Source organism: Euleptes europaea, chromosome 15 (assembly GCF_029931775.1).
Source record: "Euleptes europaea isolate rEulEur1 chromosome 15, rEulEur1.hap1, whole genome shotgun sequence".
Taxonomy (NCBI): domain Eukaryota; kingdom Metazoa; phylum Chordata; class Lepidosauria; order Squamata; family Sphaerodactylidae; genus Euleptes; species Euleptes europaea.
The window spans coordinates 44,238,075-44,382,253 of record NC_079326.1 but is presented as its reverse complement, the minus strand read 5'-3'; the positions used below and the strand labels follow the sequence as shown (position 1 = coordinate 44,382,253).

General features: G+C 44.4%; 1 protein-coding gene across 2 annotated transcripts; it reads right to left on the bottom strand.

The window, feature by feature from the left end:
• Positions 1–32,359: 32,359 nt before the first annotated feature.
• Positions 32,360–139,533, bottom strand: UBE2E3 (ubiquitin conjugating enzyme E2 E3). 2 transcript variants are annotated; one of them, XM_056861425.1, is made up of 6 exons: positions 139,478–139,533; positions 137,790–137,992; positions 135,294–135,344; positions 42,082–42,214; positions 36,547–36,694; positions 32,360–33,067 (listed from the first exon to the last, which is right to left on the bottom strand). In XM_056861425.1, the coding sequence occupies exons 2-6, from the start codon at positions 137,981–137,983 to the stop codon at positions 32,970–32,972; spliced, it is 624 nt and encodes a 207-aa protein (XP_056717403.1). In that variant the 5' UTR covers positions 137,984–137,992; positions 139,478–139,533; the 3' UTR covers positions 32,360–32,969. The 2 variants fall into 2 exon arrangements, with proteins under 2 accessions (XP_056717403.1, XP_056717402.1); XM_056861424.1 differs by lacking the exon at positions 139,478–139,533 and adding an exon at positions 138,811–138,892.
• Between the last annotated feature and the right edge of the window lie 4,646 nt (positions 139,534–144,179).

The window sequence follows — 144,179 nt, the reverse complement described above, 5'->3', positions numbered from 1 at the left end:
AACGTGCGCCGTCAGGGAGGGCAAAATCCAAGAGTTCCAGATAAGAGAATTCCAACAAAACGACACTTCCGGATTTGTGTTCGTTTCGCGTATAAGCTTCATCAGTTGTTAGTGTGATTCCTTAGGCTTCATAAACATTTTTACAGGGTTCATAGACCTCATAAAGGGTTCACAGACCTCTAGAAAATAGTCAGAAAGTTGTCAGAAAAATTATTATTATTATTAAGCCCAATACTAGAAGATGCAAATCATAATACATGTCATAGACTTAGTTCAAAGACACTCACCACAAAAGACCAGCAGACCTGACACGTGTCTTACATTCTCTGAAGGCTGGTATACAGATTACATCGGATGGAACTTAAATCACAATTTTCTAATCATTAGTGCTAAGCAGCTGAAACCAATTACCATCTTAAAGGAAACTGGACATATCAAACTCATTATTCAGTCCTATAGGGGATAATGTTTTGAATAAGTAAATGTACCTCAATTCTTGTTGATGGAGAATTTTAATAACGTCCTCCTGATGAAAAGGACGTTGTTTATACTGCCAAATTCCAAAAAATAAAATATCATTGTCAGAGTGTCCATGCTCCAAGTAATGATTCGTGAGGGGGGCTTCAAGGACCTTAGCGCGTACTCTTGCCCTATGCTCACTGATCCGTATCCTAAGGGGGCGTGTCGTTGAACCAACGTACATTTTTAAACACGGGCAAATAATTGCATAAATAATATTTTTTGAAGAACAGTTGGTAAAGCCCGACAGTGTGTACTTAAAATTAGAACCAGAGGCGCTCACCTCTTTAATGGGTAGACTGAAACGGCATACCGCACAGGCGCCACACTTGTAGTGTCCCCGGATGTTAACTCCTTGTATACTGGTATCCCGATCAGTTTTTATTAAAAAATTGCGAAGGGACTTGGTTTTTCTTAGTCCAAAAACAGGTTTTTCAGAACAGCCTGGTACGTTAAACAAAACGTGCCAGTGCTTGTATATAATCCGTTTTATTTCATGAGTCATGTGGGTAAATTCTAGAGATGAAAAAATGCCAGTAGTCTTTCTTGCCGGGGACATATTAGGATGTAACAAACTATCTCTACCTTTTTGTTCAACCTTAACCCTTGCCATGTTTAATGTATCTTCATCATAGCCCCTATCTTTGAGAGTACGGAATAGGTCTTGAGCAGCTGTATCAAAATCCTGAGAAAAGGTAGAATTCCTCACGAATCATTACTTGGAGCATGGACACTCTGACAATGATATTTTATTTTTTGGAATTTGGCAGTATAAACAACGTCCTTTTCATCAGGAGGACGTTATTAAAATTCTCCATCAACAAGAATTGAGGTACATTTACTTATTCAAAACATTATCCCCTATAGGACTGAATAATGAGTTTGATATGTCCAGTTTCCTTTAAGATGGTAATTGGTTTCAGCTGCTTAGCACTAATGATTAGAAAATTGTGATTTAAGTTCCATCCGATGTAATCTGTATACCAGCCTTCAGAGAATGTAAGACACGTGTCAGGTCTGCTGGTCTTTTGTGGTGAGTGTCTTTGAACCAAGTCTATGACATGTATTATGATTTGCATCTTCTAGTATTGGGCTTAATAATAATAATAATTTTTCTGACAACTTTCTGACTATTTTCTAGAGGTCTGTGAACCCTTTATGAGGTCTATGAACCCTGTAAAAATGTTTATGAAGCCTAAGGAATCACACTAACAACTGATGAAGCTTATACGCGAAACGAACACAAATCCGGAAGTGTCGTTTTGTTGGAATTCTCTTATCTGGAACTCTTGGATTTTGCCCTCCCTGACGGCGCACGTTACCTATGCATGCCGATTCTTCTTGAAACAAGTTTGTTGGACTATTTCCTTTGGATTTGGAATAAGTTATTCCGGTTGAATTTCGTTTGAATTTAGAACTGTGGGTCTCATACCCTTTATGTTACTTTTGGGACGGGCCAGGGGCTACACACTACCGGTGCGGTAACCGGTTTTTTGATTTTGCTGGTGAATTAACCTTTAAAATACTTGTGTTTCCGAGTTATAATTACATCTTGCTGAGCTTTGAGTTTTTTGCATTATTATTAAATATTTTTGGAAGTTGAGCCTATGCTGTAAGTACCTGGAGGTTAGCAACCCGAAGCATCCCTAACACAGGCTAGAAGGAGATGTTTACATCTGTGGCCTTTTCTAGATACCAACAGAGCCGTGTGTTGAGCAAAATGGCTAGAGAGACTGTTTCATAAGGCCAGGGTATAAAGTCAGCTACGAAATCTCCTTGCCCTTTTAGCTAGTCCTACCCATGGTTGCTCTATCTGAAGGGTTCTAATGGATATCTGCTTCTCAGTGAGGACTAAATGGCAAAATGCTACATTGGAGTAAACACCTCTTCACCAGCTCTGACGCTGGATAGCACAGACTCCACCACCTCCAGTGCCTTGGCAAAATATTAAAGATGGGCCCTTCCTCCCAGAATATAGCTAATGCTCTTTTATGCTCAACATGATATGAAAGTTCAGGCTGCACAATGATGTCTCAGGAGTAATTTCTTAGCTTGTCAGTTTTCTTGGCAGCGGCGGCTATAGACATTTTATTGTCATTTAGTCTTCTCCTGCAGAAGATTATAACAAATCCTCAACATTTCAAATCGTTTAGATTTTTAAGTGTGCTTTCTATTCCATAGTACCAGGAATAAGTCTTCATCGATTATTTCTTTTTTATTCTTGTCAGCTGTATTATATTCTGCAGTGCAAGAGTTTCTGGTGATATTTTCCATAGTTTGTGAAGCAGATCCTGGCTGCCATCTCTCTCTGGGATCTATGCTTAACCAATGGAATCTGCCAATCACAGAATCTGCCAATCACCTTTGGTGTTTGCAGAATGGCCACCGTGTACCAAAATTTTTTTCCTATGCAAGCAAATGCACTAGGGTTGCCATCCAAATGCTGACTTCAGATGGGAGGTGGACGGGGGCAGAGGCATGAAAATACTTGGTGTTCTGACTCACCTGGCTCTAGGATTCCCCTGAACTCTATGGTTTTACCATAGAGTTTTGGAGAAGTCCTAGAGCATCATGCGGACTCGATGGTATCACTTCTGGCTCAAGTCGGAATGCCATGTATTCCATGCCCCCCCCCCCATGCTCTATTGAATGGCAGTGGGTAACCCAGGCTGCTGGTAAAAGGTCTCCTATCATAAAGGAAACTTGGCAGCCCTAAAATGTATACAATGCTAGAAATACCATTAAACTTCCATCTTGACTTCCTCCTACAGGTAGTCTAAACAAACTATAACATGTGAACGCTGGACTGAACCATTGGAGACTGTAGATGGGGTATTGCTTGACTGATCGTGAGAGGGGCAGTATTGTGTCTCAATGGCAAAGCATTTGCTTTGCAGGCAGAAGGTACCAGGTTCAGTCCCCAGCATCTCCAGTACAAATGGCAAGCGGGTGATGTGAAGGACCTCCACCTGAGACCCTGGAGAGCCGCTGCCAGTCAGAAAAGACTGACCTTGACAGACCGATGGTCTAACTCAAGAGAAGTCAGTTTCATGTCTTCAAGTGTTCCAATGCCCCCCTAAATAAAAGAATTCCTACATTATAATAAACATAACTGTCTATTAGAAAGAATCTAAAATAACCATCTTGTCTGCCCTCTTCAGTCAGTGGACTCTGTGGTACATATCCTTTCACACTGTCTTTATGTATACCAACTGAGGCTAAAATGGGTTATACCATGTTTTAACAAACGGTCCACATCTTCTCGAGCAACCTTGGAGCAAAAGGTTCAGTTCCCCTTAGAGGACTCTGACCCTCAGCGTACTTATTTTGTTGCTCGTTTTTTGGGAGGCTGCAGAGAAGAGACGAAGGGAGGTGTTTTTCGAGTTTGGTCTTATTTAAGTTTTATGGTTTATTGTTCAAGACCTCGGTCTAAGAACATGAGGAAAGAAAGAAAGAAAGAAAGAAAGAAAGAAAGAAAGAAAGAAAGAAAGAAAGAAAGAAAGAAAGAAAGAAAGAATAACCATCTTGCTGACTTGCCAGTGGTTAAGGAATTCCCCCCCCCCCACAGGGGAACATTTAAACACGTAGTTCCCATCACCATCTATAATCTGAAGTAGTACAGCCCCAAGAATAATTTCACTGTATTATCTGTGATTTGTGCACCCTGAGGCCTGCTTTAAATCGGATGCTGGCGAGGTAAAAGTCACCCTAGGGACTCCGCACTCATACAACATCAGACTTCACAGACAGAGCAATCCTATGCAGAGTTACTCCAGTCTAGGCCCATTGAAGTCAATGGGTTTAGACTGGAGTAACTTTGCATAGGATTGCATTGACAATGTAGCGCTGGAAGCAGAATCTAACTGTGGGAATATTCTCATTTTATTAAATAAATAGGTTTCTGGGACCGGGGACAGAATTGAGAATCCTGTCAGTTTTGCCTCCTTTCTTTCAAGCAAGCTTCTAGCCCCTATGGTGGTGGTGTGAGGGAGATGAGCTAAAAATGGGGTCAAAATTATGGGATCTCAGAAGCCACAAGATAACTGCCGGGAAATATTTAAGGTTCGATGTTTGGTTCTTTTGCCAGCTCCTGGGACCAGCAGAAGCAAAAGAAATTATGAAAATAAGTAATGTTTTTATATATACATCTTTAGTTGCACAATACATCCAATACTGTTTTTCCTGGCACAAAACGTGAGTGTGTCCTGAGCATGTCCCGACCTAGTTACACAGCTCTTGAAAACTGGTAACAGATAAATCAATTTAAATAAGAGTGTTAATCGTGGAATGTATTTTGTCGTATAGACTTTTCTCCTGTTATAAAAGTAACCCCATCTCAGATCATCATGGTGGCCATTCTACGAAGCGATTAGTATAAATCAATTTAGTATAAATCAATTTAAATAAGTGATAAACAAGGTATGTATTATTAGGGTTGCCAGGTCCCCACTTACCTTGGGCGGGGGGTTCCATTGGGCGGGGCTGGATGGAGGGAGTCCTGCACGCTCCCGACTCCACTTCTGGTTTCCTAGCCTTGCTGTGCACGCGCTCGGAGCGCACGCGCACAGCAGGACTGGGGAGGAACACTGCTTTCTTTCTTTTCCTGCTACAAGCCCAATTGGGCTTACAGAGTGGAACAGGAGGCTGGAGATTTCAAAGCCCCGCTGTGCACACACTTGGAGTGCGCGCACAGCAGGGCTGGGGAGGAACACTGCAGCCTCCCTTTCCACTCTACAAGCCTGATCGGGATTGCCACGTGGAACAGGAGGCTGAGCCTTCCCAGGAGTGTGCGGGGGATTGTTCCCATCTTTCTGCTTCCTCCTGTTGGCCACCAGCTGGTCAGTGGGCAGCCCAGTTGATTGACGGGCAATTGCCTACCACAGCCGGGCAGTTGGCAACCCTATGTATTATGCCTTATAAAGTGATTTATTTTATTTTTTTGCTTTTTTCCTGTTATAAAAGTATTCCCATTTCAGACCATCGCTGGGGCCATCCTACTAAGCGTATGGTACTGATGTGAGAAAACACACTCTAGCCTTTGGCTGACTTCTCGTTTTACACAATGTGGGGGAGGAAGTGGTTAGACCTGCGTTTGCCTCTTCACCCCACCCTTTCCTGTGGCTTGCACACTCGTCTGGAGAGTCCTGCAAACGACTCCTCAGTGAGCTCCCAGGGCAACCTTGAAGTCCGGCCATCCAAAACCAGTCATTTGAATTGCATGTGGCTTTTCGATATCTGACTCATCCGAGAGGGCCAAGTGTCAAAAGCAACTGCTAGAACTGCAAGGAGCTTTGCACCACCAATTGCAAGAGATGGATCATACCCCCCCCCCAACCCTTCCACCAAGGAACTCATAGCATTCTGTGTGTGTGTGTAAAGTGCTGTCAAGTCACAGCCGACTTATGGCGACCCCTTTTTGGGGTTTTCATGGCAAGAGACTAACAGAAGTGGTTTGCCAGTGCCTTCTTCTGCACAGCAATGCTGGACTTTCTTGGTGGTATCCCATCCAAATACTAACCAGGGCTGACCTTCTTAGCGTCTGAGATCTGACGAGATCAGGCTAGCCTGGGCCATCCAGGTCAGGGCATAGCATACTGTACCCACTGTTAAATATACTGCACATTTAGCAGGACACAGTTATTAGAGTAAGGCCGGTGCTGTTTATTTCTGACAATTCACATGCTTTTACAGCACGATTGCGGATTTCATATTTTGCTAACCTCCAGGTACTAGCTGGAGATCTCCTGCTATTACAACTGATCTCCAGCCGATAAAGATCAGTTCACCTGGAGAAAATGGCTGCTTTGGCAATTGGACTCCATGACATTAAAGTCCCTCCCCTCCCTAAACCCCGCCCTTTTCAGGCTCCACCCCCAAAACCTCCCGCCGGTAGTGAAGAGGGACCTGGCAACCCTAGGCCTGGACCAGCTCAATTCTCTGGACTAAAATTGCTTGATTGGAGTCAAGCAATTTCAGAACGTAGAATCAAGCTGAGACAAATTTCCCCACCATTCTCACAATGCTAGAAAATCTTTCAGCAACATTACACTCTTTGGGGAGTTTTTGTGGGGCTCTGGGGGGCTGTTTTTTTTGAAGTAGATGCACCTAATTCTCAGCATAGCTGCAGGTGCCTCTCCTTATAAGAGCCCCCAAGTTTGGGTCAGGCACCCAGCTTCCCTCCATTTTGGGGCCTATACAATTGGACTCCCTGACCCAATCTTCATCAAACATGGGGGTTCTTGTGAGGAGCGTCACCTGCAGTTTCACTGAAAGTTTGGTGCCTTTACCTTGAAAAACAGCCTCTCCCCTCCCCGCAAGCCCCAGAAAGATTCGCCATAGCGTAACATGGAGCCATTCCCTTTAAAAGTTAAAGGGAACAGCTCCTATGTTCCTTAAAGGGAAAACTGTGCAGGTCTCGGGGTGGGGATATTTTCAAGGTAGAGGTGCCCAATTTGCAGCATAGCTGCTGGTGCATCTCCTTACAAGCACCCCTGAGTTTGGTGAAGATTGGGTCAGGCGGTCCAATTTTATGGGCCCCTAAATTTTCCTCCATTGTTTCCAATGGAGGACTGATGAGGCACCCTCTTTGCTGGTCATAAAATTGGAACCATCTTCACTAAACTTGGGTGTTATTGTAAGGAGAGTCACCTGCAGCTATGCTGCAAATTTGGTGGCTCTAGCTAAAAAAACAAAAACAAAACCCCACAGCCCCACAAATATAATGACCTGAAAAAGCTGGAAAAAATGGCTTTTTTTTCAGCTTTGCCTTTTCAGCTCCATTAAAATGGTGAGTCTTTTGGGGGGGGGGGGGGTTTGGCACATCCGAATGCACACTCCTAGTAGGAACTTCAACCTTGTCTGTCCACTGAGTGAGGAACTGAAGTTAAATCTCCCCTACATGTCCATCTTTTACTGACCATCCTTCCAGATTATGTTTTTAAATTGCTGAGGTATCTATCTATCTATCAGCGTGGTATAGTGGTTAAGAGCAGTTGTTTGGAGTGGTGGATTCTAAAATGGAGAACCGGGTTTGATTCTCAAGTCCTTCACATGAGCAGCAGAGGCTAATCTGGTGAACTGGATTTGTTCCCCCACTCCTACACATGAAGCCAGCTGGGTGACCTTGGGCTAGTCACAGCTCTCTTAGAGCTCTCTCATCCCCACCTACCTCACAGGTTGTCTGTTGTGGGGAGGGGAAGGGAAGCAGATTGCAAGCCGGTTTGATTCTTCCTTAAGTGGTAGAGAAAGTCGGCGTATAAAAACCAACACTTCTTCCACTTCTGTTTGTCTGTCTAGTATATATGTGTGGAGAGACAGAGTTGGTTTTTAATGTTTTTGTAATGGTTCACTGCCTTTAGGCCCCTAACTGGGCTGAAAAGTGGGATAAAATGTTTTAAATTAAGAAGAAGAAGAAGAAGAAGAAGAAGAAGAAGAAGAAGAAGAAGAAGAAGAAGAAGAAGAAGAAGAAGAAGAAGACCTCTTCACTGCCCTTGTCTGAACCTATTCCAGTTGGTCCACAAATTGTTGTTTCTTTGAAGTGTGGTGTCCAGAACTGGACCCAGTACTCCTGATGACATTTGAGTAGTGCAGAACCTCTGATTAGTCGGTACTGTTTGTTGGAGTTTAAGCTTCTGTTTTATGGGAAGGAAATCTGAAATTTACAGCCCATTCCTGACAATTGGGTCGAATGTTCTTTGGAGGCGGGATAAGCTTGCCGCCAGCGTAAGTGCATGTAATGTAACGATTACATGCACTTACGCTGGTGGCAAGGCCAGTCCTACTGGCGTCCTAGCACCGTGGGACCGCGCCTCGCCCCTGTGCCAGCACAGCCTCTCCATGGCACAGGCCATGGTGTACAGAGGCTGCACTGGCACAGGGGGGTGTTCCGGGGGCTGGCCGGGGGGAGGAGCCGCCGGCTAGGCGGCTTCCTATCCCGGTTTGCCGTGGTACGCCGGCACCAGGAACGGCAGTGGCGCAGCCTCGCTCTTTTCAATGGGGCTTTTGGCCCCATTGAAAACAAAAAAAGCCGCGAAACGGCTTTTTTTGTTCCCGCAGCGTGCGCCAATCGGCTTAGGAAGAGGCACCGCTGCACCTTTTCCCCGTTGACTCCAAATGCCGACTTTTCAGGAATGGGCTGTTAGTGTCTTATTGCAAACTTTTGGAGCCCCAAGCTCTATACACGTAAGATGGGGAGCCCATCAGCTTGACTGGGGAGTATCTTGGGAAGTTTGACTTCAACCTTCTAAACCATCACAATAATTTTTTCCTGCTACTGAATAACGGGACTGCTATCCACAAACTGAATGCTTCCCCATGAAACCAGTAGCTTCAGTTTGACTTCCTCATAAACCATAAAGGATTTTACAACGGGTCTAAAAATAAAAAGGTCAAATACTGGCAGTTTCTCCATTCTGGGGTATGTACTTCTCATAAACTAGAAATCGCCGCCTTAAAATGTAAAGGATACTGAAAGGGAAAATCAGGAAGCTGTTCCCACCCCACAGATTCCGAAAAGGATCACTCCCTAGGAAGTGTAAATTAATGACTGATCCACATCGGGAACACTCTTACAGAAAGGATTATGAAACGATTGAGTCTCCTATTTGCCTTTGATATGGTCTGAAAAGGGTAAAGCTTAAAGCCGGGTGTAGTTATTATAAGATATGCCAAAGAACATTAGGACTTGATTGAGTCTGGTGCAGCAAATCAATAAAGCCACAACTAGCTGGGACCAAAGAAATGCACTCAGCGATCAAGTCGTCGTCAGAAGAAGAGTTGGTTTTTATACGCTGACTTTCTCTACCACTTAAGGAAGATTCAAACCGGCTTACAATCACCTTCCCCTCCCCACAACAGACACCCTGTGAGGTAGGTGGGGCTGAGAGAGCTCTAAGAGAGCCGTGACTAGCCCAAGGTCACCCAGCTGGCTTCATGTGTAGGAGTGGGGAACAAACCCAGTGCACCAGATTAGCCTCCGCCACTCATGTAGAGTTGTGGGGAATCAAACCCCGTTCTCCAGATCAGACTCCACCGCTCCACCATTAGTTATTCCATTGCAAAATTTCCTGTTAAAAGATGGCCATATGCTGTCTCCTGACCATGTTACAGGTCCTCCAAATGGCACTTCACATTTGGCCTGCAGAGATGCAGGCACAGTTTGACTATCAGGTGAATGCACTAGGGTTGCATCCTCCAGGTGGTGCCTGGAGTTCTCCCAGAGTTACAACTGATCTCCAGACTTCAGAGATCAGTTCCCCTGGAGGAAAAGGCAGCTTCAGAGGGCAGACTCTGTGGCGTCACCTTGCCACTGAGCTCCCTCCCCAAACGCCACCTTCATCAGGCTTCTCCCCCAAATCTCCAGGAATTTCTCAAGCCAGAGCTGGCAACTCTAGTATGCAGTACTGCATTTGTGTTGGCAGTGGCAGATTCTCCCATAAAAAGACACTTACTTACATGCACATCTGCTGAAGCAGACTCTGGCAGGGAAAGCCACCAGAGTCCCAGTAGCATTAAGAAATGGATGGGTTGTGGCACCTATCTCTTTTATATGACAGTTAGAAGGTTTTTCACCTTGTAAACTGCTTTGAACCTTTAAGAATCAGAATATAAATCGTTGGGCACATAAATAAGCAGCACTAACCTACAAGTTAGTGCTGTTATCAGTGTTGTATATTCAGTCAAAGCTTTGAAGATGTCTCTCCTGACAATCAGTCAGTGTGAATAGATGCCATGCTTGCTCTGAAGTTTCACCTAGGATTGCCAGCTCCAAGCTTGGAAATACCTGGTGATTTGGGGGTGGAGCTTGAGGAGGGCGGGGTTTGGGGAGGGGAGGGACTTCAATGGGGTATAATGCCATAGAGTCCACCTTACAAAGTGGCCATTTTCTTCAGGTGAACTGATCTCTGTTGCCTGAAGATCTGCAGTAATAGCGAGAGATGACCAGCAATCACCTGGAGGTTGGCAACCCTAGTTTCACCTCAGGTAAAACTCAGTGGCAACTGTACCTGTTATCATGGCTTAACCACCATGAATCCTCAAATTGGATGACATTGAAATGATCCAATTTTCAGGCTAACTGTGCCTGGAAATAACTGTTTGAGTTGGCTCAGATTTCAGGGGAAGCGCTGTAACTCAGTGGTACAGCCTATGCCCTGTATGTAGAAGGTTCCAGATTATGGATTTAGCATCTCCCAATAGATGGTAGCAGGCATTAGGAGAGACCTTTCTCTTCATGAGACCCTGGAGTGTCAGCTGTAGAAGACAATACTAAGCTAGGGGAACCCACAGTCTGACTTGGTATAAGCCTGTTTAAATGAAGCAGAAGAATTTCCCACTGTGGGATATGAAATGTGCATTGTGCATATGGATTCTTACCTGGTTGTGCATGTCATTTGCTAGATAGAATTTAGTCATTTTCTAGATTGAGTTGTTGCGTTCCCAAAAATGTATTATTACTGCTTCTGAGTTGGATTCAACCAGCTTTTCAGCTGATTAAAAAGGGAGAGGAGAGTCCTCTTTGACCACCAAAAAAGCTATGCTGGGGATCAGGGGAGAATGAACAAAAGCCATGTGAGATGAGGGCTGTAATAAGGAGAGGAAGTGGACTAGGTTGAGTGAAAAAGCTGGTGAAAATCCAACCCAGTATTTCAAAGACATCAATTTGTCTGTCAGATTTGTATTTGAATTATTTTTATCTAACTGTATGAAGGAAATGCAGGCAGAAGTTTTTTTAAGGGCAGGGGAGAAACCAGTCTCAGCAATCTCAACCAGGATTATCTATTCCCAAGAAACACTCCCGAAGATGAGCATAAATCACAGGAAAATGGAAGCAGACTGTTCACAGCATGTTCTCCCGAAGAGTTAACATTTTCGAGTAATGAGCATTTTTAAAAAGTCACAACATCAACATAAAAGGATGTCAAACAGCTGTTGTGATGCTCATTGTCAATTTTACGTAGACTCAACGACTACCGAACAGCAATCACTATGGCATCCCTGAGGAAGCATTAAGAGACCTAAATGTAGAGCCATTTGGAAATTGCAAAACAACACAACCAAAGGAAGCCAGGATAGGCCAACTCAGCCGGTTCATCGCAGCTGTATTCTCTCAGCTCCATCTAGCGGCCAAGCTCAATAGTGTTGCTTGCAAGTGGAATAAACTACATGGAAGTCTGGATCCAGCAGACAGTTTAGCACTTTTAACCCACACTGAATCAATGGCAGAATCCAGCAAATGCTGAAATCCCTCTTTTTGGAAACCATGAGACTGAAAAGTGGTAAACATTGGTTGAATCGTGTCCAGCCAATGTTGTGCTTATCTGTCTGCATATACTGAGGTATGGTAATAATGGGCGGAGGTGAACTACCTTTAGGGCTGTGCACCATTTTTTCGGTATTTTTCGGGTCCAGATTTAATAAACCCGGAAATTTTCGAAAAAGCCGAAAAAGCCGAATATAAAGGATTCGGCTTTTTCTAAAAATTGAAAATTAAACCCAAATACGAAAAATACATAGTGCAGAGCTGAACGCTGGGCTATGCAGAGCCCAGCATTCTGTTCTGTGCTGCCTCAGAAGTCCATGTGGACTTGTGAGGTGGCAGGCGCCAGCAATCTGAACACCCAAGCATTCAGACTGCCACTGCCTGCTGCCTTGGTTTCCACATGGACTTCTGAGGCAGAAGGCGGTGGCAATTGGAAAGCACCAGCTTTCAGATCACCACTGCCTGCTGCCTCACAAGGCCACATGGACTTTGGAGGCGGGCAGCAGCTGCAATCTGAATGCTAGGCTGCCTCAGAAGTCCATGTGGACTTTGGAGGTGGTGGCGGTGAGGACTCAGCCAACAGGTAAGTAAGGAGGAGGGAAGGGGAGGGAGGTACGGAGGGGGGAAAATGGTGGTGAGGCCAAAGCAGCCATGAATAATGCCAAAAAAATTGAGCATTATTCAAGATCTGCTTTATTGGCTCCCTTTAATTGCCACCTTTTTTTACCGGTAACTGCCCCCCCCCCAATTTTTTTCGGGGGGGTTGCTTTGGCTTTAGCTGAATTCACACCCCTATCTGCCTCTTGCAGCACTAGGCATTTTAACTGATCCATTTTTCACTGAGGATTTTAGCATTAGACTGCTGTGTTTTATAATAGCTGTAGTTTGATTCACGGATGATGCTTAGACGTTTGTCCCATTAGAGAGACCATAGTCTGTGGCTGGACAGACCTCACCCCTCTAGATTGAAAAAATAAAGCAGAATAGGGAGAGAAGAGAAAGATGGAAGATAAAGTAGATCGGGGCTGTAAGAAGGACAGAAGTGTAAAATCTTGTGTTAAGAATCCTGCCTCGTGTTGTCTCCTTGCCTGCATGAGGCTACAAAATAGACCTTCCTACAAAATCGTAAGATGTAAACATTAATGACTTCAACATTTCAAAGTGCTTCTTAATCAGAAAGGACCTACCTAGTTGGATGAATTCTTTTTATTATTATAATTATAATATTTTATTTTTATATAATGGGATACAGAAGAAAGGGAGAAGGGAAAAAAGGGGAGGAATCAAAAGGAAAAAAATATGTCTGTGTCCGAGCTTCAATATAATAATATATACATGCATCCTTCATCAGTGTTAAACTTGTATTGCTAGTTTCTAATGCGAATTATTGATTTGACAATCTTCTTAATTACACACTAAAAAGCAAGAAGGTTTAAAGCACTTACTTAATGATCAAATAATAACTGTTTCAATATAATACATACACATTTCTATATCAATTAAACTATGACCACATGCTTCAAATACTAAATACTAATTTGACGTTCTACCTCTTTAGACACTAAAAGACAAAAAGGTTTGGGGCATGTGAATAGTGATTATAAAATGGCTGCCATTTTAACTTAAAATCATCTATTGAGTACATTTTCATCAGATGTGTTAATTTTGACATTAAAGCAAAATCAAATAATTTATTAATCCATTCAGCCATGTCTGGAATCGTGGTAGTTTTCCAATAAGTTGCATATAGAATTCTAGCAGCAGTAGTCATATATTGGAAGAGCTCTCTCTGAGTTGAATTCACTTGGGGAGGATGATTTCTAACATTGTGTGTGTGTGTGTGTGTGTGTGTGTGTGTGTGTGTGTGTGTGTGTAAAATGCCATTAAGTTGCAGCTGACTTATGGCAACCCTGTAGGGTTTTCAAGGCAAGAGACGTTCAGAGGTGGTTTGCCATTACTTGGCTCTGCATAACAACTATGGACTTCCTTGGGGATCTCCCATCCAAATACTAACCAGGCTGACCTTGCTTAGCTTCTGAGATTTGACAACCTCAGGCTAGTCTGGGCTATCCAGGTAAGAATCTTAACATTAGAAACATGGGAAAGACTTGAAGGTCCCATAGCTGACAAACAAGAGTGCCCTTATCCGATTATTAGGCTGCTTTCACACAGGTTGGATAATGCATTTTCAGATCTCCAGGAATTCCCCAGCCTGGGGTTGGCAACCCTAGTTAGGAGCTGCTATGAATGTGTATTGATGATGGATGGGCATTACAGGAACTACATTTCCCATGATGTCCAACCACACTGAATGAATCACACCTGTGGTAGAAAGGCTTCCTTAGGGCCAGCAATCTTCCAGGCATGGATGGAGCCCACTCTATGTTAAACTGCACAAAGTGGTTCAAACAGGGACATTCCCAGTCATTACCTCAGAGCCCTGGAAATGTTTTGGACCAACCTACAGAAAGCAACACAACTTGTCCAATTTGGAATGGAATCTGAATTTGACTCACAGTGTATTGAGTCAAATTTAGATGTTCAGACACCCAAACTGCAAGATTAATCTGTTTTTAAGAGGCTTGCTCCAATTTAAACATCAGGGAGGATTTAACAGAGGAAGATCTGGCACGGACCAGAGAATTCTACGTCAAGTATTCTTTGGCCTTTTAAATAAATTGCACATGGAAACATTTTTTGTAATTGGTTTATCAGCAGCAGTAGTATAATGGTTACTATCACCATCAGTTAATCTATACACAAGAGCAACAGTGATTTTTGAAGCACTTGGGAGTTTTTTTACACACACCATTTTACTATATTTGTATGTTTAACCTTTTATGGATATTGCTTGTTAAAACAGAGATGAAAGAGTGCTTCAGAGTTCAAGCATGCTCTTTGAACTCAAATTCTTTTAAATCGTTTTGAAGAAGCAAATGCCTGTTTTCATTACGAGTCTAAGGCAGGACAGAGTCTGGTATTTGGACTGGAGCAAGAATATAAATTCAAAATCAAATGGAAGAGGCAAAATCAAAGTGCATTTGCAAGTATGACACAGGGGACTATATGCAAGAGACCGGATTCTGTAGAAGAAATCAGAGAAGAGTATTTAAACTGTGAAGCGAATGGGTGTTTGATCAGGGATAAGTTCTCCCAAAAGAGAAACAATGGGGAAGTGGAAATCCAGGCAAGATACTGCATTAAGACCTTTAATCTTAGAGGCCTAGAAAAAGAGAGTATGAGGAAATTTGATTCAAATGTCACTTTCTGCTGATGGAAGGCACTTCCACCAGTGGAACACAATATTCCTTCCCCCATCCTATCATTAAAGATCACTGAACTCTAGGGTTGCCAGGTCCCTAGAACCTGAGGGCAAAGCCTGAGGATGGCAGGGTTTGGGGAGGGGAGAGACTTCAATGCCATAGAGCCCAATTGCCAAAGCGGCCATTTTCACCAGGTGAACTCATCTCCATCAGCTGGAGATCAGTTGTAATAGCAGGAGATCTCCAGCTAGTACCGGGAGCGGTTGGAAAGCCTACTGAACTCCCTAAAATGCTGATCTTAATAAACAGGGGACCCCCAGGAACAGCATGAGCGACAAATGGGGGGATCTTCAGTGGGCAGAACAGCAAAAATTGTCTCCTCTCTTATTCTGGCAGAAAATAACCTTTGAATCCAACCCACAGTGTGTTGAGTAGCATTTGGAGGTTCAGACACTCAAGATTTTGGGAACAGCAAGATTAATTAGGTCGGAGAGTTTACTGAGAGAGGAATTAGACAGATTCTTGGAGAATACATCCGTAAATAGCCATGGTGATTAAAACCAACATCCACAGTCAGTGGCAGTAAAGCTCTGAAAACCAGTGCCTGGGGCAACATTAGTAGAAGGCCTTGGCTTCTATGCTGTCTTTGGTGCCTATCCGATAGGGTTGCCAAGCTTAGCAACCGCCAGAAGCTTGAGGGGTGGGGACATGGGGTGTTTGTGTGCTGGGGTCATGTATGTCAGATTAAGCAATGTATGGTGTACAAAAATAAGAGAAGACCCTGCCGAAGGCAGCGAGAAGAAAGGCCAGTTAGCGAGGATAGTGAGGTCAGGCCCTTCTTTCCTGATAAGTGTCATTCCTTGACAGTTTCCAGACTGCTATTCTTAGGGAAATATCCTACTTCTCGGAAGAAGTTGTGGATCAACTCTCCATCATTCTCTCAACCAGTGTTATAGTAAAAGCCTGTCTCTATCTCTACTCTTTACTATCAAGCATGTTAATTCCTGAATAAAGTGTTCTCTATACTTTGATCAGTGTGTGCACCTCTGTTGCGTTAATCACTCATCCAACAATTTGCACCAGTCACTTCCAGGGAAAACCAGAACGGATGTCACATAGCTCCAGGAATTGCTGGAAACTATGGTAAAACCACAGAGTCTCTGGTGATGCCCAGGTTTTCCTTGGAAGTGATATCATGCTGTACATCAGGGATGGGGAACGTCTGGCCCGGGGGCTGTATGCGGCCCCCGAGGACATTTTCAGTGGCCCTTGGGAGCTCCAGCAGCGGAGACGCAGCACAGCGCGACCCTCCCCAAGGGTGTTCCTGGGGCTACCATGCCCTTTGGACCTCCTCTCATCAACTGTTGGTCGGCGAGAGGAGGGGGAGGGGGAGGGACACTTCCCCCAAGGCTGCCCCCTACAGTCGCGGCATGCAGGAACGCCGTGGCACACTTCTAAGCTCCTCTCACCTCTCACTTCTAAGCTCCTCAAGCAGCGAGGGGGGGAGAGGCCAACTTGGAGGGCCTTTTGTAGACTCGGGGTGGGGGGGCATAGAGGATGGGGCCCGGTCACGCGGGGCTGTGTGTGCTGCCATGTGTGTGTGTGTTGGGGAGGAGGGGAGTCTGGGGCCCGGTTGCGTGGGGCCAGCGTGTGCGGGTGTGTGTGTGTGGGGGGGAAGGCTTTTCTCTCTTCCTCTTTTTCTGTCACTCTTTCTCCTTTCTCCCTCATCTCTTTCTTTGTCTGACTCCTTCCGTCCTTTTCTCCCCCTCCATTTCTCTGTTTTCCTTCCTTCCTCTCTTCCTTCCCTGAGGATCGGCTGCGGGCTACGGCCCCCTGGCGCCTCGCTTGCCCGGGGCCCACCGCTGGCTGCCCTCCCGCCTGGGAGGGAGGAGAGAGGGGGGAGCAGGGGTGCCCTCCAGGCCTTCTCTGTGTGGCCTCCCCTGTGGTTGCCAACCTCCAGGTGGTGGCTGGAGACCTGGCAACCCTAGCCTCTCCCCCCCCGCGCCGGGAGATCTACACCTGGTTATGGCCCCTGAATGATGTTATACATGAGCAAATGGCCCTTGGCAGGAAAACGGTTCCCCACCCCTGCTGTACATAATGGCAGGGTTTTTTTTTATTTTCCTGTCACCACTTGGAGCAGCAGCAAGCAACAAGGGTTGCCAGCCAAAGGTCTCTCACCAGAACAGCAGGCCTAGCAATCCTATATCCAGCTCCACAGGTTAGCCTTTCTGTGAAAAAGGCCTAGCTAGACCACTGGTATGATACAGCAGCACACCACTTAGGTTCCTCTGGGAGGGGATTCTCAGGTGAGCTGGATCCAGGCATAATGTAAAGGCTTGGATCATTCCTGTCCTTCTCCTTCTGGAAGGATTCACCAATAACAACTGAAAATCTTGTCTTTCCTACAGAGCTGCATGTAGGCTTTTCCTTTACTCACACAGTCTTTTCCCTAGCAAGATAAATTAAAACACAGTATATTTGGAAGAAGTTAATACTTCTGCAGAATTTCACAGGCTCCAGTTCATGGCATCGGATTCTCAAGAGTATAAAACTAGTACAACAGGAGGCAAATCCGGAACAGAAAACCCATGTAGAGTTCCCCATTGTGATGTTTATACTTATTAAAACACAGGCTGCCCTTGTTATTGTGTTGACATTGCAATAAATTCAAGGATTAACAATTCTCTTCTGAAGATACAAATATTGCTAATAACTTCCAGGACTCTTAATGAGATATGTCCATGAACATCCACTGGGGGATACACCTTCCTGTGGGAAATGGATAGGATCTCATTATTTGAAAGAAAAATAAACTGTGTCAACACAGCTCTGGGTATGATAAAGGCCACCAATCATTTGGAGCTCAATTTTTTTTCATTTCTTACTTGCAGTTTGTGGTAAGGTAGACACAGAAAAAGATAATTTTTCAGCTTTTTTCCCCAGAGCAGTACAGTTTTTTGTAGGAAAAACCTCCTCCAGCAAGGAGTTTTGACAAAACGGCTAGCACTGTTGTTTAAGAGCCCTGTTGCCTCCCAAGTTTTTTTTTCCAAGTGCATTTCTAATGATCAAGAATTTTGGGTGAAACATAATTAAAAGTTTTGAGAAGATTAGTGAAATATCCTGTGAAGGAGACTTTCCACACATGCCTAAATACAATAATTGGCAAATTACAGCCAAATATCAGAATTATAAACAAGATGATACTGTGAAATGTCCCACTTTACCAATGCCTCATCTGTTATTTCAGTCCAGAAGAATGGCTACGTGAAGGGACCAGGTAACCAGGAAGGTTGACAAAAGGCCTAATGACAGAATTAATACTAATGGATTACATAGTAGGTTTGATTTAAGAGGGGAGTGGACATATTCATGGAGGAGAGGGGTATTCATGGCTTTTAGTTAAAATGGATACTAGTCATGCTGCATACCTATTCTCTCTAGTATCAGAGGAGCATGCCTGTTGTATTGGGTGCGGTGGAACACAGGCAGGATGGTGCTGCTGCAATCATCCTGTTTGTGGCTTCCTAGAGGCACCTGGTTGGCCACTGTGTGAACAGACTGCTGGACTAGATGGACCTTGGTCTGATCCAGCAGGGCCTTTCTTATGTTCGTATGTTCTTATGATTCCTAATTGATTCCAATAATGAAGAGGGGATTATCTAGTTTATGAACTGGCCCTACTTTGTGTGTGACTAATAGAGATTAACAATTTTGGAAATTACATTTTTAAATTTTATAAGGGGCTCACACAATAATTTATCTAAATGAATGTTTCTTCCCCCCTATTTCTTCTTCTTCTTCTTTTCCCCTGGTTTTAAAACGTTGATCAGAAACAGTGTATTTTGTATTTTGAATATTTTACTTTACGGTGTATATTTTAACAATTTGTACCACTGAGGAAGGCCTAGTGGCTGAAACACGTTTGGTTCTAACAATATATATTTTTTACTATTTGTGATGTATTAAAGTTTTGGATAATTTATCATATATAACCCATTAGTATCCATTCTGTTATTGTTTTGTCAACTTTCCTGGTTACCTACCTGATGGCATCATCTGGGGCCAGTGGGCCGAACAGGGTGAAATTAATGCAGTGATACTAAAGAATAATGGGAAACTGCACTCAATTGCAGAACAGTACCAAAAATGTGTTTTCCAGTTTCTTATAGACACATGCAAGTAACAGATGTGAGTGTGTGCGTGTTGTAATGATGACATTAAAGAGTTGCCTGTAAACCTTACCTTGACGTTCTGTTGAACAAGTAGATGTATTTTTTCTCTCATTATGGTTCTAATGATGAAAATTGCAGTAGAGCGAAATTGGGTTTTTAAAACAATTAGATTAATGTTTCAGGGAATATAATAAAACTGTGTGATCTTGGGTTCCCTGCCACAAGAGTGTTTTTAGAACGACCAGCCCTAACGTCAGGAAACGAGTCGTTTTTACATGAACTAAAACCACAAACATCTGTATTCGGCTAACTCAACAGTCTCGCTTTGAGAGAGAACAGTAAGGAAATTAACAGTCATGACCCGAACCACAGGCTGCCATTCTTATTCCTTTGTTTTTGGTGGGCAGTGACCAAATAGTGGCAGAAACCCATTATATATCACTCCAGATGGAAACATCTCTGTTGTTGGTTTTCATGCAAAGTTTTAAAATATCTGAAGAGCTGGAAATCTTGTCCTCCATTCTTTCCGACAGCCTCCACCCCAACTTTAGATACATCCTGTTTGAGAAGATCCTATAATTTGTTGCTACTAGGTTCAAACTTAAATAGTTCAAAGTAACATTCCCCAAATGACCCACATGGACAGACCCCCCCCCCCCCACACACACAAACACACACCTTCTTTGTAATGGTTTCTACGTTGCTGGAATTCTTTCAGAGAATTTAAGTGAGAACATAAACTAAGAGAAGACCCTAAAAAGGCTGAGTGTAAATGTCAAGTAGACATCTAATTTTATTACAGAAACCAATCGGAACTGGGATAAACGTTATTCATTATCAACAGCTCTTTTTTTTGCCTTTCAAAATGACTTGCCACCCTTTGCTTTTGTCTAAGTCCCACAAGAAGAAACTGAGGTGGTTCTCTGGCAGTCGTAATCCATTTCAGCAATGGAGCACACACACATGAACAGAGAAAACGGTCTCATACGGAGTCAGACCAGTAGACTTTCAAGCTCAATTATCTACTCTGACTGGCAGCAGCCTTCTTTCCAGGGCCTCAGCTAGAAGTCTTTAACAGAAGTAGTCAGCAGCTTGCACCCATTAAATTGCTAGAAATACTAAATGCAAACAATGTTGATTCATTAATGTATGAACATTAAATTTAAAAACGTCCAGCCAGCGTGGTGCAGTGGTTAGGAGCGGTGGGCTCTAATCTGGAGAACCAGGTTTGATTTCCCCACTCCTCCACATGAGCGGCGGACTCTGATCTGTTGAACTAGGTGGGTTTCCCCGCTCCTTTCACATTAAACCAGCTGGGTGACCTTGAGCCAGTCACAGTTCTCTCACAACTCTCTCAGCCTCACCTACCTCACAAGGTGTCTGCTGTGGGGAGAAGAAGGGAAAGAGATTGTAAGCCGGTCTGATTCTCCTTAAAAGGTAGAGAAAATCGGCATACAAAAACTACCTCTTCTTCTCCTTCCACTTTAATAGGCCATCCACTAAGTAAAATGTGTATGTGAGTAAACTGCCATCAAGTCATAGCTGATTTATGGAGGCCCTCATGGGATTTTCAAGGCAAGCAACTCAGCTGGTTTGCCGTTGCCTTGCCTGCTTCTGCATAGCAACCCGGGCTTCCTCGGTAGTCTCTGTGGAGGTACAAACTAGGGTCGATCCTGCTTCACTTCTACATATAACAGGACTGGGCACTAAGAAAACAGTAAAGCAAACTGAACCATGTAGTTAAAATGTACAATCTTTGATGTCAGAGAAATCATTCAGACCATCTGCTGATGTTTGAAAATGGACTATGATGCAATAAAAGTTCTCGCACATGAGTCTGTAAGTCAAAAAGTTCAAAATAAATTAGAAAAAGTTTTATTAATTTAAAATACCACATTCCCCTTTTTTCCTTTAGATGCTCTGACTTTTGAATGTCTGTCGGTTCCCTGAGTGGATCTGCTTTGTCCTTCTTTCCAAGGTGCCTTGTAACACAATTATTCATGCCTTGTGACTCTTTGCATACTTGGAAATAAATCAGCATGGTGTAGTAGTTAAGAGCATTGGCTGAGAGCGGTGGACTCTAATCTGGAGAACCGGGTTTGATTCCCTACTCCGCCATATGAGCAGCGGAGGTTAATCTGGTGAACTGGGTTGGTTTCCCCACCCTTCCACATGAAGCAAGCTGGGTGACCTTGGGCAAGTCACAGCTCTCTTAGAGCTCTTTCATCCCCACCTACCTCACAGGGTGTCTGTTGTGGGGAGGGGAAGGGAAGGTGATTGTAAGCTGCTTTGATTCTGCCTTAAGTGGTAGAGAAAGTCGGCATATAAAAACCAACTCTTCTTCTTCGAAGCTCCTCTAAGTTCAGCTGGTCTCACTCCCAATTAAGTGTGCAGCCTCAGTTCATATGGCTCTTCATTGCAGTGTCCCTGTTTAAACAGAAAGCAATTCAATAGTTATCAAGCAGAGCATAAGTTGTCAACCATAACCATATATAAATTTTATTGGGGGTACACATGTTAGAGCTGGAGCATGTAATCACACCATCCATTACATGTGTATAATAAAATTATGGCATGTCAGGGTGGGAAGGATTTTATAGAGATAGAGCTCGGTACATTATTCCGGAGTCATGAATGGCAAAGACGCTGGAGGTATTTATGCATATCACTCCAAATGAGTGCCGTGAATATTAATGAAATCTAATCCTTGGCATAAAATGCAAACGCCTTTATGCCCCACAGTAAATCCTGCATGTACCATATGCATTGGAAAAGACCATGAATGTGCCTTAAAATAGGAACTATTTTATGCCGCTATATTTCTACAGAAAGGGCTCAGCAACATTTTCAGTCTCATTTCCCCTGGGGTTCTCCTCATTTTTACTTTCTGGACCAATCACAAAGGTGTTCCAGCCAATCAGGGATCCCATGCTGAATATGACGGGAGCATGATCCATGTTGCTGGTCAAGCTTCACGTTGCTGGGCAGGCTGGGCTTCTGGTTGACTTCAGCAAAGGCAAAGTCACAACTGAAAATGAGGCCAATGCTTTCTAGATCAATCTCATGGTCTAATCCCAATAAATCAGGAATGAGAATTCCTCCATGGTGACCTAACATTCAGGAGGCGGCACTTCCAGCTGAGATTGTTCACAACCCTGATTAGAGATGTCAAATTTTTTTAAAAAAAAATTGAGGCAGTGGGGGAAAATTCAATTTGTTGTAGAAAAAAAATGGGAACTTGGAGAAATGCATGCAATACTTATTTTTGTGATGGACAGCAAACTGCAGATGTCGTTTACTGGTCTGAGAACCTTGATTGACAGGAGGCCTAGAAGCCCTACCTAGTATCATGGGAATAATATAAAATATAGATGTATTTCTATTTGGGAAGGTTTGATATTCTAGAAAGAACATGCCAATGGAGCATAATTTGTAGGGTTGCCAGGTCCCTCTTCACCACCGGCGGGAGGTTTTTGAAGCAGAGCCTGAGGAGGGTGGGGTTTGGCAACCCTAATAATTTGCTCTATCTTCTCACACACTAATATTTGTTTTTCTGGGGTCTCTGCGGGCTGTGTGGATATTTTGCAGCTTTTGGGAATCACATGGACTTAAGGAACCTTTCCCCTTACAATCATATACCTAATCACAAGAGAGGTTCTGTGGCCTTTTGAGAAAGAATAGCAACTGATCAAAGGCTTGGAGGAGAAATGATTGTTGAGGGAAGAGCAGAATAATTGCTTGCAACATGTCATGGCCTACGTTTGCCCTAACTATAAGACCATCAGGTAGGGTTGCCAGGTCCCTCTTCACCACTGGTGGGAGGTTTTGGGGGCGGAGCCTGAGAAGGGTGGGCTTTGGGGAGGGGAGGGACTTCAATGCCGTAGAGTCCAGTTGCCAAAACGGCCATTTTCTCCTGGTAAACTGGTCTCTATCGGCTGGAGTTCAGCTGTAATAGTGGGAGATCTCCAGACACCGCCTGGAGGTTGGCAACCCTAGGAACATGGGGCCTAGACGAATCAGCCCTTGACAGCCATTTGCATCAAAGACATTAAATGATAGCTTTCCCTATAAAGTGCCCGGGCACGTGCCATTTGCAGCCAAGCCTGAGCCACACAAGTGCCTACTCTATCATTTTCTGCATTTGATAGCTTTGTGTCTTCTCAGAGATGGGGTCCAAAACAAACCAATTTATCTCCAAATAAGGAATAAAGAAACCACAATCAGTCTGTAGATTATATGGTTTGCTGCCAACTCCCTTGGCAGCCTTGCTGGATCAAAGTGGGCTGAGGACAAGAGGCTGCAACTCATATATTTATGAATAGGAATTGAGACGTGGGCTGTAGACAAGCATCAAGTTCCCAGCAGCAGACTATTGATCACACTAAGTTAGGGTTGCCAGGTCCCTCTTTGCCACCAGCGGGAGGTTTTTGGGGCGGAGCCTGAGGAGGGTTCATTCAAGTTCAAGTACATTGCTCCTCTTAAGGGTTTCCCACCTCCAGATATTAGCTGGAGATCTCCTGCTGTTGCAACTGACCTCCAGCCGATAGAGATTAATTCACATGGAGAAAATAGTCACTTTGGCAATTGGACTCTATGGCATTGAAGTCCCTCCCCTCCCCCAAACTCCACCCTCCTCAGGTTCCACCCCCAAAACCTCCTGCCGATGGTGAAGAGGGACCTGGCAATCCTACTCCTCTCCTTATGTTTTAATGTTGAGCTCCTCTTTCAATCTTGCCTTTCTCCACAGAAGCCGGAAAAACTGTCAAATAATGTAGCAGCGCATTCCTGAGCTCTTTCATCACCAAAAGAGCTCAGGAGGCGAGAAAGGGGCTGCACCGGTGTAAGTGGGACAGCCGCTGATGGCTGCCCCACCTACGCTGTGCAGAGCAGCCCGGATGCCAGCAGGGGGGCCTGGACGCCGTCCTCCCCACATTGCTCCGGCCACGCGGCCCAGGGACGCCGGCACTTCCGTGTGCCGTCCCCGGAAGGGTGTTCCCAGGGCGTTGCGGCACCAGGCTGGGGGAGGAGCCATAGAGTTTGGGTGGTATCTTAGAGTGTCACACCAGTATGGAGAGTGGGGGAGAGAGACAGAAAAATAGGGCAGACAATCTGCTTAGCATGCAGTAGGTCCCGGGTTCAATCCCCGGCATCTCCAGTTAAAAAGACCAGGCAGTAGATGATGTGAAAGATTTCTGCATGAGCCCCTGGATAGCAGCTGCCAGTCTGAGTAGACAATACTGACCTTGATAGACTAAGAGTCTGATTCAGTATAAGGCAGCTTCATTAAAAAGGTACCATGTTGACGGTGATGTTAAAAACGGCTCCCAGATTTTCACAGGTTCAAAATGGTTGTGCTACCACATGTGTCTAGCAAAAAAGAGGGAAACCACCTCCGTATCACAACGGCATAAGCTCATCTACCTTCCCTCCAACCTCTTTTCCCCCACATGGCCGAGGTCCACCCTCCTCACTGTGAGTGCTTTAGACATAGCAGAAACCTTCTGTGCCCTACTGCAAGCTAAACACATTATCCGATTTACTGTAGACCTTCCAGAAAAGAATCCAATTGCATTTACTTTCAAGGGCTTGGCTGCCAAGGGAAGCCTGAAAGCCAGATGATTATTAAATTCTTGCCTAGGTACACTGGAAGATGGGGCTACACTGACATCTAGTGGTGATGTACTTAATTTTTGTGAGATGCCAAAGGAACCCACAATCGTTTGGAGGGGAGAAACGGAGCGGGGGGGGGGGGGTTATTTCAATGAAGGAATCTACAACCCTTTGAAAGAAATATGTGTTCAAGGAGCAATAGGCTTCCAAATCACGTTATATCCCACTGCTGACAAGTAAAAAACCCTATAAAATCCTGCAGTGGGGAATTCAAACCCCCGCTCAGCGGTAATACTCACTGGGTGGCCCAGAACACCAATATCCATCGGCAGGGATGCTGCATAAAGTTTTATGCCGTATAATGCTGAGTCTGCTACGCTGAGGTCATTGAAATGAAGTCAGGATACAAAAGGGCGGGAACAATTAGTGCTCAAATCCTGCAGCTTCTCATCTGTTTATTTGTTAATCGTGACATTTACTTCACATACATGAAGTCCTGTATTCAGTTTCTCGCCCGCGCTGTGGCACTGACACATCACAGAGGTGGCACTGACACATCACAGAGATAAAGTTCTCTGTGTAGACACACAAGAAGCTGCCCTTTACTGAATCAGACCGTTGGTCCATCAAGGTCAGTATTGTCTACTCAGGCTGGCAGCGGCTCTCCAGGGTCTCAGGCTGAGGTCTTTCACATCACCTACCGCCAGAGCCTTTTACCTGAGATGCCAGATTGAAGTTGGGACCTTCTGCATGCCAAACAGATGCTCTTCCACTGAGCCACTGCCCTTCCCAGACAGAGTCCTCCCTTGTTCTTAGCTATGTACCAGTTCTTGGCACCAGTGGCCATATCACCTGATTTCTTTATACAGAAACGTAATTCTATAAAGCATCAGACAACGGTGCTCATGCCACAAGGAGCTACTTTGGCCTGTGGGAAAGTGGAACACTTCAATTCAACCCCTGCTTCGTGAGCAATTTGCCTTTTCTTTTATTGTTGATGGGTTCCACAGATAAGTAATGAATTTTTGGTCCATCAGTTACTTTACTTAGGTCCAGTTCACACATCTTGAAATAATGGTGTCCCCCCTGGTTACAGGGATGGTCTTGAATACTGGGATGAGTGTGTATGATCATCTTGCAAGATTATTGGCTGGTCATTGTGAATGGATTTGGCCTAAGGATGCTGGAACCAGGGCTGATGACAATAGAATGTTGATGCACCTTAGGGAACGACCACAATGGAAAGAAGAAGAGGAAGGAGAAGAAGAAGAAGAGTTGGTTTTTATATGTCGACTTTCTCTACCACTTACAGAAGAATCGAACCAGCTTACAATCACCTTCCCTTCCCCTCCTCACAACAGTCACCTTGTGAAGTAGTTGGGGCACAGAGAGTGTGGCTAGCCCAAGGTCACCCAGCTGGCTTTGTGTGTCGGAGTGGGGAAACAAATCCAGTTCACCAGATTAGCCTCCGCCACTCATGTAGAGGAGTGGGGAATCGAACCTGGTTCTCCAGATTAGAGTCCACCGCTCACTATTTGGCCATGGAAGTGGCACCTCAGGATCCAGCCAAATTTTGCCTTTATTTTCTTGCAATGTAAGCAATAAAGACATACAGCCTTTTCATCATGCCAATATCACCTCTTAAAAATTAATATCAAATCTGAAGAAAGTTTCTGATGAACTCTGATGAACACAGAAAGCACTTATTTTGAGATATTGTTAAATAAAGAAAAAGATCATCTCCTGGGCAAAATAGACAAACTTTATTAACTATGAAACTGAATCTGAACAAGTAAAAGTATGTATGGTCCTTGGGGGAGGTGGAAACAAACGAGCATATGATTCTGAGATGCCCACTTCACAAGGAGGCCAGATTAAAATATCTTCAGCCTGTGCTAGATGGCTTTCTTGGCGAATCCGATGAAATTAAACTGGAAAACCTATTGTCTGATAAAAATCACTGGGTATCCAGAGAAGTTGCTAAATTTTGCCTCGGGATATGTAAGACTCAGGAAACGATAGTAAAGCTATTGTAAAGTTGTAGACTTATTCTTCTGTTGTTTTGAATCATTGTTTTAAATCTGGAACTTTTCTTAACTTTTGTTCTACTGGTCAAAGACAGCAATAAAATTTTATGATCATGAAGTATGTATGGTTAAATGGATGCAGAACTTTAGGAAAGAAATTACGATGCAACAATGGGAGTATCTATGGACTAGAACAATAAAATTCACGGCCAGTAACAATTTAAGAGAAACTAGTACAAACAGTTTTATAGATGGTACTTGACACCAGTGGATATTAAAAGGATGAATAAAAATGTGGATAGCCATTGTAGGAAATTTAAAATAACTGACAGGACTTACTTTCATAATTGGTGGTCTTGTAAAAAAGTCAAGAAACTCCGGATTGAAATTCATCAAGAAATGCAGAAGGTGTTAAAAGTTTGCTTTCCTCTAGACCAGTAGTTCCCAACCTTTTTTTGACCAAGGACCACTAGGACTTTTTTGTTCGGTGCAGGGACCCCAAGGTTCAAAATAAAAATTCCGAGAATTTGAAAATAAACTTTAATCATAACTGTTAGTTAAACATTAAACTTAGAATAATATTTATATATATATATTATAATAGAAAACGTTTAATTGAAAATATTAATTTATTATGGGTTTGTAACTTTGTTTCGCGGACCTTAATTTAGTTCTCGCAGACCCATGGGGGTCCATGGACCCCTGGTTGGGAACCAGTGCTCTAGACTCAGAGTCAATGTTATTGAGAATAGCACTGCCAGAATGGGAAAAAAAACAATAAGAGAACTTTTTTACTCTATGATAACAGCAGCCAGAGTCGTCTTGGCATCGGTGTGGAAGCAAGAAGAAATTCCAGAGATAGAAAGATGGAGAGAGAAAATGGCAAAGTATGCAGTAGTGGCTAAATTTACACACTTATTGAATAAATGTCCTTTTGGAGAGCTCAAACAGCTGGCACTGGGCTTCAAGTGTCCCTTCTTCGGACTGAAGGGAGTAGAAATCAGAAGGTCCAGATCTGGTGTGCTTTGTTCAACAACCTCTTGATGGGTGAAGGAGGAGGAGTTGGTTTATATATGATGACTTTCTTTACCACTTAAGGAAGAATCAAACTAGCTTACAATCTCCTTCCCTTTCCCTCCCCACAACAGACACCCTGTGAGGTAGGTGGGGCTGAGAGAGCTCTCAGAGAGTTGTGACTAGCCCAAGGTCACCCAGCTGGCATCATGTGTAGGAGTGGGGAAACAAATCTAGTTCACCAGATTAGCATCTGCCGTTCATGAGGAGTGGGGAATCAAACCCAGTTCTCCAGATTAGAGTCCACCACTCTTAACCACACTGGCTCTCAGCAATTTACAAGCTAGCCATGACCACAGAGTTGCCAGTTTATGAACCACTGCTCCACGTGATGGGTGGTGGAAGAAATATGGCTATTGTTATTTGCACAGTTGTGGCAGCCCAAAGAAATGACACACACCTGAATATGTGAAGCTGCCTTATAGTGAATCAGATCCTTGGTCCATCAAAACTGTCAAAGTCTGGCAGCAACTTTCCAGGATCTCAGGCAGAAGTCTTTCACATCACCTACTACCCGGAACTTTCAACTGGTGATGTTGGGGATTGAATCTGGGGCTTTCTGCATGCCAAGCAGATGCTCTACCACTGAGCCACGACCCCCCAGCATAACAACTGCAATTGTGGCAAACTTGAATCTACTTCCATGAAAAGATACCGGTTCATACCATATGTACTTCTTTGCAATCCTAGTTAGATCTTTATCAATCAGGGTCATCTTTATTCTGGGCCAGCAGCTGTATGAGCCAACCAAAGGGCACAGAGCCAGTGTGGTGTAGTGGTTAAGAACAATGGACTCTAATCTGGAGAACCGAGTTTGATTCCCCACTCCTCCACATGAGCGGCAGACTCTAATCTGGTGAACTGGGTTGGTTTCCTCACTCCTCCACATGAAGCCAGCTGGGTGACCTTGAGCTAGTCACAACTCTCTCTGAACTCTCTCAGCCTCACCTACCTCACAAGGTGTCTGTTGTGGGGAAAGTGAGGGAATGAGATTGTAAGCCAGTTTGATTCTCCTTAAAAGGTAGAGAAAGTCGGCATATAAAAACCTACTCTTCTTCTTCTTGACATCTCTCAATCATCTCGATTAATTGTGACTCTTGCATATAGCTAAGCACCAATATCACCTATAGATATCTGAACTTCTCATTATACAATCAGCATAGATGTTTTCTAGGCAACAGGGAGATGAAGCTGTTACCTCTCTTCCGGTGTTGCCCCCATGGTACCTCAGATGAGGCATGTTGATAGGCTTCTGCTTCCATTTGGATTCACTATTTAAAAACAAGGCACAGAGACCGGTGGCCTAAACATCATAGGTGAGAAGATTTCCTCGCAAACCCCAAAGAAACAGGCACACATTTTCATTTAACAACTAATCAATTTATTTAACAATACAAATTCTTTCTACTGCTTGGTGTAAGCAGAGAAAAGTTGAGGAACAAAAAATTAACTTTTTAAGTTTAGATGTTTACACACAAAAAGAACCCCAATCTCTTACTTCAGTAAATATAAAATTTACAGACCGGAAAAAAAAACTACATTAAAAAGAACAAGGTTGTGACAAACCAATGATAGGAAGGGGAATTCATAATCAATCGAAACTTTAGTAAAGGTGGTAATGAGGGGCAGTATTGAGAAGGCATCCCACTTATATACCAAGGTTTCTGAAATTTCGAGGTGCAATATGAAACTAAGTACATTAAAAACAAGAATAAGAGCTTTAATTATACTATATATATTGTGATATAAATATTTGAAAGCTTTGTAGGTCACATATTTAATATGTGAAATATACATTTTTGCCCCTTAGTGTAAATTTATGTGTTCAAAGGATTGCATGCATTTTATGGCATAGGGTAACCAGCAAGGTCTTTGGAGTCTGCCTCCACTATTGAATAACCTGGAAGTTGTCATTTCTCAATCCCTATAGAAGCAAATCTATAAAGCATGTACACAGCATAATGTCTGCTCATTCCAACAGATCCAGCAAGACACATTAATATTAAAGACATTAATGTCATCCACCAACGGTGGCACAGCAGCCATGCTCTACAGATGGCACCTCTACTTTTCTAGGTGCCCCTTATCCCTTCATGACAAAACCAGATGTAGGCCTGCTTCTCCCAAAGATGGTCAACATATGCCTGGGCTGTACCGCTTCAGACAGCCTGTGAGTGTTCACACAATGAACAATCACTGAAAAATATTTCTACACCATGAAAACAGGTCAGGAGAAGGCTAGAACACTTCTGCCTGACCTCGTTTTCTATGCAGGGGGACTCTTTTTTATGGAGGAGCATTTGGTCATGGGAGAACTCCGCAGCCTGATGCAGCCCAGCTTCAACTTCCCTACTTCAGTGACAACTCGTGAGAAACAAGGTATATAATGGATTGTTTTCTCTACCAGACAGGACCCATATTTTCATTGGGGTGGATCCTACTCCCATCCTACCACTCCACTCAGCAAAGTTTGAAGCCTTTCTCCAGCCTAAGGGTCTTTCCTCTGACTTAACTGGCTCTTTGATGGAGGAAGAGCCACTTATGTTGGAAGAATGCTTCAAACTCTGCTCGGTAAAACGGTAGTGTGGGGTCGGATCCACCCCAGCGACATCTATGTCAAAGTATAAAATAGAACCTGAGAAGTTAACAAACCCATTTGAAATTACGAGTGAAAATGGCTTTAGGCTTTGAGATAAAACTGGTAACTAGTTTGGACGACCTCTCAGAATATGTAGGTATAAACGTAGACTACCACTGCCCTAGATGTTATATTCTGAGACCACAGACGTTCTAGATATTGACCTAAGATATTTTGAAGCCTCTCTATTCTGACAATACTTTGATATTAAAAAATACTGAAATTCAACTATCAATTAATTTAAAGCATCAAACTGTTTGACAGTAGTGCTTACAAATGTCCAAAAATGCATAGCAGCTTTGGTGGGTTAGGACCAAATATATAACATAAGAAAACAACTAGTATGCGCTTTGTCACCATTACAGTAATAAGGAAGGAACAGCAAATAATTTGTTACAACAGATCAAGTATTCATGCCTGTGTTTTAGGCCCTATTCATACAGTACTTTGCTGGGTGGATATCTTGCATTGGTAATATAGGGATGCTTTGATCATGTGGGCTGATCCCATGGATAAGCTGCATGGTAGTGTCAAGTTATCTAAATTGGAGGGGGGGAAATGTCCGTATGGAAAGTATTTATATGATCTAAGCTACCCCTATGATCAGAACTTTGATATTTACCTATGTAATGTTTGAGTCAATAGTGAGGGTGAGTGGATTTTGGAGGTGGCAAACATCCACAAAAAGTAATATACAAGTTGGACTTTAGTTACAGACAAAAGTGCAAGATAGTGGGAAAATTTTGTGCACAATCCCCACTGATGTTTGTGGGAACCGTATGAGTCTTTGCGGAAATCCCATTAATTTTCCTGCGGCTGACCTAGGAGACCGTCCCACTGGATTCTGCTCAAAATTATTAATCAATTAAGTTTATGTTTCACTTATAAAAGTGCATTTTGTTCCAACAATGTTTTCTATCTTTCTTCAAGACAATAGTTCCAGATTAACAGGATGCTACTTATTCCCATCGGAGATAACCTGGTAAAAAGAGCATGCAACCATGCTGCTTTGGAAGACTGTTTAACGTGATTGGAAAGGTTGTGAATGTAAACCTCAATTTAAATTTAAATCTCACTGAACTGCCTGCAACCTGATACAAGTCAAGAAAATGTTGGCAAAATCCATAGCAACTTTTATGGAAACAAAATCCAGCCTACAGGTTGGAGGCCTTAGCTTAAGGTAGAAGAAGCCCAAGGGAGAATCAGAAACCCATGTAGGTGGGTTATTCATTCAAATGGGACTTGTCATGAAGTCAAATGGGATTTGTCCTGACCTCCCCGCACCCCGGCAACCATATTGGCCTGTCAACATCTGGGGACTATGGATGATTAATCACTGTGTGAAGTGGTTGTCTATGTTGTCCTTCCAAAAGTGGTGGAGAATCTGACCACTCGCTTTCACTTCCCTGGATCTATGATCAGGGGCAAAAACACGGTAAGCCTCTCCCAACCGTTTGGAAGATGATGGAAGATGGAGTGCTTAGATACGCATCTTGGCAATCGGGTCATCAGGCTCCACCCATTGCGCCAAGCAAGCGATTAAAACTCAATCACTCCTCAGCAGTTCCTCTTTCAAGTAAAATGGAGAGGCAACAATCCCCCCCCCCATTGCACAGAGGCAGGCCACAAAGGTTCCCACATTCTACAGGTTTCATGCTTAGGTCCTTCCTTCGGGATGAAGGGGTTTTGTTTTTGTTTTTTGCGGGCGACTGTATATAAACAGCTCTATACATACCTAATCTATGACTGTATGCACCAATTTTCGTTTCAAATATGAAAACAAAAAGAAGCTATTCCTTGGGGAAGGTGTTTATTGTGTTTGAGATTATACACTGGATGCTCTCTGAGCTACAAGGTGGCGGCAATAGGGGGAAAATAAAAGGAAACCCTTTCATTACAAACTGACGAAGGTTAAAGTTTAAAACAGTTTTCACAACAGCATGTACCACATATCGGAAATAGATCTGGGCTTAATACAAATGACGTAATTTTCCTAGTAATCTACAGCTACCTTTAATAACTTCATACAGATAATGAATTAGGCTAAAATGCACTATAATATTTGGTTGACTTCAGGAACGGTATCCTTAGTTACATCACAAAATACATTTTGATATCCCAAAGAAGCAAGACTTGCAAGTAGCCATTTTAAACATAACTAATCTACAGCTACAAAGTTCTACTCTTGATAGCATTTACCTTTTTTTGGGTGGAGGTTGGGGGGCAGGGGAAGGGAAGTGGGGAGAGGGAAGTAGTATCCCAATCTTCAAAAGGATAAAATCAGAGAGTAGAATCAGTATAACATATACACAGAAGTCCGTATTGTAAAGGCTATAAAGATTGCTTGCACATTGCGAAGCTGCATCCCCGCACCTTCACACTGCACAAAAGTAGTCACGTGATTTATGTCGCGTATCTCTTGGTCCACTGTCTGGCTATCCTGTCATGCTCTGCTCTGTTGGTCAGGTACTGAGTGGCTATGCTTCCCACCAGAGGATCAGCTGTAGGGGGTTGGGACATGGGAAGGAAAGAGGACGACATGTTAGGAGACATCCCAGCAAAGAAGAAATCAACATTGAAATGGTTTGTTTACCAGTACCCGCTTTCTTTCTCAGCTATGGAGTCACATCTGATTCCTCAGAGTATTTACCTTGACAGATCAGTTCACACGGTAATATATTTTTTCCTGGGCTGGACCACTGCAGGTGAGGGCAGAGGTTTTTTTTTAAATAAATTAAGATTTATTGAACTACGACACCAGCAAAAGAGACAGAAAAGAAACAAAAACATACCAAACAAGTACTCTTGTCAAAGGGTTTACCCATTACTTACTGCTTGAGCATCAAAAACAAGAATATCAGTACTCTAACTCTACTTCAAACGATTCTGTTGCCTGTTCCATCCTCTGTACAACTCCTGACTATTAAGAGTCTAATTGGGGTTCATTCCTTTTTTTGGTTGTAAGTCGCTGATTTCACCAAGATGCGGATCTCTTTTATTTTACTTTCAACAGCCAGTCTTGAATCTCTGACATTTTTTAAATTTCTGTTTCCTGACAAAGCCCAATCTGCGGTACTAAAAATCTAGCCCTTCTCACCACAGACGGCAATTTACAGCAGCTTCCAAAGCCATCTAAAGCTAGCAACTAGACATGACATTTGAAAGTTTCACAATATTTGAAACTGCCTTTCCCCACATTCATAAATAAAAACTGCCATCCATCCATGGTATATGTTTTATTAGGGCCAGAGGACATACAGCAGCGTGCGAGTTCACCACACTTTTGAGTTCACCACACTTTTGAGTTCACCACAACTTTTCTTTAGGTTGGATTTTACCCCCACCAAAACCTGTTTTTTTGTTTAAGTCCTGTTAAAGCCTGCATTGTGTGTTAGATGAAGAACAGGTTCAAGGTAGCTAGTTTCAAGTTACTCCAGACAAGAGCAATAAAATGGTTACACTTCCAATGAATAAATGGAAGTCCAATGAATGTTTCTGATCTCTCTTCTAAACCAGTAAAATCACTAGAAATCACTTTAAAGTCACTGTAAACTCTGGAGATTTACTTGAAAGCTCATGCACTGTTATATGTTACTGGGTTGGCCCTAATGAAAAGTATTACATGGATTGTGCCCCTTGGCTTTTGCAATCTACTAATTTTGGACCAACATGGCTATATACTACTTCTTTCCATTTGGAAAGAACAGTTTCACGGTGACTGAGGTACTGGGGCCAAGCAGGGGTATTCCTCACTTCTTCTGGCAAACTGTTCCAGACATTTCCTCCAAACCTACAGATTTTAAAGAGGGATCTAACAGTAGGAGAGTCTGACTGGACCTGACATGTACACAGGTTCTTCTTGGGAGAAGGTAGGTCAAGAAGAAGGAGGAGAAGGAAAAGAAGTTTATCTTTATATCTTGATTTTCTCTACCTTAAGGAGTCTCAAACCGGCTTACAATCACCTTCCCTTCCCCTCCCAACAACAGACACCATGTGAGGTAGGTGGGGCTAAGAGGGTTCAAACAGAACTGTGACTAGCCCAAGGTCACCATCTGGCTTTGTGTGTAGGAGTGGGGAAACAAATCCAGTTCACCAGATTAGTGTCCACCACTCATGTGGAGGAGTGGGGAATCAAACTCCGTTCTCCAGAGTCCACCGATCTAAACCAATACACCACGCTGGCTCTCTATACCATGCATAGGGATTCCCCCAAACACTCCCCCCCCATCAAGAGCATTCAAACTGGGCCCTCCTGACACTGTCTGATTTGGTACAGTCCAGGAACACAGTTCCTCTGTAATGGGCTATTCAGTGCTGATTTCAGTGGATCTTATTTTTGAGTTAAGTATGCTCAAAACCACAGCCTCAGACACACACAAGACATCTTACGAAGGAGACAAAGCACAAAGCAGAATTCCATACAGAGGCATTTCAGTCAATTTGGGTTCTTTTTTATGTTGGAACAATTGGATTTGTTTGAAAGCGTGCAAAGAGCGATGTTAAGTAATTCCCCGCAGCCAGAACAAGACAAAAGCCAATGGGCAGGCCTGGACTGTGTTGTTCTTGGCAAAAATGACAATGTCCGATTTCACATGTTGACAATTACAGCAGCAGTAATAATGTGTCTAACAGAATGGGAAACATTTGATCAACATTTCAGCTTTTCACTTTAAGGTATTTCAACCAATTTTCCAACTAGTAGTTGCTTCAAAATATTTGCCTGGAACAGTATTTTCAGTGTTCAAGTTAGAAAACCAGTGACCCATACTTTATGCCCAGAAGATGGCCAAGGTGCCCTCCCTCTCATGATCTGCCTAAGGTTATGAGATATCTTGGAGATGGGACCCAAGTCTAAACACAAAATTCATTTATGTTTTATATATGTTTTATGTATACTTGACACACATAGCCTGAATGTAATTTTAAACAATGTTTTTAATAATTTTGTGTACATTGAACCATCAATGGTGCTGCTGAGGGGCCTGTGAGGAATGCCTGTGTGCCGGCTCAAAAGGTCTGGTTTTCAGATCAGTCCATATATCGGATGTCCAGATAAGGGGTACTCAACCTGTATCTGAATTCCTGTGTCAAAAAAAAAAAATCTCCTCACATGTTGGACATGGAACACACTGGAGAGAAGAGCTTTGCCTTTCTGATCGAAAAGCCCTTTGGTAAATTGCTGAAAGATACACAGTTAATGAGATATGGGTATGTGTGCGCAGTCTGTCCCAGAAAGAAAATTCCAAGTGGTCACCGGTTGTACTTGGGCCCAGTGGGTTGCATCAAGACTAAAATTTACTATCAGAAGGGGGAAAGGAATTTTCACCAGTTCCGCTTCCCGTAGCAGACCGCCCGCTCATGTCATTCCTCGGGGTGTCCTAGCCCCTAGGTGTAGTATTTTGTGGAGATCAGCAGGCTGCAGTGTCTGTGTGTGTGTGTGTGGGGGGGGAGGGAGGCAGCAAAATCCCACCCCACTGATGCAAAATTTATTTGGGATTAAACTCAGAAACCATACTGTGTCTGGGGGGAAGGGGTGGCGGCCCTGTTTTATGGCCCTCCTTCCTGATAAGCCTCAAGTCAGTCAAGCTGGCTATTAGGTGTACTGATGCATCCTTTATTGATATTGGTGCTGAGGGTATAATCTGCTAATAGCTTCTCTATCAAGAGTGACTCAACAGCTGGCCGGCCACAGTACCTGAGTATCCAGAGGCTTAAAGACAACCTGAACAAAAGGATCCATTTCCAGACTGCGCTGTGTCAAACAACCAGCCTTTTCATCACGAATGCATCATCTCCCCTGTGTTGGATCCCATGCATTTATTGTATTTCTGTATGTCTTACACAGTCAGTACACTATGAGCAATTTTTAAAAATGTATAGGAATAGATGTAGGAATAGGCACTGGTATAGGAATTGGTTTGGCTTTCCTAGCCGTACAATTAGTAATGCCGAAAAGGAGAAGAAAGAATCACTTCCTTACCAGGATTGCAGTCTGTCAAGAGGGAACAAATAGACAGCAAAACCTTTGAAATAGTCAAAGCCGGGCTCCAGTTGTCTTTCAGAATATCCAGACAGATGACTCCCTGACTGTTGATGTTGCAGTGATAGATCCTGGTACGGAAAGTAACCTAAAAAGGAGCAGGGGGGTGAGAGGAGGAAAGCATTCACACCCTTCGTACATTGGTTGTTACCATTTGAAACCTGCTGGGAATTATTCGCCCTTTGTTGGGAGAATGTTTCCACAGAGACTTTTCGTTTCTGTCACTCATTGTGTAAGACTCGTCTGAAAAGTGGTCCTCCTACCCGAATCAGCTGCCTTATTCATGGTTGTCGTGTACATCTCAAACTTTAGAGCTTTGTTGTGGCTTTTCCTGGCAAGCTAACAGCATTGTACTCCTGATTTTGGGGGTGGGGAGCAAAACATGGGAATAGTTCACATTTTCGTTCTGGAGTCGGAAAACACAATCAGATGTCTAGCTGGCATTTCTTTTCAAGTCAGGACCACAATGGTCGCGTACTGTCTACCCTGCCCTACAAAGATATTAGAATAATCGTCAGTCAATGTGAAATGACTTCTAACAATGTGTCGGCACAGAAAAATTCAGCAGAATGTGAATTCATGGGTGGTCTCGCGGAGTGGTGACAGGGCACGCATCAGCATACTGCGAGCAGGGGCAGCTGCAGAGGCCCAGGTCTTCTGGAGAAGCTGGCTGCCCACCCCTGCTGCCCACCTGCTTGCTTGTGAGCCCTTTTGTACATGCTGCCCAGTACTGCTGAAGGAAGGGTGCGCGGTCCCAAGCCACATAGGGCTTCATACACATACACCCACACACACAGACACATTCCAGTGCTGGGAACGGAAAGGAATAATAGAATCATAGAGTTGGAAGGGACCACCAGGGTCATCTAGTCCAACCCCCTGCACAATGCAGGAAATTCACAACTACCTCCCTCCTACACCCCCAGTGACCCCTACTCCATGCCCAGAAGATGGCCAAGATGCCCTCCCTCTCATGATCTGCCTAAGGTCATAGAATCAGCATTGCTGACAAATGACCATCTAGCCTCTGCTTAAAAACTTCCAGGGAAGGAGAGCTCACCACCTCCCGAGGAGGTGGAGGAGGAGGCTACTGAAAGACATCAGTGAGGTTAGGGGTGAAGCAGTGAGGATCCAGAGAACTGTATGGTTAGCTTTGGAGACTGATAAAGTTTTCGAACCACCATGCTATGTCCCACTGCAAACACCTTTGAAACAGGTGAGATTTTCAAAAGATAAAAAAGTCAAAGATCCTCCTGGCCATCCCTGAGCCCTTGGGTGTGCCTAAAACTGATCTCTGGATCCCAGCCAAATGACACAACTTGTTAGAGAAGGCATTATACAGAACCACCACCCCACCCCTTTATCCCTTGATGCTAACAGCGTGAGGTTCAACAGATTTAATTTATTTGTTCAATAGCAAGTTTTGAATCTTCTTCATTAGGCATCTGCTACACAGCTTCAATTTTTAAACAAACATTTATGCTGGCAAAAAACTAAATCTATATCATATGAGCAACCACATGCAATTTTAGTTGACGCTCGGGACAATTTTATGGATTAGATTTGGCACGCCCTTCAGAAAAAAAAAGTGGCAGACCATTCAGTGACAGGTGTACAGTTTTTGAAACGATAATTGATCCCAATGTTGCATTTTCATTGGGAACACTACCAGTATTGAGACAGGAATTCCTGTGCCACCCAAAAAGGAGGAGTTCCCAGGGTGAAGGGGAGAAGAAGCTGTCTTTCAGGAAAACCCTGCTGGCGTGGCTGCACAGGTGGCAGGGGCCGGTGGCGTGTTTGTCCCTGTGCCAGCGTAGGTGCCATCTTATTCCACGATAAGGTTGCACCTACGCTGGCGCAGGGTCACGCCGGCTCCTAAGAAGCTTCAACCCCCCACTTCAGGAATGGGCTCGCAGTCTTTTTTTTTTTTTAATGATGCTTCCATTTATTACATGTTGCAATCCAATTATTTACTTAACTGCCTAATTGTTTGCAGAATTATAACACTCCTGATGGAATTTTGACGGTTTTGACCACAGTTAGTGGAATATATGAGATAGTTTTCTGCAAACAAATGCACTCTTTCACAGCAAAACTGCAATTCAACATACACCCTATGAACAGTTTAGAACTGCTAAAAAAAAAAAATCAATGGAACAGAAATGTCTGTGACTTTGCAGCCCAACATTTCAGGAAATTTCAGATTGATATGTTGAGGAGAATTTAATAACTGCTTAGTGTGTGTTCTCTTAATCTGAGATGTTTCACAGTCTGTTCATAATAGGCTATCGCTTGAACAGCGGTCAAGGACCAACATAGCTTTCACGGTATTTCCCATAGAATCATAGAGTTGGAAGGGGCCATACAGACCATCTACTCCAACTGCCTGCTTAATGCAGAATCAGCCTAGAGCATCCCTGACAAGTGCTTGTCCAGCCTCTGCTTAAAGGCTGCCAGTGAGGGGGAGCTCACCACCTCCCTAGGTAGCTGATTCTACTGTCGAGCAACTCTTACTGTAAAAAATATTTTCCTAATATGCAGCTGGTACCTTTCTATCCGCAATTTAAACCCATTATTGCGAGTCCTATCCTCTGCTGCCATCAGGAACAGCTCCCTGCCCTCCTCTAAGTTACAGCCCTTCAAATACTTAAAGAAAGCAATCATGTCGTTCCCCCCACCACCACCGTCAACCTCCTTTTCTCCAGACTAAACATTCCCATCACTAGGGAAAAGACTGTGCAAATCCAGCTGTTTTCTATTTAAGACATGCCTTACAATAAACCTGTCCTGTGAATTCAAACCATGAAACAACTGGTTCAATTTTAATTAATCTAGAACATTATCACAATAAAAACCAGTCCTTGAATTATCTTTAAACATGTGCCGACGACTATCAAAATGCTCATGAACTGAGATCAAGAAGCCTTCTGTCTTTGCTTCTACCAGAAATGAAAATCTTCATCTTGATTCCATGTACTCACATTCGTTCCTGGGGTTGCACTCTAGCTTTACAGTCTACGAGTGCCATCCTAAACAGTTACACCCTTCTAAGCCCATTTGCTTCAATAGACTTCAACAGACTTAGAAGGGAGCACAGAGTTACTTAGTTTAAGTAAACCAAAAATGAAGCTTAATTTTTTTTTAAATCAGGCAATTTTCCTCACTTCTTTGTTCTTTTATGCCTTTTATGCCTCCTCTCCAGGGAATTTTTGTTTAGATCACTTGCCCGCTAACTCAACAGTTAGTTTCTGCTTGAGGCTGCCAAGACACTAAGGTCTAGGTTGAGATGTCTTTAAAAAACAAGCCAGGTGTCTATAAAATACTTCAAGAGTTTTTAAACCTTAGTGTATTAATAATTTCGGGTACAATTTAAGCCACTGTATGGGATGCCCATTCCACATAACAGCCAGGTGCTCTGCAGCTTGCTTGATAAAATACTTAGCTGGCTGAGGTCTGGTGGAAAGGGGGAATTACAGGCCTTGAGGGAATCCCCTCCTGTGTGACTGCAGAAGGATGGATCACAATATCTCCCCCTACTTCCCCCAAGTAAGGAAAAGCTGGAACATGACAACACATGAAGCTACCTCATATTAAATCAGACCATTGGTCCATTAAGGTCAATATTGTCTACTAGGCTTGACAGTCAGCAGCTTGACAGGGCCTTCAGCAGAAGACTTTCATAACACCTACTACCTTAACTTTTAAGCTGGAGATTATGGGGACTTAACCTACGAGGAAAGGCTGAGGGACTTGGGAATGTTTAGTCTGGAGAAGAGGAGTTTGAGGGGAAACATGATTGCTCTTGTCCAGAGACAGCCTGCACCCCGGGCTGTCCAGGACTCCCCCACCATCCCAGTAACCCAAATCCTCCTCAGAGAAGGGAGACACCCGGGAACCCAAAACCTGGAACGGACGCTCCCTTACCCGGGGGGATAACTTTGTCCACAGGCCTCGGGACACAGACGGGGTCCAGTGGCCGATACGGCCGAACAGATGGACCTCCACGGGATGGAGGAGAGGGGAAGCGGGCCGACAAGTCCAGCGAGGGGGAAGACGGAGAAGCAGAACGGAGGCAAAGAGACGCCTGCTGTCAGAGACGCGGCGGCACGCTGCCGCTCACTGCCTGTAACCCCGCCGCCCAGCTGAGAGGCGGGTGGGCCCGTCCGGGGTGCGGTTGCGCCTGCACCATTCCGGAGATCCAGCCGGTTGCGAGGGGGCGGGAAAATGTGGCCCTAATAAGGCCTCGGGGGGTGGGGCTAGTGGGAAGGGGCCGGGAGCCAGGCCTATAAGACAGGCCAGTTGAGCGGAGGCCGAGGAGGAGCACAGTCAGAGGTCCTATTGCTGAACAAAAGCAGAGTGATCCTGGCTTCTTCTGAGGGAGAGGGCGATTCGGACTCTCCCTCGGAATGGTCTGAGGCCGAGGAGGCTCCCTTGGCTCAACCCTTCCAAGCTTCAGAGGAAAAGAGGGCGGTTCCCCTAGAGGCCGCCAGCACTACAGCTCTCTTTTAAGTATTTGAAGAGCTGTCACTTAGAGGAGGGCAGGGAGCTGTTCCTATTGGCAGCAGAGGATAGGACTCGCAATAATAGGTTTAAATTATGGCCAGAAAGGTACTGGCTGCATAATAGGACTTTTTTTTTAATAGTACGAATAGTTCAACAGTGGAATCAGCTTCCTGGGGAGGTGGTGAGCTCCCCCTCACTGGCAGTCTTTAAGTAGAGGTTGGACAAACATTTGTCAGGGGTGCTCTAGGCTGATCCTGCATTGAGCAGGGGGTTGGACTAGATGGCCTGTATGGCCCCTTCCAACTCTAGGATTTTTTAATTCTATGATTCTAACCTGGGACCTTCAGCATGCTAAGCAGACGCCCTACCAATGAGCCACAGCCCCTCCCCTCTGATAAAACTGTTAGTTGCTGTCACCCTAGTACAAAATTCCCTTTTTCTCCCTTCAGATGAGAGCAACTTCTAAATGTAGTTCTGTGGTACACTGAATGTGTCCGAATGTGTATTTGTGGGAGACCCATTCTAGCCTGCCCTGACCTGGATAGCCCAGGCTAGCCCTACCTCGTCAGATCTCGGAAGCTAAGCTGGGACAGTCCTGGTTAGTATTTGGATGGGAGACCACCAATGAAGTCCAGGGTTGTGACACAAAGGCAGGCAATGGCAAACCACCTCAGAATGTCTCTTGCCTTGAAAACCCTACGGGGTCACCATAAGTCAGCTACGACTTAACGGCACTTGCCATCACCACCATTATAGCCTGGGACAGTTTCTCCTCCACCAGTGGTCCTGGGCTGAGCACAACATTTGAAATGGTGTAGATGGAAGAATGTTCTCCTGTCATCGTTTTCCCGACTGCCAGCCTGCAAGTAAGTGGCTCTTTGCTCTCCTTCAGAAGGGTAAGACCCTTAATATACATACACAGAGAGCCCTTTTGAAGATCAGCCATTCTGAAAATTATATACACAGTCTTACCTTTGGTGGTTTAAATGGATAATCAGATGAAAACGTGATATCCAGGAAAAAGACACCACCTTCATATACAGAACCCGGGGGACCGAGGATAGTAGATCTCCATTCATAAATGTTATCACCTTTAGGGCCGGCACTATTGAAATAAGAGAGAGGGGAGGAGAGAGAGAGGAAAAAAGAGTGACTGGGATGCTTTGCAAACATTGTCAATGGTTACACTTGATTTAATTCTCCTGAATACCATTTGTTGCTGATGCAAGATTTGGCTTTTTGTATGCGTCTGCTATGAATGAAGAAACGGCACATCGACTGAGTGGCTGTCACATCGTTCAACACAAGGCCCATCTTTGTCGTTTGTAATATTTAGTTGTGAGGCCTTTTGTCTTGGGCCCTTTCCAGTGCGTGGGACATGAATAAGAAAGAATTATACGATTCCATGACTGGAGCTACAAAGAGTTTGACACGCTTCATCCATCTCTTGGTCTCTGTTTTACCCTAGGCTTCTTTTCAGGAGCTTAGGGCCACGTCTGTGAGTTTACCTCAGCCAACTAAGAGAGACAGAAAGAGACTTGTCCAAGGTTACCCCCTGAAGCTTCGAGGCAGAGTGAGGATTTGAACCGGGGTCTCCCCAGGCCTATCCCACACTCTATCTTCTATGTACCAGTAAAACTTCAGAATGAAGATGTGGAGAACGGCTGCCATTCTGAAGCTACAATTCTGCAGAACGTAACATGATCTGATCTGGTAACGGCACTGAGAATATACGCAGGCCATTTTGGTGCCCTACTGCCAGTATCATAGAATCATAGAGTTGGAAGGGACCACCAGGGTCATCTAGTCCAACCCCCTGCACAATGCAGGAAATTCACAACTACCTCCCCACACACCCCCAGTGACCCCTACTCCATGCCCAGAAGATGACCAAGGTGCCCTCCCTCTCATGATCTGCCTAAGGTCATAGAATCAGCATTGCTGACAGATGGCCATCTAGCCTCTGCTTAAAAACCTCCAGGGAAGCTTATCACCTCCTGAGGTGGTTGGTGGAAGCTGCCTTACACTTAAGCATTCGTCTATCAAGGCTAGTCATTTCTCCTCTGACTCTCCAGGGTCTCAGGCTGAAGTCTTTCACACCACTTATTACCTAATCCTTTTAACTGGAGATGCCAGACACTGTACCCGAGATCTTTTGTACACAAAGCTTTATCGTTGATCCACAGTCCACTTCCATAGCCACAGTCTCACTCAAAGTCCCATAGCTAAGTCTCACAGTTGGTCTGGACCCAACCATCACTGAATATTTGCTCTATCGCTATGCCGTAGCAATCATTTGTAACCGGCTTGGAAAATCCAGTTGCAAATTACTGCTGCCCTGCAAGGATAGCACAGTGTCGAATGATGTGTGGGTCCAGCTTCGGTCATTTTTATCGTTTGGAACCATTCAAAGTACCCTCAGATGCTAATCTGAAGGGTGAATTACCAGAAAGCAGAAGCAATTATACCAAAGTGAAGGTAAACACGCCACCTTGGACACACAAAGGCTAATGTTGACGGAAAAAAATGACTTCTTTATACACTTGTCTGTGTAAATATTGAGAAAAGGATCTAGTGTGGGATTGTTACTAAAAGAATTTTTACATTTGTTTATCTATCTGAGAGAATAATGTCTTCTTTTATCTCCCTTATTTTTAGGCTTTGGTGCAGAAACAAATTTTGACAAGATACATCACACCTCCAAGTAACCATTTTATGATAAGGCCCTTTAAAGAGTGCTTATCACAGATCTGATACAGAACCATCACGGAAGCCTTATGAAACTCCCTGTTTACACACATTCTTATTTTATTTTTTTAAACAAAGCTGTTTCACAGCTATGGAATTCAAATGCGTCTGTTCCAAGAGGGATTTAGGTAAGCTCCAGTGAACGGTAGCATTGACAGTCATGTGGAAACAGTAAAATACAGAACGCCAAGAAAGATATTTTTTTTCACACCTGGAGGAGGCAGGAAGACAAAATCCTCTATAATGTAGGCAGGGAAGGAGGGAAGAAATGAGACAAAAAAATTCACAAGGGGGACTTAACGCATCCTTCTTTTCTAGTTTATTCTGTATACATCTTCCAGATGGATGTTGTGAGGGCTGGGGCTCAGTGGTAGGCCATGTGCATTGCAAGCAGACGGTCGTGGGTTTGATCCCTGAAATCTCCAATTAAAAGGTAGTGTTGGATTAAGAACTGGGAGCACCATGGGTGCTCACCATAACATTTACTGGTTCATAGCATCATACAGTTGGAAGGGACCATACAGGCCATCTAGTCCAACCCCCTGACAATGCAGGATCAGCCTAGAGCATCCCTGACAAGTGTTTGTCCAGCCTCTGCTGAAAGAGCTCACCACCTCCCTAGGTAGCCGATTCTACTTACTGTAAAAAAATTTTTTCCTAATATCCAGCCGGTATCTTTCCGCCTGCAATTTAAATCCATTATTGTGAGTCCTATCCTCTGCTGTCAACAGGAACAGCTCCCTACCCTCCTCTAGCTGACCGCCCTTCAAATACTTAAAGAGAGCAATCATGTCCCTCTTCAACCTCTTCTTCTCCAGACTAAACATTCCCATCTCCCTCAGCCTTTCCACATAGGGCTTGGTCTCCAGGCCCCTGATCATCCTCATCGCTCTCCTCTGCAACGAGTGGTGAACCACTCATTCTCTTTCAGCCTAACAAACCTCACAGCAGTATTGTGAAGCAAGGAGAACCATGTTTGAGAACATTCAAATTTTAATTTCAGCTTTTGTATATTCCTTTAAACATATTATGCCAATAAAGGTATTTGTATTTGAACCATGTTCCCTGAGCTCTTTAAAGGCAGAGTAGGATAAAAAAAAATTGCCTCATAAACACAGCAGACCTTGGGGGAGACATTCTTCTCCGCCTTGGGCTTCTGTCAGGCAGGGTAGACAACACTGACCTAGATAGACCCATCAGTCCAGCTCAGTATATGGCACCTTATGGGCCCATAAGAAGATCTCTACTGAATCAGACCAGTGGTCCATCGGTTCCAGCATCCTGTTTCACACAGTACCCAAGAGTTGCTTTGGAGGGCCAACAAACAGGTATAAAGGCCAAGGATTTCCTCCGATGCTGCCTCCTAGCACTGGTATTTCAAGACTTGCTTCCTCCGTATATGATGGGTCCCTTCATTCACCATGGCTAGTAGGTGTTCATGGACCTCTTCTCCATGAATCTAACTCCCTTTTAATGAATCTAACTCCCTTTTAATGAATCTAACTCCCTTTTAAAACCATTTATGCTATGTCCACTGGCAGTGAATTCCACAATTTAATTACTCCTCCGTGGATCTTTAATAATATTAAGACTATACATTGAAACACAGCTGGTAATACTTAAAAACCCTCAACAGGGCTTTTAAATTCTTCGTTTCATTTACAAATGTCAGGGGAGCTAAGATCTGTGCACCTCTGTAAGGAGAGACAGCGGGGCTTGCAAGCGCTTCACCAAGATCTGCGAAGACAGTCTAGCATGTCTATTTTACCCATATTTGCTATAGGATCAAAAACAGCATCGGAAATAAAAAGGATGAAAAAATATTTAAAGCCCATGTGGAGGCCATCGGGTGTTCCAATTAACTCCTGACACCCATTAAGCATATATCATTTAATTAGCATTAGACCTGGAAATCAAATTTCTCTGGAACAATTCAATTTTGGCACAGGTTTCCCTAATAGCTATTTTATAGCTTAATGCAGAGGTTGTGGTCCTATATCATCTGCCGGCTACCTTTCTTTCAAACACCTCTAATAGCTAGGCGCAATTCAATCAGTTTAATGAAACAGCTGAATTGGCTTAGCAACATATTTCAGCCAAATTAATCAGTCACAATTAAGGCTACAGCTTCTAGCTGTGTGCCAAACTACCTGGTAATCACTCAAAGATTCAGAACGAGGGCATCTATCAGTTGAATAGTCAAGCATCTAAGAGAAATAACTCCCAGGTTACTATTTACTATCATCCGCTACATTACTATTAGTGCCACTTAAAATTACAAAGGTGGCTCAGATAGGGGAGATCCTACTGTAAAATTTCTGACATTTTGACCCTGTAGACGTTATGGAGGGCAGAAGCATTAACATTTGCATTAACACCCTTCCTACCTGCTCAGTGATTTTTTTTTTTGTAGGGGGGGTATCCACGTGGAAATGAGGTGTTGGAAGGAGTTGTATCACACAATAGCCTCTGATGCTGTGAAGCTGTATTTTTTAATACTATGTTTCAGGGCATCCTTGGATAGCATAGCAAGTGATCCTTCAATAATAATAATAATAATAATAATAATAATAATAATACGAGTTCGTTTTTATATGCTGACTTTCTCTACCGCTGAAAAAAGAATCAAACCGGCTGACAATCACCTTCCCTCCCCCTCCCCACAACACACACCTGTGAGGCAGGTGGGGCTGAGTTAATACATAGTTAATACACATCCTGATACTCTGGACATCATATACAAGGTGTGAGCCGAAAGCCATGTTATATTGTACACAAAGCCACACAGAATAAAAGGCTTTTGTTTTTTCTTATCTTGAACAATGTTTGTGTCTATGTCAGGATGTGTATTGTGAAATTGAGTATGTCCACTGAGGAAGGCCTCTAAAAGGCTGAAATGTGTCTGGTCAGATTTTGGTCATGTTATAAATTAGCATCAACTGTGTATTAGTTTGTTATATTTGTAATTATTCTTTGTGCTTTTTAGGGAGCCTGTATTTTAGGCCCGGTGTTTTTAAATACAATTGGGCACGCTATACAATATATATATATATATATATATATATATATATATATATATATATATATATATATATATATATATATATATATATATATATATATATATATATTTGTTGTTACCCTTGGGTGGAAAGAACACACAGAGGGGGAATGCGGAAGAGCACCCTACAAGCAATCGCTGGAATGTGAGAATGGCGCTAAGGAGCATACAAAGTTAGGCTCAGGGTTTCCAACCTCCAGGTACTAGCTGGAGATCTCCTGCTATTACAACTGATCTCCTGCCAATAGAGATCAGTTCACCTGGTGGAAATGGCCGCTTTGCCAATTAGACTCTATGGCATTGAAGTCCTTCCCCTCATCAAACTCCTCCTCCTCAGGCTCCGCCCCAAAAACCTCCCCCCGGTGGGCAACCCTAGTTAGGCTCCTTTCTCACAATCAGGAACACTGCCTTTTCAAATGTTTGTGTTCAAGTGGATGAAGCTTATATGCATATGGTTTATACGCACGTCAAAGCCTTACTTAAATTCCGGTGATCAGGCAATAGGGGAAGGAGAGGCTAACACAAGTCCTGCTCTCCCAGTGCATGTGTTCCTTTCACCCTGACTGTGCAGTACAATGGTTAGAGGGCTGGACTCAGGAGACCTGGATTCTAATATGAAGCTGATTGAGGAATCTTGGCCGAATCCTACCTCACGGGATGGAGGGCAAAAAGGAGTAGGGAAGAAGGACCATTATGCCCGAATTCCTTGAAGGAAGGGTAAGACAGAAATGAAACGAGAAGGCCCTCTCCTGGATTGCCACCTGCCTAGTCTCAGAAAGTGGGGGCCTCCAAAGCAGGGCCTCCAAAGATGATCACAGCGTTTGGGCAGATTCATAAGGGCGGGTTCATAAGTCTTTCAAGTATGTTGGTCCCAAACCGTATAGGGCTTTGAAGGTCAAGCCCAACCCCTTGACTTGCACCCAGAAACCAACTAGAAGCCAGTGTAGATGAACCAAGACTGGAGTGATATGGTCCCTACAACCCACTCCCATCAATATCCTGGCTGCAGCATTCTGCACCAAAATCTGTCTAAAATTCCACCTATTGCAATATCCGTCATGCCTCATTTGGAAATTTAATTCTGTAAGCGAATTATGGGTGATATGAAAGCCTGTTTTAAAGAAGGAATTGTTTGGAGAAGAGATGGTCCCTGTTTATATGATATTAGAAATTAAGAAAGAGGTACATCTAGGCCAATGGTTCCCAAACTTTTTGGGCCACTGCCCCCTTGGTTCCACAAACTCAACCCCAGTGCCCCCTACCCTATCCAACAACACAGTTGAAGGGGCCCACCTTTAACGCCTCCTGCTGCCCCCTAACCTCTCAGTGCCCCCCTAGGAAATCCCACTGCCCCCCAGGGGGTGGTACTGCCCACTTTGGGAACCACTGATCTAGACTATTTCCCTCAGGATATACAGCTGCCTTCTAGAAGATCAGAGTCAGCCATATTTGTTGGAGGGTTGGCTAATTAGAGGTAAGGTTGGATGGCTGAGAGTAAAATGAATGGTAATGTATATTTGATGTGTAACAGTGCATTCCTAAGGAGAGTTACTCCAGTCTACGCTCACTGAAATGAATGGGCTTAGACTGGTGTAACTCTCCTTAGGAATGCACTGTTAGTTTGAGAAACTTTATATTACGTATAGTGTGTGTGTGTGTGTTAAGTGCTGTCAAGTCGCTTCCGACTCATGGCGACCCTATGAATGAAAGTCCTCCAGCCTTGCTCAGATCTTGCAAATTGAAGGCTGTGGCTTCCTTTATTGAGTCAATCCATCTATTGTTGGGTCTTCCTCTTTTCCTGCTGCCCCCAACTTTTCCTATCATAACGGTCTTTTCCAGTGACTCTTGTCGTCTCATGACCAAAATACGATAGCCTCAGTTTAGTCATTTTAGCTTCTAGGGTCAGTTCAGGCTTGATTTGATCTATAACCCACTGATTTGTTTTTTTGGCAGTCCACGGAATTACATATAGTACAGGCACCTAATTCAAAAAGTTCATTTTGGGTATCACTTCCCAGACTGGGGCATGAGTAGGATTGCCTGGAGATCTCCCACTATTGCAAATGATTTATAGATGACCAAGATCAGTTCCCCTGGAGAAAATGGCTGTTTTAGAGGGTGGACGTTATGGCACTGTACCCTGCTGAAGTCCCACCCCTCCCCAAACCCTGCATTCCCCAGGCTCCATTCCCCCCAAATCTTGAGGTATTTCCCAATCCACAGCTAGCAACCCTAGGCATGAGCAAAGATTATTAGACCACCCCGTTCCAGACAGGTTAATGCGAAATGGCCTATTAAATGTTTGCCAGCTGTATTTCATCTTTAACAATTAGACTCAAAACTCAAGTACATTTTATTATCACATAATAGACGGATTACGATAACAAAGAGGGGAAAAGAAAGAGCAATTCAGCCCGTGACCTGACATAAAGTTCAGGGCTTTCCTACCCATTACTATTATGAGAGTCTGCCTGGGCCACAGATATGTGACAATTCGAGGCGATGTGAGTATGCTTATGGCTGTGGACTGAGCTCTGCCTTAGAGGGCTGCTTAAGATGCTGCCACTGATAAAGACGGAAAGCTCTACTTGCAATGTTATATAAAATGATCGCGCATGCACTCATCATTATCACTGTTGGAGCACGCCAATGTAATACTGGTTCCCTCTAATACAGGAAGAAGGGATTGGACCACAATTGCTTATTTGTTATTTATTTAAAACATTGATTCCATTTCTCTTGGATAAAATGGCTGTTTTGGAAGGTGGATTCAATGCCATTATACCCTACCGAGGTCCCTCCCCCCCAAACTTAAAAATCCCTAAAAGGGTGGTACTTAAAAGTCTAAGAAATTATTTTGGAAGCTACAGAAGCTTTGAAATGAGTACATTTTGACATCAATATATGTAAGTACTCTTTTATTTATATTGTTTAAGTCATATGAGAGAATGTTTATGAGAGATTGTTTATTGTAATATATACATATTTGTACAGAAACGGGACTGAGGAAGAATTGAAACGATCTTATCCCTTTCTACCTTTCTTCACTTGAAGACATTGACCTCGGATTGATTGTTACTGTACCAGGACTGTGAAATACTTTGTTATATATATGCAACTGGTTTGTTAGCATGTTGTTATATACCTAGGACTGAGAAATACTTTGTTGTACATATACAATTGGCTTGGTAGCACATTGTTACATTCAATATACTATTGTCATTACACATTGTTATCAGCCTGTTTCTGTACTAATTTTCTAACCTTAGGTAATGGTGCAGAGGTGTTGATTTTTGATTGCTAGCCTCCAGGTAGTAGCTTGAGATCTCCCGCTATTACAACTGATCTCCAGGTGAGAGAGATCAGTTCCCCTGGAGAAAATGGCCGCTTTGGCAATTGGACTCTATGGCATTGAAGTCCCTCCCCTCTCCAAACCCTGCCTTCCTCAGGCTCCATCCCAAAAATCTCCAGGTATTTCCCAACCTGGAGCTGGCAACCCAAGCAGAAAATGATCTTTGAATCCCATCCATGGTGCCCAAAGGAAAACCTGTTGGCAATTACCTGTATTCCTTACAATGGACAGTTGCTAGGGTTGCCAACCTCCAGGTACCAGCTGGAGATTCCCTGCCATTACAACTGATCTCCAGCTGATAGAGATCAGTTCACCAGAGAAAACGGCAGCCTTGGCAATTGGACTCTATGGCAATGAAGTCTGTCCCCTCCCCAAACCCCACCCTCCTCAGGCTCCACCCCCAAAACCTCCTGCCAGTGGTGAAGAGGTACCTGGCAACCCTAACAGTTGCCAAGGCATGTTGAGAATATTCTAGACTGCCACCACTTCATGCAAGATGACAAGCTAGGGCTAATACAAGCCTGCATGATGTGAGGACATACCACAGAACAACCCCCCAAGACCTCTATAACCTGTAGGGGTTCTTGGCTAGACGAACTTGTGTGGAAAAAAGTTCCTTAAGGGGATTATGTTTGCTATAGAGGATTATGTTGCTTTTCCTGGAAAAAAAAAACCCACTCAAACATGATGGCTTAATAAAATCTGCAACCCTCGGTTTATAGGCCCAACAGGGAGTTGGCTGCTAAGTAATAGGATACAATTTGTAAGCATCCAAAAAAAAAAAAAGCGTATTTGGGTGCCAGATCTAATAATGGCTTTTCAAAACGTGCTGTTTGCTTAACAAGCTAGATTTCAAATTCCAGTATTTCAAATTCCCCACTCATGGCTGTTTCTTCAAAAATAACATTTACAAGTTCTTTATACAGCTGGTGCTGTCTATTTAAGCTGCAGCTCAAACATCAGTGGAACATGAACAATTATTTAGTATTTCTAAATCATTCATAAAAGAAGCTGGCATATGGAGGGGTTGTTCACCGTGCTGCAGTGACTACATACGCCATTAAGCTCCAAAGCCTGGAAACTGCTGCTGAAAGGGGGGGGGGGAAATCCTAGGTTTTGATCTTTTTTGTCTTACGTACCTACAGCTTCTTTGTTTAAAATGATGTGGTACAAGGCCCAAACAAAGCACAACACACTGGAAAAACATTGAACATCTTCCTGTACCTTTAGGAAAATAAAGACATGAAACCCTGCAGTTTACTCTTTGTGGTTGCTGTTTAAAAGATCGTTATACCATTGACAGCTCTGTAATCGCTTGATAAAAAGGTAAAGGTCCCCTGTGCAAGCACCGGGTCATTCCTGACCCATGGGGTGACGTCACATCCCGACCTTTTCTAGGCAGACTTTGTTTACGAGATGGTTTGCCAGTGCCTTCCCCAGTCATCTTCCCTTTACCCCCAGCAAGCTGGGTACTCATTTTACCAACCTCGGAAGGATGTAAGGCTGAGTCAACCTTGAGCCGGCAACCTGAAACCAACTTCCGTTGGGATCGAACTCAGGTCGTGTGCAGAGCTTGGACTTGCAGTACTGCAGCTTACCACTCTGCGCCACGGGGCTCACTTGATAACCACCAGTAAAGCTACCAAAACCAATGTAATTGAATGAAATACATCAGACCAGATTTTTACATTTCTTTAACCCGTCCCAACAATTTTTACCCATTCCCTACAATGCCAGAAGCTTCGCTTGTTAACAGTATAGTCTTTCAAGTGGTAAATTGAGTCTTAAAAGTTGCATCTGCCATACGGGCCCATTGGACAGTTGTATATAAAGTGAATGGTGATTTCCCATTTCTCATCTCAGCTGATCTGACCTGGCTCCTAATTTTCTTTAATATCCCTCTTGTTAAAAAAAAAAAAAAATGGACATGTGTATTTTATTTCACACAACCTTAGGCAGTGTGATGCAGTAGCTAAAGAGGCAAATGCGATCTTGGGCTGCATCAACAGAAGTAAAGTGTCCAGATCACGTGAAGCGATGGTATCGCTTTACTCTGCTCTGGTTAGACCTCACCAAGAGTACTGTGTTCAGTTTTGGGCACCACAGTTTCAGAAAGATGTAGACAAAGCTGGAACGTGTCCAGAGGAGGGCAACAAAGATGGTGAGGGGTCTGGAGACCAAGTCCTATGAGGAAAGGTTGAAGGAGCTGGGTATGTTTAGCCTGAAGAGGAGAAGACTGAGAGGGGATATGATAACCACCTTCAAGTGCTTGATGGGCTGTCATATAGAGGAGGGTGCCGAGGTGTTTTCTGTTGCCCCAGAAGGTCGGACCAGAACCAACGGGTTAAAATTAAATCAAGATAGTTTCCGTCTAGACATTAGGAAGGCTTTTCTAACAGAGCGGTTCCTCAGTGGAACAGGCTTCCTTGGGAAGTGGTAAGTGCTCCTTCTCTGGAGGTTTTTAAGCAGAGGCTAGATGGCCATCTGTTAGCAATGCTGATTCTATGACCTTAGGCAGTTCATGGGAGGGAGGGCATCTTGGCCATCTTCTGGGCATGGGTCACTGAAGGTGTGGGGGGGGAGGTAGTTGTGAAATTCCTGCGTTGTGCAGGGGGTTGGACTAGATGACCCTGGTGGTCAATTCTATGAAAAGGTTAAATTCTTTCACATATAGTAAGAATTCCTGGTCTACATAGCTTCTGGGACCACATGTATTTCATATACAGAGTATTGTTGACTCTTCTGCTATTACTTTTAAATGTTAACAAATCATCTGCTTACTTATAAATGTTGACTGTATTAAACCAAGGACACAGAAGTTAATCGCAATCATAAAATGTTCTTCATGCATTCCCCCTCCCTCCCTCATGACTGCATAGTTCCTTATCTGAAAATACAGCCAAGTACCATTCCATAGTTTAGACCAGGGGTGTCGAACTCATTTGTTACGAGGGCTGGATATAACATAAATGTCACTTGGTCAGGCCGAGCCATGCGTACCATATAAATTTTAATGCCAGGTACTGGAGAAGGCACTTTATAGAAGGCACAGGCAAAGCCAATTAATGATATTATTTTTACTTTATTTTTTACTTAAAATACAAACATTCTTAAAACAATAACGCTCACAGTATTTTCTTTTATTTAACAGTCTTTGATAATTGACACCTCGGGAGTGGGGGGGATGGCTGCCTTGGTTGGCTCATGGGTCGAATAAGAGCTCTCAAGGGGTCGGATCCAGCCCCCGGGCCTTATGACTGACACCCCTGGTTTAGACCCATTGGCAATGAACTCACTAGTAAATTGTCTTTTCTGTAATGTATGTATGTTGTGTCGTCAAGTCGCTTCCAACTCATGGCGACCCTATGAATCAATCTTTGACCCTATGAATCAATCCTATCTTTGACAGCCTTGACCAGATCTTGCAAATTGAGGGCTGTGACTTCCTTTATTGAGTCAACCCATCTCTTGTTGGGTCTTCCTCCTTTCCTGCTGCCTTCAACTTTTCCTAGCATAATTGTCTTTTCCAGTGACTCTTGTCTTCTCATAATATGACCAAAGTACGATAGCCTCAGTTTAGTCATTTTAGCTTCTAGGGTCAGTTCAGGCTGCCTTGGTTGTAATAAGGAGGGGAAATCTTTTACAAACCTTTTCCTGTCCAAGAAAACCCACCGATCTTTTTCTGAAGAAAAAAAGTCCAAATGCTGACAGCTGCAATTTACTCTAAGAACACTCTACACTAGCAAGAGGGGAAATTCAGAGGGGAAATACACTATTTCAGAGGCCATTCACAGATTTAAAAAAATAATAGCAGCACAACGGAGGAGTCATTTCTCTCACAGAAATTATTTTTTCCGGGCCATTCGCTAAATCTTATTTTGCAGGGACGGCTGAGTCGAGCTAATGCATGGATTCTCCTAACAGTTCACCATTACAGAAATGTGATAACAAACCCGACCGCACACCCCAACAGCTCAATCCACAGAAAGCAAGGCGCTTATGTAGGAAGGATGCTCCATGACAGCCACTGCTTGCCAGAGAAATGTGCAAATGAAGGGGTGCGGTGGTCTTCCAGGCACACTTTCTCGCTGCATGCACCATTCCCCACACTGCACTGGGAATTTCTTAGGCCTGGTATTTGTGAAGCAAAGGAAAGGCAAAATCAGTCTATAGCCACCATAAGGGGGCAGCAAGTCTCCTAAAGGTAACATATGCCATGGAGACACAACCAACTCACCCCTAACAAATGACTATTACCGAATAGAACAATGTGGGGTTATGTCACAATAATTGAGGGCTACACCCATGAACACACATGAAACTGCCTTACACTGAATCAGAGCCTTGGTCTATCGAAGTCGGTATTTCTAACACCGAGAGCCTCTCTGCCATCGGGTCGTGTACATATTTCAGAACAACTGATTTTCGCAAGTTTTGGATGAGGAGGGGAATCAATTACGGAAGTGCTTAGGAAATAAGGTAAGAGGTACTCATGACTACAAGATGAAGAAGAAATCGCAGGGAATAACTGAAAGACATTTAGGATGCTTAGGATGAAAATGGCCCGGATCCAAAGAGCTTTTGGCTTTTAGATGGTTTTCTTTAACTAGCATTCCCCCCCAACTCCAGGTATTAGAAACTACTGTTGAATCTCCCTTGGTCCTAGTCCTATTGGGTATCTGATGCTGCCTGATCGCACTGTTTTATATCCTGTAATATGTCTTGAGTTTCAGTGAGAAAGGCTGACTACAAAGAAATGAAAAAGGTTCCCGGGCGTCATGGGAGGCTGCTGTTCGAGAGACCCAAACCCCACAAAAATTGGTATTTTTTGCCAGTCCTCCTTTTCTCTACCCCTCCCCCACCAGCAAGCCTTGTTAAATATTTTGGGTGTTTCCTTTTAAAACCAGGCCCCAGCAATGCACCCTATCAAGTCAAGTTTATTAATACGGTCGACTGACCAATCACGTGCCAACACATCAAAATTTCCAGACACAATAATTTTGCACCGCAGAATCACAGGCTGCCTGTACATATAAAGGTGTAAGGTCAATAAAAGCAACCCCCACTGAAAATTATCACATTAAAATTGATAAAATTGTAAAATATTCTAACAATCATTCTCTAATAAAGCTCTGCGTATTTTAATAGCAACGGCGCAGAACTTGGAAGTTTGGGGCGTAAGCTGGGGGTCTTCTCCTAATAGAAGCTTCTTTGCCAAAAGCTCAACTGACTCATCAGGGAATTTACCAAGTAGGGGGAAAATAAGCTTTGATATGGCTTTGTGGTAGAATGGGCAACATATCAGTGCATGTTCGATTGTTTCAATGTCCCCTGTTCCACACGGACATAACCTCTCTGATCTAGGGATCACCCTATTACTCCTGCAAACAGGCACAAGAGAAATAAATATTTCTGAGGATGATGTAGAAAGGAATGGAGCTGACCACAGAAAGCCCTCCTCTGCCCAAACATATCGCCACATTCTCATTTTGCGGAAATTCCTTGAGCTGCGGCAAAGTTTCCTGTAACCACGCAGGATACAAGCATGCCATTTGAAAATAATAATAAATAGAACTGACAAAGGCACAGATGCCTTGCTAGAAAAGCCAGATGTTGTAATTCACAGTACAAATCACAGCCAGGGAGATTTCTGGATGCACTTCTCTCCCCCCCCCCCGACACACACACTAAATAAAAAGAGAATCTTGCATCAGCATAATGTAAATCCACCTTACATGTTGCTGTAGGAGTTCTTTTAAATTAAATTCTCAATTTCTTTTCCATCTCCAAGTTTAAATGGTGGTGACGGGGGGAGGTAAAACAGCAAAATAATATGGAGGATGTAAAAAATATATGCATCCGATGGGCCTTTTCCATCTCACACACAAGTTGAAGAGCACAAAAGGTTGCTTTAACCAGGGAAATCAATGGCGTACTCTGCAGTTCATTCCAATCGCAGGGAAAGATACACAAATGCTTTTGGCAAAACGTGTCACCACAAAGCTTAAGCATAATCCTAGGAAGCCAACATGGATTTTGCGCCTGCTAACGCAAACCCGCTTTAAGGGAAGTTGAATCACAAGGGGAACAATCCAGCCAGATGTTCAGTATTTTCAAGACAAGTCCCACCGATTTCCACTGGGAAAGATTTACAGCGCAATCCTAAACAGAGTTATGCCCTTCGCAACTCTGCTGAACCCAATGGGCTTGGAAGGGCGTAACTCTATTTAGAAGTGTGCCGCTAAACGTTGCGTTTACTGCTGTCCCACTGCAATAAAGAGAACAAACGATGCTAAACCCTGACTGTTGTTAAGAATTTATGTAACTCTTTGAAGGGTTTGTTCATGGTTCTTTTGAATTCGGCTACATGGTCAAGAGTCTGATTAAAAGTCTGATATGTGTGACCATCAGTATACTCGCCCTTTAAGATATCCTCCAGTTTCTTCCCCTTTACAGTCCGTTCGCCTCTTTTTCATTGGGTTTACAAATCTCATCCATTGCACCCTGAATCCAGTGCTATTTCTGTCTTGCTACTGGGTGACTCAAACATTTATCATTAACTTGTAACACCCTCCTCTCCCAAATCAACCAGTGATGGGGGCGCCAGCGCCTTCCTCCTGCTTACAAAATTTGCCAGAAACATCTGGCTAGTCACTATGGGAAGCAGGAAAGCATTCTTTACAACATCCCCCCTACCTGGGATAAAAAGGCTCAGATCTCTCTTCTGACGAAGGGAGTTCTGGCTCATGAAAGCTCATACCCTGAAAATCTTGTTGGTTTCTAATGGGCAACTGGATTTGGATCTAACTGGGCTAAATAAGAGTTTTGATTGAATCTAGCAAAGCTTGCTTCCCTTAAAGATCCACTATTCTAAAGCTTCATTCATTGTCCAGCTTTCACACCCATACATAGTAATAGGGAATACAATGGTATGAATTAACTTGATCTTAGTTGCTAAGATCAAGTTAATTCATGCCATTGTATTCCCTATTACTATGTATGGGTATGAAAGCTGCACAATGAAGAAAGCTTATAGGAAGAAAGTAGATTCCTTTGAAATGTGGTGTTGGAGGAGAGTGTTACGGATACCGTGGACTGCCAAAAAAACAAATCAGTGGGTTCTAGATCAAATCAAGCCTGAACTGACCCTAGAAGCTAAAATGACTAAACTGAGGCTATCGTATTTTGGTCACATTATGAGAAGACAAGAGTCACTGGAAAAGACAATTATGCTAGGAAATGTTGAGGGCAGCAGGAAAAGAGGAAGACCCAACAAGAGATGGACTGACTATAAAGGAAGCCACGGCCCTCAATTTGCAAGATCTGAGCAAGGCTGTTAAGAATAGGACCTTTTGGAGGACATTGATTCATAGCGTCGCCATGAGTAGGAAGCGACTTGATGGAACTTAACACACACACATTCTAAAGCTACTTGAGACATGATTTCACTAGTTATTAGCCTGGCAGGACCCAGACGAAATTTTCCAATCGTGGAATAGAACTTTTCTGCCTCTCACCTCCCACTGCAGCCTGCTGATCTCCGCGAAAGGTTGCTCCTGGGGGTAAGGGACCTGGAGGAATTATATAAGTGGGGTCGGCAGCAGGAAGGGAGAAATTGCCCATTTAGTCTAGACCCAACCCTAAGAGTCTAGTGTGGCTTAGATCCTAATAATAATAATTGTATGCGGTTAAGTCATCAATTGACTCATGGCGACCCCAAGACCATGAGGCTTTCAAGGCAAGAGATGAGCAGAGGTGGATTTGCCATTGCCTTCCTCTGCACAGCAACCTGGGTCTTCCTTGGTGGTCTCCCATCCAAGTACTAACCATGACTGACCCTGCTTAGCTTCCAAGCTCTGACGAGATCAGGCTAGTCAGGGCTATTCAGGCTGCTGGGTTACATTTTAACTCCCTCTTTTGCTTGTGGAAGGGTACCCCCGCGCACAGAATTTTCAAGGATTGCCCCCCCCCCATTCCCTTTGCAGACTTTGTCCTTCATGCTGTTCCCAAGGGTAGAATTTTGAGGGACATGCCTGGCTGCAAAGAGAGGAGGAAGTCAGGAAGTTCCCTCCCATGAGCACTGCTCCACTTCTATAATTTAGGATCTAAGTGCTGGCCTTGATGGAGCCAAGGTCTGATTCTGTATAAGGCAGCTTCAGGTGTTCAGTCTAGAAACAAACAGGCAACCAGTGCAAAGAACTATAAAACGGGAGTAAGAAGTTCCATACAGCTAGCCCCCATAATGAAACGGGATGCTGCATTCCGCACCAGCTGTAGCTGCCAAATCATCATTCGCACATCACTAGCCACTGCTGACATTTTGGCAAATGGGACCTGTTCACAAACAACATTTGTTAGAGCATTAGGGTGCAACCAACAGCCGTGAAAAATCAAGGAGAGATTTCTCAGTAATGTCAATAGCTATCAACAAGAAACCTCCAGCTGTTTCTAAATAGGGCAAATGCACGAATCCAGTTCAGCTACAGCTAACCATAACTATACTGTCGTATTTGCCTTTCGCTCACTCACGTAAGGCAGGGATTCAAATAATCACGGCTATGTTGTCTGGCGATGGGCAAACGCAAGCAGAGAATCACCACAAGATACAATTCCACCCTAAGATAACAACTTTCCTTAATGGCTGATTTGGGATGGTTTTATCCAATTTTATTTATTTGTACTCGGTTTTATCCAAATGTATGTTCTTCTTTTTTATATGCCAATAACGGCTTGTGTTGTGTGTGTTGTGTTGTGATAATAACTTTCAATAATCAGAGCATGTTGAACAGGGATGCACCCCTATCGTCCCATGGCCCATTAAGACCAAGTAATGATGGGCTGGGATGATACTCCCCTGCCTGGGGCCGTTCCGGCCCCGGGGAAGCCACACAAAAAGTGAGGCAGAAGGCACCACAAGATGGCAGACCCCACGAAGGGGGTGGGAGCTGCTGGCAGCCCCCACCCTGCACAAGGTGGGTGGAGTGAGTGGGAGCCCCCCCCCCACACACACAATGCAGGTGGGTGCATGAAGGGTGGAAGCCATGGCGAGCTAGTTCCTTCCCTCCCTCCCTTGGGGGAGCAGAGCTGGCCCCTCTTCCTCCTTCTGTCCATCAGAGAGGTAGGGCCAATTTCTATACACAACAATGTACCTATATTAAGTGTGATCCACTGCCTTTAAAGGATCCTGGCAACAGGTCTCAAAGTTTTTTTTAAAAAAGCAACACTTCATTGGAGCTGATGCACTCATTATGTTTTTAAATGCATGGAGAATATCTGCATACAGGAAAAAGCACCTTCCTATTTTTATCCCACCCTTTCTCCTGGGAGCTCCAAGCAGCCCTTCCCCACACCACACAACAATCCTGAGTGTGAAGGTAGTCCATGAGACCGAGAGAGTGACCGGTCACCCAAAAGGTTAATAGCTGAGTGGGGATTTGAACCTGGGTCTCTCTTGCATTTCTTATCCCTGCGAGGAAATACTACAGAGACAGTAAAAAAATGTAAGTACCTCGGGGACATGTTTACGCATCATCTTTCTTGGGACTTGCATATCCATGTTAATGCAAATGTTAAACTCCTCCTTTATCTTCCTTTAAAAATATATATTTTTGCATAGGAGGGCAATTTGTACTGGCCCTTATGACCCTATATAGAACAATCATACATTTGATTGTTAGTTATGCTGCTCCAGTTTGGTACGCTGGCCATATAGAACATCTTGATAGTCTTCAAGGTAAATGTTTTAGAAACATGCTGGGTATTCCACGATGTATCTCTTCCTGCACTCTACGGTTAGAACCAGGGCTCCCAAACCTAACATCTATTACATATAAATCCGTCATTAAATTTCGGTACTCCTTCTTTGAACCATCAACAGCTCCTGATATGTTTCTGTTATCAGGTATCTCTGTGTCCACCTGGACTAGTAGGTTAGACAAAATATTTTCCTTCCCAATAGAGCGATTGAAAGCTACAAGGAATAGTATTTGGAAAGCAAGCTGTAAACAGTTATACAATAAGATCTTAAATGAGGGTTGGTCCTTAGAGTTTAAGAATGCAAATTGTAAATGTTCACCTCTCTTCTTCCAGATACCCTTTACCAGAAATTTTTCCTTGCCAGACTATTTCCGCTGGTTAGAAATCCATAAATTTAGATGAGCTTTCTTAACTGGCAAGTTGTAATGCCTTAGACTCAGCCGAGACACAAGGGAGACACAATAAAATCACTGTAGAAGAATGCAAATGCCCATTTTGTCTGGATCAAGTAGACTCCCTAGCCCACATTGTTTTAGCATGCTCACAAAATAATATTGCCCAAAATAAATACATCACTCCCTGGATAAAGCAGTGAATGACACTTTCTGAGAAGCAGAGACTGTGTTATCTGCTATCAAGTAGATTGGTGAATTGCATGAGAGATGTGGCAACTTTTCTTTTTATAGTGTCAAGAAAAAACCCCAATCTTCATCCCCCCCCTTTTAAAGTATGAAATGGCAGATGAATAGCCAATGTCTGTTAAATCTAGAGAAAGGAATCTGGGTCTCCCAGACCCTAGCCTCATTCTTTAACCACTACACCACACATGCAACCTAGATCCTACTGCAATGTTCACTTGCTATGAATTGTGACATTCAACCTTTGCAATGCAAGGGGGTACATTTGCTCAATTTATATAGGTTGTATGTTATTCCCTATACATAAGTGCTTTCTATTTAGGAACCACTGAACATGGGAATTGACCCAGAGTTCTTATAATGGGAGTTAATTTTGTTTCAGTCATCCTGGACTAGTCTGATCTGCCTCTCTAGGGTAAAGGAAATGTAGGTTGGAGAAATGGTCCAGGGGGAAAAAGCAGGAGCCCCCACCCGCCCTCCCCTGCGCTGGTCCTGACCAGAATCAGGCCCCAACAGTACTCCCAATTAAAGGGAGTTCCCCGATGGAAGCTCACTCTACAAAAGTGTGGGTCAATTCCCCCTGAGTGAACATGGGGACAGCGCCTCATCTTGTTTGGCCCCTCACTTTCATCTAGAAATGGAAACATTGCAGACATTTTGAAACCACAGGGACCAAAATGCAAGTCCCTCATCTGCCGCCTAATTTTGCAAACGACGGAAATATATGCCACATTTATTTCCCTCAAAAGTTTTGAACTTACCTTGCTGTTTTAATAATATAAAACGTACGGCATGTATCTTACCGCTCTGCTCAGCAACATATGAAACCTAACTCCCGCTGATGGGACTTTTCCCCGGAGGAGGAGGAGGAAGAAGAAGAAGAAGGAGGAGGAGAAGGAGTTGGTTTTTATATGCTGACTTTCTCTACCACTTAAGGAAGAATCAAACTGTCTGACAATCACCTTCCCTTCCCCACCCCACAGTAGACACCCTGTGAGGTAGGTGGAGCTGAGAGAGCTGAGACTAGCCCAAGGCCACCCAGCTGACTTCGTGTGTAGGAGTGGGGAAACAAATCTAGTTCACCAGATTAGCATCTGCCACTCATGTGGAGGAGTGGGGAATCAAACCCGGTTCTCCAGATCAGACTCCATTGCTCTTAACCACTACACCATGCTGGAAGGGCCGCTTCTGTTGGAAGAAGGCTTCTCAGGCTGGAAGACGGCTTCAAACTTTGCCGAGCGGCACGGTAGAATGCAAGCCATTCCATATAATTTAATTAACACACAAAAGGGCACTCTTTTGCAGATTTATGAATTTAAGAGCAACAGTTTCTTTCAAACAAGTACAAATATAATGAGTGTTAAGAAACAAAGCAGCAAGCTGTATCCTTACAACTTCTTTCCTTGTGCCAGTTGGGAATTAAAGAGGTGGGGGGAAACCAGGAAATTTATATGTATATATAACTGGCTTACAATCTCCTTCCCTTCCTTTCCCCACAACAGACGCCTTGTGAGGTAGGTGGGGCTGAGAGAGCTCTAAGAGAGGTGTGACTAGCCCAAGGTCACCCAGCTGGCTTCATGGGTAGTAGGGGTGAAACCAACCCGGTTCACCAGATTAGAGTCTGCCGCTCATGTGGAGGGGTGGGGAATCAAACCCATTTCTCCAGATCAGGGTCCACCGCTCTTAACCGCTACACCACGCTGGCTCTCAGATAAGGAAATGACGATGAACTGAAGGGACTTCTTTAAAAAAGAAAATTAAAAATGTGTTCCCGGGTGAACTGCATCAGCAAAAGCCTTTGGCATTTTCACAGAACTGAGCTAATGAATGGTCCCCTTTGTCATGACAGGGGAGGGGGACTTCCTCACAATCCAAGGGAAGAGAAAGAGGCGGCATGTGCTGACGCTTTGAAGCTGTGGCACACAGCTGCCTCTGACACCCACAAGACCTGCTCTTGTTAGGAAACACACACTCCAAACCAGCACATAAAAGCTGTGGGCTTGACCGAGATCGCAGCAGCTGGCACTGCTAGAAATGCTCCTGACTTGGGGTATTCTGGAAGCCAGAGAAGAAGGAGCCAGGCAACACAGCCTGTGCCTGAATAAATTCTGCAATCCCCAGTTGGCCAAACTGAGCGTGGATCTCTTGTTTAAACAAGAACCAAGAAAGAACGCAAACTCTACAACAAAGCAAATTATCAGTGGGTATCCATTTATTTATTTTTTACTCTCTAATAAGCATGGATTGTCCTGACCTGGATAGCCCAGGCTAGCCCAATCTCGTCAAATCTTGGAAGCTAAGCAGGGTCGGTCTTGGTTGGGATTTAAATGGGAGACCAGCAAGGAAGTCTAAGGTTGTGACGCAGAAGCAGACAATGGCAAACCACCTCTGTACGTCTCTTGCCTTGAAAACCCTACAGGGTCACCATAAGTTGGCTGCGATTTGATGGCATTTTCCACCACCACCAATAGTGTTGCCAACCTCCAGGTAGTAGCTGGAGATCTCCTGCTATTACAACTGATCTCCAGCCAATTGAGATCAGTTCACCTGGAGAAAATGGCCGCTTTGGCAATTGGACTCTATGGCATTGAAGTCCCTCCCTTCCCCAAACCCCACCCTCCTCAGGTTCCGCCCAAAAAACCTCCCGCCGGTGACGAAGAGGGACCTGGCAACCCTAACCACCAAGCTTGGATTACAGACTTGAATGTTTTCCACATGGGGAAAGGCTTGGGTGGCTTCCCCACTGATGTGTTGGCTGCAGACACAACACAGCAGCAATGGGGCTTCCACATGACAGGTTTCCCTGCATTTTCCCTGCTCGATCCCCTAGCAGTAGCCATCCCTCTCCCTCTCCACCACTTGGGGCTTTTGCATGCTTTTGTTTTAATTAGCAAATGACATACTGTTATTGCATGATGAGGGGAAATGGCCGCTATGGGGGGGGGGGACTGAGGCAGGGAAAATAGCGCCAATGTGGGCAGGTCCAGAAAGATCCAGACTGCCTTGGCCCCTACTTGGGTGCCACCCGAAATTTGCTATCGTCTTTCCCAAAAAATCACAGCCAAGCAGGTCAGGGAAAGAGCAAGGAAAATTGGGGGAAACCTGGGAGGTGCTCACTTCCCGTGACCATCCAGGCAGGGGAATACACCCCATGTGTAACTGCCCTTGGTCTTCAACATCCTCACGGAAAAGCAAAGTCGGTTTCCAGAAAGGAAGTCAACCTCTCTCTTATGTAAATTAAAAGTTCATGATATTAAGAGCTAACAATGAATTTGAATCGTTAGGCAACTTCTCACAACAGCACTAGGCTCTTAAGTATTAGTGCATCCTTGTCATGTACAATAAACGGAGAGCGCTAATGCCCCAGCAGGTTATAAAGTTCAATCTGTCTAGTCTATGCAGAAACATTAATTGTCTAAACAGCGAAGATCTGCTTACATAAAACAGCTTTATATTAAGTACATGTGTGTGTGTGTTAAGTGCCGTCAAGTCGTTTCCGACTCATGGCGACCCTAGGAATCAATGTCCTCCAAAGTGTCCTATCCTTAACAGCCTTGCTCAGATCTTGCAAATTGAGGGCCGTGGCTTCCTTTATAGAGTCAATCCATCTCTTGTTGGGTCTTCCTCTTTTCCTGCTGCCTTCAACTTTTCCTAGCATGATTGTCTTTTCCAGGGACTCTTGTCTTCTCATAATGTGACCAACGTACGCCAGCCTCAGTTTAGACATTTTAGCTTCTAGGGTCAGCTTGCTTTGTTCTAAAACCCACTGATTTGTTTTTTGGGCGGTCCAGGGTATCCGTAACACTCTCCTCCAACACCACATTTCAAAGGAATCTACTTTCTTCCTATCATCTTTCTTCATTGTCCAGCTCTCACACCATAGGTGTATTTCTGGAAAACATACGATTAAAATGATCATTATGGAAGAGGTATTTCATAAGAAAGCTGCCCTCTTTGAATGTTTCCTAAAATGCCCCTGCTATTTATAATGGGTCTCAAGAAATATAGACAAGCAAACAAAATTCCCAAAGAAAAAGAAGTTTCTTCCTCAGTGACAACTACTGGGGTGGATCCTACCCCTACCCTATCTCTCCACTGAGCAAGATTTATTTATTAAAATATTTACACCCCACTTTTCGTTTTGGATCAAACGGGAAGCCTTCCATCTTCCTGCAGCTTAAGAGTTCTTCTGTTGGAGGAAAGCTCCTTAGGCTGGGAGGAGGAGTCTTGGAGGGTGGGTGGATCTATCATGCCTTTTCTTTTCTGACTGTATGCCCCTTGTACGTTACACTGAGCCCTTTTCAGTTGAACCACACCATTAGTTCATTTATCCCATATTGTTTACTCTGAGCTCACAGTGGGGTGAGAACAGGGTTGCCAGCTCCAGGATGGGAAATACCTGAAGATTTTGAGGGTGCAGCCTGAGGAGGGCAGGGTTTAGAGAGGGGAGGGACTTCAATGCCATAGAGTCCAATTGCCGAAGCGGCCATTTTCTCCATTTTCTTCTGATTTCTATTGCCTGGAGATCAGTTGTAATAGCGGGAGATCTCCAGCTGCCACCTGGAGGCTGGCAACCCTAGGCGAGAGCCATTTTATCCAGGGGAACTGATCTCTGTAGTCTGGAGATGAGTTGTAATTCTGGGAAATGGCCGGAGCCCATTTGGATGTTGGCAACACTATCTAAATGGCATGAAGTACAACTGCAACTGTACTCTTCCACTTCCAAAAACGAATTATCAGTCACTGTGTATGTGTGTTACACATGACGACCCTATGAATCAATGTCCTCCAAAATGTCCTGTTGTCCTTTCGTTAACAGGTCTTGCAAACGGAGGGCCATGGCTTCCTTTATAGAGTCAATCCATCTCTTGTAGACCTTCCTAAGATTAATTACCTTCACATAATTCACTGACTGCTGAACATAAAAACGGGAGACAACCTTGGTTATTGGGAGGGGAGAGAGATAGGGAGAAAGTTTCTGGAAATCAATGGTGTCCTTTTCACACTGCAAACTGAAATGAAGCATCGGACTGAGTGAGTCAAAGGCTGTGTGAAAAAATTATTTTAATAACAGAACTCAGAGGGATATAGTAGCAGGTTCAAATATTATAATGCCACTGACTAATGTATTAAAATAATAATATATAGTGACCATTTCTTCTTGGACGGTGATCTAAAATAGAAGGTCTAAAGTGCACAGACAACACACTCACATAGGGTTGTCAGCTCTGGGTTGGAAACACCTGGAGATTTGGGGGGCGGAGACTTGGAGAGGGTGAAGTTTGGGGAGAGGCTCAGCAGGGCATAATGCCCTAGAGCACACCCTCAAAAACAGGCATTTTCTCCAGGGGATCTGATCTTGGTCATCTGGAAATCAACTGTAATAGCCGGAGATCTCCAGGTGCCACCCAGTTGGCAACCCTACTCTCACACTCCAAAACCCATAGAGAGTATTTCTGTAAGGCAAGCAGGTAATCTGGAAAGGATCCAACTTGTTCTACTGCAGTGGAATAGGAACTGCCCTGCTGGGTAAATCTACAAGTCACCTTCCATACAGATTTATTTATTTATTTAGATTCCTATCCCGCCCTTTCCCTACCAAGGGAGGGCTCAGGGCGGTTCACACCCAACATTAAACGTGCATAATATTCAACGTACAATATAGTCAATAATTAAAATTTTAAATATACTCTACGTAACAATTTAAAAACTGTGCAATCTAAAACCAGATGGCTCTATATGATATGCAAGAGCCCCAGTTGCCAGAGGCACCCATGAGACTTTATTCACGTCTGTGGAAAGAAGGGTGGCTGTGAGTCTGTTACGGTTTTTTACAAGAAAAGGAATGTGTAAGTAAAGGGAGCTCAATCCTATAGAATCATAGAGTTGGAAGGGACCACCAGGGTCATCTAGTCCAACCCCTGCACAATGCAGGAAATTCACAACCACCTCCCCCGCACACCCCCAGTGACCCCCTACACCATACCCAGAAGATGGCCAAGATGCCCTCCCTCTCATGATATGCCTAAGGTCATAGAATCAGCATTGCTGACAGATGGCCATCTAAGCCTCTGCTTAAAAACCTTCAGGGAAGGAGCGCTTACCACCTCCCGAGGAAGCCTGTTCCACTGAGGAACTGCTCTTCCCGGTTCCTCACTTCGCTTTGCTTCCGTATAAGTCTTAATTCTATAACATGAATGAGTGAGCAAAAATGTGGTTTTGCTCTTTCCACTGCAGCAGATTGTCATGCCGAAGAACAAAACGCCTTTTTTATTTTTAAAGTACCTGCCTCCAAACTGGTTCGGGCCACGAGGTCGCAAACTCAATGAAAATACAGCAACGCTTGGTTACCAGTTAATTGTGGATTTATGCATGTGACTGTCCGGTTCTTCAGGTGCTCCTGCCCTGCCGCTTGGTCACATTCAGCTGGGAACTGGAAACGTCACATCGCTTCATGGAGTCACTGACCCATCTTGCAAAGCACACTCTAGTAGCACAAGGGGCGCACGAAGGTCTGTGACAAGTTCTAGCTAATCAATATCATCTATAGTGGGTCCCTACTGCTCATTTCTTTATACTGAGAGAGGGAAAGAGAACAGTCTGAACTAAATGCGGAGAGACTACTTCCCAATAAGCCCAATGCTCTATTAGAAATTTTTTGTGCTCGCTTTCCTCCTGGCGTTTAGAAGAAGAAGAAGAAAAGGTGGTTTTTACACCCCAATTGTCTCTATCGAAACGAGTCTCAAACCGGCTTACAATTTCCTTCCTTTCCTCTCCCCACAACAGACATCTTGTGAGGCAGGCGAGGCTGAAAGAGTTCGGAGCGAACTGTGACTAGCCTAGGGTCACCCAGCTGGCTTCATGTGTAGAAGTGGGGAAACCAACCTGGTTCACCAGATTAGAGTCCACCGCTCATGTGGAGGAGTGGAAGATCAAACCCAGATGCCAGGGTATGAACGTGGGACTTTTAGCACAGTCCAAAGTACAGTTACACCCAAGCCCATTGATTTCACTGCACTTCACAAGGTGTAGCTTTGATGGGGAAGGCATATTTCACTATGCTTCTGCTGGTGTACCAGGTGCAACTTCATCACTACTGTCTACTTCCAGAACTGACCACACCCCATTAATCACAATATGGTGCTACAGTTCTTTCTCCTGTTCAGAACACAATTTCCTCTTTAAGTATTCTAAGTATTCTCTAAGTCTTCTCTGGCACACAAATAGCGAGAGCCAGCATGGTGTCGTGGTTCAGAGTGGTGGACTCTGATCTGGAGAACCAGGTTTGATTCCCCACTCCTACGCATGAGCGGCAGACGCTAATCTGGTGAACCGGGTTGGTTTCCCCAGTCCTACACAAGGAGCCAGCTGGGGGACCTTGGGCTAGTCACAGTTCTCTCTGAACTCTCTCAGCCCCATCTACCTCACAGGGTATCTGTTGTGGGGAGAGGAAGGGAAGGAATGTAAGACAGTTTGATTCTCCTTAAAAGGTAGAGAAAATTGGCATATAAAAATAAACTCTTCTTCTATATGTGTTCACGCACACAGCTTCTGGATAGCCCAGCAACATTCGATAGCACCCTGACTCTCATTCATTACAGTTCAAAGCAATGGGCAATTTGTGTCACTTCACAGGGCAATCTGATTTATCTCGAAACCATTACAGAAAGCTGTTCTGAAAGGGTAAAGACACCTATAGTAATCCGCCAGAGGCATTTGTGTTTTGCCATTTACCTTTCAAGCCTGTTTTATGATTTACATTATTTGTTGCTATTTACATATTTTAATAAATAAGTATACGAGCCAAAATTAAACACTGGAGTAAAAAGAAGCTGGCTCAGACTCCAAATGAATTACTTCTGGGTCTAACAGCAATGATAGTAAGCGTTTCATAACTAGAACATGAACACCAGATTCTGGAGACCTAGGGATGCCAAGTCCCCAGTTGGGGTGGGGAATTCCCTGCCCCGGCGTCCTATTCCCCACCACCTATTCCTCCTGCTTGCAGTGGCTTTCAACAGCTAGCGGAGTTGTTCTGTACTGTTCACCCTGCCCTGAGGATAAAATCCTCACCCCCCAAGACCCTTCAAAAAGGAACACTACCAATGGGAATCAAACATAACATTAAGGAATCAACTGGCATCTATCAGGCTCAAGGGTCTCACTGTAAGCATGCCCGAGATCTACGTATCTTACACATCCATCATAAATATACCTATATAAATAAAGCTGCCTTGTCTGGAATACTATTTTATGACCTAATTTTCCACTTGTGGCTTAGGAAGCATTTGATAATAATGTTGTGCACTTAGTGGGCAGCAACAGATTAAAGGGCAATGACCACTGGCCTAGATAGATCATTTGGCCAGCGAGGCCGTCCAGTCGCTTCACATACGATTTCAACATCAGACCACCACAATGTCTTACACAACCCTATTACGGAGGAAGGAGCTAGCAATACAATTTAACAGGCCAGGCCCATTTGCAGGGCTTCATTTCTCATAAAGATATATGACAGCTGTAGTCTGGGCCACAAACTCTGAGATGGTTCCTCACGACAAGCGAGCCCGTTTCCCCCCACGATATAGCAGCACGTAATCTTTTAAAAGCACCCAAGCCGTGGGAATTAATGCAGAAATGGAATCGGTTCCAGCGTTTAAAGCAGCAAAATAAAATTCTAGCTTCCTGGATATACCACCTGGAGGCTGGCAACCCTAGTTACAGTAGTCACACATGCTTCCCAGAGTTGTGGGATCAACCGTCCCCACACCAAGCTGTGGGGTGGAGGTGGAGAGAGTGGCTGGCGTTCATTCATGTAAAACACTTTCGCCTCTCCCACTGAGTTCACGCCTCCCAACGCCGCATTCAAAAGAGCAAAACCAAACCGGAAAAAGCTAATCCGAGGGGACACCCTGTAATTCACTAAAATCCAGTTACCGCACAAAATCGACAAGTACAAAATAGGAGCAAAAGAACTGAAGAACAACGCAATAGAGATGAAGCGAAGGTTGCTGCTGTTTTTAAGCCAACAGCAGCTGAATTTTTTTAAAAATCCGTTCAGAAGAAAACGGGACAAGACAGTTAAAGGTGGAATGGACATTATTAGCAATCTGCAAATGCCTGGGGAAATCTCGTTAATTTCTCTAACGTGCAAAGCATAGGCACTAAATACAAGCACCTTTCCTTGAAATCAACAGGAACTTGAAATTAATACTGAAATCAATATGCGATGGTTACATAGCCCTCTTTGAGGCATCAGGCCAAAATGCTTCCACTCACCCAGGCTTTTAATTAAGTGGCTGATTGTTTTAAAACACTATTTTAGTCTAGAAACTTTTATTTTGCACTCTCAGTGTTCACGGTCGCTATTTGTATGTTGGCTAGAATTTTTAGGTTGGATTTTAATTAATATCATGTAATGTGGTTTTTTTGTTTTGTTTTTTGCAACCTGCCTCGGACAGGTTTGTGGAAAGGCAGCATAAAACAATTCTAAATAAATGCATAGTATATTCACGGGTTACAGAGTACATGTGGTAAATGTGGGGTCACCATGAGGACTTCAAGTCAGATGTACACGGAACACAATTCCCAGCCTTGTGCAGGCCCAATCTGGATTGGGACACAGCAAGTAAGGAGAAGACGTTTCAGCCCCCCACCACCATTGGACCACTTTTCCCAACCTGAAGCATCCCCAAGAAGCTATTTGCCTTGTTGAAGAAAACGTACGAGTAGTCAACCTGAACCGGCCCAGCCCATACCTGGGAATTAAGTTCCCAGCTGTAAATGTCCACAACTCGTCTCTACAAAGTCCATATGGGGGACATGCAGACTTTGTAATATGTGAATCAGCCCTAAGTAAACACGATTAAGATTGAACTATTCATCTAGTTTAATGCTTATTATTGTCAGTGTTTTTGGGTCTTTTAGAACCCTGGTTCCCAACCGGGGGTCCATGGACCCCCAGGGGTCCGCAAGAACTAAATTAAGGTCCGCGAAACAAAGTTATAAAGCCATAATAAATTAATATTTTCAATTAAAAGTTCTCTATTATTTAAAAAAAACATATTCAAATATTATTCTAAGTTTAATGTTTAACTAACAGTTATGATTAAAGTTTATTTTCAAATTCTCTGAATTTTTATTTTGGACCTTGGGGTCCCTGCACCAAACAAAAAAGTCCTAGTGGTCCCTGGTCAAAAAAAGGTTGGGAACCACTGTTTTAGAAGATAGGGTTGCCAGGTCTCCCCCGTCCACCGACGGGGCCTCACCAGGAGGATAACCCTAATAAACACAGGATTGTTGTATCAAGAGTGTGGAAGGGCACTTCTGCATGTGTGTGATTTTTAACTATCCCCTTTCCCTAATGCCACGTCCAAGGGTGCTCCTGAAGGTCCTCTGACCTTCAAAAATGGAGCAGCGAATGTAGCGGGAGGTGATAAAACTCGGCTCCCTGTTCTTTGGAACCATTCCCACAACCAGCTCTCCTCTGTATAAATGATTCATACAATGGTGTGTTTTTTTCTTAGCTCAGTGACTTATTCCCAAGGCTACAACAGTCCTGGTGAAGCTCAAGAGAAAAGCCACCAAGATCCACCCGTTGAGCCATCTGGGGTTTTCCGCCAACGTGTAATCCCGAGCAGCTTTAGATTCTGCCTTGTTAAGCCTTTATGTTATATGGGTTCAGGAAAACGTTGCATTGAGAAGCAAGCTGTGTAAATATTCCAATCTGTATTTACATTCAGTTAACAGCGTTCTTCCCGTCGGCAGAGCGGCAGTTGCCAGATTTCAAACCGCCACGTGAGGACCGTTTGACACTGAAGTGTCCCTGTCGCCATATGTCAGAGCTGAGGTAAATTCACCATGTGGTTTTTTTTCCAGTGCCATAATTCATTTCCATTGCCCTTTTAATTGGGTTATAACATCTCGCACCACTAACATTTTTCTTTTTTAAAGATCAGCGTTGGTTTGAAATGGAAATTGTGGTGATAATGTGATAAAACCCACTCAGACAAGCATATTAACAAGTGGCCATCGAAGCGGCAAACGTTATCGAGGCCTGTTGATATCGTGGACCCGGGTGGTTCAATATCACTGAAGAGGAGATAATGGTACACTGATAACACATTGATCCTGTTGTGAAAGCGAGTATTCTGAGGAAAATATGCTATGGGATTATTTAAAACAGGCTTCAACAAAAGCACTGGGGGAAAAATCCTTTTCAGCAACTTAGGCTCCCGGAAATTCTCAAAAGAACTCGAGTTATGCATATTGGACCAGGGCAGATTTCCAAATATTGCGGAAAGATGCGAGGGGAGGACAGGAAAATTTGTATCACCAAGTATAAGATAAGCAAAGCAGAGATAAACAGAGAGACTGAGGATGTGACGGCCACAAGCAGAGATGGCTTTAAACAGTGCTTTTCTTGCTAAACAAAAATGCCGGTACTCATATGTAATTTCTACCGATTCCCCCTTCTTCTGCAGATCTCCACTAAGCTATTCATGATGGTCCACTTTCTCTTGCTGGCTGAGTGGGGAGGGCTTGGGAGAGCCCCCCAAAAGGTGCCTGATGAGTACCTTCACACACACACACACACACACACACACACACACACACACACACACACACACACACACACACAGCTTTAAAAAGTGGTTAGATTCATGGATGAGAGGTCCATCAATGGCTATTCATCATGGTGAACACAAGGAACCTCCATATTCAGAGGCAATGAACCTTTGAAACCCAATGCTAGCAGACAACCTCAGGGTCTCTGACTCGTTTGTTGGCCCTCCAGGGCAACTAGCTGGCTGTTGCGTGAAACAGGATGCCGGGCTAGATCTAGCAGGGCTCTTATTTTCTTATGGAAAAGCTGTTTTAAATTACCAAATTGCCCAGGACCGTCATTTCCAGCAAAAAGCGCCATTCTACATAGGTCTACTCAGAATCCAACCTCTTTAATTGAATCCGACCTCTTCATTTGACCTTGTTCTCAGGAAAGCGTTCTTAGGACTGCAGTGTAAAACCTTAGGGTTGCTCTTCGGATTGTACATTGAACTTTTAAAAAGACACCTCCAATCCCGCATGTAAACCTGAAGCTATTTATGAATGTGCATGAAGTAACAATCCCTTGACTGCTAAGGCAGTTGTGAAAAGGTCCTGGTTGTGCCAGGAAACATCTGTTCTCCTGTAATAATGCTGACCAGAGCCAAACAGTTTGAACTGCCTGTTGCTACCCAGATAACCATCAGTTCATAGCCAAACAATATACCTCGAGCTTGCCTAGAGCTATGACCTCGACAATTACAGAATGCATGATACAACTTCTTTGAAAATCAAAACTTCTCTTTTTTCCCCCTTTTACTGTCACATAAAGCAAACAAGTATGTATCTTGCTACTGTGGCCCGTATAATATCGATAAAAAATGCTGATAGAGGGATCCCTTGGTCCTCGTTTTCAAAAGAAAAAGCCTACGAGAATTTTAGATGGTAAAATCAATCATGGCTTTTAAACAGAGAGCTAAATCTCTTGAGTAATGGATACAGGCCATTGCTTCGCACCTGTAGCAACTTTGGAGGCATGGCAAAGTGAGAAAATGATGTGTGGTGCATCAACATCATGTCTAGGTGAAACCACAGAAGTGATGTCAGACCCTCTGGGATTCACCCAAAGTCTATGGTATTACCATATTGCTTGGGGGGGGATTCCAGTGTGTGGCGTAATGCACTGATGTCACTTCCACATTTTCACAGGGGCATGACATCGACACGTCACACAATGTCACTTCTCTCCCCCCACCCCAACATTTCTCCTGCTGGCCCGGGTGCAAGGGAGGGTGGGCACGCTGAACTGCCAGGGGGTGGCCTGCCCAGTCTGCGCAAATGGTGTGCCTACAGACAACTTTGTGCAATTGTTCGCGAGTTTCCAGAATGTGGCTGCCAGGGTGGGCTGATCCAGGCAACATCTTCTTCTTATGCTCTTTTTGGACCTATTTGGAAGGATGCATTGTCTGGATCAATGTCAGGTCAACTCAACTCAAGACTGTCAAGTGGGGGATCCCTGAACTGCTCTGTTGCAGAAGCTGGAAAGACTAGACTTCAAATGCAGCAGTTCAAACAACACGCTGTTGACTACGCAAAGGCGGAAGGCCAGGCTCTTAGTATTTATAACACAGAAGTCCAGTGGGCACCTTAAAGACTAATAACCTCTATTCCAGCACGAGATGGCATGAGTCAGAGCTCACTTCTTCAGATGCTATGAAGAAGAAATCATATTCCACATGTTTATAGAGAAAATAACAGAAGAGGGAGGGAAAGGGGGAAAAGGTGGGGGCAGAGCGAGGCTTGGTGTGAATTCTGCCATAAAATTTTCAGGTGTGATTCTCTGTGCAAGGGACTGGAACCTAATTAGGTTGTTACACATCATGGAGAGTGACAGAGGTCCAAGTTTCTGGTCTCTTTCTCACGGGGATTCAGGTAAACAAAAATGTAATTAAGTAGGCTTTCCGCGAAAAGCCAGATTTAGGGATTCTAGTGCTGCTTGGTACCACAGAGGGTACGGTACCTTAAACAGGAAAGCAAGACAAACTGTCACGATATGGGCCAGTGTTACATAGCCCATGCTCCATCACATACAGGCCTAAGTAGCTCACCAGGCTAGGCTCAAGCCTCAGGCTATGATGGCTCTGGTTCAAACTCCACAATCCTTGACCGTTGGTACCACTGAACAAGGTGCTGCTTTGGCCGCTTCCCTCCCCTCTTCCCCAAAAGCAGCTGCTCTACATAAACAACCCTCAGAGTCTCGTTTCCGTGAATCGGACAACCCGAATTTAACACCAGTACGTTTTTGTGAATGGAAGCAGGTGAAACGGGAGAGGCAGAACAGCTAGTTCACAGTTGGGAGAACAATTATCTATTTTATTGCTGCCGAGGAAAAGCGTGCCAACCGATTTATATTACAGGGCAATAAAAAGTGAAAGATGATATTTTTGCTCCTCTTTCCTTCCTGTGGCACTCCATTGCCCCTACTCAGCAATGTCATAAAAACGGGAGATGAGAACAACAAGCATGGAAATAAATCCTTTGTTGGTGAAACCCTATGGTGAAACTAGCTACTAAGGCATAGAGTTCAATGGGTTTAGAAGGGTATTAACTCTGCTTAGGACTGCAGTATCGGTCCCTTACGTTGTTGTTATCTTGAAGTGGCAGAGTTTCCTTGCTGACAGAACATCCTACTCTTCATGCCAATACCAGACGGCACTGGGACAGTTCTGTCTCATAAGGGTCGGGATTGGGCAGTCTTTGCAGTGTGGAGGTAGGGGAGAACGTGGTTGGTTTCCCCAGCTCTCAATCCTTCTTTCTATCCCTGAGAATGTTCCACTGGTGAAAGGAGTGACAGACCAAAAAAATACTCCCACTGAAAACTGTGGAAAGACCCTGTTGCCCACTCCTACCCCTGTCCTGAGCTCATCTCCAGGAATCTGAGCATACGATTCTGACTAACTGTGCAACCAGCAAGCAACAGCAGTGTGTAACCTCCTGCCGGGGCACCCATACTTTAAATGACAGACCACATGGATATGAGCAACTTCACCTCGGTGTCATGCAACTTGAGAACACACAAGCAGAAACTGTGTAGAACAGGGGATTGCTCTGTACAAACAGCCAAACAGTTGAGAAAGCACGAGATAGCAGCACCCCAGAAATCCATGAAGACATCCACCAATAGCAGACCACACCCCTATGCTTCTCATACATGGAATAAGTCAGGGAGGGGCCAAGGCTCAGTGGTAGAGCATCTGCTTGGCATGCAGAAGGTTCCAGGTTCAGTCCCCATCATCTCCAGCTAAAAGGATCAGGTAACAGATGATGTGAAGAACCTCAGCCCGAGACCCTGGAGAGTTGCTACCAGTCTGTGTAAACCATACCGAACTTGATAGATCAGTGGTCTGATTCAGCATAAGGAAGCTAAACGTTTTCATGTCAGTCAGTCCATACATGGTTATACCACTCTACCTCTATAAAGTCATCATGCCCCACCACAACCACAAAAGACTCCAACAAAATGAGCACTCTAGATTTGACGGTCCTAAGGATGAAACCCTGTCTTCTGCTGCTTTACAAAACATGCATGTTTCCTATTAAGTGCCTGCCACTTGTCTTAAGTATGTATGGTTCAGGGTGGTGCAGACAACAGGAAATACACAGCATTTATCATAAGCCCGAATGCCAATACAGCATATATATTTTGGAGCGTACACAAAACATTTTTCACAACACAGCTTAAAGTCCAATTACTCTAGGAATTATCTTGTTGTTACAGGTAACAATGTGGTGGGATTGGACTCTGCAGCTGGCTAGTAGAAAATAAAAGTTGTCTACTAAGCCCAAGTTGTCTACCAAGCCCAGCCCCAATTTGTGGATGCCTGTGGTTAAAGAATACCAACTTGCAACTAAACAGATCCTAGAGCAGCCAAAAATCCTTTGGCACTACCAAATTACACATGCTTAGAAACAAGGGAGCCTATCGTGAAGTTAATGGGTTTTTTTGTGTTTGCTTGATGGCACTTATTTATACATACAATTTTCAGCTTACTCTGAGAGTAGGATCCCACCTTAGCATGGAAGAAAGATGGGATTCAATTATTCAAATAATGTTTTTAAAATAGAGAACTAAATTAAAAACACAGGCACATAATCGATCAAGAAGAGCAGTTATCGCCCCCGAAACAACTAACCTTTAACTGGAAAACCTCTCCTGAAAAGTTCAGCCTTTGTAATAAATTCCGATTGCATTTTTATAACAGATTATCTTTAAACAGCTAGAAGCGGCATTGGAAGGCCTTTTTGGGCTGCAGAGAAGTTGCGCTCGGCTGAGGGAAGGATTTCTGTCAGCAGGAAGTTTTGGCGAGATCCAACCCGATATAAATAAATATTCTTTAAAAAAATAAACATCCAAAATCGGATCTGATTTTTTGATTGATTTTTATTCACTCTGCTCGCCAGAAACCTATCACTTAAGTTAATGCCAGTTCCATAAAACAGATGATGAATCCTGCAATAATCTTTTCATCCTTCATCCCTTTGAATCCCTCAAGTATTCAAAAACTGCAACGTTGCACTTAAGGAACGCAAAGGGTGTAAGCATACAGATCTGCAATCCGTCATAACCTTACCCCCTCCTTCTCCAGCCTTTCATTAAAAAAAAAAAAATCACCTAATAAAATTTGAAGCCAACATTCTAAGCAGCCAATATATTATCTGTAAAGAGTAATCCCTCTCATATATTCTGACGGGTATTCATTTATTTATTTAACATTATACATATGTATACTAATAAAGTGTCTCCAGTTCATCCAAGATTCTGGAACTCTCTGCTTTGGTCCAATTCCTCTCCCTTACACATTTTCCCTGTGTTATACATGGTTACGTCTAGTGTTATTTGCCCTAAAAATATGCATCACCTCACATGCTCATAACTATATTTCCATTCAACTTCCTCTTAAATTCATGGCGCCTCCCCCCTTCAGTAATTTGGGGGGACAGGGAGCCACCAGCACATGAGATCTAGTAGTAGTTGTAAGAACTGCAAACCTATTCTATCAATAGGGTTGCCAACCTCCAGGTGGTAGCTGGAGATCTCCTGTGATTACAACTGATCTCCAGGTAGGGTTGCCAGGTCCCTCTTCGCCACCAGCAAGAGGTTTTTGGGATGGAGCCTGAGGAGGGCAGGGTTTGGGGAGGGACTTCAATGCCATAGAGTCCAATTGCCAAAGCAGCCATTTTCTCCAGGGGAACTTATCTCTGTTGGCTGGAGGTCAGTTGTAATAGCGGAAGATCTCCAGCTAGTACCTGGAGGTTAGCAACCCTATCTCCAGGCAACAGAGATCAGTTCCCCTGGAAAAACTGGCCGCTTTGGCAATTGGACTCTATGGCATGGAAGTCCCTCCCCTCTCCAAACCCCGCCCTCCTCAGGCTCCACCCCCATAATATCCAGATATTTCCCAACCATATCTATGAATCACATTTTTATCCCACACTTCCCAAAAAAATCCAACAAACATGGCTCTCCCCTCTTCCATTTTATTATCACAACAAACCTGTGAAGCAGGCATGGTTAAGAGCAAGTGGCTGGCTGAAGGTTACCCAGTGAGCTTCATGGCTAAGGTGCTATTTACACAGCCCAAATAATGCACTTTCAATCCACTTTCACTGCACCTTAATGATCGTTTGCAAGTGGATTTTGCCAGTTCACACCGTAAAATCCACCTTCAAAGTGCACTGAAAGTGCATTATTTGGGCTGTGTAAATAGCACCTAAGAATGTGAAACTGGGTCTTCCCTGGTTCTAATCTGACACTCTAACCACTGGGCGACACAGCCTCTATATCACAATGGAACATTTAAAATGAGATTCCGGTGTTCTACATGCAATCCATCTTTGTTCCCTGCAATCGATCGCAAATACCTCTCAGTTGCTTCAAACACTGTCACAGCCGCTTTCTTAGATTTTTAGAGAAGACAGCAAGGGCCAAAGAACAGCTTGGCTGTGGATTCTGGAAATGACAGCAAGTGTCCATTAAAAAGGTAAAGGTCCCCTGTGCAAGCACCGGGTCATTCCTGACCCACGGGGTGACGTCACATCCCGACGTTTCCAAGGCAGAATTTGTTTGTGGGGTGGTTTGCCAGTGCCTTCCCCAGTCGTCTTCCCTTTACCCCCAGCAAGCTGGGTACTCATTTTACCGACCTCGGAAGGATGGAAGGCTGAGTCAACCTTGAGCCGGCTACCTGAACCCGACTTCCATTGGGATCGAACTCAGGTCGTGAGCAGAGCTTTTGACTGCAGTATTGCAGCTTAACACTCTGCGCCACGGGACTCCTAAGTGTCCATTACAGAACTCAAAAATACTGAAGTCACTCCTACCACAGCCCCATTCTCAGGTCAATTCACGCTGGTAATGGTTCCTCAGTAGTGATAAAAAGGGCCCAGTGAATATGCTCAGATACACCCTGGTGGGGGAATGGGAGGCGTGGAGAATTTATTGTGAAAATTATTTTTTAATGGGATCGTTTAAAGGATATTCTTTGATTTAATCTCTATTATAGATTTGGTAGAGTGATTGCATAAAGTTTTAAAATTATTATTCATAGTTAAGAAAAGATAATCACATTAATCATATCAATTACTATATTTTAGGGGTTAAAATGTGTAATCAAAAGTACATACAATTAATTATTGGATGGAAGAGAAGTAGGGGGAAGTCATTCTATTTTTTAATTAATACTTCTTCTTTTTCTTGTATTAAATGAAGAAAACAATAAAAAATTTATTAAAAAAAAAATACACCCCGGTGAGACATTCAGAAAGAAGAGGCAATTCCTCAGAAGAAGCACTGGTCAAATACAATAGCACAGGCTTGAGATAGGACAATGTAATAGGACAATGTAAAGATGCCAGGTGCCAAATAACAGGGAGCTACCAAATTCCATCATCTTTGCCAAAGTTCACATGGGAAAAATTAGTTTTTGCTATACAGCTACAGTTAAATCCAGTCAAACATCATCATAATTGCTCAGACCACCAAGGACGGTGGTAAAACGGGCCTCTACAATATGTCACTTGGCTGCCAATATTGCACAGTTGAAGTTCGAGGCTCTTCAATGCGGCAAACTAAACTGACTGATGGCGTGACTCCCTGGTACATCTGAAAACAGCTCAAGGGTCCTCTGGCAGCACTGGTGATCAGTCAAATCCTGGCTGACAAATGGTATGGTACTCGAAAAGGGAACACTTTACCGCTTCTCAAAGAAACGACAGGCCCTGAGCTTTCTCCAGAAACCCAAGGCAGGGAAGCTGGAGAACAAACAGAATGGAAAGGATGGTCTGCTTCACATTTTAAATAGTGAAGAGGGGGTCACTCATACTTTATTCAGCAGCCTAGGCACGGTGGTTTTTCTCACAAATCTGTTCCCCACTGATGTGGATATTATGCGGTCAAGAAATTAAGTCCCTTAAGTTTCGTGTTCCTTTAAACGCTGGTTCTGTGATTCAGACCTCATTACGGGCCATGCAGAATTTCAATGTGATGTTAAAATGGGGAAAAACTGGCATGTGGGAATGATTCAGCCGAGCTGTGACTCCCTGCACCCCAGATAAGGACTTAGGTGCAAAATGAATTATATCTCAACTCCTTAGGGCCATTTACGCAGGGGAAATTTCTGCTGGGTTTGTCGCTCTATGGATGCACAGTTTTCTGATCTGAATTCTCAAAACTGTATGCATGGGGGCTTTTTGCCCCAAATATTTTGTGTTTGTTTTAAAGTGTTATTTTAGCAAAAACAAAACACTAAAATAGCTAACGGAAATGAAGGGGGGCAGGGAAATGAAGGGGGGGATCTCTGTTCCCAAGATCTTTACCCTTGCTGCCAAAACTGACCAGATAGGAAGTCTATGTGATGGGGAGTGGGGGGGTGGAACAGCTGGCTCCATTCCCAAGATCTTTACACTGGCTGCCGAAACTGACCAAAATGGCTTCTCTGGGAGGGCTTGGATGAGGGAGGGACAAGTGAGTGGCCAGGGAAAGAGAAACCCGAAGTTACGACTATTCAGAGAAATCACCTCGATTAGCTCTGCTTTGGGATCGAGACAAAATTTAAATTTGTGATAAAACAGGTTCCTGGTAATGCGGGCCAAGTGTGCAGTGGGTGCAAATTGACTTCTGAAGGTCAGAAAAATCATGAATAATCCAAACGACGCCCTGAAGCAGTCTCGCGGGATCGGGAGGCTAAGTACCCAAGCATGAATGGCCCAAGTCTCATCGGGCAATGAAGCCCCTGTCGCCAGCCATTAACATCCCATTCAATTAGGAAAACTTATAGCTGTCAGCTGTGACGGGATGGGCCAAAAATGGACCCTGGCCAGTTTCCTCCCCTCCTCGCATTGTGACCTTTGGGGCCATGCGGTCAACAACAGAAACGTAATTAATTTAGATCATCACCCAGGATTCTGATTGAGTTCAGACCACTGAGAATCTTGGGGATAAAGATGGCAACTTTAGCCTATGCAAGCTATGGAGTCTGTGGTGCCTAAGCTCCGGTATCACGGCCCATCCTTTTGATACTCTGATTATTTTGTAGGTCAGACATGCTGACTGATTGGACTCTAGCGTGGAAGGATTTCACCTTTGGAACCTGGTTGTGTCTCTGCCTCTCTGAATCTTTGAATACCACTAAGGTTTGGAGCAGTGCTTACTGTGTAGTTAGCTATTTGAATCCGTTTTCTTGTTTTGCCTTCTCTCACTGCTTCTGTTATTTTGAAAGAATTCTGCACAGTTTTAACAAATCTCCGTAATCACATTTCTTGTGCTGTTTTTGTCTTCAGGCTGGCTTCAGTCTCATTCCAGTTCCTAGACCTAAGTGGTCCACCTACCAGATACTTGTTTTGTGTGAAACTCGTGCTGCAGGTGGTCTACCTTGCAGGGTCGGTTTTCCCAATTAGACTCCCGGGAAGATTGGAGGCTTGACCCTTTGGCTTCTAACTATTTGGGGTAGAGAAAGGGGCTGGTGGCAGCTACCAATACTTGCTTTTTGACATATACAAATCAAACAAAATTTAATTGTTACTAGGAATAGCTTCTTGGGGACAATACACTAAAAGTTGGGGAAAGATGAGAGGACACTTTGTTTTTTTTTAGCTGACCATTTACTCAAGCCACAAAGTGAAGGCCTACCTGGACAAACAAAAATTGGGGGGGGGGAGACACCCCCACACACACACACATTTTTTTCCAACTGGAAATTTTGAGCAGCTCTGGAAAAAACCACCTATGGAATATTTTCACTTTCGGAATGAGTGGAAAGCTTTTTAAGTTTTTAATTACCTCAGCATCCAAATATGCTGGAGCCCTATTCTGTCTAAATAATTAACTTTCTCTACTGTGCTACAAAATTTCTGTTTTCTAATTTCAACTTTTTCCAATGGCAAAAAAAAAAAAAAAACACGTGCTGAAGTAGAGGTGTGAGCAATAGTTTGCAGCCGTCTCTCTCAAGTTCTCTTTGCATGTAGAAAACAAAGGCATTCATACTAAATTCTATAAATATGCCAAAGTACACTTTTGTAGACTAAATTATAAATTATGCATTTTATGCAGTTAACGCAATAAAAGCAGTCTGATGAGACAGTACTGCATATATTTCTTTCTCATCCACGGCATTTCTGCCTCCCCCCCCCCCCGCCCCACATCCAACCTGTTTGTTTTACCCACAGCTTCAAAACTTCCAGAAATTTTACAGCTCCATACTCATGCCGGGAGTATTTGCTCACGCTTTTTTCCCCTCAGACAGTTGTAAAGTTTATTAGGTGGAGACATAGCAATCGTCGCTATGACTTCCCTTGAGAGTTGCTATCATTGCCTCAGCAAATACCAGGAGATTCTGAGGGGAGGGTAAAGTTTGGGGAAGATGTGACATTAGTTCCAGATGACACTCTAGGGTTTTCCTCTAATCTCTATGGTAAAGACCATACAGTGATGGGGAAACTCACTGGGAGCATCACTATACAGGCCATTTCCCCCATTTCCTCAATTTCTGGAGGGCGGGGGTTTGTGTGTGTGTGTTAAATGCCGTCAAGTCGCTTCCAACTCATGGTGACCCTATGAATCAATGTCCTCCAAAACGTCCTATCCTTAACAGCCTTGCTCAGACCTTGCAAACTGAGGGCCGTGGCTTCCTTTATTGAGTCCATCCATCTCTTGTTGGGACTTCCTCTTTTCCTACTGCCTTCAACTTTTCCCAGCACTATTGTCTTTTCCAGTTACTCTTGTCTTCTCATAATGTGACCAAAGTACGACAGCCTTAGTTTAGTCATTTTAGTTTTTAGGGTCAGTTCAGGCTTGATTTGATCTAGAACCCACTGATTTTTTTTTGGCAGTCCACAGTATCCGTAACACTCTCATCCAACACCACATTTCAAAGGAATCTACTTTCTTCCTATCAGCTTTCTTCAATGTCCAGCTTTTACACCCATACATAGTAACAGGGAATACGATGGCATGATCACTAATTAGAATAACATGAGGTGGGAACAGGCCTGCATATTTTTCCTTGTACTTCTGAACTGCAAGGACTAGAGGCTTACTTTTTTAAAAAGATGCTGCGAATCCAGCCCAGCTGGTGGCCTAAATGGGCAGCAGCTAACATACCCAGAATCCAGACAATATCCAGGACAGCCTTTCCCATAGTAAGTAATGTGAGATGTACATCTCCAAGCACACAGTGCAAACACACTGGTGTACATGCATGTCCATGCACAAAGGTCAGCGGTATATCTCCTTGAGTGCTTGAAGAAAGAACCCCACGTTCCCTTCACACTTTTTACAAGTTTACCACGGAAAACTACTGCCCTGAGACCATCCTAGGGGGCTCTAGGAAAGAGTCCAGACTAGAACTCAAAGCCTCTTGCTCACAAGATGGCATATATGGAGGCCCTCTAATGGAGGTGGAAGTACAAGATGAACCATCTGCAATGGCAGAGCAGAAGTGGAAGGACTGGCAGGCAGCGTGAAGTGTGAGCCCTTACAATGTGAAATACATCAAATTCCATCCTTTCATTTACTCCAAAGGGAATCCCCTTTGTCGATATGAGCCTGTTAATGATCAAAATGGTAAGAGCTTGTTTTTTGTTTGTTTGTTTGTTTGTTTGTTTTGGATTGCCCCTTTTCCTTCCCTCATAAACAGCTTTAAAAAGTCCTTTCAAACTCCTCCGGCGCTTTTCGTTTCAGTACGGTTCTGCTGAGCACAACTATCTTTCCTCCTTGAAACTTTGAAATTACGGCAGCAGGAGGGAAAAGAGCGGCAGAGAGGAAGGAGTGGTGTGTTGACTGCTTGTAATCTAAGCTGGACCGATGGTGTGGGGTTGCCTTCGCATCTCCAAGGAGATAGACCAGCTGTTTCAGGTCTTCAAAAAAACCTCCTATTAATGCCTGGCTGGGCTATGCAATTCGGCTGAGAGGCAGAGTTAAACCTGCCCTTCTACCAAAATATCATTTAGAAGAGACATTTTTTTTAAAAAAGATGACAATCGTGCCTGTGTGATCCAGCCTGTCTTTGAACTCCCCCTCCCCTTTCCCTTGCAATTTTTATCAAGGTGATTTTATTCAGGTCGTCGGCTTTTTACGGCAAGTAGAAAATGCAGATGTTGACAGGGGTGAAGAGCCTCACCTTCCTCGCTGGAAAAAGAGATGACTAAGGAGAAGAGTTGGTTTTCATATGCCGACTTTCTCTACCTTCGAAGGAGAATCAAACCGGCTTACAATCTCCTTCCTTTCCTCTCTCCACAACAGACACATTGTGAGGTAGGTGGGGCTGAGAAAGCTCTAAGAAAATTGTGACTAGCCCAAGGACACCCAGCTGGTGGTTTTTATATGCCGACTTTCTCTACCACTTAAGGAAGAATCAAATCGGCTTACAATCACCTTCCCTTCCCATCCCAACAACAGACACCCTGTGAGGTAGGTGGGGCTGAGAGAGTGTGACTAGCCCAAGGTCACCCAGCTGGCTTCATGTGTAAAAGTGGGGAAACAAATCCAGTTCACCAGATTAGCCTCTGCCGCTCACATGGAGGAGTGGGGAATCAAACCAGGTCTTCCAGATCAGAGTCCACTGCTCCAAACCACCCCTCTTAACCACTACACCACTCTTAACCACTACACCATGCTGAGAGGGCAACAGTGATAGAGCGGTTTCTCAGTGGAACAGGCTTCCTCGGGAGGTGGTAAGCGCTCCTTCCCTGGAGGTTTTTAAGCAGAGGCTAGATGGCCATCTGTCAGTAATGCTGATTTCATGACCTTAAGCAGATGATGAGAGGGAGGGCATCTTGGGCATCTTCTGGGCATGGAGTAGGGGTCACTGGGTGTGTGTGTGTGGGGGGGAGGTAGTTGTGAATTTCCTGCATTGTGCAGGGGGTTGGATTTGATGACCCTGGTGGTCCCTTCCAACTCTATGATTCTACATAAGGATGCCCCAAGGCAGCCTCCAAAAGCCTAGAACCACAAGGTATGCTCAAAACCGCTTGGGAAACTGGTATGGGTCTTGTATTGCAAAAGCAGTGAAATCACGCCACTCACAGCTTTTTGGTTAGATGTGGAAATGTGGTCAAGAGCCCCCTCGCTGCTTTCGACAGGACACCTCCACCTCCCACGACAGCCATGTTGAGGCTGCGCCCACTACCTTACATCCGAATTCGAAATGTGCTCACAGGCTGAAAAAGGTGAAGTCGAGGTTAGGGACTCACAATTAATTTCGAGCCTGAAACCTGATAGCAGCTGCTGGGATGTTTATCTCTGTCTCTTCCTACCAGAGAAAGTCTGATCCCCCTCCCCACCCCCTTTGAATGGTTTAAAAGAATTTGAGACACTGTTCTAATGTCAAAGCTTACTTAAGAAAGAACGGCAGGAATCACAGCCCCATCAGACAGATTTGCTGAATCCTTGTGTGTGATGTACTGGAATACCACATTCCAATATAATGTTTAACCACAAGTATTTGTCATGCATTGGTTTTTTTGCAATGCTGTAATTACAAACAGACAAGATACTGCTTTGTATATTTTCGCTTTTCGGTTCTCCTTACAACAGTTCTGATCTTTTGCAATGGTGTATTGTTTTTCTACTTATCACCATAATAATAGTAATAAAGGTTTAAATCCTTTAATCTCACACCATTCAAAGAAACCTGTACGGACACAGCAATCCTTGGTTTACAGAATTCAGAAAGGAAGAACGAAGAACAAACCAACAAGGAGGGAGAACGAACCAACAAGGAGGGAGGGGGGAAATCACTGTTTCTACCTTGCTTTCCTCCTTAAAAAGGCAAAGATAACACCAAAAAAGAGGGGAGGGGAATCCAAACTGATACATGCACCCTTGTCCTATATCTTTTTACTCAAAGGAAGTCCCAGTGTTTTCTGTGGGACTTACCTTCCATAGGGTCAAGACAAACGAAGCCAAGGATCCTGGGGCAGTATTCAAAGTATTAAGTCTCAGTGCAATCCTAAAAACACTTTCCTTGGAGTAAACCACAATGAACAGACCTGAGCAGGAATCTGAGTAGACCTCCTTCGGATTGCTCCCTGTGTTATGCATAGGGACTGAGCACTAGGGTAAGCATAGGCAGTGGATTTCTTCTCTCTCTGATGGGCCAGCAAAGAGAAGCTACGAAGCCCAATCTCGTCAATTCTTAGAAGCTAAGTAGGGTCAGCCCTGGTTAGAACTTGGTTAGGAGGCCACCAAGGAAGTCCAGGGTTGCTATACAGAGGCAGGCAATGGCAATCCTGTTCGCCTCTTGCCTTGAAAACCCTACGGGGTCGCCATAACTTAGCTGTGACTTGAACTTTCTACCTCCAATAAAGGTATTTATTACCCAGAACACTAGACTGAGGTAACATTACCAACCTCCAGGTGGTGCCTGGACTGCTCCTAGAATTGCCGCTGATCTCCAGACTACAGAGATCAGTTCTCCTGGACGAAATGGAAGCTTTGGAGGGCAGGCTCTATGGCATCATATCCCTGCTGAACTCTCTCCCCTTCCTAAACACCACACTCCCTGGAAACCACCCCCAAATCTCCAGGAATTTCCCAACTTGGAGATGGCAACCCCACCAGAATTCTCCAGGAATTACAACTGATTGCTAGATTACAGAGAGTTCCTCTGGAGGAAATGACAAATACCACAGAGTCCAGGAGAAACGGATGTCCTAGAGTGACATCACATGTCCACTGAGCTCCTTCCCCTCCCCAAATTCCACCCTCCTGAGGCACCAGCACCAAATCTCCTTAAATTTCCTAAAACAGAGTTGGCAACTCTAATCTGAGGCCAACATTGGTCATGGCTTGCCAACTCCAGATTGGGAAATTCCTGGAGATTTTATATGGGTGAAGCCTACAGAGGGCAGGGTTTGGGGAGGGAGCTCAGTGTATAATGCCATAGAGTCAACCATCTAAAGCAACTATTTTCTCAATGGAAACTGATCTCAGTCATCTGGAGATCAGTTGTAATTCTGGGGGGTCTCCAGGCCCCATCGGGAGGTTGGCAAGCCATGCGGGGGGGAGGTAGGGTTGGCAAACAATTGAAATTTTGGGGGGAAACTGAAATCTATGCAATCCTTACTTTCCTATGAAACCTAAATCTATGTTCCTACTTGCCAACATAAAATGTACCATTTATAGCTTAGTTATTAACTAGCATATTTATGGAATTTAAAAGTATAAATGGCAATGTTTCGTACAAGCAAAATTAGAAATACACTCAAGAGTAAAGTAAGAGAGCTCCCAACTGCTATACCCTATGCAATCTTAGCAGATTTCATGCATTCCAAAAGAAAAAAAAATATTTTATAGCACTTTCTAATGGAAAAAATGGGAGAAAACAGTCCCGAGAAAAATATTTTTTAGGGTTTTTCTTCACCGCTCCCCAGAATTTCCTCTGGGGAGTTAAACAAAAAGCACAAAACAACTTAAGACTGCATTCAACAGATTCTGCCTGTGAAAAAGCATTTTTACCTATTTTAAAGGGGGGAAAAACAATATTTGATAGGTGTTTGGTCAGCGCTCCACAAAAATTCCCAACTTTTCCATCAGAATAAAGTCCTACCCACCCCCTTTCAATTTTTTCTGGGTTTTTTTCCCTCCCAGGTTTCCATATCTCTAGGGACAAGCTACTGGTTTCTAACAACCAATCACCGTATTTTCTGGCTCATGATCTGAGGTTATCTGGAAGATAGGGGACGGTGAGTTGAACTGGGGTTCTGGACCTGGATTAAACAATGCTTTAGTATCTCAATTCACAGGTTACACTGAACACACGTACAATCTGTGTACAGTTCACACCTGATTGTTTCTTTATATGTACAGGAATTCTCATGTTACATTCAACGTATGTACAGCTGAATGTGGGATCGAAAGCACACATCTATTCCGGTACTGGTCTCAATTTCATTTGTAAACTGAACACATGCTGTCTCTCTCTTACAAACAGATGCATGCACAAACAAGCAGGATGCACGTGCATTCACCGTAACTTGTGAACAGGGCCACATAATGGGAGAAATCAATTCTCCATAGGGTTGCAAGCTCTGGGTTGGGAAATCCTGATAGATCTGGGGGGGACCCTGGAGAGAGTCCTATGAGGAAAGGTTGAAGGAGCTGGGTATGTTTAGCCTGAAGAGGTGAAGACTGAGAGGGGATATGATAACCCTCTTCAAGTACTTGAAGGGCTGTCATACGGAGGATGGTGCCGAGTTGTTTTCTGTTGCCGCAGAAGGTCAAACCAGAACCAACAGGTTGAAATTAAATCAAAAGAGTTTCCATCTAGACATTAGGAAGAATTTTCTAACAGCGCGGTTCCTCAGTGGAACAGACTTCCTCGAGAGGTGGTAAGCGCTCCTTCCCTGGAGGTTTTTGAACAGAGGCTAAATGGCCACCTGTTAGCAATGCTGATTCTATGACCGTAGGCAGTTCATGGGAGGGAGGGCATCTTGGCCATCTTCTGCACATGGAGTAGGGGTTACTGGGTGTGTGTGGGGGAGGTCGTTGTAAGTTTCCTGCATTGCGCAGGGGGTTGGACTAGATGACCCTGGTGGCCCCTTCCAACTGTATGATTCTATGAAGGGCCTCAGCAGGGTATAACCCCATAGAGTCCACCGCTCCAAAACAGCCGTGTCATTTAGAGGTCAGGAGATCTCCAGGCCCCACCTGGAGGTTGGCAACGGTAAACTCCGGTGAACCTGGGTGCCTACATCCACAAATCGCAAAGTTAAAACCTGTAGTTAAAACGCAAAGTTAAAACCATGGTTAAAACCTGTAACGGAAGGAAGGCTGGGGAGAGGAACAATTTGCAAAAAACTGTCATCTGCAGTGTTGTGTTTATACCAGACGGCAGTGGAAAATACGTGCCTGTCACTGCACAGAACATGAAGCAGCCCTCGCCTTACAGACACAATCAATCACGATATAAATTTTACATTCGGGCTGGAAATGCGGGGAGGCTGCCGTGATCCTGAATGAAAAGCACCACATTCTGAGCTTTTCAGCTTCCCTCGCAGCTAACTATTGCTTTGCTTACCGAATGCTAAGGACGCGGCCCACTCTTCCTCCTCCTCCTTTCCTCGGGAGCTTCTAACATCAGAGTTACTGCCTTTCTGAACTTTTATAACCCTTCAGCGATTACTAGGACAAAAGGAAGGGCGCTGGCTACATATCAGCTTTAGAGTTCCATGGAAAGGAGACCGGCAAGCAAAAGAAAAATCACAGGGCTTCAGTGCAGAGTGCTGAATATACCTCTACATTAAGTAGGTATGCAAAGCATCCAGTCCATTCATTGTGAAGGTGAAAGTCCAGCCTTCCTCCCAACCCATCAAGCAAATGACAGTCTAAACGTCTTTATTTTTGCCATGCAAATCAAATAAGCATAATCTGCACACACACACACACACACACACACAAAAGGTTAACAGACTTACTTTACAGCAGCCTAGAGCCCAGATCCCCACATACTGCAGAGAATAAATTCACGCCCCAGGTATCCCTTGGAGGTCTCCCATCCAAATATTAGCCAGAGAGTGTGTGACTGGCACAAGGTTTCTATGGCAGAGTGGGGATTCGAACCGGTGTTTCCCAGATCCTAGTCCAACACCTTAACCCCATACTACGCTGGCTCTCTATTATTATGTGGAAGGGAAAAGACCGCTTAAAAAAGTTAAAGTCACGAAACCTAGGAAGATGTAGCATCAGATTAGGAAGTGTCTGAGTACCCGCCCCTTGAAACGTTGCGTTGTCGTTGGCAGAGGTGCTCACTCGGACAAAAACGTCACCCCAGCCCCCTCCCCTCAGTGAGTGGCCATTTCACAACCAATCTCCCAAAATGGAGTACTGAATTGCATCCACAAAAGTAAAGGGGGGGGGGATTCTCCATTTTACCCACATTGCTGAAACTGACTAGAATAGACATTATTGGTGAGGGGGAGGTTTTCCGTTTGTCCCTGAGTCTGTGAATTGCACCAAATAAAAGGGAGGGGGAGATTCTCCGCTGTACACCCACATTTGCTGAAACTCACTGAAAAAGATGCCTCCTTCTCTGGGCTCCTTCCGCAATTAAAAATCCCCCCCCCCCGCTGTTCTGATATAATATTGATATATCATCAAATCACCCTGAATACTATTCAAAAATTGCAGAGAGAGCCAGCGGAGACTAGGATCGTGCACTCGCTCCCCCCCCCCCCGGGTAACTCATCACTCAAATGCGGGGGGAAGGGAACGAACTTACGAACCTATCCTCCACTGCCTTTCTCTGCAATTCTGAATAGTATTCTGGATGATTTGATGATATATCAATATTACATCAGAGCAGCAGGGGGAAAAATTAAAAACGTGGAGGGAGCCCAGAAAAGGAGGCAACAATGGCTGTCTCCGATAAGGCTTCCTGGAAAGCTGAAGGCTGGCTAAAGGAGAAGTTGGAAAAGAAGTTGGAGAATGGGAGTGTGTTGAGATGTGGGAAGATCGACCCACAGCTGAACTATGCACCTACTCACATCCGAGATGGACTTGGAACTAAACTAAATACCGTGATAAAACATGAATTGGAAAACCCAGGGAAATCACAGAACAGAAGCAGGCTGAGCTCCGAAGGAGGGGAACATCATGCATAACCCTCGCAGAGAATCGTGGGAGAATTGTGAGGTACACCAGCCATGCATAAATGACCATAGTGACTCAAGGAGTAGATACTACATTTACTTGAATGGAGGTTCTTTCTGGCTTTATGATCCAGACCCAGCTTGATCCCGCCAGAGAAACCTCACCGGGTCTACCTCTTCATTGAATTAGATTCTATACACTGCAAGAAGAAACACAGAACAAGTTATATAGGGCCAAGGCCCACTCTTCATTATATCATATGTTCAAGTTGTAGGGTGGGTATTGCCTACCTACGACCTAGGGTTGCCATACCCCCACTGGGGATGGGAGATCCCCCGCTTTGGGTCCCCCGGCACTGTTCAGCCGGTCAGCAGGGGTCTTGCCAGCGGAGAATTAAGGCCTAAATCCGCCGTCATCAGTGATGCATTGAGTCACTTCCAGCGCATACCGGAAGTGACGTCATCACATCGGCGGCAAGGTGGGGACGCTCTGGTATTTGGACAAAAGCTCTATGGTAAAACCGGCTTCTATCATGAGGTTTTGCCCAAAGACCAGAGCGTTCCCCACAGCATTGGCGACATGATGACATCATTTCTGATGAGTGCCAGAAGTGACTCAACGCATCGCCAACGGCATGGGGGCTAGGCTTCATTTCGCCAATGGTATGTTCCCCTCTCCCCCGCTGGTTGCCAGGAGGTACCTGGCAACCCTACTAGGACCTGCAAACCTTTCATCCCCCTTGACAGTGCTTTAACAGAAGAAACTGCAATTTGGCCTCTCAAAGATAAAGCCCTCTTCATTCAAGGCAATTCGAAATTCACAAGTAATTGGATAAAAATAATATCTCCACCTTTTGCCTCTAAATGTTAACTTAATATGTTTTTCGATAAATACAATTTCTCTATGGGGTGGATTTTTTTTTTACTTTGGCATAAATGTGCTTTTTATTAAAAAAAAAAAAAAAGGTTTGAGTTACCCATTTTTATTTCTAAACTGTTGCTGTTGGAAGAAAAAGAAATGTAATTTGCCCTGACAGGCTGAAAGCATTAAGTTGTAGAATATGGATTTGCTTAGTTTCCAAAATGGTACTCCAAGAATCCTGTGAATAAATCTGTCCAGAAATCTGCAAATACCCCAAAAGTGCAGTGTCTTAGTGCCAGACAGTCATAAAGCCATCACTTCAGTCAAGCAGTGAAGCAAAAAGACACAACTTGAAACTCTGGAAAATGAGGAAATGAGACCAAAGCAGTTCTTGGGTAGCCTAGGGGCTGGATCCTGTGCATTTGCTTGGCTAACACTCACCTTCCCCTTGCGCAAGGTGAACAGAAAAGAGGAATCCAACCTTAAGGCAGCAAAGAGAAAAGAGAAAAGAGAAAGGAGGAGGAGGAGGAGGAGAAGGAGAAGGGAGGAGGAGAAGGAGGAGGGAGGAGGAGGAGGAGAAGAAGGAGAAGAAGAAGAAGAAGAGGAAGAGGAGGAGGAAGAGTTGGTTTTTATATGCCGACTTTCTCTACCACTTAAGGAAGATTCAAACCAGTTTACAATCCCCTTCCCTTCCCCTCCCCACAACAGGGACCCTGTGAGGTAGGTGGAGCTGAGAAAGCTCTAAGAGAGCTGTGACTAGCCCAAGGTCAGCCAGCTGGCTTCATGTGTAGGAGTGGGGAAACCAACCCGGTTCAACAGATTAGCATCCACCGCTCATGTGGAGGAGTGGGGGATCAAACCCGGTTCTCCAGATCAGAGTCCACCCCTTCAAACCACCGCTCGTAACCACTACACCAAGCTGGCATAGCTCAGTGGAGAGGCTCAGGTACTCAGGGTCTCCAGTTCCAATCCCAGATCTAGCTCTAGGGCAGTCTGGACTGAGTCTCTGGGACAGCTGAGATTTTAGGGAGGGGCCACTGGCACAGGACCCTCTGTATACAGAAGGTCCCAGGTTCAGACCTGTCACCTCCAGTTTAAAAGATCCGAGAGGAGGCGATGAGAAAGATCCTGGAGAGCTACGGCTAGTCAGAGTACGGACCTTGTCAGATCAATGACTCAACATATGGCAGCTTCAGGAATTCACTCCCATGAACCATTAATTGGGTGTCAGCTCCACTGATCAAAGAGGGACTTCCTTCCAAATACAGGTGCGCAGAACCAGGCTGCACAGAAGTATCAATGCTCCTTATACATGAGAGCAAGAGGAGAGGGCTGAGAGTCTACCCACTAACCCACAAACTTAAACCACCTCTGACGTGAACATCATTAACTGAACTACAGAAACACAGAGTCAAAAGCATGATGTAGAATTTGGTGTCCCCAACAATTTTTTTTTTTAAGGCAACACGTTAAGAGATTTCTTACTGTCGCAGGTGCCAAGAACAGCTTGGGAACCGGTGGGCAGTTTTCAGTCAGTGCTCAAAGGGGAGGAACCGGGGAAATCTTCAATGGCCAGAATCCAAGCTTTCCTGCCCACACTACTTCTCGACTTTCTCCCCCCCCCCCCCGTGAATTACTCATCAGTCCAACTCCCTTTCCCTGGTTACCGATCCCCAATATTGGCATTCTGCCTTTCTGACCTTACCCTTTACCATTGTCAACCCTTCACATTTGATCCCTGGAAGCAGATTACTGGTACAAAGAATGCATAGGAAAACTCATTCCATTTGTAGGTGTTGGACCAATAGCAAAATGTACACATCCATTTAGCAGAACATAGATTTACTCTGCAGACAGAATGAACTGTTGGTGCAGTCAGAAACCTGATTACTGGTTTCTCTAGACTTGTTTGTAGCTTACAATATTAATTTTAATTCAAAATTCTTCCATTTCATTATAATTCCTTCTTTTTAAAAGTGTGGACTAGGAAAATATTTCAATATGTGTATTTCTTAAAGGTACTGAAATATAATAGGCATGCTCCTCTGATCCTGGAGAGAACAGGTACACATCATGACTAGTATCCATGTTTACTAGTAGCCATGGATAGTCCTCTCCTCCATGAACACGTCCACTCCACTCTTAAAGCTTTCCAAGTTGGCAGACATCACCACATCCTGGGGCAGGGAGTTCCACAATTTAACCATGAATGTAGGTTGCTCCAAGTGGGAGCAATCTCCATGCTCACGTTCTTCTACGGCTTGCCTTTAAATGTGAACCAGAGCTTGCACAGAAGAGACCCTCTCCACCCCCCACACACTGCCCTGAACCGTCCATCCTTTTTTTGCAGAAATGGTATACAAGGAGTACAGGTCAATCATAATACAGGCATAAGTACAGTTTCTATGTACGATGACGAGGATCTCAAGCCTAAAGTTCCATTCCACGCTCCAAGCATGGGTAATGTGTCTGTTCTAAACACTGGTGCCACACAGACAAAGGTTGTCGGTCTGTAGTAAAATCCAAAGTATTTTTTTAAGACCAACCCAAGTAACCCAACGTAGTTGGCGAGATTACAAGAGAGCCAGCATGGTGTAGTGGTTTGGAGCGGTGGAGCCTGATCCGGAGAACCGGGTTTGATTCCCCACTCCTCCACATGAGTGGTGGATGCTAATCTGGCGATTTGGATTGGTTTCCTCACTCCTATACATGAAGCCAGCTGGGTGACCTTGGGCTAGTCACACTCTCTCAGCCCCACCTACCTCACAGGTTGTCTGTTGTGGGAAGGGGAAGGGAAAGTCATTGTAAGCCAGTTTGATTCTGCCTTAAATGGTAGAGAAAGTTGGCATATAAAAACCAACTCATCTTCTGCTTCCCCAGAATACTTCCCTAGCCTGGGCTTTTTTTAAAAGGGGGGGGCAAGGGGAGAGAAAAATATCTTTCGGGCCATGATTTTAAGGACTTCACCCCAAACAGAATGTTCTTCTAACTCCAATGGGTACACGGGTAGAGCTACTAACAGGTTGTACCTTTGGCCTTCTAGCATGATAGAAGCAAAAAACAGAAGTCATCGAAGTAAAAAATTAAGAGCCAGGAGGAGCTCAAATGTCTATCCAGCACCAAACACTGAAAAGACTGAGGGTGGAGGAAAATGACGGTCCTTGTATTAACAATAACCGGGGTCTTTTGTAAGCCCACTATTAGTCCGTCACTGTTTTTAAAAACAACATTAAAACTCAGATTCTGTTTGTTTGATTCAACACTGACTTCCTTTCTGGTCTTACCTGTTCAGTTGCTGGTTTGAGACATTCTTCACAGGACAGGATAAATACACAGATTTGCTCACTTGGAGAGAAAAAGTAACGTTCAAAGATGCCCACCAAAACGCTCTCTAAAGGATGAGGGATGAGGGGATAAGCTTTTCAAAATGCCTCATGAAGCAGTTCAAGTTTAAATGCCTATGGCAAACTTGGACAATTTTACACAGCCTTCATACAAAGAACTGATGGGTGGTGTGTGTGTGTGGGAGAGAGAGTTGAAAGAGATGTTTTTGGTTAAACATATTTTACCAGGAGGTGGATGTATTCAGTCAAAAAACTGTTCCCACTGGAGAGTTTTAATTCACTGCCAGGGGAAGCAGACAGGCACATATACACAAAAAACTCAAAAGAATACATCAATCAGCTCCGCTTCCTCCTGGTGAGAAAAATGGGAGTTTTGGAGCTGCATTTCAGATTGATGGATCAAAGAAAACGAAGCCAAAACTATCAGCAAGGGGAAAGGGGTCGTTTTCCGTAAGCCAATTTAACTCTAAATGCACTGATGAAACTTTTCTCCAGCTATTGTCAACTACGTTGTCCACACGACTAGTGTTCAAGAACATTCACTTGACATTTAATGCTTCATCTCCTTCTGATCTAAATGTGCATTGAAGTGATAGAGATGCAGAAGATGAATCTAGGCTTCTGCTAGCAGGACAATGCTGCTGCAATTGCCTTGTTTGTGGGCTTCCTAGAGGCACCTGGTTGGCCACTGTGTGAACAGCCGTCCGGACTTGATGGATATTGGTCTGATTAAGCATGGCCTTTCTTAAGTTCTTATAATTAAACACCTGTCCTCGTTAAAAGGGGAAAGTTGTGAACTAGACCCTGATTCTGTTAAAGGAAGACAATAGCTTGACTGCAGGCCAACCCAACCCAACCTCCTAAGAACCTACAGAGGGTGTCAGACAAGAGTTCCACCATGACCAATCATTAAAAAAAGAAGGCAATAGACTTTGTACTTATAGATTTACAGGACCAACCAATAGATGCCTTGACCTGGATAGTCCATGCTAGCCAGATCTCAGAAGCTAAGCAGAGTCAGCCCTGGTTAGTAGTAATAGGAGACACCCCCCCCACACACACAAGGAAGTCCACGGTTGCTACACAGAGGCAGGCAATGACACGCCACTCTGTCCGTCTCTCACCTTGAAAACCCTGTGGGGTCGCCATAGGTCATCTGAGCCTCAATGACACTTTCCACCACACCACCAACAGATAGAGAATACAAGGGCCAAGAATGCGTTCATTTTCAAAAACTGCCAAGCTTTAGCAAGTGAATCCTCAATGACTGTCCATATTCCACAAAACTCCATTCTTACAGGTACTGTTTTCCAATTTATTTTGCTACAGAGTCTCTTTTTTTTGGGGGGGGGGAATGGAGACTATTGCACCATGCTGGGTTTTGCTAGGCATTCTCCACCTTTTCTCACCTTCTACCCACCGATGTCAGGCTGTTCAGCTGGGTAACTGCTGTTGCTGCTCTGTCTGTTGCATCTGTGTAGCGCAAAACAGTAACCCACCATTCATTAAAGTTCTTGTCATTGCACTACAATTCCAGCAGGCTCTCTCTCAGCATTGAGGCTAACTGATATCATAATGTGCAAAATCGAGCCTTACTTCAATGTTTATGCCATTTTTCACATCAACTGAAATGCAAGTGGGTAGGGGAACAGCTAAATACTTTCCCGCCCCACGGCACGCACCAAAGTTCCCAAAACCAGCCAATAGGGATAAGTCTATAAATCTGTTAAGTATTAATCTAGATTTCCGCTACTTATGGTTTTAAAAAACATATAACTTTTCAAAAGGAGCCAGCTGTTGGGAATTTCAGGAAGAGATGAGGCCAGACAAATTGTAGAATCGAATGTTTACAATTTTCTCCCCAAAAGAAAGAGCTGAGTTTAGTCAGGCAGAAAGGCCTTTAATGCATGGTCTGCTGGATCTTCTAATCTCTAACTACACAGTATTTGCAGCCGAATTCTCAAAACACTAGTCACAGGGGCTTTTTGCCCCGAAGAAATTCTGGGAGTACCTTTGTGATCAATTATGAATCCCCAGCGAAAATGTAGAACTTCTGAACAACGTGTGAGTCCTTCCCCCCTAAAAACACTGCTTTGTAATTGGCTGTAGTGTGTTTTTTAAAAATACATCACCAGCCCCTGCCAGCTCCGCAGCAGGATTCTTTCATTTGATCTGAACTGAGTGGCCATTTTACAGCCAATGCCAAGAATGCCAACAAGACAACCCCCCCAACCAATTTGTTTCTGTGTAACTAAGAACATAAAAACACTCACATGATTATTTGTGACATTCATCATCCAATTGGTAGTCTTGAACTCACCCCCCCCCAAAAAAAAGGCTTTCATGCCTATAAGAGGACGCGTATAAGGGGAGGGCAGCAAATTAGCCCAGCTGTGTTCCGCCCTGCTGAGAAATGAAACTGACCCACTCTCACTGGGAAACTGTCCAAAAGCTGCCACAGCGGCTGTTTGTGATTATTTCAATGTTCGATCTGTCTGTTCGATCTGAAACTGACCCACACTAACTGTGAAACTGACCAAAAGCAGCCGCATAGGTTGCCTGTGATTATTTCAGCGTTCTCTTAACTGTTCGATCAGAAACTGATCCACACTCTGTGAAACTGACCAAATAAGCTACCTCATGGTTTCTCTCACTAGTGCACTCGATAATGGCTTTGAGGGGAGGGACCGGATTGGGGGACAGACACGCGGGAGGGAGAAGCAAGAATGGGCATGGGGAGAAAAACGCAAAGTGACAAGCCTGCACAGGACCGGCTTTCAATTTGGGATCGAGGCAGACTTTAAACCCGGGGTAAAACAACATCCTGAAAATGCAGGAAAAACACAAGAGGAGAGCAAGGTGACTTCTGAAAGTCGGAAAATACAGGCATAGTTAAAACAAAGCCCCAAAGTAGTCGGGAGGTGACCCCAATGGCAACAACCTGAGCATAAAAGTCCAAACACAGGAATGGGAAAGTAACCTTTCCCCAAGTCAAAATTACTCTCACTATAAAACAACTGAGATTTATTTAGGCACAGCGTTCCACAAGAAAGTACAATTAGTTACTCCTCTGCAAAGCAATCCAATGATAGCAGGAGGAGACAAGACGGAAAGCAGTTTTGCTAGCTAACTAATACATTCCTCCCCCTCCTCTTCCAAAAAAACCCCATAATTGTGTTTTTCATAACCCACATCCTCTTCTCGCTAATATGGTGACCAAAAAAAAAAAAAAGTAGTAAAATAAATAGATTGGGATTTGGTGAAGTGAGGAGGTTCTTTTCATTGCTCCATCTGTTAACGATGAATAAAATGAATTCTTGAACTATTTCTCAAAAGCCGTTTACTTTAGAATCCCACTTAATATATAGTGTTGATTTTTTAAAAGACAGAGAGAGCGAGAGGAAGTCTAAAGAATAGGCCTCTCATTGATTTTTAAAAAAAGGTTTTACACAAAACATAACCCTTCCCTTCCTCCCAAAAGAGAGCAAAAGGCAGGGAGGTTTGCAATAGTAAAGCTTCTGTCAAGAAAGCACCCTTACATGCAGACTGATCCACATTTACTCAGAAGGAAGTGTCACTGAGCTCAACAGGAATTATTCCCAAATACATGAGAACCCCATGCCACGCCCAAAGGAAAACCAAGCTTACACCATCTACAGCTCAGGCTCCTTGTACTTAAATGAACAGTTAAGTTTCCTTGGGAAGGGGAATTCTTTTTAGCCTTGTCCAAAGTTAGCTTGGTTGATACACCCAAAGTATAATGAATCATAAGATCCGAATGGGTAGGCTTATGTCAGAAGGGCCTGGTCTTCTGCGACATCCTTTCAATCCCCACCCTGTAGCCAGGTGGCTTTGCAAAAGCATTCAGCTTTGCAAAAGCTCTTCCGCGACCAGCGTGAGCCTAGAGGTTTTCCAACAGAAAGCTGATGAGGTACCCAAGCCAATGTTCATCCCTGTACACAGCTACCCGCTGAAACGGAGAGCAAGTTTAAGTTGTGCAGCATTATGTCAAGATAATGCCGGGAATAAACACTGTGTGTGTGTGTGTGTGTGTGTGTGTGTGTGTGTGTTAAGTGCCATCACGTCACTTCTGACTCATGGCGACCCTATGAATCAATGTCCTCCAAAATGTCCTGTCTTTGACAGCCTTGCTCAGGTCTTGTAAATTGAGGGCTGTGGCTTCCTTTATGGAGTCAATCCATCTCTTGTTGTGTCTTCCTCTTTTCCTGCTGCCCTCAACTTTTCCTAGCATGACTGTCTTTTCTAGTGACTCTTGCCTTCTCATAATGCGACCAAAATATGATAGTTTAGTCATTTTAGCTTCCAGGGTCAGTTCAGGCTTGATTAGATCTATAACCCACTGATTTTTGGGGGGGGGCAGTCCACAGTATCCATAATTCTCCTCCAACACCACATTTCAAAGGAGTCTACTTTCTTCCTGTTAGCTTTCTTCATTGTCCAGCTTTCACATCCATACATAGTAATAGGGAATACGATGGCATGAATTAACCTATTCTTGATTGCCAGTGACACACTAGTTGTATTTTATACATTACTTTAAACTGGTGCTATCTGGAATTCTTTTAAGAAGTTAACGGGGGGGGGTTGTAATTGTGAGTTCTTGAAAATCTGATGTGGAAAGGGAAATAAAAATTTGGCGAATAAAAATAAATAAATGGACTGGATTGGATCCTGCAGATGTTCTGCTGACGGAAAAAGGTCGATCTCGACCTATCCCCCTTCTTATTGCAGTTCCCCAACCATTTTTTGCTTCAAGAATCCCCCATCTCCCAGTAATATACTTTTAGAGGTCAGAGGTTTCTGCTAGAGGAAGGGGAAAGTGCACCATCAGGTGGAATGAAACCCTTCAATCACCTCTTATCTAGCAAGAAAACTGAAACAGTCTTCCATAAAAATTTATCTTCCTGGAAAAACTTTGTGGCACAAACTTTGCAATGCACAAATGAAAACAATCCCTTATTAGGTCCATGCACTCTGGATCAGGGGTGTCAAACTCATTTGTTACGAGGGCCGGATAGGACATAAATGTCACTTGGTCAGTGTTACTCGCCATCCCAGATTGGGGGGAGGGGAGCTGTCTCAGCTGGCTTGCGAGCTGGATAAGAGCCCTCAAGGGGCTGGATCCAGCCCTCGGGCCATACGTCTGACACCCCTGCTCTAGATGGGTCTGCACCTTTCCGTCTACACTGCACCACAGACGAGGACATGTACTCCCCAGTTGCCCTGGGATCCAGCTGGACTGAGGACAATGCATTTCAAGCTCGCCAAATACCGCACAACCACATTTATCCAGTGGCTAGGACGTAGAAGGTGGAGGAGGAGGCAGGGTAACATCCCCCATGTGCTTGTAAAGCTAAGTCAAATGGAACCACAATTAATGTAGCGTAGCTATGACATAAGATGACATGTGAGATGCAGTGAAGCTGGATACATAAGAAGGCACAGATAACAAGGGACTCCTCTCCACGGGTGAGCTACATTCCCATAAAGCCAGAGAGGCAGGGATGACTCACGCAAGTGTGAAATGTTCTCTTTGAATGAGAAATTACAAGCACGGCGTACAGCTTTAATTGCCCCAGTCTTTGGAGGGGGAAAAATGCCGGCCACATTGTTCAGTGCTGCCATACATTTCCCCTATCAGCCTCTCTATCCCTGAATGGAAAATTAAAAAAGGAGGGGAGGGAAAAGGCGGAGAACCCCCCTCCCTTAAATGACCAAGTGGTTTCCAACTTGCAGGAGACCCATCCAATAAAGAGGACATCAGTTCCTTGGCACGGGGTTGGTTTACATCGGAAACGCTTTCAAAATATTGTTCTAGCTGGGCGCAATAGACCACTGTAAGATCTGACACATAGCAAACACAGGGCCTCAATTAAGCAGCTGGCAAGCCGCCAGGCACAGATAAAAGCCCAGCCTCGTCACTCACTAGACAATATATATGGCTATTTTGGCAGCCAAAACTGAATGCGATAATTGAGGCATGACGTATCTTTTTTTTAAAAGGGGAAAAAAAGAAACACATGCTTTCAAGAAGAAAAGTGTTCTGGAGTTCTCCGGCTAAGATGGCACTTTTAACCAAGACGCCGCCTGCCCGAACAGAAAACTGATGAAACAATGATGCAACTCGCTCGGTTGTGTTTCAAGGATATAAATACATATTTACATATATCAAGACTGAACGACCGTACTGGTCTTGCGGGACTCCTAGATACTCCCAGCCTCCTTATTAGAAAGGAAATAATAGTTTCTAACCCAGACAGCGGATTAACCCAGGGGGATCCATTGCAATAAGTGCCCCTACTGAGTTTAAAACTAAAAATACTTTAATTTTTCTCTGGATCTTGTAGGGTGATCTCGGAAATCATGGGACTTGTGAGGCTAACCCCCTCCCCCATACTTGCTACTAAACTGTGCAATCCTAAGAACACTTTCCTGGGAATAAGCTCTATTGAATAGACCTGTGTTGGCTTCTGAGTAGACAAGCTTAGGATGGCACTGAAAACTTTTTTTAAAAATTCACCATTTTCCCACTGCAGTTTAGCACTTTCTTTCTTTCCCCCTGTTCTTAGACTGAGGTCTTGAACAATAAAACCATAAAACTTAAATAAGACCCATCTCTAAAAATACCTCCCTTCGTCTCTTCTCTGCAGTCTCCAGAAAACGAGCAACAAAATAAGTACGCTGAGGGTCAGAGTCCTCTAAGAGCAACTGAACCTTTTGCTCCAACTCCCAACGCCAGTTCAGTTGCTTTTCCTTTATCTAAGTGTCAATAAGCAGAGACGCATATGCTTTTTATTTAAAAGATGCATAAACTGCCTTTCCACATTAAGGTTACAATACAGTCATGTTTGTACCCACCAAAAGTCTACAGCCTAGCAAGGTGGTGGCGAACCTACGGCACACGTGCCAGAGGGGGCACGCAAAGCCCTCTCTGTGGGTACGCGTGCCGTCGCCCCAGCACATCTAGAGAGTTGCAAATCCAAGGCAAAACCTCCAGTGCGTTTTGGCCATTTGGTCCCTCCCCTCGCCCGAGCTAAGACCCTGCAGGATCTGCCCGGGCCTGCCTCCCCCCTTCCTTTCCCTCCTGCTTCCCGGAGCCTCCCGATGGGCCTCCGAGTGGCCGAATGGCTCCAGAGAAGCAGCAGCAGGCGGGGCGGGCATGGAGCAGGGAAGCCGGGGGCTGCTGCTGGCCGCCCTGGCCAGCGCGCAGTACGAGAAGTACAGCTTCTGCGGCTTCCCGGCAGCCGAGATGCTGCCGCTGCAACACGCCTACGCGCTGGAGCAGTACGAGGGCTGGAAGGAGAGCGTCCGCGTTTGGAGATGTGGACTCTGATCTGGAGAACCGGGTTTGAGTCCCCACTCCTCCACATGAGTGGCAGATGCTAATCTGGTGAACTGGATTTGTTTCCCCACTCTTTCACTTGAAGCCTGCTGGGTGACCTTGGGCTAGTCACAGCTCTCTTCGAGCTCTCTCAGCCCCACCTACCTCACAGGGTGTCTGCTGTGGGGAGGGGAAGGGAAGGTGATTGTAAGCCGGTTTGATTCTTCCTTAAGCGGTAGAGAAAGTCGGCATATAAAAAACCAACTCTTCTTCTCTTTACTTGTAGATATAATAGTATATGAGTAAGGTTTTTAAATCCCCCCAGGGGGGAAATATAAGATGGTAATAATCATAGATGGATAGGGGGGTAAGACATGAGATTAAGGCAAAGCATGAATATAATTATTGTAAGGTTATTATAAGGCTGTTAATAATTAATAGTACAGTAGATTTTTATGCTAGATGAATTCATAATTAAATCAAATGTTTTATGTGCACCCTGGCAAAGTATGTATTGATATACTGTAGTGTATGGCAACTGGTTGTGTTGTCTGCGTGATACTGTATGTACTGTAGTTTTGGTATGTAATATTTAGTGTGAAAAAGAAAAATAAATTCCAAAAAAAGAAGAAGAAACCAGCATGACATCACTTCCGGGGGAAACTCAGATTTCCAATAATCTGATCCCAACTTTAATTTTTTTTTTTTTTTTAGAAAGTAGGCATGTGGGATTTTGATTCAGATGGGTTTAAACTTCCCTAACACACTGTTTTCGTGACCCGAAGTGGCCCCACAGATCTTCTACTGGCATCACTGGGGCAAACATACTATTCCTTGCCCAAACAGTATTCTGTCTCCGCATAGGATTCTCCACGAGCTGCTTCATAAGTAAACCAAGCACACACAATATAATCTATTTATTTTAAGTATTAACATTAAAACAGAAAAAACAACACAGCCGCTCATGCACAGAATAAATATATCACCTAAGTCGGCTTTGAGAAAATCCCTGCGCAGGAAGCAAAAACGTCGGAGAGAGCGCTGTCTCCCTGCATGGTTTTATTAAATAATTCAAGGATACAATAATGAACGAATGTGCTAGATAAACACAGGCCTTTAACTTAACACCAAATAGTTACGTAAAGGCGCGCGGTTATTGGGATTAGTCAAATTTGCCTGCTGAGGCAGATGAGTTTCCTTCTGGAATAAGAAGTGTGAACGAGGCTGTTGCTCACATCCCGATAGCCAATTTAATGCAAAATAGGCTATAAAGTATGGTATGTTAGCTATATCAAAGACACAGTGAGTGGAAAAAGAGATAGAATTGCTGCCTAAACTTAATGCTACACTATAAACTTGAATCATAACGGGACTCGGAAGGTGGGCTCCAAACAACCGTCGGAAGAGGTAAGGGATGGGATTTCATTGGCAGAGCGGAAGTCGTTTGAGCGCGCTGACATACAGCAAAACTATAGTGCTCCCAGCTTCTACAAAAAATAGCAGATGTGCATCTGACATGTAAAAAAATGACATTAAAATAAACTGTGGGATCTTGATCCTGCAAAAAAATAGGACATAAACTTCCCTGATCCCAACGGCATGAACACTACCTGCTGCAGATCTTACATCTTAGCACAGCCATGAGTAAGGTTGCCAGGTCCCTCTTCGCCACCAGCAGGAGGTTTTTGGGGTGGAGCCTGAGGAGGGCGGGGTTTGTGGACGGGAGGGGCTTCAATGGGATAGAGTCCAATTGCCAAAGTGGCCATTTGCTCCAGGCGAACTGATCTCTATCGGCTGGAGGTCAGTTGTAATAGCAGGAGATCTCCAGCTAGTACCTGGAGGTTGGCAACCTTAGCCATGAGTGCCTAAGGGTTTGTAGCACTGTGTTTAATAGCGGTCTTCAACCAATGGGTTGGGACCCGCACATTGGTCCCAGAGACTGTTGGGTCATGGGCCCCTATGTGTGGGTGTAAAGTGCCGTCAAGTCACAGCTGACTTATGGCGACTCCAGCAAGGAGCTTTCAAGGCAAGTGAGAAGCAGACCTGGTTTGCTATTGCCTTCCTCTGCAGAGCCTTCCTTGGTGGTCTCCCTTCCAAGTACTGACCCACTCCTCCACATGAGCAGTGGTGAACCGGGTTGGTGAACCGGGTTGGTTTCTCCACTCCTCCACACGAAGCCAGCTGGGTGACCTTGTGCTAGTCACAGCTCTCTTGGAGCTCTCTCAGCCCCACCTACCTCACAGGGTGTCTGTTGTGGGGAGGGGAAGGGAAGGGTATTGCAAGCCAGTTTAGATTCTCCTTAAAAGGTACAGGAAGTCGGCATACAGAAACCAACTCTTCCTCTTCTTCTACAGCCATCTAGCCTAAGGGTCTCCAACAGGTAGTTTTGACCCAGGAATTGTTTGCCCAAAAGTCTATCTGCGGTAGATTTTTGATTTTTAAAGGCTATTATTCCATGATTTTTCCGCTCTGCTGCTTAGCGGAAAAGCTACATTTTTGGTGCTCTTCGGAGTCCACATTTTGTTACCAGGACAGAATAAAACTGATGGTTGGGGGAGTAGCTCAGGACTGTTTTTCATTACCCAGAAGTAGCTCTCATTAAAGCAAAGGCTCGTGACCTCTGGCCTAGCCTATCCGCAATGATAATCCATCGATTTCATCAAACAGCTGCAACTCGTGGCTCCTAATCATGCTTTTAATTTTTGAAATGATCTTTAAAAAACACACAAACCGGTTTTAAAACCACTGTTTTTTTTTTTTTTAAGACATTGCTAGGAAACAATTTTAAAAAATGGAAACTGAGAAAAACCACACTGCCCCAGACCTTTAAGAAAGCGACGTTTAGCGCTCCTTTTATCAGATTCAATGGCTAACTTAACTGCAAGCATGGCTAGGTTTGCTTGGCTAGCGATTAAAATTAGGCAGAGTTTTCTTAAGAACATACAACAGCCAACGAAATAGAGAACGAATACTGTTTAACTACACAGGTTGAATGCATGTTTGTTTATTTATTCATTTATCTTCCTAGTTTTAGGGGGTTACCGCACTCTGTATTCCCAGCGATGCATTAAGAGTTTGAAAATGCTGTAGAAAACATCGCTTTAAAAGGGTTTTTGGATACCACGGCTTATAAATGGTTGGAAGGCGTCTTCACAGCTAAAGGGGCCAAACAAAGTGCGAACAGTATTTTTTATAACGTTTTCAAACTCTTAATACATCGCTGGGAATACAAGTGCGGTAACTTAGTCTCTGTAATTTTAGGTTATTATCATGAAATCTAATTTTATTCATATTTAGTATTCGTTCAGATATTAATTAGCTATGCACTTTGATAATCTTGCCATTTGTAACCATTTTAACCATTTTAACTACTTATTCATTTTAATAGCAAATCTATTTCTATCTGTTTTTATCCTGTACATTTTAACCATGTAAATTTCTTTTATTTGATGGTCTATGACTGCAAATAAACTATTGATTGAGAAAAACCACAAGCATGACATCTTCACGGAAGAAACGGTGGACAGCAACCAAGAAGGAGAGATGTTTGTAATGCTATCTAAGATGAACGTCACAGTGAATTCACAGAGTTTAAACAGCTTCCATCCAGAAGCAGGGAACAGAGGCACACAGAAACCATGGCAAAGCGATTTGCTTTCTTGGCATCCAAGTCCACAAGAGGCAGTTAAACATACCAATGCCAATCCAGAAACATCTACCGCTGTCAGCAAAGGACAACGTGGCCGAGTCCAAACACTGCATCAGATTAAATAGAATAATAATAGATTAAATAGAAGCTCGGAAATATTTTTGGTGGTGTTCCACAGTCTCCTCGAAGAAATGGGAAATGCTGAACTGCTGGCATTTAAGCAACAGCTCGGGGGGACGGAGGAAAAAACCCTTTACATCTGCATGTGGAAACTGAACCAACTGCAGTCAGAGCCCACAAAATTAATGGGAACGGCCCAGGCTCGATTAGGAATATGTGAAAAGAAAAACAAGGACTTAATGGGAACCAGGAAACGTATGGCTTGCAAAAGAAAGATGGTAATATTTTGAATTCCTCTCCGGCAGAGAATCTAGCTGCGAAGGGTATATGCACAGTAGGACGGGAATTCATTTCTGCCCTTAAGAAATGTTCGGAAAAAGCACAATGGGGGAAAAGACACTTTCCCAGAAAGCTATAAATAAAAAGCATGCTGCACAAAGCAAGAGAATTGTAGAAAATAGACAGCTAGGCTGGGAAGGCCTGTCAACCCTATTTTGACTAACCCTTGCTGTGCCGCTGGGACTTAATGGCTGGATCTCTTCCACTCAACAGTTTAGCCCCATTCAAAATAAAAGCAATGTACTTTAGCAGCCCACCATCCAGAAACAAAGGGAGTACTCATGTACCAACATTTGCAACTCAAAAAGAAAAGAAAAGTAGAATCTCTCATATTATGCCTGTCAGCTAGAGACCCATCTGCAAGCTCTTGTGAAAAAGAATTCACTGATCTAACTGGTAAGACAATCAATGAAAACGACAATTGCAGATTAGCCACCCACTTAAATTGTAGGGCCGAGAAGAACAGGTCGTTTACCTGTAACTAGTAGTCACCTGTACAGTCACGCCGATGGCAACTTGAGCATGCACAGAGTCCAACTGGATAAACTTCCAGAACTCAGAGCCAGCGTGGTGTAGTGGTTAAGAGCGGTGGGCTGTAATCTGGAGAATCAGGTTTGATTCCCCACTCCTCCACATGAGCAGCGAACTCTAATCTGGTGAACCGGGTTGGTTTCCCCACTAGTACCCATGAAGCAAGCTGGGTGATTTCGGGCAAGTCTAAGTTCTCTCTGAACTCTCTCAGCCCCTCACAAGGTGTCTGTTGTGGGGAGAGGAAGGAGATTGTAAACCAGTTTGATTCTCCTTAAAAGGTAGATAAGGTCGGCATATAAAAACCAACTCTTCTTCTAAGCTAAGAAAAAACCTCTATAGTGCTGGTAGGGTTGCAAGCACGAGGCAACCAGTGCGGGGGGGGGGGGAGGCTTGCTGGCACTGCACTGATGTCAATTCTGGCGTGAGTGGAAGAGGCGTCGTGTCACCAGCAACGCTCTAGCATTCAGCCAAAACTCTATGGTTTAACTATAGAGTCTTGAACAAACACTAGAGTGACACCAGGCACATGCTGGTGTCACTTCAGGTCATGCTGGAAGTGACCTTAGCGAGTCGGGACGCTGGCAATGGCCCCCTCCCCGTTTTTGTCCGTCTGCCCAGCTGAGCAGCAATGGGAAAGGCACACCGGGGGCTGGAGATTCCCCCATCCCCATTGGGAAAACAGCAACCCTAAGTGCTGGAGTGCTGGCTGCGCCATTCCTGAGCAACCAGTAACAACCCGTATGCTCAGACGAGGTAGAGCCACATTTCCCATTTAGTTTTTCTTTAACTTTCATAATGGAGATACCGTGAAAAACTCTTCTCATCATTTGTGATATAGGCCTTTTTTTTTTAATTCTCTCAATTTTTTTACCTTCAAAACCGTCAAATTACTTCCCCCCCACCTTTTGTCTCTTTCAGCAAAGAGAGGGAAGAGAGGTTGCCAGTGGCTCTCCCCTCCCCACGCTTTCTTGCTGCCCCTTTTTTGCTCCATTTTACGGTGCAGACAACCGCTTCCAAACATGGCATTTCCTAATATTGTCGAAGGCTTTCACGGTCAGAGTTCATTGGTTCTTGTAGGTTATCCGGGCTGTGTAGGTTATCCGGGTTATACAGCCCGGATAACCTACAAGAACCAATGGCATTTCCTGTTTGGTTCCTCATTGGGGAGAAAAGCAGGGCATAATTTATTTATTTATTTCCTTAACCTACACTTCGCGGTTTCTCCCCAAGGAGGAGGCGACGTGCCTTACATCATTCTCCTCTCTTCCATTTTATCCACACAACAGACCTGTGAGGGTGGCTATCCTGAGAGTGTCTGAGGGACCCAAGGCCCCCCAGAGAGCTTCCATGGCAAAGTGAAAATTCGAACCTGAGTCTCCCAGATCCCAGTTCAACACTCTAACCCAGGGGTGTCAAACTCATTTGTTACAAGGGCCGGATATGACATAAATGTTGCTTGTTAGGGACATGCCTCGCCAGCCCACATCGGGTTGCCCAGATTAGGCACGCCAATGCATCCTCCAAGACTAGGGTTGCCAGCACTGGGTTGGGAAATACCTGGAGGCGAACTGATCGCTATCGGCTGGAGAACAGCAGTACTAGCAGGAGATCTGCAGCTTGTACCTGGAGGTTGGCAACCCTATCCAAGACCCACAGGCCTGCTTTTCTAATACAGGTATTATCAAACTGGCCTACATTACAGGGCCCTGACTTGGATAGCCCCAGGCTAACCTGATCTCATCCAGATCTCAGAAGCTAAGCAGGGATGACCCTGGTCAGTATTTGGAAGGGAGACCTTCAAGGAATACCAGGTTCGTAACTCAGAGGCAGGCAACCGCAAACCACCTCTGAATGTGTGTTGCCTTGAAAATCCTACAAGGTCACCCTAATTCAGCTCCAGCTTGAAGGCTAAAAAACCACAAAACCCTTATAAGAGTGCCATAGGTCTTCCATAGATAAAGCACTTGGGAGCGCTAAAGCCCTCCAAGAATAAAGGGCCCCATCTCTAGCATCTCGTCTTCGGCCTGCCTAATAGGATGTATTTGTCAACCGCTGCCACGCCAAGTCATTATGTAAGACGGCTGCTATTGTTGCAAATGCAACAGCAATTTTGGATTAAATATAATTTAACCGCTAAAGAAACAAGGCAGTGAATCTGCCTAATTCTGCCTGAAGGTGATATCAAGTAAACGGCAGCCCTTTAAAATGCTCGAACGTTAAACGTTTTTCAATCTTCTGCTGACCGAACCAGCAGGAAATGTAAACAATTTTAAGGCTATCGTCTCTCCTTTTTGTTATTTACATGCCGTCATCTATTTTTATTTTATTTTTCTGCCATAAAATCCTACTTCCTTTCCATGCGGGAAGCAACCATGAAGCAGGGAGCAAAGATTAGCCTCCGCTGCTCATGTGGAGGAGTGGGGAATCGAACCTGGTTCTCCAGATCAGAGTCCACCACTCCAAACCACTGCTCTTAACCACTACACCACGCTGGTTTGCGGAAAGCCACGAGAGTGCAAGTTGCTCAGGTGTGTGAGATGTTTGACCGATTTTTTTTTTAAGCTGGGTGGGTTAACCCCCCCCCCCACACACACACACCTCCCCATGCCACCAACACCATATTTTGAACAGAACTGGGTCACTTCAGCCTCTACTAATACTGTTACCGGGGAGGGGGGAACATGTAATATAAATGCCTTTTCCCAATAGCAACTGGGGGATTTCTACTGAGAAAACAGCCCAGAGGGAAAGGGCTAACCCACCCACCAGCATCACCACCTCCCAGACCATGGATATGATCCAAAAAGCAGCTCCCTACATATATCTCTGTGATATCTTTTTTTAACATTTAAAGACTTGCAGTGCGACTCAATCAGCATCTCCCAAATAATGTGTCCTTTTGACCATGAGTAAAAAAGGTAAAGGTAAAGGTCCCCTGTGCAAGCACCGGGTCATTCCTGACCCATGGGGTGACGTCACATCCCGACGTTTACTAGGCAGACTTTGTTTACTGGGTAGTTTGCCAGTGCCTTCCCCAGTCATCTTTCCTTTACCCCCAGCAAGCTGGGTACTCATTTGACCCACCTCGGAAGGATGGAAGGCTGAGTCAACCTTGAGCCGGCTACCTGAAACCAACTTCCATTGGGATCAAACTCAGGTCGTGAGCAGAGCTTGGACTGCACTACTGCAGCTTACCACTCTGTGCCATGGGGCTCTCTTTGACCATGAGTAGCCTGGGTTTAAGTTGTAGGCGGAAAAGTACCATCTGGATATAAGGGGGGGATTTTACAGTAAGAGTTGTTTGACAGTGGAATCAGCTACCTAGGGAGGTGGTGAGCTCCCCCTCACTGGCAGTGTTTAAGCAGAGGCTGGACAAACACTTGTCAGGGGTGCTCTAGGGTGATCCTGCATTGAGCAGGGGGTTGGACTAGATGGCCTCTAGGGACCCTTCCAACTCTATGATTCTATGACTTTCTGAAGTTACTGGGAGCCAGCACTGGGGAAACACATTGCAACTAGCAAGGAAAGGTGTACTCAGGTGACTAATAAACAAGCTCTTTTTCCCCCTAGGCTGTCAATGTGCCACAGATGAGCCGCTGAGATTTTTTGTAAGCTGGTACTGTCTGGGAATTTTTCAGCTAACACTGCATTACAGAGCTGGAAAAAGGACAGACGAGGGCAACCAATAAGACTTGCTCCAAGATGATTAGGGGGTTGGAGCACCTTCCCCATGAGGAAAGCCTGAAGAGTCTGGAACTCTTCAGTTTAGAAAAGAGACGACTAAAGGGAGACATGACAGAGGTATATAAATTTATGCATGGGGTGGAGAGAGTTGACAAAGAGAATTTTTCTGCCTCTCCCAAAATATTAGAACTCAAGGGCTTCCAATGAAGCTGATGGGCAGTAGATTTGGGACGGGCAAAAGGAAATACTTCTTTACAAAGTAAGTGACTAAAATGTGGGATTTGCTGACAGAAGATATAGTAATGGCCATAGGCATAGATGGCTTTAAAAGCAGATTAGACAGATTCATGGATGTTAGGTCTATCAGTGGCTACTAGCCATGGTGACTAAAGGGAACCTCCATATTCAGAGGCAGTAAACCTCTGAATCCAGTGCCAGGAGTCAACAGAAGGGGAAGGCCTCAGCCTCTGTATCCTGTTGCTGGATTTCCAGAAGAACTGGTCGGCCACTATGTGAGACAGGATGCTGGACTAAATAGACCACTGGTCTGATCCAGCAGGGTCCTTCTAATGTTTTTTATTTCTTCGTATAAACGTTTTGTCTCATTTGCAACATATATGAAGTTACATAAAAATATTTTAAAAAGAAAGAATCAAGATCTGCCAAGTAGGAATCTCTGAGATGCATTATTCTGATACCGGAAATCCAACTGAAACAAACCCCGCCGCATTTTAATCCGGCTGCTTCAATCCACAGATCAAGGCCGGAATTGTCATTCCATCTGATAGAACGAAATGAACTCTTTGGCATTTCGCGGAATTGAAATTCACCAGGAGAGAGCGGGGTGGGGAGGGTGTATCAAAACCCGTTGCTACGCTTGCATCTTTACGGCGCTATCTTTGTTGGAAGTCAATGAAAAGCATTCGTGTATGTACGCGTACAAAGGGAACACATAAAACCCACTCTCGGGCAGAGAAAATTCTCTGCAAGTCATCTCGTCGTGTTATACTTTTAAAACGTTCCACGTAAAGTTCATTGCCCAGGGAAAATTGCCATTTCCCCCTCAGTCTGCCATAACCTTTGATACAGATATTACAGCATATTTAAGCAAGGGGCTCCGCCACCTCCCTCAAACGCTACATTTGGCAGGCAGCGAGCTTAGTGTACACACGCCACTATCCTTCAATCTCTCTGATTCGGCACCAGGGGGATTCAGAGCTGGCTGGCCTTTTTCCCTTTGCCTGGGGATTTTATTTCAGCAACAAAGACCTCGTCCGCACTTTCCCTTTGCAGCAGAACAGGGCAGGAAATCAGTCAGGCAAGGTCTTAAGAGCGGGGAGCTCCCACCAAATAAATCAAAAGGGGTTTTGTGCAGCTCCTGAGATTGCCCCTGGAGTGTGCACAGATTCGACTCCCACTGTATAACGCAGGCTTTATGAATGTTAGCCTCCAATGAGACGGGGCTTGGAGGAGAAAGCCAGCTGATAGTCAAAACCCGCAGAAGGCAATTCTGCTTCCAAGCATGAGCAAGCAGCACAGAGAAACGTTCTTCCATTTCATACTTCTAACAATTTATTTCCGCCCTCCCGCCCAACGTGTTTCCAAATCCAAACGCAGAGGACAAAAGATAACTCTTCTTTCCATCACTTACTGCAGGTTACAGAGAGGAAAAGATGAAGCCACCAGGGCAAGTGGAAAGAATCTGAATTCTTTTTTCTTTTCTTTTTTAAGCCTGCTGCAAATACACAGAAGAATTATTTTATTTATTTAGATTTCCGGTCAGCCTAAAAAATAATCAGCTTGGAAAAGAAACCCTAACGAGGGAAAAGAAAAACTAATGAGGAAGGCCGTTTAAATCCACCTAATTCCCCTAGAAGTGCTAAACTGCTCCTTTCAGTTTCAATGTTTTCAATACGAATTAAGTAAGCCAAACTGACTGTTGGATACAATCATCATTGTTTAGAGATTGGAAAACAGTACGGCAGAGCTACTGTTGCTTATGCATCCTCTTCTTTTGCTTTTCCCATCCTGCTGTAGTCTCCAGTCGAAAAGAGTTTGCAGGTTTCTACAGTTCTTCAGAAAGCCTGCAGACCCTGTCTGACCAGAAAGACACAACGCACACCGACACACAAAAAACATATTTGCCAAGAGGAAGTAATAGCTCTATCATGCCACCTTGAATTCATTCAAAAACCCCATGGTTGATATCCAGTATTCGTTCACAATAATAAAAATATGTCCATGCCTCCAATCAAGATGTATAAATGGGGGTGGAAAGGGCCATCAAGTTTATTGGGAGCGCCTCACACTCATTTAGGATGAACTCATTACTGCTTTTATGGGGTCTTGTTTTCCACTGTCTTCTCTTTGTAAAGTCCCCCTAGACCAGTGGTTCCCAAACTTTTCAGGGCACCGCCCCCTTGGTTCCACAAATTCAACTCCAACGCCCCCCTACCCTACCCTATAAAAAGCATCATTCAAAATAGGGGTTTGCATGACTCACTAAAGAAGATAATAACAATAGAATTTCAAAACAGTAACAATTAATTGCACATCTATTCAAAATCAAATTAAAAGTTTTTGGTTGAAATTGATTCAACAAAATGGATGAACTCAATCCAGTGGTACCAGCTCTTCAAAGTCTGGAAAAAAATTCTGATAGTTTCCACTAAATTTGCCAGCATGGTGCCAAATTTGCCAGCATGGTGCTTGATCTATTGTAAATTAGTGTTTAACGCAGTTGAAGGGGCCCACCTCTAGCACCCCCCTGCTGCCCCCTTGCCTCGTAGTGCCCCCCTAGGTAATCCCCTCAGCCCCCCCGGGGGGGTGATATTGCCCACTTTGGGAACCACTGCCCTAGAAAAACGTTTCTGGTGTACATAAATTGGCCTGATAGATTTACACCCCAGTGCATCTGATAAACTGAGTTCTAACTCACGAAACCTGATGATGGGATAAATTTTGTTAGTCTTTAATGGTACCGCAGACTCCTGTTTTATTTGACAAGGAATAAGACTTGCTCCTTGGTTCCCACACATCAGACGGTGGCTCAAATTGATTCAGATACAGACTTATTATTAATACAGCATAAGCCAGTAAAACACCTGTGCCATTTATACAAAAGGTAAAATAATTATAGTTCAACCAAAAACATTTCTAATTGAAATTTCCAAATAATCTATAATACACTGAAATTGAACAAATTATGGTTTAATGTAATTGCAATTGCCCAAGATCCGGGCTTGAGCTTTATATGCTATTGCACAAAATTTGGCTATCTGTTTTGCCATCTGGGAATTCCCTTCCCAGAGGAGACTCTTAATTCTCCCTTCATCTGAGCTGACCACGATTTGGCTGAGCAGGGGAATGAGGCTCAAACTGAACTGCTGGTTTGTTTGTTTGTTTGTTTTTAAAAACAACATCAACAAATCCAGAAGGATTTCCTGTAATGCTTACTTTGCCTTCATCCATATCCATGCCACAGCCTCACGCAACCTGCACTTCCTCATACTCAGTTTGCAATCTGCAAACGGGAATGAGTGACCCACTCAGCAAAGTCGATAGCCAGGTCCCTAATAAGGCTATTATTGTCTTGATCAATTGCACTGCTGAGTCAGAGAGCCAGCGTGGTTTAGTGGTTAAGAGAGGCGGACTCTACTCTGGTGAACCGGGTTGGTTTCCCCACTCCTGCACACGAAGCCAGCTGGGTGACCTTGGGCTAGTCACAGTTCTCTCCGAACTCTCTCAGCCCCACCTACCTCACAAGGTGTCTGTTGTGGGGAGGGGAAGGGAAAGTGATTGTAAGCCGCTTTGAGACTCCTTAAAGACAAGAGAAAAGCGGGGTATCTTCATGAAAAGGCTGCTTAAATTTTTTTTAAAAAGTTTCCCAGTTTGTGTAAAGAAGGGTTAGGACCAAAATAGTACTTGGTTACCTAAACACACACGCACACATATTCATTGTATATGTAATGGCTATTACAAACATTTGCCCAAATAATTCTTTACGGTATCTTGTGTATATGTGAATATAAGGCCTTTAAAAATTAAGTACATATCTATCAAAAACATCCAATGAACTCAAAACAATTAAAAAAATTTTTTTACTCTGATAGTTACTCACACTAATGCTGGCACAGATCCTACCACTCCACGCACAGAATGCAGAGTTTCCCTACGTTCCTCTCTATTCCTGCAGCTTCTTTCAATTGCTGGAAAGATATATCCTTAGGAGGTGCACGGTGGAACAGCCAAGCAAGTGGAGGAGTGAGGAAGATTAGGGACCGTGAAACTACTCCCTCTTTCTCTTCTGATTGCTGATTCACTGAGCAAAGGGGTTGATTTCATCCCCTTGTCCACCCCTCACTCCTGCCCACCAGGAGTGCAAGGCCCACTTCAGCTCGCGTCCTGTTCACTGGTTGCGAACAGAGACCTGATTTTTCGATGATCAGTTTGTTCGTAGGTGTTCGGTAAGTTGTTTCTCTGTATTCCTTACTAACCATGTGGTACAGCACCAATGTCATTTTGCACATGCACACAGCCTGATTAGAGTTCTATTACCCCACACACACACCTTTGTTGTGTGACTGCTCCACCCGACATGCAATTGTTTAAACAGACAGTGAGATCACTGACAAATGCCATGTTTCAATAAAATTCCAACTTTCAGGGTTCATCTAATTAGTCCTTAGTGACACTAACGGTCACCAATCAGTTTGAATCAGCATCGTTTTGGCGCATGCGCAGTTTTGGGAAAGCCCAATGCAAACCGGTTTGGCAGGCCATTCACTGCTGCTCAGCATGAACCCAACGGATTGAGTGATCGACTTACATCTGATCACCATGTTCAAACACAGCAAGTACTACATTTGAATCTGTTTTAGTGAAATTTTCAGGATCTCTACAAGGCTATTACGCCTCACAAATTCTGTAACTCATGGAATGAACTTTCTAGGGGTCACAGAGGACTACAGGAATGGAGAGGTAGGTGGCTGGATACACACCATTGTCCTTATTGCGCTAACATTCTCATTAGGATAGGAAAACCCAACCCTCCCACAGGCAAGGTAGTCGTCTCCGAATATTTGGGGAACTTCTTGGGTGTGCAGAAAATGATGTCATAACAAATTTTAAAAGGGGGTGATAAGAGGCACAAAACCATCTTGATGACCACTGGACATCAGCGCACTCCATGAAGCACAAACTGATAAAAGTAGTGGAGCATACTTTAAAGGAAACACAATATAGATGGGGGGAGGACAAGAAAAAGGTCTACTCAAGATCTTAATAGCTTAAAGCAGGAGTACACATCCTTTTTGAGCCAGTAAAAACCCCCTGCAATGTCTGCCTGTGCAGATAAGAGCAAGAGTCCAGTAGCACCTTAAAGACTAACAAAATCTCTGGCAAGGTATGAGCTTTCGTGAGCCACAGCTCACTTCTTCAGATACAGCAAGAATACAGTGACCTTAGGCAGATGATGAGAGGCAGGGCATCTTGGTCATCTTCTGGTCACTAAGGGTGTGGAGGGGGGAGGTAGTTGTGAATTTCCTGCATTGTGCAGGGGGTTGGACTTGATGGCCCTGGTGGTCCCTTCCAACTCTATGATTCTACAGTCATTCTAACTGAAGTGTATCTGACGAAGGAAGAAGAAGAAGAAGGAGAAGGAGGAGGAGGAGGAGTTGGTTTTTATATGCCGACTTTCTCTACCACTTAAGGGAGACTCAAACAGGCTTACAATCACCTTCCCTTTCCCTCCCCACAACAGACACCCTGTGAGGCATGGGGAGCTGAGAGAGCTCCAGCAGAGCTGTAACTTGCCCAAGGGTCACCCAGCTGGCCTCCTGTGTAAGAGTGGGGAAACTAATCCAGTTCACCAGATTAGCGTCCGCCGCTCATGTGGAGGAGTTGGGAATCAAACCCGGTTCTCCAGATCAGACTCCACCGCTCCAAACCACCGCTCTTTACCACTACACCACGCTGGCTCTTATACCCTGCCAGAAATTTTGTTAGTTTTTAAGGTGCTACTGGACTCTTGCTCTTTTCTACTGGTAGTGACAGACCAATGTGATCTACTTGTGCAGATGTTGGTGCATAAGCAAACAAAAAAGAGAGAGAGACTAGGGCTGCCAGACACACCGAGGGCAAGCTTAGATCAGCAACACTGCCAGTATGTTGGGGACTTGCCTCGGTCCTTGGGGTGGAAAACTGGCTGTGGATGCTCAGCAAAACCGTCTGGCATGACACTGTTAGCAGACTCCCTTCCCTAGAAGGGTAGCTTACATAATTCCAGATCTCAGCAGTAATCTCTGGAGGTTGTGTTACTGCGCTAGCGGCCGAGGCCAATCTGGTGAACTGGGTTTGTTTCTCCACTCCTACACACGAAGCCAGCTGGGTGACCTTGGGCAAGTCACACTTTCTCAGCCTCACCTACCTCACAGGGTGTCTGTTGTGGGGAGGGGAAGGGAAGGTGATTGTAAGACGGTTTGAGTCTCCCTTAAGTGGTAGAGAAAGGAGGCATATAAAAACCAACTCTTCTTCTTCTTCTTCTTCATAAGATTCAGGGATAGATAAGCAACAAACTACACATCTAATTCTGGGGGTTAGCAGCCTGACACTCAAAACGGTTAAAATCAAAAGGTTAAAATCATGAAAATGTGTTAAAAACTTCAATTTTCTTAAATTACTTAAGTATTCTATAGCACTGCAAATATTAAGTGCACAAAGGCAGCAATGGATGTAAACCCCACAACAATAAAAAGACACCTGTGCGGAGCCGTATGAGAATACATTTCAGGAGAGGGATGTGATCTTTTTAACCCTATGCTGTTTATTCTATGGAGTACTTTCACAAATTCTTGCCTGGTCGTAGGGGTGAGAACAGCCTCAGACATGAGCGAGACAACAAGGTGGACCTCTGGTTCATCCTTTCAGTCATCACTAATCCCTGTTAACCCTGTTAATCATCACCTGCCAAGGTAAATTGTTCTGTTTAACGTAAAGTCCAGATTGGGAGGGACTAAGTTCCCTTACTCACAGGTATTATTCAGTCTGCCTTCCCCTTCGGTTTCAGTCAGTTGTGGCCTACATGGGCCTGTCAAGGCCATGCCCTCTGTTTAGGGTTGCCAGGTCCCTCTTTGCCACCGGTGGGAGGTTTTGGGGTGGAGTTTGGGGAGGGACTTCAATGCCATAGAGTCCAATGGCCATTTTCTCCAGGTGAACTGATCTCTATCGGCTGGGGATCAGTTGTAATAGCAGGAGATCCTCCAGCTAGTACCTGGACGTGGGCAACCCTACCTATGTTTCAGACAGACGTCATCAGCCAATGTCTCAACTGGATTCTCCCAGCCCACCATAGCAGTCTTGGAGGCTCTCCCTCAACGGCAGCCAGGATGTTGGAAGATACCTTTCAGTTGGTCCCTACCACTTCCTCCTTTGCCCTGACTGGATGCGGTTCAGTCACAGAGATGGAAGGGACCAACAGGATCATCTAGTCCAACCCCCTACACCACTGGTTCCCAACTGGGGGTCCGTGGACCCCCAGGGGTCCGCGAGAACTAAATTAAGGTCCGCGAAACAAAGTTATAAACCCATAATAAATTAATATTTTCAATTAAAAGTTCTCTATTATAAAAATATATATTCAAATATTATTCTAAGTTTAATGTTTAACAGTTATGATTAAAGTTTATTTTCAAATTCTCGGAATTTTTATTTTGAACCTTGGGGTCCCTGCACCAAACAAAAAAGTCCTAGTGGTCCCTGGTCAAAAAAGGTTGGGAACCACTGCCCTACACGATGCAGGAAATTCACAACTACCTTCCCCCCCCCCACATCTTCACAACAACCCTGTGAAGTAGATTAGGCTGACTGCATGTGACTGGTCCAAGGACACCCAGTGAACTTCATGGCAGAGGGGGGATTTGAACCTGGGTCTCCCAGATCCTCCTCCGACACCCATCACTAAATAAACGTAAAAGGGATGGATAGTTGGGTATCAAAATTGGCATGCACAAGACTCTTCCAGTGTACTAAATTATACACAACAATACACTGATTAAAGGTATGCGCCTCAGTATGCGCCTGGGGATAATTCTTGAACAACGTGCTTTTGACATATGTGAAAGGCAGATTTCAATCAGCCTCTTAAAGGAAAGGGACCCTAGATATTTAAAGGAAGCTTTGAACCTCCTAAATAGCATGCTTTTACTCACTCTCCTGGCCAACATGATCCAGCAGAGAGTGTCTTGATCATAGAGCCCTTACTTCAAATCAGGCATGACTCAGAAACTGGGCAAACTGCCATCTCTAACCCTCAGACTCTCATCTTAAAGGAGAAGATGACAGTCACCTACCTTACCAGCTTGTTGTCAGGAAGAATGAGAAAAGGGTTTTATACTTCAGTTGTCCTGCCCCTGGGATACAGCAGCTTCTCCATCAAAACTAAACCAAGACCGAATATTTCTTTGGCAATATTCCCAAATGCGGGATTAGGTTATTGGAGAAAGGACTCTGTTTTTGCCAGTACAAAGCTTTCTTTGTACACTGTAAATATTTCCTTTAATCATTTGACTATTCAGACGGTATTTTTCCTTCAGGATGGTGAGAGATTGGAAGCAGGCACTCATTGTGCTGAGAAATAAGCAACCAAACCCACTCCTTCACAAAATGTAGGATCCTTTTGGGTTGGTTATTCATCTATCCCCATGGCGAGAGGAAGAATCTTTCCCTAACACATTCTCCGAAAGTTATACGAAGACTCCTAAAGGACCGTCACATTTCCAAAGTCATCTTAACTAAGCTTCTTCTATTTCTTCTAGCTCCGATGTTTATTGAAATTTATAAAATTGGACTTAAAACTTAAATCAGATTTTTTAAAAATAAAATGCTTTTTGAGGAAAAATCTATCTAAAGAAAGTTTAAATAGTTTTCTATTTAAGATATATTATATTTCAAAGGACGTGTCACTGGCCACCAAGATTAAGTTAATCCATGCCATCATATTCCCTATTACTATGTACGGGTGTGAAAGCTGGACATTGAAGAAAGTGGATAGGAAGAAAATAGATTTCTTTGAAATGTGGTGTTGGAGGAGAGTACTATGGATACCATGGACTGCCCAAAAAAAAAAAAATCAGTGGGTTATAGATCAAATCAAGGCTGAACTGACCCTAGAAGCTAAAATGACTAAACTGAGGCTGTTATTTTGGCCACATTATGAGAAGACAAGAGTCACTGGAAAAGACAGTCATGCTAGGAAAAACTGAGGGCAGCAGGAAAAGAGGAAGACCCAACAAGAGATGGATTGACTCAATAAAGGAAACCACAGCCCTCAATTTGCAAGATCTGAGCAAGGCTGTCAAAGATAGGACCTTTTGGAGGACATTGATTCATAGGGGCGCCATGTCGGAAGAGACTTGACAGCACTTAACACACACACATTTTTCAAAGGTTATTCATCATGAAATAAGGATTAGTTTTTAATTATGTAGCATGAGACTGTATATTAATGCAATGCTTTAAAATTTTGGTAAACGAATTCCATTAATCCAATCACAATTTCATGCTATTCCAGAGGTTTCTGTAAGATTACTTTGGGCATTTTTTTCCATCTAAAGATGTTATCACAGATGCTTTGGTTTTGCAGTTCTCAAAACTGTCAGTTTGTGTCTGCACAGCTAACATGCCTCTTCTTCACAGTAGAAATGTTATAAAATAAACATACAGAGTTGAGTAAAAGACCTTAATCTCATTGTTCGTTTGCAAATCTATGTACACAGAATCAGCCCCTAACCTCTTAAAAGCTAAATTTCAAGAAGTTCAATGAATAGAAGATGGTTTGGCGTGAAATGGATCTGCACAAGGAGCTAAGTGTGAGGAGGGAGGGGCAAGCAGTAAAAATGAAAGTGAAACTTTTTGAGCACACTACTCCACAGGTACTGAGATCTTTGTGAGTATAGCCTGAGGATTATCATATTAGCCTCTCCATGGAGGAGAAAATCTATAATGGTAGCAGGTCATAAAAGAAACCCAGTTTGAGAATATTTTAATGAAGTTCCTCTACCTATGGGTAAGATGTGCATGCATACAAAATGCAAACACTGCAACCAAGAAATGCAAGGCCTGGTGGCCTGAATGAAACTGGAGATAGATAATAATGAAATTGTTGCAAGGTAAACTATTTATTTCTAATAGTATAACCAAATCAGTAATTTTTTGATATAACTGAAAACTAATCTGAAAAATTATTCTAAAAATGAAACATCATCTGGTTGTAGATTATTACAATTACACCAGCAAGGATGAGTCTTTATGTAGAAAACCATGATTTTAAATCAAGTCTTACTGACTAGATATTTAATTTGCGATTTAAATCAAATCCACCCTGGCACATACCTTCCTGAAAACAGTTGAAGTTTCACCAGTTTTTTTTACATCGAAGACAGACTGAAATTCTTTCTGAAGACACATACAGATCAAAATCCAGTAAAGTAATTTTACCCTGTACAGCCTCGAAGAAAATGTGCTGTAATCATTCCTAAGTGTAGCAAGTGAGAAACCACTTCCTGAACTCCAAGCCTTGTCAAGCCTGCTAAGTTAATAACTACTCTGAAAATTCTATTAGGTATCTCATTGCCTCAAAATTCTACTCTGTTGAGTAACTTGCACCGTAGCTACTCGCACTAAGTCCTAGTTACCCCAAAGGACTAAAACATGGAAAGGGAAAGAAGGCATAATGACCACAATACAATAATAGATTGTTGCAAGCCACCACCGTTGTACTAAGTGGCATCGCGGGTCTCTTGTTGAAGCTTACCGCTCCAAAATTAAATCATTGGGTCCCTCCCCAACACACCTATAAATCACTTACTAATAATAGCTTTGGGTAAATAAAGGCTATAATTAGTTAAACGCATCTTTAAATGGCTGCAAACTCATTGATTTACCTTCCCAAAAGATTAATGACAAAGGAAGGAGAAGTCAGACCCGATGGTCCCGCCACCAGGGTTGGCTAACCAAAGGCTTCATCAAACCCCTTTTCCAAATATTGCTCGACCACAGGAGCACGCCAAAACCTCATCAAGTCAAGCAGGGCTTGCTGGGAACCAAATCCCCCAAGGAAACTCACACGCACACACCCCTAGGGAAGCCAGAGAATCCCTTTCCCCTAATTATTCCTTCTCGCTACCATTCAGAATGCATTCTCTAACCGTGCGATCCTTAGCACAGTTATACCCCTGCTAAGTCCGTTCACTTCAACGGCCTTGCAAAGGGTATAACTCAGCTTAGGACTGCACTGTAAATCTCCCTTTCCCTGTGCTGCGGTGCCAAAAGTAGAAGCAGCGCACGCTTTTCCATTCTTGCGTTCCCACCCACCCTTTCCCAAGCGGCCAAACCACATGGGAGTCCGTGTTGTGTTTTGTCTTTCAGAGTACAAAGTGCTATGCAATAAAGCCAGTCGTACGGCTCTTTCATAAGAGCCTGTGCAGATAGACGGGAAGGCTTCTGCTTTGCCAGAGCACAAACGGCGCCATTTAGAGACAGCTCCTGGAGCCTGCAATCAGCAACTGCGAGAATAAACTACTGTGACAGCAAACAGCATTATCTGAGTGTGTCAAAAATTAAAGGTCGTGTTAATAACTCTATATATTATATTCAACCACCTACAGTTAGTACTACATTTGAAAAAGTCCTCTTGTATAAATCAAGATATTGGGGCCCAGCAACCTTAGAACCCTGGAGTATTTAAAGGCAGAACAATCACGAAATCATGCATATGGTTCAGGATTCTGTACAAATATATAACTTGGCACCGAGTGGAGAATTCAATATCCACAGAATTCCGGGTTTTTGCAGCATAATCCAGCATATTTCAAAATTAAGCATTTTTAAAATCCCATGGATTTCAAACTGAGAGCTCTAACTCTATGCTTACCACCTGCAATGAAATCGATCCTCGTCTTTGGCTCACAGGTTTCTAGTCCTCATGGCTTTGCACTGGTTCCCAACCAGGGGTCCATGGACCCCCAGGGGTCCGCGAGATCTAAATTAAGGTCCGCGAAACAAAGTTATAAACCCATAATACATTAATATTTTCAATTAAAAGTTCTCTATTATAAAAATATATATTCAAATATTATTCTAAGTTTAGTGTTTAACTAACAGTTATGATTAAAGTTTATTTTCAAATTCTCTGAATTTTTATTTTGAACCTTGGGGTCCCTGCACCGAACAAAAAAGTCCTAGTGGTCCCTGGTCAAAAAAAGGTTGGGAACCACTGCTTTAAAGTATGCAGGGAGCTCCTGGGAAAAACTGCTTTAGTTTTCTTCTTAGCTCCGTTTTCCCTTTCCCGTGAACTTCTGAAGCAGGACTGCGCAAACAAACTAAAATGTGCAATTGCCCTTGATTTGCACAATGTATACATCCTAGGATTCAGCTTTTCTTGGCACAGGACCTGAATGACACTGCTGCAGAACTCTGATTTCTTTTTTTTAACGAAGAGAATAATACTCATTGTGATTCAGATATCCTCTCCCTCAACCATTTCTGGACAGCTGTTAGAATTCTAGCAGTACCCCCCTGGCATGAACTCCTTCCACACTTGTTTAAGTGATCAAATGCTACAGCTGTTGTTATGAATAGTTACTACTACAGGAGTACTAAAGAGAGCATTTCCAGCATCAAAGGACTTCTTGATTTTGGGTTTTCTTTCCCCGATCACCAAAAAAAAAAAAAAAAAAAAACCTAACTACATCTAAATTTACTGCAACTCAGAACAGAACTGGAGTTTTGGCTTTTGGCTTTTTTTTTTTTTACAGGGAAGAACAGAAAAGACCAGCTCAGATTTAGCCTGACTGTCGATGAGTTGTCCAAACAGCAGAGCTGTTTTGAACTGTTTCATCCTAGTGCTAACCAAAAAAAAGAAAGAAAGAAAAAAAGTAGAAACTCATTTCAAAAGGAAGGAAACTTCAAACTGCCAAATAGGATTCAAGGAATCTGCTTACATCTACAGCCAAGCACAAATTTCCCCCAGTAATAAAAACCTCGTCCACTGTAGCAACCCTCTTGTGCCGAAAGCAAGAAGCGAGGGAACTGCTTTTATTCTATTGTAAAAAAAAAAAAAAGGAAAAAAGAACTGGAGTAAACACAAAAAAAGAGTCAGGCCAATTTCGAACCGGATTCTCCAAATCTAAGAGATGTATTGGAGAAAAGAACCGCTGAAATGGAACCCAAGGGGAAGGAAATACAGTGGTGGACTCAATGCTGCAGCCAGAACATGATTGATACACTACAGCGCCGATCCATTCTTGTCTATTCCCAGCACCCCTTTGCTTCTGTTCTCTCCACACACACACACACACACACACACACACACACACACACACACAACTACAAAAGAGGGTTATGAAGTATGCGGAGGAATTTCTTCTTGTATTGGTTCTCTTTAAGATAATGCACCTTCCGCGCATTAGCCAGAGGGGCTACAAGGACCTCAAGGTTTCGCCGAGGGTCAGAAACAAAAGAGGGCGCATTAAGCCGAGTCCAAGGACAGCTCCTCGATTAGATACACATGACCCTCCCATTTTATGGCCCACTTTCTCACTTGGGGACCATTTCGAGACAAGCAAGCCGGCACAGATGTCCTGTCAAGGATTTGGAGTAACAGGCTTAGTGTGTCAACTGAATGCTATAACCAGCTGTCTAGGAAAGTGCATAAACGTGGGCGTGGGGCAAAAGGTTGATCGCATGTGCGTCGCTTCTTTGCTATCTCTGTTTTTTGTGCGTGGGTGGGAAAAGACCGGGAAGCCCAATGTCCATCCAAGAGAAACAGCCAACTGAGGGAAGCCAGTACAATTCAGAGCCTCCAACATTTGTGCTAGCCTAGTTTCTATTGGCAGCTATTTGGACACCCTGCACTTACGTTGAAGAGATTACAGCCGAGCTATGGGTAGTTCCATGATTATTCTAAAGGACTCCTATTTCCTTTTACCCCCTTTCCCATACCACAAGACATGGTCGCTTTAGCCTCCTTTATTCCCTGTTTCAGCCAGGATTCAGCCAGGATCGAACGCATGCGTTTCGCCTAATGTGCGTTCGATCCTGGCTGAATCCTGGCTGAAACAGGGAATAAAGGAGGGAGTGCAGGACACCGGCAGAAAATGTCAAATTAAGTCGAGGGAGAAACTTCCTGCATTTGTCCTCCTCCTGTCCCTGATTCATCCGTCGGATCCCAGCATCGAAGCATGCTTTGCACGCGAGGGGATCAGCGTCAAACTTCCAACTGCGTAGAGCGATTATGCTGCATCTGATACCCCCGGGGGTGTAAAATCGCAAGCATGAAAATAAGCCCCTTTTCGACGACAAAACTTATCGGGAAGGCCTTCCAAAACCCAGTAACATTCAAATCTCAATGAAGGCCTTCCCCGCTTCTTAAGGAAGCCCACGTTACATTTCTGTGGGGCTTCCAAACCAAAGGATTCCTAAATTATGGGGCAGCCCTAGCCTAACGGGTCTATTATAAAAGCTCGACCCAGAGAGGTCTGCTCAGTTGCACTTAGGAATCAAGAGGATTTGATGAAGAGGCCTGATTTTGTGGGTCCCTGGGGCAAGCTCTTGAACTAGACAGATGCTAGAGGCCCTATTCAGCTATTAGTTAGAGCGCAGGCTTGTACAGCACAGGAGTCCCATGATTCAGATCTCATCAGGGTACCTTTGATTCACACATTACAACCAGAGCAGGTAATCAGGAGCGCAAGTCAGCCCCCGGATTTCTTTTTAACATTAAAATCACAAAGCAGCATTTGCTTTTCCTTTGTCACATCAGTGTCTATTTTACCTTAGCCCAGTCCTTTGGCCTCAGGCATGTCAACAGGATATTGTCACCTTCCTAACAACACAGACCTAAATCCTCCATTTCTTTCACGCTAAAAGGATTCTTTGAGAACCAGTGCGGCGTAGTGGTTAGGAGCGGTAGTCACTAATCTGGAGAACAGGGTTCGATTCCCCCACTCTTCCACATGAAGCCTGCTGGGTGACCCTGGGCTTATCACAGTTCTCTCAGAACGCTCTCAACCCACGCAGACAATGGCAACCACCTCTGAACATCTCTTGCATTCAAAACCCTATGGGGTCGCCGTAAGTCAGATGTGACTTGACAGTACACACACACACACATACACAAGGATTCTTTGGGGCTGAAATGGACCCGATATTACTCTAAACCAGTGGTTCCCAACCTTTTTTGACCAGGGACCACTAGGACTTTTTTGTTCAGTGCAGGGACTCCAAGGTTCAAAATAAAAATTCTGAGAATTTGAAAATAAACTTTAATCATAACTGTTAGTTAAACATTAAACTTAGAATAATATTTGAATATATTTTTATAATAGAAAACTTTTAATTGAAAATATTAATTTATTATGGGTTTATAACTTTGTTTCGCGGACCTTAATTTAGTTCTCGCGGACCCCTGGGGGTCCATGGACCCCTGGTTGGGAACCAGGGTTCTAAACAAACCCTTCTTTTCTTTATTTGTTTCCTGAAGAACATAAGAACATAAGAAAGGCCCGTGCTGGATCAGACCAAGGCCCATCAAGTCCAGCAGTCTGTTCACACAGTGGCCAACCAGGGGCCTCTAGGAAGCCACAAACAAGACAACTCCAGAAGCATTATCCTGCCTATGTTCCACAGCGCCCAATATAACAGGCACGCTCCTCTGATCCTGGAGAGAATAGGTGTGCATCATGACTAGTATCCATTCTAACTAATAGCCATGAATACCCCTTTCCTCCCTGAATAGGTTCACTCCCCTCTTAAAGCACTTTATTCATATCCCACCTTTCTCTCTAACGGCAACCCAAATCAGCTTACATTGTTCTCCTCTCCTTCATTTTAACCTCATAACAACCCTGTGAGGAGGTAGGTTAGGCTGAGAGTGTACAACTGGCAATAACACCCTTAGATGCCGTTTAGTTCCCCACAATTAACAAGACGAGTTGACTCGAAAAGTCTCCGACGCCTTAAATGCAAAGCAGCTCACAAGAAAAGATGTATGTGTAAAACTGTTTCGGAACAAATCTAAAAATCCACACCCTGATGTGTCTGTTTTGTTGTGTCTTCACCGCTGTGATGATCAATTCCTAGGGGATGGAGTTATAGCCTTATAAATAATACTCAGTTTGCAGGTACAGAGGTTGCTGTGAAATAAGCTGAAACACCAAGAAAATCTTATTGCCTCTTTACATATAAATAACACTACACTACTGCTTATATAGGTGATACAGATGCAGTCATCTACCAGCTCACACCTCAATTTTCTTGACACCAGTATAAAAGTTTTAAGACAACCAGGTCTCCATGATTTCCCCACCCAATACAGTTTTAAAATGGGGTGAGCCCTGTAAGATTTAAAATTTACTGAGCACCCCATCCAGAAGACACAAATGGAAAATCCTTCTGTTCATGCAAGGGGGGAGGGTGTCTGAAATGTTTATGGCAGGGGTGTCAAACATACGGCCCACAGGCCGGATCCGGCCCCTTAAGAGCTCTTATCCGGCCGCCGAGGCAGCCACCCTTACCCAGTCCCAAGGTGTCAATGATCAAAGACTGTTAAATAAAAGAAAATACTGTAAGTCTTATTATTTTAGACATGTTTGTATTTTAAGTAAAAAAATAAAGTAAAACATAATATTATTAACAGGCTTTGCCTGTGTCTTCTATAAAGTTTGTATCTCTGGTACCTGGTATTAAATTTTATGATACACATGGCCCGGCTCGACCAAGTGACATTTATGTCATATCCGGCCCTCGTAACAAATGAGTCCAACACCCTTAGTTTATGGGTTTCCCTCTCAAGCTGTGCCTCCTGCACTGCACCCCATACTGTTCTTTAGGATCCCCTCCCCCAAACTTCAGCTTTGGGGATAGCATTATCCGGGGGAATGCTGCAAAAGACTAGGGAGGCAAGAATAATCTGTTCTTTAAGCAGACCTCCACCTGCAGTTTTTTGGATCCAACCCCATCAAAACGTTTGTTAAATATGCTGTCAAGACAAAATTAAAACAGGACACGCAACTGGGGAGTCTGAAATACATTAAAACCTCGAAGACTTTGCCCCCTCCTCTCCAAAGCTCAACATAAGCAGCATATTTTAATGATGCCTTTTAGAAGAAGGAGAAGAGTTGGTTTTTATATGCCAACTTTCTCTACCACTAAAGGGAGAATCAAACCGGCTTACAATCACCTTCCCTTCCCTTCCCAACAACTGACACCCTGTGAGGTAGGTGGGGTTGAGAGAGAGTGTGACTAGCCCAAGGTCACCAAGCTGGCTTCATGTGTAGGAGTGGGGAAACAAATCCAGTTCACCAGATTAGCCTTTGCCACTCATCTCTTTTATGATGCTCACAAATGAAGCTGTCTTATATTGAATCTGACCACTGGGGATTGAACCAGGGACCTTCTACAAGCAATGCACAGGCTCTTCCACTGAGCCACAGCCTCTCCGCCTAACGCTATTCACTTACAAATTACTACCTGGGTTTCTTTTTAGCAAAGAACAGAGTACATCTACCAATGGTGATTAAAAATAGCCAGAGAGAAACCTCCAAGGCCTCACAGGGAAAGGGAAATAGTATTTCCCTTGTTCTAGTCCCAGCTCCCCTTTTTCTCCCTTTTCCCCACTACTCTTCACCCCACTCTACCCCCATGTTTCAGCTCCCGTGCCACTTTCCTCTCCCCAATTCCTCCTCATCCTGCTAACAGTGCCCACTGACACCACGGCAACTCAAGAGGACCTCTGAAATCAGTCTATGTGTTTTTAACAAACCAGATTCTTCTGCAAACCTAAGGGTTCCCTCACCCAGGTATGCAGAACCTGAAATTGTAGCCAGTTATAGCAGTGTAGATTTTTTGATCCGCAGTGGGGCCAGGCCTTTGGCTATCAGATATAAGGACAAAGGAAGAAATATCAGTTTTCAGATCAATATACCTCCAACATACTAGATGCCAGGGACAAGCAACCGATTGTGATATCCATCATGCCCTGGTGATGAGCTAACAGAGGCACCAGTTGGAGGCAGAGTGATGTTGGATGGCAAACTAGAGTGGTGTAGTGGTTAAGAACGGTGGTTTGGAGCAGTGGAGTCTGATCTGGAGAACCGGGTTTGATTCCCCACTCCTCCACATGAGCGGCAGAGGCTAATCTGGTGAACTGGATTTGTTTCCCCACTCCTACACACGAAGCCAGCTGGGTGACCTTGGTCTAGTCACACACTCTCAGCCCCACCTACCTCACAGGGTGTCTGTTGTGGGGAGGGGAAGGGAAGGTGATCAAGCATCCTACAGACAAAGAATCACTTGTCCCAAATTAGGTGGCGTAAAAGTTTCACATAATTTCACTTTTGTAAAACTTTGCAGGCCATTTCTCACAATGAAATTCCCTCCCGCTGCAGGAGGGCCCCAGACTGCCAATCACAGCTTCCTGAGGAGTGCATATATGATGTGTGTGTATACACACATACACACATCCAAATGGTCAACAATACACTTAAAACATCTAATGTGTACATCTTTTTTTTAAAAAAATGCACTATACAAAGAGGCACATAATCTCCAAGGGTGTAGCGTGCACAAAAATCTAGAGAAGTATCAAGAATCATTATATAAGATCATTAGGTGTGCACATAGTCCAAACAGCCCAGAAGATACCATGGAAATCACCCTCTAACAAAAAATTTAGCTGGGGGAGTGTCAGGTGCATCTATGAAAACACAACTTTAGCTCTGACCAAACCAACCAACCAACCAACCCAGAGGAGTAGCCATGTTAGTTAATGTAGGAAAATGAAGCAGAAGTCCAGCAACACCGAGACGCCTTATAGATACAGAGAAGCCAAATTGCCAATAAATCTCTGAATATTTCACATCTGTCAGATAAAAGGTGTTAAACGTAATTGTATTAAGTAGCAAGCAGTGATGTTTGTAATGTTCATGGTGAACCTGGAAAGCTAACATTTGTTGCACGGTAAATTATCCCCAATTACGTCTACCAGAGGCGGCTCTAATTATACATATAAACAAAATAACAGTACAGCAAGCCCTAAAGTAATTCAATCACCTCCTTTACACATTAGTATCGTTTTGGCACCCGAACAAGTCAAACCTCCCTTTTTTCGCCATTTGTGATTACTTTTAGTATTTGCCTCTTGGTTGGACAATGAAAAAAATTGCTCTTGGCAGGCTCTAAGTAAAGGCGATGAGAATCCCTGAAATGCTGCAACTTTAAGCGAGAAGGGAGACCGAGAAAGAAAAACGGGGCTTATCCGGTCAAAAAAGGGAACGCGTTTTTCCAAGGCACGACTCAAAATTCCTCATGCTGTTTTTTTTTTAGTCATGATAAAGTTCTTAATGGTACACATTTCTTAAAGTAGGTTTGTGACGACTTTGAACTATCTAACACCCTTTGCTTTAGGTGCTAATTGTCACCATCAAGAAAAACATGGACAATCTAAAAACCATCATGGAAAGTTGTGCCCAGTTCCATTTTTTTAAAAACTTTGCATCACACATGACAACTGAAACATGAATGGTGTGACTGGTTATTGATTAACTGTGCCAAAGAAGCTTGCAAGAAAAGGTGAGATAGGAGCTCTTATCTGGAGTTTTAAATTCATCTCATTTTCACAATCTTAAGCAGGTCTACTCGGAATCCTACTCAGGTCTATTCAGTGGGCCTTACTCCCAGGTAAGTGTTCTTGGGATTGCACTGTTAGTCTGCATCCCTTGTCATAGAATCATAGAGTTGGAAGGGACCACCAGGGTCATCTAGTCCAACCCCCTGCACAATGCAGGAAATTCACAACTACCTCCCCCTCACACCCCCAGTGACCCCTACTCCAAGCACAGAAGATGGCCAAGATGTCCTCCCTCTCATCATCTGCCTAAGGTCATAGAATCAGCATTGCTGACAGATGGCCATCTAGCCTCTGCTTAAAAACTCCAGGGAAGGAGAGTTCACCACCTCCCGAGGAAGCCTGTTCCACTGAGGAACCGCTCTAACTGTTAGAAAATTCTTCCTAATGTCTAGACGGAAACTCTTTTGATTTAATTTCAACCTGTTGGTTCTGGTCCAACCTCCTGGGGCAACAGAAAACAACTCAGCACCATCCTCTATATGACAGCCCTTCAAGTACTTGAAGATGGTTATCACATCCCCACTCAGTCTTCTCTTCACGCTAAACATACCCAGCTCCTTCAACCTTTCCTCATAGGACTTGGTCTCCAGATCCCTCACCATCTTTGTTGCCCTCCTCTGGACACGTTCCAGCTTGTCTACATCTTTCTGAAATTGTGGTGCCCAAAACTGAACAAAATACTCTAGGTGAGGTCTAACCCGAGCAGAGTAAAGCGATACCATCACTTGTGATAACTGCTAAATGCAAGACCGAAAGAAGAGAAAGACATTGTAAAATCAAATGCAAATTCTAGTCAAACGTAGCTTTGCATTCAATCTACAGAGGGGTAGCATGCAAAATTCTACCTGTTTTGCTTGCAGGGCCAACCATAGCCCCGATACATATTAGTGTGTGTTAGAGCCACCAAGAAATGGTGTACCGTAATGGCCAAGATGACTGGAACGGGAGCCAAAACGTTCTCAGTTCCAATCTCGGCTGCAAACTCACCATTTAGACTTCAGCAAGCCACTCACTTCTCAATCTCAGCTTGCTGTCAGCAAGTCTAGGAAAATGATGACTTTACCGTAGTAAAATGGTGTGGCTGCTACAAGAATACACATGAACTCTTATACTGCCTTATACCGAATCAGACCTTTGGTCCATCAAAGTCAGTATTGTCTACTCAGACAGGCAGCGGCTCTCCAGGGTCTCAGGCTGAGGTCTTTCACATCACCTACTTGCCTAGTCCCTCTAACTGGAGGTGCCGGAGATTGAACCTGGGACCTTCTGCATGCTGAGCAGATGCTCTACCACTGAAGAGTTTGTTTTTATATGCCGATTTTCTCTACCTTTTAAAGAGAATCAACCCGGCTTACAATCTTCCCTTCCTCTCCCCACAACAGACATCTTGTGAGGCAGGTGAGGCTGAGAGAGCTCGAAGAGAACTGAGACTAGCCCAAGGTCACCCAGTTGGCTTCATGTGGAGGAGCGGGGAAACCAACTCTTCCAATGCGCTATATAAATACTAAGTGCACATCATTTATCTTCCACATCATACATTCTAAACAGAGCATAATTTATAAACGGCACCCATGTGTGAAAATTGTGGCTTCTGTCCAAAAAAACACACCAGAAAGGACTTCCCCCAGCCATTACTCCTGTGTACTTTGCAAGCAAAAATGGCTATTTAGTCACATGCGTCCTTCATAAATGACACTTTGCACATATATTTCTATGCCTGGGAACCGGCTTCTGGGGGCAAAATGCAGTTTATGGAATGGCTCTTAAAAGTTTTTAGGAATACTAGCTACTGCAAAACTGTACTGAACTCTAACATATAAGAAAGAATGCTATTCCCTAACCAAAGAACTCTCATTAAAGCATGGCCTTTTATACAGAGACGCTAAAACAGCACCTGGAAAACATGGGCAAAATGCACAGGGAGAATGAGGTGACCTCTGACGGGTGGAAAAGGCATGTATAATCAAAAGGAAGCCCCGAAGCAGTCGGTGGGAGTGACCACGGGGAAACGTCCCTGCATAAAAGGCCCACGTCTAATTTACTGGGGACAGAGACGTCTATTGCTTCTCTCTCATCTAACACAGGGAACAAGATACCCTTTCTTCAAATCCCTAATTGAACAGAACAGTCTAATTGCCACTTAAACACAGAATGATTACAAACAACGTTATTTTGGGGAAAGAAAGTAGGGTTGTCAACTAGGGACTTGGAAATTCCTGGATGTTTGGGGATGAAGCCTATGGAAGGCAGGATTTGGAGAGGGGAGGGACCTCAGTGGGGTATAATGCCCTGCAGTCCACCCCCGAATTTTCCATTTCCCCCTAGAGGAACTGAACTCTGCAGTCTGGAGATCAGTTTTAATTCTGGGAAATCCCAGGCCCCACCTGGAGTCCAGCCACCCTAATTCTACACCATAAATTTATTTATTTACTTCCTTCCTTTTAAACCCCACCATTCTCCCCATTGGGGACACTAAGGGGCACTAAGGGGCTCATTCTCCTCTCCTCCATTTTATCCCCACAACAACCCTATGAGGTAGGTTAGGCTAAGATTGTGTGACTGGCCCAAGGTCACCCAGCAAACTTCCACGGTATAGTGGGGATTTGTACCTGCCTTTCCCAGATCCTAGACTGACATTCTATCCACTACAGGAAAATTCGGATACTGAAGTCTTGTTGATCTCTTCACTTGCGCCTTCACAAGGGCCACAAGGGCTAGTCACACTCTCTCAGCTCCACTTACCTCACAGGGTGTCTGTTGTGGGGAGGGGAAGGGAAGGTGATTGTAAGCAGGTTTGATTCTCCCTTAAGTGGCAGGGAAAGTCGGCATATAAAAACCAACTCTTCTGCTTCTTCCCCTCCAAGATGTCTTTTTTAAAAACAGGAAAAAGAAAGGAGATCCTCTACTGATTAATCATTTAGTGTTCCCTAGTTCTATCCTTGTTTTTAAAAAATACTATGATTTTAAGTAGATTGCAAAGATCCTCGCGCAGTTGAAGCAGTCGGTCGCTAAATTCGTTAATTACCATTATCATTTATTTCTTAATGGACCGTTTCCTAAACAATGGCATGAAAGAGGATTGCCTTACCCCAAGACAAAACAGCATTCCTACTGCCCTGCTGAAAGTGCTGCCCTGGATGGGCCAGCCAAGCCCAATTTTATCAGAGCCTGGAAGCTAAGCAGGGTCAGCCATGGTTAGTACTTGGATGGGAGACCTCCAAGGAAGTCCAGGGTTCACTACGCAGAAGCAAGCAATGGCAAACCACCTCTATTCATCTCTTGCCCCTGAAAACCCAATGACGGGTCACCATAAGTCAGCTGCGACTTCAGGGTGCTTCCCATCAAGTGGACAAAAAACTTCTAAAAGTAGCAGCGTCCTGCTGCAGAACCCCTCCCCCCATGTCATTGCTTGGGGTTGCCTATCCCCACCCCACCCCCAGAGCAGAGATCAGCGAGCCACCGGGGCTGGGGGGGGGGGAGGCCGGGGAAGAAGAAGAGTTGGTTTTTATATGCCAACTTTACCACTTAAGGAAGAATCAAACTGGCTTACAAATCACCTTCCCTTCCCCTCCCCACAACAGACACCCTGTGAGGTAGGTGGGGCTGAGAGTGTGTGACTAGCCCAAGGTCACCCAGCTGGCTTCATGCGGAGGACTGGGGAAACCAGCCCGGTTCACCAGATTAGCGCCGGCCGCTCATGTGAAGCAGCGGGGAATCGAACCCGGTTCTCCAGATCAGAGTCCACCGCTCCAAACCACCGCTCTTAACCACTACACCACGGAAGGAGGGAGGCAGGAAAGTTCTGTTCCATTGATGGGAAATTTAGTCTGCATCTAACCCACATCGAACAAGTAGGATTCCAAGTGTGCCGCTCAGTGAGTAGGGGTGCAGACCAAAGGACCAAAGCAGGGCGGCAAAGAGGGGAAAGTGGACAGAAGAAGCCAACGAAGCCATATATCTCTGTTCAGCCATGAATCTAACATCAAAAGGAGCTCAGGAATCCCTACAAAGCACCCCTGCAAGGTTGCATGATAAAATTATTCCCTTGTTGCAAGGGGAAAAGCTGAGGACATGTTAAAAAGCAGCTTACTTAAAGCCTGAACAGTGCAACCGAAACTCATGTGCATCTGGAATCCACTGGTCTCAAGGGAAAAAGGAATTTTGTAGGGAGGCCTTACACAATCGGCCTTCACAACTCCAGCACAAGCTATTTGAGATGGTTTACAAGAGAGCCGTGGCAGGAGTCTGAGAACAGTGCTTGACCTTCCCTGCAGACATCATTCTCTCTCTCTCTCTCTTTTTTAATCGAAGTTGCTTCTAGCTTCAGAACAGGTAGAAAAGGTGGTAACAATTACCTTTGTACCAAATCCCTTTAAAACACACAATAGCAACAACAAGCCGCCCGTGCTTCGACAGCCCTTTCCCCGGAATCCAATTAAATCGCAACCCACCCCGGAAGATTACGATATCCCCCCCCCTCACATGAGAAAACGCTTCCAATGTAATGGTTCCTGTAAACCGCAATGCCTCGCAAGCAGAAACACCAGGCGAATCCGATTCGGTCCGAGCAAGAGTTAATTGAAGTGCCGCGCACAGACCAGGATAGCTGTATTTATAAATCCCAGCGCTGAATATTTTACAACCTGTCATCGTTCCCTCTTAATACATTGGCACCACAACCGACACGTTTTTTTCAACAAGCTGGGGGGAAAAAACGATCGCGTTCACAGAGCCATTCCTTTCCCTTTTGCACCGTTCTTAAACTTTTTTTTTTAAAAAGACAGTGAATAATTCATTTTACGTTAGCACGTTCTTTCCCCCCTTTCTGAAAACTACCATCTCTCCCAGAGCCGCAAAGTTGCTGCCGTTTATATGATAAATGGGCTCATTATGGCTCACCCATCTAACCAGAAGGCAAACTCCAAACGCAACACTGGTAACTTTCTTTCGGAAAGCAGGGGTGTCACCCAAAGAAGGGCAGGGGAATAAAATACCCCAAAAATAAAATACTCGCAAAAAAAACGAAGACGCCGTTTCGTAGGCCTCAACACTCCTCAGATATTGAGACTCAACCCTAATAACTATTTAGCCTCTACCCAACATGACACCTGTCAACAAAGGTTACTCTTTCCAGAGGACGCATCAACTCCTCTGCGTAACTGACAACCGAGAGCTTCGACCAAAACCTCTCGCCACACTTGTTCCCTTCGCCTGACACAACCCCTGCTTGATCACAAATCTACTCCCAGGCAGCGCGCAACAACCGCATCCGTCGTGCTCAGCCGGCCTCCATCCCAATTCACTCTCCCCACCCCTCCCGCTATCAGCATCCCCACATTTCGTAAGTTCAGTTTGTTGGCTTGGGCTTGGGCTTTTTTTCCAAACGTACCTGCAGTTCGGAGGCGGATCTAGGGTGATTTCGGCTAGCTCCTTCTGAATCCTGTTGGCAAAATGAGAACAGACACAAAAAGCGTTTGAGATAAGTCGACGGAATAAATCAGGGAATTACACTGCCCTCTACCACCACGCAGTTAAATGCAAGATTGGTTTCCCCCCCTTCGGTAGCGCTAACATGGCTGCTTCCTCTTTGTTCTCCGAGGCATAACCTAAATCCCAGAACAGAGAAACTTTGCAGCTTTTCTGCCCCTTCAGCTGTTACGGTAAATAAGACAGAACATTTACACCTCGGCCTGGCAGAAATCCCCGGAGAGCCCTCGGAAAAGACAGTCGGAGGGATTTCCAGGTGCTTTTCACAGAATTTTTCTTTTTAATCTTATATGCAAATAAGGCCAGGAAAAGCGAGGGGGGGAGGAGGAAATGCAAGCATGTTTGAGAATGACTTTATACCAGCATTGCAGCCAAGGCAGGCAGCTAGATAGTAAACAACTGACACGTTTTTCTGGCAGCGTTTTAACCGCTGCTGATAGTGAAATTTGAGCATTTTAGTCAAACTCGGTTAATGTGCCGCCAGGTAACCGGAGTTAAACCTACAGATAACTTCGCTTTTATTTCTCCTGTTCTTCTCTTTCCTCCGGGCCCATGAAACATTTTTATTTGCCCTGGACCTTGCCGAATAAAACAGACCCTGATCTATCCGTGATAACTCCAGCCCCCCTGAACTGCAGTTATAAAGATGTCAGCATCTAAAGAGAACACGTTTCATTAGTTCTGTAACCGTTTAACAGAAGTTATTCCCGCCCACCCCCCAAAAAACCAAAGAGGCTTTGCTCCTAGAACAATGTTCGGGATTTGCTGATAAATGGACACAACTCAGAGCAATTCATTGTTTGTCAACAGACGCTTCTTGACAATGACAAATTGCCCTAGATGTAATTTAGATACTCTGGAGTTGTTCCCTACAAGAATTTACACAAGACGTCAAGCTAAACAGCACATGGAAATAAGATTTTACAAGATCAAATATGATGTTAAAAGACAGGACTCGTGGGACCGAAATATATCTCAGCGGCAAAATATGCTGTACAAGAACTCTGCAAAAAGCCAGTGAGAGTTATGTTAAATACACCAGACGTTCTCCCCCAAAATCACACAGGATAACATTTCTCTAAGCGAAACACCTACCAAAAGCATCTTTATTTCAAACCCCTGTTCAACGTGTCATTTTCAATTTTTAAAAGATAATAAAAGCCAACGTGCCCTTCAAACTGCTATGCAAAATTTCAGACCTATTAATAAGTGGATTCCAGCACAGTATATTTCCCCCACTACCAAATATAGAGTCCCACTGATAGCAAACACCTCCACTGAAACCGCATTACATCCTTATAGATCTTTGTTACTGCTTGTCAGATATGCTACTGGATAATGTAATGTGAATTCCTAGCTAAAAGTGAACTTCAGGGAAAGAATTTCCTAGTTATCTCCAAAGGACACAGAGACCAAGGCATTTCAAGTTGGCCCAATTCATGCATCCATGCAAGAAAGTTAACAGTGCACGTCGTCTTGAAAGCCAAAGTTGACAGAAAAATGTCCATATGCAGATACTGGCGTGGAACCCATTGAGGAAACCCCCATGACAGCTTTCTGAAGTTTTGGGAATTTCAAATGCCAAAGTCATTCGTCTCAACTTACAGACCCTACTGAGATGACCAACACTCAAGTTAACCTCTATCAACATTTCAACCACACACCCAAAACCTTCATTACATTCCTGTCTACATTTACATACACTGATGTGTACTGAAGTTCCAAAACCAAAGCAAACATCATCCTTGTGAAGGATTCTTCTTTGAAAGGGCCCAACAAAGGCCAATTAACAAATGCAGCCAGAAGATGGATTCTTCCATCCACTAACCCACCTCCATCCATGCATTACAAAAAAAAGTAAAAAGGGAGAAAGCTCAAGAATGTAGATCCAGGTGCCTGCACCAATGAATCGTCTCTGATGGCATCCCATCGCAGGCATGGAATAAAGAGCTGATTCACATGACCAAAATCCCTGAGCGGATCCATGCAAAGTCAGCATGCGGCAAAGCAATCACATGACTGGTTATCCCACAGGCCCCAAGCTTGCAACCCACTTCAAAGCACACCCACTCATGCCCCCGATCATAAGAATCTGGATTCTGACCCCCAACTGCTTGCTACACTGTCCGGATCCCTTCGACCCATATCCTGGATCATATCAGCTTGTCCGCGCCTCTGAAACAGTTCTCCCCCGCTCCCCCCCCAAAAAATCCTTTAAAAAACCTATTAGGATGAGACATTACAACTGACGGCTTCGCATCTCCAGCAGAAATTCTGTGACGTCATTCCTACAGCGAGTAACGTTTCCAAGTTTGCTGAGGTTTTTTACGAGCATCTCCCCTATCAACAGGCACATAAAAGACAACAAAAAAATCACACGGGTTTCAGGGATGATTACCTCTTAGCACTAGTGGATAGCTTAGCAGTAGTTTTGCTGGAGAGTTTAGTATTTTTCTTCTGTTGGGTGGCAGAAGGTTTCCTTTCATCTTGCTCTTCTGGTTCTGGAGCCGGTGGGTCCCTCTGATCAGCATCTGAGCTACCACTGCTAGTGCTGGGACTTTCGTCATCTGATCTTTGCCTTTCACTGGACATCTTGGGAAACTTTTTTAAAAAAATGTGGGAAAGAGGAAGGGGGGGAACCAAGGCGAGACAAAGAAAGTCAATTAACTCAGAGGAGCGCTGTTAATTCTACTGCCCGTCATCCCACCCCACCCCCAAGCCAAATTCTGGCCCCTTAAAACTGATCATGATCCTCTGGATGGCACACACACAAAAAGAGGATAACTGAAACAGGATCACGGTTCGAGGCTGCAGAGCGACAGTTCGAACGTTTCTTTAGAAGATCAAGATTAATTTTTTTTTTTACAAATCCCACTCACATTCTCCCCCAACCCCCAATTTCTCAGACAGTATGTCAATTGTCTACTTTGTTCGAAGGCTCGAGACAGATTTAGCAGAGTACTCCGGCCATGAGCATTAATAACTTATGACACGTTGTAACTAGCACCGCTTGCCCAAAAAGATGGTGGGGTGTTGTTGTTTTTTAAAAAGTCACTAATACCCTGTAAATATTTACACTGGAGAGGAAGGGATCAAGGGAGTCACATTCCCTCCTCTCCCTGACCCCCCCCCCAATATATTGCCAATAACAACACTTGCCATACAAATGGAGGGCCAAAAAAAAATTGACACCCCCACCTTTGTATTTAAAGGGCTGGAGAGGATTTGCTATTTCAGACTCGCCTGCTTTTCTCTCCATCCAGAAATCAGCTCGCCCGGGTCCTATTTCCAAGGCCAGCCAAGCACCCACCACCCCAACAAAAAAACTGCATTTGGCCACCACCAAACAGGCTGGAAGGGGGTGGGTGGAGGGAGAGGAGGAGGGGAAGAGAAAGAGAGAAGCATAATTCAAACTGCACCTTCTGCAAAGCTCTCAACGCCACCGAGTCCTGATCAGTTTCCACAAAACAGACCGACATGTTTTAATTTTGGGGAGGGGGGGAAGCCCCCTCCGGAAAAAAGAAAAAAAGGAAAATAGGTCTCTACATCCAGGATGGATCCAAATGGTTGCAACGTTGCCGGAGATCAATTAGGGGGAGTGGGGTGGGAAAGGGAAAAAAAGGGGATCCTCGTAGGAAATTGCAGGTCAAAAAAAAAAAAGGCAGCTTCTCTCATGCACACACGCATGCACACGCATGCACACACAGAGGCGCCGTCTCTCTCCTCCCCCCCCTTCCAAGGCTTTGTGGGGGGGGGAAGAGATCTGGAGCTCCCAGCCCGGAGGGTGACGGAGGGGGGCCGTGGTGGCAGGAAGGCTCCCCACCACCCCCACCGGCGTGCTGCGCGAGTGTGTGTGTGAGCGCGCGCGTGTATGTGTGCACACACACACACCAAGTGAGGCGTGAACTCAGTTCCCGGCCAGCGCTGGAAACAAGAACAAAGCTCCCCCTCGACCAATGTCTCCCCCCCTTTTTTTTTCTTCTCTCCTCCTCCTCCTCCTCCCCCCCCCCCCCATGCAAGCTCGCCCAGGCTCCGGCTTGCAAGCCACCTTAACCCGATTCCTCCTTTTGCTTTTTTTTTTTTTACCTTCGCCAGGCGTCCTGTCCCGGTGTTAGGTCGGAGGGGAGGGGGGAGGGAGGGAGGGAGGGGAGGGGAGACCGCGTCCTTGGAGGGGGAGGCGAGCAGCCGGGGGGGGGATCGAGCGGCGGAGGAGGCTCCGCGGCCGGGCAGTGTGGAACATTGAGAGTCGGGGCGGGGGGGTGGGGTGGGGGTGGGGGGAGCGCGAGAGGGAGAAAAAGGGGGAGGGCGCAGTGCGGCCCGACGGCCGGGGGGTGGCGCTGCAGAGGCCTCCTCCCCCCCCACACACACACACACTTCCCTCCCTCCCAGCGAGCTCCCGCGGCGGGGCAGGGTGGGGGGTAACGTGGAGCGGGGATCGCCTCCCCCCCTCCCCTCCCCCGCGCTTCCACCCCGGGTGGAACGGAGGGGAGAAGGATCAAAGGACCGAACGTTCCGCGCCGCCCCCCTCGTGTCGCCGCGTTCGGATTCGGAACGTTGCAGTCAGCAAAGTTCCAAACGGAGGAGGAAGGGGGGGGCGGCGCTGGCTGGCTGGCTCCCTTTCTCTCCCGCCCCCCCCCACCTCGCCTAGGCGAAGCGCGCCCCCCTGCGGGCTGGGGAGGGGGGGCCCCGCGCGCACGCGCTCTCTTTACCTTTGCAGGGTGCGTGCTTTCCCCGGTGCTGGCCAAGGACAAAGAGTTTTCTGCCTGTGCGTAGACCGATCTCTCCCGCCCCCCCCCCCCAAGTTTGCAAAAAAAAACCTGGTTCTTGCTCCGGCAATGCTTGTCGCATGTCACCGTCCTCGGGGCAAACACCTTTTTTTTAACCCCCCCTTCTTCATGTGCTGGCAGCAGCGACTCAAGGGGGGGCATGTGCATCTCCATTGGGGGGGCGTTGAGTGAGTGCTGAAATATTCTGGCGTTTGCTGCCAGACGCCTAGCATTGGTGGTAAAATGGGGTTAAGGGGGGGGGTCTCTGCTCCGACTGCGCTCTTCGAAGCCAGTGGAGTGGGGTAGGTTGCGTTCCTAGACTTGACCCGGCCATAGAAAAGAAAGGAGTTGATGCTGGGGCGATGAACGGGGTCCGCTAGGCAAGCCCTGGAGATCATACTCCAGCCAGGAAAAGACTCCCAGACCATAACTGGGCCGTCCCATTCGCACATCTTCTTGAGTTTAACTATAGCCGCTTTCGGAGCCAAAGCCTGACTATAGACATCACAGATGGCAAAAGCGTCAAAGCCTGGCAAAGTTGGGCCATTTATGCATTGGGAGGTTTTGCCTTGGATTTGCCACTCTCTCTCTCTGTGTGTGTTAAGTGCCGTCAAGTCGCTTCCGACTCATGGCGACCCTATGAATGAAAGCCCTCCAAATGAGCCACTCTCTAGATGCTTATTTGTTCCCATCTGAATTCTCAAAACTCAAAAATAAGCCCCCATGCAGAGTTTTGAGAATGTGGATTGGGAAAATGTGCATTTAGCGAGTGGCAAATCCAAGGCAAAACCTCCCATGCATAAACAGCCTTGGTGTGGTTTGTTTGATGTGCAAATCTGAAAACACAAATATCTCTCACTGTTGTTCTTTCAATTCAGACCCAGGTGGCCCATTTTAAAATTAATTTTGGGGGGCACCTTGAAGACTCAATTCAGTTTGTATTCTAGCATAGCCTTTTGTGGACTGTAACCACAGGTGTCTAGTGTAGTAGCCCCAGTATCACGGGTAGTTCACCTGTCTAGGTTCTGTAACTTGCTTCTCCTAGCCAAGTCTGGCAAGTTCTCTGTGCATGGGGAGGAGATCCCCCCTCCCCGGCATCTTCAATCTGTTCCTAATGCGTCTCAACAAAATACTTAACGCAGAGTTTGACACCAAGCGAACACCCGTTCCATCCCCATCGTCAGAACTCATTCTCCAATCAAATCTACAGGATTTGTTTCCCCACTCCTACACATGGGTGACCTTGGACTAGTCACACGCTCTCAGCCTCACCTACCTCACGGGGTGTCTGTTGTGGGGAGGGGAAGGGAAGGTGATTGCAAGCCGGTTTTATTGTTCCTTAAGTGGTAGAGAAAGTCGGCATATAAAAACCAACTCTTCTTCTTCTTCCTCTTCTTCTTCTGTAGTACCTTAAAGACTAACAAAACTTCTGGCAGTGTATGAGCTTTTGTGAGCCACCGCTCACTTCTTCAGATTCTAGCTGTATCTTAAGAAGTGAGGTATGGCTCACAAAAGCTCATACTCTGCCAGAAATTTTGTTAGTCTTTAAGGTGCTACTGGACTCTTGCCCTTTTCTACTGTTCGTGACAGACTAACAGTGGAAGAAAAAAAGGAGGGGAATAAAACCCAACCTCAAAACAAAAGCTGGGTACCCAAGGTTGGGTGAAAAGAAAATATATCTAAGTGAAAGTATAATTTATTAGAAGCGCTATATAAAAGTTAAAATTATTTAAAAGCATTAAAATAGCACAATGGCATTTCCTGAGGTTGATAACTATAACCACATACCAAACGCGTTTCAGCCTATGGGGCCTTCATCAGTGGTTAAAACCCCAAACAAATAAATACAAATGAGAGAATCCCAGGGCTCCGCCTAAACATTCTCCTTTCCGGGCCTGCCTAGTGGCACTGTGCTATTAGCGTTGCTCAAAGGTTTATTTACACAATGAGTGCACAGAGATTGCAGTAAGATAACAACCTCTATCTACCCGAATAAGGAATAAGGAGGGCCAGCTCACTCATGGCCCCGCTAGGTCTAATCTATCAGTGACGGGCATGCAGGATTCTGCCATGGTGTCTTTGTTTCTCATCAAACAATACATGGAATGCTTACTGCACACACTTGGTCTCAGCCAGAAGGCCAAGAAGGATTCTTGTTGTTGCTGTTGTTTTTTAATATGCTGACTTTCTCTACCACTTAAGGCAGAATCAAACCAGCTTACAATCACCTTCCCCTCCCCACAATAGACACCCCATGAGGTAGGTGGGGTTGAGAGAGCTCTTAATAGAACTGTGACTAGCCCAAGGTCACCCAGCTGGCTTCATGTGTAGGAGTGGGGAAACCAACCTGGTGCACCAGATTAGCCTCCGCCGCTCATGTGGAGGAGTGGGGAATCGAACCCAGATCAGAGTCCACCGCTCCAAACCACTGCTCTTAACTACTACACCATGCTGGCTCTCTTACTTACTGGGAACCACAGCCTACTCATCAAAGCATCCGCCGCTTCTTTGTGGTGGATGAATCATGTATGCAAGGCATTTGTCCGTACAAATGTTCATAAGTAATTTTCCATTCACAGTGATGGTTCTACATGTGGTAGGGTTGCCAACTGCAGGTTGGGCAATTCGTGGAGATTTCAGAGTGGAGTCTGGGGAAGGTCGGGTTTGGGGAGGGGAGGGGCCTCTGTCCACCCGAGGTGAAAAATCTACTGTTGTTCGTGTCCTAGACTGAAGTAGCAATGCTGCCAAAGGTTGTATTCCCCAAGCTCAGAATATGAGTTTTGGCAGCTGAGAATGCTCCCTTTCAATACAAAGTTAAGCATTACAGCCCCAAGTTCTTGTCTGGTTTATCAGGATGATAACCATCCTCAAATACTTGAAGGACTCATATAGAGGATGGTGCAGAGTTGTTTTCTGTTGCCCCAGAAGGTCGGACCAGAACCAGTGGGTTGAAATGAAATCCAAAGAGTTTTCCGCTAAACATTAGGAAGAACTTTCTGACAGTCTGAGCAGTTCCTCAGTGGAACAGGCTTCCTCGGGAGGTGGTGGGCTCTCCTTCTTTGGAGGTTTTTAAACAGAGGCTTGATGGCTGTCTGTCAGCAATGCTGATTCTGCGAATTTAGGCAGATCCTGAAAAGGAGGACAGGAAGGGTTGCGTCAGTGTTTAGCTCTCGTGGCCCTTTCTTGCATGCCCAGGGTAGTGCCAATCGCCACTTTGGGGTCAGGAAGATATTTTCCTCCAGGCCAGATGGGCCAGGGATCCTGGAGGGGTGTTTTTTTGTTGTTGGTTTTTTGCCATCTTCTGGGCATGGAGTACGGGTTACTGGGGGTGAGGGAAGAAGGTAGTTGTGAATTTCCTGCATTGTGCAGAAGGTTGGAGTAGATGACCCTGGTGGACCCTTCCAATTCTATGATCTCACTGCCCCAGGTTTACAGTGGTGTTGGAATGCAGTGCGTAGCCCGAGTGACTACACTAAAATGCACGTGGGCACCCGCAGCCAACAGCTCTCAAAAAAGCACCTCAAAGACTCTTGAAACTGGCATTGAGGAAGTGGGAGAGAGACTGTTCCTGCCTACTCATTGGCTGGGTGGCCTGTCAGTCATCTCGCTGCCACCAGTAACGCCTGCTGTAGCTGCCACCACTAACAACCAAGAAAGATGAGGAACTGTTGGGCAGGGTGTTTTTGACGGTGACTTTGGGAAATCCTCAGTGCTCCCAATTACCTCATTAGGATGCCATAATTGTTCTGAACTCAAAATAGGACTGGTGGATGGGGGATGAGTTATTTGCCCAATTTTTTTGGCAAATACCTTCCATTTTCCAGGGCCCATCTGAAAATCAGAGCAGTGCACCCATCTCTAGGAGGTCTCTGGAAAGCTAGCTCCACCCCCCCCCATCAAGTCAGAGCTGACTATTGGTGACCTCATCTAGTTTTCAAGGCAAGAGACATTCAGAGGTTGTTTGCCATTGCCTGCCTCTTTGTAGCAACCCTGGACTTTCCTGGTGGTCTCCCATCCAAGTA

Bases quoted from the DNA above. Each gene is read 5' to 3' on its own strand.
- UBE2E3 (XM_056861424.1), bottom strand. From the start codon at position 138,870: ATGTCGGTCTGTTTTGTGGAAACTGATCAGGACTCGGTGGCGTTGAGA. The intron at 135,345-137,789 runs GTAATCATCCCT...TTTTGCCAACAG, and splicing joins CTATCCACTAGTGCTAAGAG to GATTCAGAAGGAGCTAGCCG. The intron at 33,068-36,546 runs GTAAGGAAGTGA...AACCCCCTACAG, and splicing joins CTTGACAGACTGCAATCCTG to CTGATCCTCTGGTGGGAAGC.